Below are 134,620 nucleotides of genomic sequence, written 5' to 3' on the forward strand. Positions count from 1 at the left end.
ATCTATCCATCCCGATCGTAAACAATTTATTTTCTGGTGTTTGCATATTTTTACGTACTTGCGCAAGTTTGTCACATGTGTAATGATCTACTTAACTAAGTCTTTAGTCTGTCATATATTTAAAATTTGATCCTCAGATCAGATTTAATCGTTTATAACTTCTATATAGAAGCTTGAATCGACCCAATATTTTCTGAAAAATTAGTTCAGTATTAGGGGTATCTACCGTGTAAATTTTAGCGTTAAAGAAAAAAGTGAAATTTTTAGGTTTCGATCGAGTTTTAAGGATTTTTTACCACTGTGCTGCGCCTCTGGACTCTTAAGATTTCATTGCATTCGTAATAAAAAATAGTATGTATAATTCATGCGGTTGTCTAATAATGTCTATTGCCCAGTTGAGCTCAGCTCACGCAGGCCCGGTCTGGCTCATTCCGGGGCCGTCGGGAAATATCGAAATCGGGGCCTATTTGAATTTGTCTGTTATTAGGGTGCATATCAATTCTCTCAGGGAAAACTGTCGTATCTTAAATTTGGTTATACTGAGATAATTGCATTTGAATAGTTGAGAAAATTATAATGTTCGTTATTTTTTTATTACAAGAGCTAAATCGTTCTTCTTTAACAAAGTAATTATTGTTTAGGTCTTAATTAATTATTGATGGTCTAAATAAAATAGTTTAGGATAAGAAAAAAATGGATTTTGAATGAGTTACTACAGTTTTCGTGGACAAAATTTTTATTGAGATATAACTTGCTACACTAATAAGGTACCTACAGTAAAATTAAACATTTTCTATTTTTAGATAAAACAAAATTGTTAATAATCAATAATGACATAAAAGGAAAATTTATTACGATTCAGAGTCAGTCATCTTCTTGGTCAATATTACTTTCTTCCTGGTGGTCAGTCTTACTAGCAGGCCGAAGGGAGTTGTAAAATCCATGATACTTCGGTGGTATCAAATTAGCCTTACACAGACCCAAAAAACCGCTTAATTTTTTAACCATAAATTGGCAGCAAACCTTGATATAATCTTGGAAATTGATATTCTTCGCGTTTGCGTGTCTAGTTCTTTATGATTTTTTCCAAAATTATACACAAAAAATACTTTATTGGGAGACTGGATTGCAATGGATTTCTCTGATTTTGCTGATTTTTACAGACTCTCCAGTAATATCTTTTTTCCAGTTTTGTTTCTTTGCCATTGGTTTAAAAGTTACAAAATCTTCTTGATACATTTCTTTTACTTTGTACTGTGGGGCAGTAACTTTAGCCATTTTTATTAGACTAATCCATTGATCAGGACTATCAGGTGTGTATATAGCAGAGTGACGTTTTTTTGCAACTTCAATCACAGCATGCATGCTGTCATTTTATTCTACGTGTGACCAATTTCAAGAAGACGGTGTGTTATTTTCAAGTCTAAAGCCATTGATGCATAAGCAAACATCGCAAAAACAAAACGATTACGGTTTTGATCACCGCAATTGTCGGAATAAAAGAATAACCTTTCGTATGCCATTTTCTTTAACACCTTTTAAAAAGATCCATAAACAACTTTCAATTTCATCCGGTCCTCTCTTCGATATTTGCTCATGCCATACATAGCAATAGCCTTGATTGCTGCCCAAAATCATAAATTGTAAAGTTGTATGTTGCGATTTTACTTTTATAATAAAAATCGCTGACTTGGGCGTTACTAACCTCTTCTGCAAATCAAAGCATGCTGTTATTAGAAATTTATCATTTTTCGAAAATTCTTTATCAATGTCTTTCAGATTTCGAACCGCGATTTTGTTTAAATTATGATTATTACAATCATCTTCCATTTTTCTGTTCTCTTCTCGGGATCTGTATTCTTATAGGCACTACACACGGAACACTGATCTTTTTTTGGCTTAAAGAAAGCTATATTAAATTTCGAAGTAAGAGTATCTCTGTATTGTCTGAGTGTAGCTACTGCATCCCATTTTTGTTGTTTTGCATATTCTAAATACATTCTGTGCATTCGTGAAACTCGAACCTTCTTCCAAGTACATTCGTTTTGAGTTTTTTCTTGTATAATGAGAAGGCATTTGTGGAAAAAGTTTTATGTGTTCCATAATGTTTTTTATTACAGCAACCGGGTTCTTATGCGGTCTAGTGTTGTGTTTTCCTCTTCTGTCCCGTTCTACAGTACCACCTTCGCAAATTTTTTGCAAAGCGGTGCTTACAACTGTTTCAGAAATTGTAAGTGTATTTAAGAACATGGTTTTGCAAATTTGTTTCTCATTATTATTATTGTCAATGACAAACTTATAATTGCGAGAGAAATTCCTTCTGGATTATTTATTATGTACAGTAACTTGCTTTTTTTTCTCGTTGTGTCACGCACCTTACAAGAAAATCCCACTGCCGAGTATGATCTCCAAGGTTCCAAAATTCGTCAAAAATGACTTTTCTAGCTTCTTCATTTATTATTTTGTTGCATTTATACCTGCAAGTTTCTTTACAAGGTGATTTCATCATCTTTGCAAAAATAAGTTTGTCTACGATTTTTATGTAATAAAAATTTTATCAAATTTTAATTTATAAATTGATTCTGTCTCACTTACGCAGCGTGCAACGCGCAAACGCGGCAGGTATGACAGAAGCTATTTACATGTTGTCATCTGGATCGAACTTGCAAGACAAACTCTCCCATCTATTTGCAGCTCAAATTAAAGCTTATTAGTTATTTCAAGCACCATCTTTAAAATATTAAAAATATACTTTTAATATACTTACGCTTGCAGTACCTACTTATTCCGTTTTTAAATAATTTTTTTAACAGAAAAAAAACTCATTGGGATAGGCGACTCTGAATCGTCATTTCTCCGGCTCCAGTACAATCTACGAATATCTATTTGCAGTTCAAATTAAAGCTCATTTCAAGCGCTATGCCGCTATCTGTGGGAATATAGGTACTTACCACTGCAGTACTCATGCCGTTTTCACAGATTTTATTTACGCAAAAGCTCTATAGGCTACGTTCAAACTATTATTAGTTTTAAAATTATATAAAACTATATTAATATAGGTAATAAACTTAAACCTATCGTCCCAGAATACAGGATACAGGAAACCAATAATAGTTTGGACATAGTCCTTTTAAAGCTCTCGGTTATTATTTATATTCTCATTTTTTCTTTCGAGCACATAACTTATACGACTATAGGGTAAAGGGTTACTATAAGGTTAAAAGACTTACAGTTTGAAAAATATTAATTTCTCTCGTTTTCCTCCAAACTCACGACTTATAGATAAAGGAGTTAGTAGTTTAAAGGGCTTACGGTTTTGAATATATATTTATTTCTCCCTTTCTTTCCTGTAGGTACACTGTTTATAGGGGTATAGGGTAAAATAATAAAATTTGTGTTATTTTTTGACCTGGGAAAATCCCATTTCTATAAAAGATTAAATTTTCATTTTTACGTTCTTCTTTTTTCTTTTAATTTAGGGTGGCTATATCTCAATAATTTATAAAAAATTTTCTTATACTTTTGGCGCCTCGTTAGTCGTTTGGGGGCTTATCTCCCAAAATAAGTCGGGTTTTGCCGACTGCCCGACCTGGCCAGACCGGGCCTGAGCTTACGTGGTCAGTAGACAACTTTACCGCACTTATTACCCAAAAACTATTTTATTACTCATGCCGGATGAGTCCTATTTTTTCGCATGTTTTTTACGTCGATAACTAGCTGTTTGCCCACTGTTTTCATTTGCGTGCGGTAATCTTACTTGTCGCACGAAAATTGCCAATAAAACACGCAAAATTTAGATACCTACACACTCGAAAATATTATTTTTTAAAAATGACATTTAAATGACAGTTATTTTTGTCAACTTAAATTTAATAAAAATATGTGGACCCCACCGAGGCTTCGCCCCTGGACTCTAAGATTTCATTGCATTCGTATTAAAAATAGTATGTGCAATTCGTGCGGTTGTCTATTGCCCAATTGAGCGGATGAGCTCACGAACTTATCGCACTTAAAGCACAATATACCTACTAATTATTAAATATTAAAAATCTTTCATGTTATAGGTTGACTTACATTCTTTTCAACACTGTTTTACAGTGGCATTGCAAATAAGGTAAGCAATAGAAAAAATTTGATTAAAAGTAAAATAAAAAAATAATAGGTACATGTACTTACCCATTAGAAAATTATTGCAAGAATTTTTTAAATAACATTGACCAGTATGTTCCGTTGCAGTCACAGAATCTTGCGAAATATCAGTTTAATTTTTTTTTATAAATTATATCAATAACAAGCGTCTTTTTAAATATATTTATTAATAACATATACTGGCAGTGCACAATTCATATCTGAAATATTAAATGAATAAGACAGAATAAAATTAGTTTGAGCTTTGGATTACAGAGGGAAAAACATGCGCCTCTTTTATGCTACAATAATTTATTTGGTATTATTAAATAATATTTGTATAAAAAAATATTATAAAATTACTATAGGGTTTTCACAACTATTTACTGAATTTTTAACCATCTATCTATCGAATACTCCAGAGCTGCTAACCACCTGAAATTAATACAAATTTATTAATCGTAATCTTAACATTTTATAACTTTGTTGTTATTGAAGATATAAAATTGATTAAATTACTAAATACTTATTCTTTTTTTCAGATTCATACAAGATAAACGAAAAAGCTATTGAAAATCTTGGGATCTTTCTAATTGTTATGCTAAGATACAGAGAAGAACGGCATATTAAAGCATATTTTATAAAACCAATGACTACTATGACTATTTCTTATAGAAATATTATGTTTGAACTCATCATGCCTGGCAAGTAATTTTAGGAGGGGTCCGGATACTTTTAAAAATTTTTAAGGAGGTCCAGAAAAAAAATTAATATTTCTTACAAATTTTCATTTGGACTCAAATTTAATCTGCTTACTAACCAATAAGAACTCAAAACATTCACACAATTGTAAAATACTAGAAATAATAAGGTTGGCACTCAAACGTAAAAAAAACATTTTTTAAATAATTTATTTAAGTAATTTATGCTTTCAAAAATTTTTTGGCGGTCTAGTATTTTACCTTCCTGTATTTATTTATACAATGCTTATACGAATGTCACTGGTTTAAGAAATACAGGGTGTTCAAGGTTTAATTTTTTTCTGATATTTCTCAACAATTAAGAATGTGTTGATAGCATGACTGAAAATTTGTAGTGTTGTTTTTTTTTAGTGTGAGAATTACGAATTTTAAGTTTATTTTGACGTTGCTCCTAGAGGGCGCTAGTTTCACCATTTTATTTAGGTAAATATCAAAAAGTATTTTTTTATTTGTCGAGCTATGCTTAAACTAAAAGCTTGTTCAATTCTACATAAAAACTGTACTCTTGTTTAAGCCGCCTAACTTTATCGGTTTCCGAGTTATTTGCATTTAAAAGTTTCAATGTATTTTGTGGTGATTTTTTATTCTCAAAAGATGAAAATAAGAATAACAATTATTATTGATAATAGTAATAATAACAAACCTTAAATCAAATGCTGGAAGTGTCCACGACCTACCTCAATATATTTTACTATACACTCTCTGAGTAGTAAATAAAATGTCCCTTTTATTTTTAAATGCATTCGCGGCTACTTGTGTTTTCTGTCGCAATTCCTCAACAGAATTAATTTCTTCACGATACACCACATCCTTCAAGTTTGACCATACTGAGAAGTCCAGAGGGTTTAAGTCTGGACTTCTCGGTGACCAACTAAATTTATTCTCACGACCAATCCACCGATGAGGAAAATGTATATTTAAATACTGGCGTACAGGCAAGGCAAAATGTGGTGGCACACCGTCGTGCACAAACCACATACTCTCTCTTAAAGCTAGTGGTACATCATCTAGAAGCTCGTTTAAATTATGTTAAATAAAGTTTAAATAATGAGGTCCAATTAGATTAGGTGTTAATTCAAAAGGTCCAATGAAAAAAACAGAAATTAAACCACACCAAATATTCACCTTAAACTGAATGCTGAAAATTTCTTTTACAACATTCGAATTTTCGGAATCCCACAAATGATTGTTCTTCCAATTGAAAACTCCCCATCTAGTAAATCCTCATCGGTAAATAGAACCTTATGGAGGAAATCTGGGTTTTCCGTTTGCACATTTTGTATAAACTGCGCAAATTGTAGGCGAGCTGGTAAATCTTGAGGCAATAACTGTTGAACCGGAGTATAATAGTATGGATCGAGCATTTCTTTTTTCAAAATTCTACAAAAGGAGGATTGGCTTACTCCCGTTGCCGCACTTAACCGACGAGTAATCATACCGGAATTTTCCGAAACACGAATTGAAATTTCTTCTTCTTCTTAATCGACTGTGATATATTTTGGAGTACCATGGTTATACTATTTGGTCGAAAAGATCCAGATTCGCCTAAGCGGTTGTAAAGATTTCTGAATAGTTTATAATTAAGTTGCAATCTATTTGGGTACAATTGTAGCCGCATGTCTATTAAAATTAACTTGAGCAAAAACACAAATCATCTCTCATCTCACGACATTATTATGTCGTGGCTCGTGGCATTTTTTGATCACTAGTTAATAATTTTGCACGAATCACGAAAATCACACGCACGCAAAATACGCTAATATTTATTGATATGGAAATTTGACACAAGCCTACTTAGAAAACAAATAGCAATATCAACGCCTGAAAGAAAATCACCACAAAATACATTGAAACTTTTAAATGCAAATAACTCAGAAGCCGATAAAGTAAGGCGACCTAAACAAGAGTACATTTTTTATGTAGAATTTAACGTTCTTTTAGATTTTTAACTTTTTTAAGCATAGCTCAACAGATAAAAAATATGTTTTGATTTATCTAAAAAATAAACGCGAAACTAGGGTCCTCTAGGAGCAACGTCGAAATAAACTTCAAATTCGTAAATCTCACACTAAAAAACCCAACACTACCAATTTTCAGAGTCATGCTATCAATACTTTTTCAATTATAGAGAAATTCCAGAAAAATATTTAAACGTTGAACACTCAGTATTTTAAAAACCATCGACATTCGTATAAGGCATGATGAGCTCAAACATAATATTTTGGTGTCTAGTATCTCCAGCTTAGTGTTGACCCATTCTTTCTGACTCAACCTTGTATAAAGGTAATCAAATACAGGGTATCTCACGGTGACGGACCATTAGAATTATTTCAGACTACTTCGATTTGAATTTTGAAAATTTGGGATACCGGGTTTTCGGGCATGCCCTTCTCAACTAAAATAATGGCGTCCACGTACCACTTCCGGTTATACCGGAAGTCGCCATCAACTTGCTTATTTTAAATGGAACACCCTATATATTATTGCAATTTTGGATTCTACGTGTTATTTTAGGTGGACTTAGTTTCCCTATTCCTAAAATTCGAGATATTTAATTTATTTAAAAAAAATGGAGAGAAACAATGACTAGCTTCAAACCATATGTATTTTGTAGTAAGAAAGATAAAGAAACAATATTTATAGGGGGGATAGCTAGAGCCCTAAGCTTCCCATCCATACTATCAAAGTGGCTTAATTGCATACAGGGTGCTAGAAATTTAACATCGAGTTAGTTAACTTCAATCCTTCAGAAGTCGTTTTTTTTAAATAGAACACCCTGTATGTTTTTCTATATTCTGATACACAATTTTATTCCCTTTCGAACGGTATCAGGGTTCCCTATACCTATCTCTTCTAGTTTTTAAGTTATCTACTATTTTTTGTGTAATCACCTAAAATCATGTAATTTCTTGCGAGGATAGCTGTGGAATTTTTAGCAAAACCTCAAAACAAACAACTAAACTGTTACCAGTTATTTATTATTATTTATTCACAAACGTTGCAATGGGATTCTAAGCAGAACATTTCAGTTTTTAATGAGACATATTCCAATTGCTCAGTATTATACATGCTGGTAACTTCTATTGAAAATTACACTTTATTATGCATAATTTAATAATCATTAAATGTAATCGATTGACTAATTTGAATTAAATTCTATAACCGTAATAAGAAAGATGTCGATTATATCGAAAATATGTAGAAGCAACAAATGTGTATTTTTAACATCTTCAAATGTCGTTTGATAATTTTCTGCTATACCCCTTTATATTCATAAGAATTTATTTATATTTTTTTAAAATACAATTTCTCAGTTATCTCGAAACTAGTTAGTTCTATCGGAAGTGTATTGTTTTGTTTAGTTTAAAAAGTGATAGATGTTTTCCCTCTACCTATGCCCCTGTGGTAACAATTTTTTTCCGTTATCAGCTTGAAAATCTTACAATTTTATGAAAATTTGATGCTATCGGAAACAAAGGATTTTAGGAAATATGTTATGAACTTTTATTTTTACGACGTATATACCTCTACATAAATTAACCAGCTTATCTATAGCATACCCTGCATTGCATAGATAGATTTTTATAGATTAAATAGTTTTTGTTTAATATTGCATTTACTTATTTAAGCATTTGGGAACTTATATGATAATATTTTCCAATACTCAAAACCTTTAACCAACCTTTTTCTATCTGCTTCAGATTCGGTATGAAAGTAGTAATACTTTTTGTTGGGATCTGGTGGTATGACTTCAAAAGCATGCTTTTTACTTCCAGACACAGACTGTTGTACCCTATATCCATGCAGGCAAGCCACTCCTGAAATAAAAATTCAGTAATTATTATTTATTAAAAATAAGAGAAAAGAACAGCCATTTTTTTTCAGGTAATATTTAAATACTGGAATTAAATAATTAATTAAGAATAATCAAAACAAATACGAGAAAGAAAATGTTATCTATTTTGAGTATACTCCGTTTCCAATTTTGGTAACGGTTACATATTCCGTAACTACCGATTAATAACTAATTGCTGAAACCCTGGTTATTAACGGAACGTGGTTCCTGAAAATATCTGTCGCCGAAACAACCAACGATTACGACTCATTAAAAAAGGCAATTTTAAAGAAAACTAAAAACTAATTTTCATAAGTTTTCTACGATTCGGTCCAATCGGACCTATGTTCATATAATAAATTACAAATATCGAAGTGTCAATCTGAAATAAAAATTTAATTTTTGTTTTGTGACCATAATCGTGACCAGCCATATACAAGCTGTCTTACGGTGACGGCCCATTAGAATATTTCAGAGGCTACTTCGATTTGAATTTTGAAAATTTGGGCCTTGGGGTTTTCGGGGGTTATTCTCTTTAAACAAAATAATGCCATTGTAGTGGCTTTTCCAGGTTATACTACTTGCATATTTTAAATGGAACACCCTGTATATTTTTTCTTTTGTTAAATATTGCAATGTAGTTGGCAAGATAATGTATACATTTTAAAAATATTTTTTTGTACCCAAACCGCTCATTTATCAAAATTTTACAAATGTTATCACCTATCAAATAAAAAATAGCTGTCAGTATTGCCCGAAAGGGGAAAAGTTATTGACGGATATTAATCACCATACATCAATTTTGTAAGAGTTGTAAGTTTTAAAAACATTCTGTATAACACCAAAATTTGTAGATTGTAAGCAAAAGTCCACACTCCAAAAATAATCAAAATCGAATAATACGTATTCGAGTTACATATTAACAATATTCAAAAAATTTTCAGGAACTTTGAGGCCATCTAGCGGACAAACGAAGCGATTTTAGATATAGGTGAATAAGTCTCATTCTGCCTATTTTGAGTCCACGAATCTGTGGTCTTTCGTTGTACACATTATTCTGGGACACCCTGTATACAGGGTGGTCCGAATTTTATGCAGGAAACTTCAAGGACAGATAGATCTCTTTAAAATAATAGGAGTTTGCCTTATAAACATAGGTCTGGAACGGCCTCGTTTTAGAGATACAGGGTGTTGTGGTATTGAAGTTGTTAAAAATAATTGATTTTTTATTTGTATCTCCGGAATCTATCAACCGATCTCAATAAAATTTGGTACAGACAATGTATGATAGTAGGCCTTGCATTCCTTAAAATATGAGCTCTAAAGGTTCAACCAGTGGTGTACAACTGGACAGGGGTCACACCCTTTTTATAAAAAAAACCTACGCCTCTGTATTTTTTGCAAGATATTGTAACGGATTTATGTTCTAATGCACTAAAAAGATGACTTTAATTTTTTTCCTTAAGGTTCACCATATTCAAGTTATTCATACCAATACAATCTCCTTGTGGCAGACACTAAAGCATATTACAAAAATATTTATGCTTAAAAGTAAGTGCAATTTGTAAGCACTTCAACAAAATTATTTCCTCATCACCTGTGAGGTAGTGTTTCTGGTGTGTTTTAGTTTCCCTTGGAGGCCTTATCTTCATAAATAAGAACAATTTAAATAAAAATAATAATAAAAATACATTTACCAAGCAACAATAACTAAACAAGAAACAAAATTAACGTTACATATTTACAGCGATTGTTTAAAATGCGAACCATCCACATCGATGCATTTCTGACATCTGCTATTAATGGAACTAATTGAAGCTAATATCATGTGGTGTTTTTTTTTAATTCATTACACCCGTCTTCTATTCGCTGCAGTAGTTGTGGTCTAGTATATATTGGAGTAGAGTAAACTTTTCAGATAGGTCACCCCAAACATAGAAGTCCAGGGGGTTTAGATCTGGCGATCTGGCTGGCCAAGACACTGGACCTTCTGTACTATTATGGTTGACATTAGCATTTGGTCTTCTGTCAATCACCCCATATAATTTTCATTAAGCCAATCTTGTATTATTCCCCTAAAATGCGCAGGAGCACCATCCATTTGTATCCAGCTATTTTATCGTATATATAATGGAACATCTTCTAATAATTCAAATAGATGGTTTTCTAGAAAGTTTAGAAATGACTGGTAATTTAGATGGGGTGGCAAGAAGAAAGGTCCACAAACTTTATTGCGAATTATTCCGAGCCATACTTTCACAGAAAATTCGCGTTGAAAAGTTCTTGTTCGAATTTCATGAAGATTTTCTTGTGACCAAATACCCAGAGTGTGAAAATTCACTACCCCTCGCCTAGTGAACATCATCGGTCCAAAGAATTTCTAGTAAAGCTCTGCGTCGACTACAGCCGAAACGAATGGAATCGAGGCGCGTCGAATAGAGCAGCAATTTTTGAAAAGTGCGTTCATCGAGACGAATCGAGGAGAGTCGAATCGGTCAGTCAATAGTCGTATGGTTGGTCTAGGTCGTATGTCGTGATGGACAGCTCAGAGGAAGAAATGTTCTTATTTCAAATCCTATTTGATGAAGAGTATAGCAGAACAAAGTGACGAAGGGCAAAATACTGGATACACGATATAAACAAAAAAAGGAATATCTACGGCGAGTTTTACCATTTGTTTCCAGCTCAGGATATTTCTCTACCAGAGATATTATCAGTTTCTCATCATTTCGAAAAAAGTAAAGTAGAAAAAATCAAAGAATACGAAGAAATTATAAAACACGTGTCTATCGCGTAATTTCACGTCTATGCATCATCTCTTTTCTACGTCGACTGAGGTGCGCCGAATCGAGTCGAAACACGTGGCCGCAAAAATTTGCTCAACGAGCAATGCGCCCGGGAAAATCGGCTAGGTGCGTTGCGGCTCTTCAGTGGTCGACGCAGATTCATCTAATTATATGGGAGGCGAATTTTTGCGATTCGATTCGACTCGGCGAGTCTAGTCGACGCTAAGCTTAAGAATTCAGGCGTCTATCTGCATATCCCGGAAGTAAATTTTGCACAGGTTGTAAATGGTACGGATTCCTGCCATCCTTAGGCAGAACTTTTCAAATTTTCTATTTACTCACCCCAAGTTGCTGAGACGTTCTTCGTGTATTTAGCGGAGGATCGTCGTCAAATGCTTTTAAAATTTCATTTCTGTGTCTTTCATTGCTTCGTCGTGATATTGCAAATATTATTTTAATCCAAAAAGATTAAAACGATGAGTGTAAAGAATTTATTGATGTGCTTACAAATTGCACTTACTTTTAAGCATAAACATAAATATTGTTGTAATATTATGGTTAGAATTGTCTACCACAAGATTGTATTGGTATGAATAACTTGAGAACGGTGAAATGTAGGGAAAAAGTTCGAGTTACCTTTTTTATGTATTTTGTGCATTAGAATATAAATCCGTTGCAATAGCTTGTAAAAAATTCAGTGGCGTAGTTTTTTTTAATAAAAAAGGAGGTGACCCTGTTTAGTTGTACACCACTGGTTGAACCTTTAGAGCTCATATTTTAGGAAATACAAGGCCTACTATCATACATAATCTGTACTAAATTTTATTGAAATCGGTCAATGGATTCCAGAGATATAAACAAAAAATCAATTTTTTTTAACAACTTCAACACCCTGTATCTCTAAAATGAAGCCTTTCCATACCTATGTTTATAAGGCAAACCTACTATTTTAAAGAGATCTATCTGCCCTCGAAGTTTCCTGCATAAAATTCGGACCACCCTGCATATATGTATATGCCTACCTATACAGGGTGTTCCTAAATAAGTGTCGCAACGGAAAACTGTAAATTCCTCTTGAAAAAAGAAACAATAGGCTTTTTTTCGCGAGTGAAGTCGTATGTTGTAGTATGTGTAGTATGAGTGAATATTACGTTTTTGCGAGAATAGTCAGTCATTTAAACTACTATTTGACGTCACAAGTTTAGTTCAAATGACTGAACTCTTCACCCTTCAGCTGAATATTCTGTTGGTATATTCAACTAGTATTGTCAGCCGGTAACTTAACCTTTTTCTTTTTGACATTTTGTTTGAATGAGGATAAAAATCGTTCAGCAAAATGATGGATTCTGATACGGCTGTGGAAGTGGTCAGTTTAAATTTAAATTTTAGAGGCACAGATGTTTTAGTAAACGTAGACGTTGAAACAGCAAATATTTTACTTAATGGTAAGATTAATTTTTTATATGGGATATATTTGCGATCCACTTTGCTTCAGGATTATCCTCTTTTTTTTGTGACCTAGGCCAGAGATAATATTGGTGGAATCATTTGTAATTCAGGTCTTTTTCATATGAATTACAAAAAAAAAAACGACCTAACCTCTTTCTAGGTTAAATTTTTTTTATAAAAAATTTAACATACTTTTCACGCTTTTTAAATTTGCCACTTAAAAATATTCCAAAGAAAGCATTGATATATTCCTTCAGTTTTATTCGAAGCAAATACATTATTATTTAGTGAGATAACACCAATTCCCACAACACAAGCAATAAAGGATGACAAATTATGGTTACTGGTTAGAAGTTAGAACCCATATGTCAAAGACGTCAAAATACATATTACAATATGACAGGTTGCACCAGTTGCACCACTGAATAGTGAATATATACATTTTCGCGATCTGTTCAGGTTAGACAAGGTTAGAAAAAAGATGAAAAGAGATAGAAACAGTAACTACAAGTCAGACGTATTCACCAATATTCACTCGCGAAAAAAAGCCTATTTTTTTCCTCTTCCATTTTTCTCACCGGGCTTTCGTTTTCGAGATGCACGGTGTCAAAACTTTAATTTTTTTTTTAGTTTTTCGCCAATATCTTAGGAAACGTTTGAACTACAGGACTGAGCTTTTGTACACACATTACCACTATTAATAGCTACTTTTTCGCACCCTTCTCGAATTCATTTGACGTGCCAGTGGTGGAGATTTTAAGGTATCGTAAGGGTTTCCCCCCCCCCCCCTAAATTTTGATACATTCATCGGTTGTACCTGTTATTTGTACTTTTTTAGGCAATGGTGAAAAGTCTGCTTCGGAATCCATATATGAAAAAAAGGGAAAAATTAAATATAGGCAAATTGGAATAACAAGACTGATAATAGTATTGTACAAATTGATTATTGTATTATATTATTATTATATTATTATTTTATTATTATAATAAAATAATATTGTATTATTATAATTTTTGCCAATACACCTAAACGGAATTTGGCCAGCGACCATGTTTGTGACGTCATAACGTCACTAAGCTACTGAATTTTACAAAGTATCATCCCAAACATTGATCCTGGTTGGATTGACATTTGTATGATACTTTTATTCCTTACAAGTAAAACCTGGCCTCAGAATGGTATATCACTATTTTCGCCTGACGGCCATATTTGTGACGTCGTCACGTAACTATGCTACCGATTTTTACACAGTATCATCCCAAACATTAATCCAGGCTTTATGCTAAAGCTAAATCAAAATTTTTATGATACTTTTACTCCTTATTCCAATGAAACCAGACTTTAGAATGCTAAACTACGACTTTCGTCCGGCGGCCATCTTTGTGAGGTCGTAACTCCATTAAGCTACCGAATTTTACAAAGTATCATCACAAACATTCATGCTGCCTTCATGACGTATCTAAATTAGTAGGTTACATTTACTTCCCAGAAAGGAAACCAAACCGTCCATTTTTGACTACTTGGCTCAACGTCCTCAAAAAAGGCTGCAAAGAAACAAAAACGAATTCGAAAATTAATCATGTTAGCCTTGATTTTGTAGAGGCATAATGTTGGTCTGCTGATTACGCAACTTTGCCTCCATTTAAGCTACTTCGTACCTCTTACCGTTTCCGAGATCCCTGTAGTGAGAAGCGAATTTGTAACAGCCTGTATATCAATTATTGCAACCATTAAAGCTTAGATTACTGTAGTTATAAGGAAGTGTTATATGCTATTTAAAAATGTATTTTTATGACATTAATTTGTTTGATCTAATAGGAAGTGCTCTTTCGAAGATCTAATAAAAAAATGGTAGGAAATTTAGAACAAGCTGTACCTAATAATACGAGTATATACATACTTACCAAAAGCGCTTTTAGCATTGGCATCTTGATAAAAATAAATACAAGCATCTTTAAGAACGCAATATCTTCTATTCCAAGACTTCCATTGCGTTCCCAACTTAATTAAATATCCAAAACAATCAGGTTGACAAATAGCACTAGGCGGTATGGTTAAATTCTTTCTGGCTTCGTTCAAATAATCGTCTATTTTTTGGGAGTCGGCTATAGCCCTGCTTATTACTTCCATCCATCTCTCTTGAGCGGTACTGTTATCAGCAGCCAGGTGCAATGGCACGCCATCTGGTCGTTGAATTACAAAACGATTAGGTTTGGATCCAGCTTCATCTTCCAGTTTCTGTATTTGTTGGTCAAACAGCATAACAACCCCCACAGGCTGTTTGTCCTAAACAGAGAATTGCAAATGAAACAATTTCATGATTCGACTGTAAAATTATTATTATAAAATTTTAATAGAACTTCTTTACATCTTAGCATTTGGCATTTTTTTCAGTTCTTTATACTAAATCTATCTAATCTAAGATGTGAGGCATACGTCTTTTGTTTTCAAACGAGTGCAAGATTCTGGACGACCCTAGCAATTTTTTTGAAAATTGTCTAATCGATAATAAGAATAACTGAATTTAAGTTACAACAAGTCGTATAATTAATAATCCTTAAAAATCTTATTTTAATAGTGTCTGTGGAGTAATATTTACTTTTTCTGTTTATTTAGATATCTTCCTACTACTGCTGACAAATGAATTTAAAAAATAAACTAGAACTAAAATTATGCCATAAATAGATAACTTTGGAAAATAACTACCTACTTTTTGTTTAAGAACTTACGCTATCAGTCTTATAATAGTAAAGGCAATTATTTTGTTTTAAACTAAACCATCTCCTTATCCATTTATTAGTCGTTGTTCCACTCGCATATCCTCCCAGTTTCCATAGATATCCACTGTATAAAGCTCTTGATGTATTATAATTTTCTTTTTGAAGGTTTAAAGCATAACATGTTCTTGCAACCTAAAATAGGTAGGTAAATAATACGAATTGAGTATTTTTTTAAACAACGCGTATAATTTTTAATAATAAATGACTACAAATATTAGTTTCTGCTGTTGACAATAAAGAAACATACTGCAAGCAATTTGCTGGGAGAGTAGCGGAAGGTGCTTGCTTGGCGGGTAGCAAAAACCTGAATGTTTATTGCTGCTCACTAAGTAAGCACCTGACCGCTACTCTCTTTGCTAATCACTTGTATGAACGTAGCTTCAAGTTTCGGCCAGGCTGACATGAGGAAAATCATGGACACTATAGTAATAAAACAATACTTCAAACTTGTACTTTGCAATCTGTAGGTATTTCTCCCACCTTGTAAATGATTTCTGTTGGGTGGTTGTATCGAATTAAATATACATTAGTAAATAAATATACGGGTGTTTATTAAGTAGGTACTTGTACAAACTTTAAAGGGTGACAAAAAGTTCATATGAATATGGGTCCGCTACGGCTTGGTTTTTGAGATACAAGCATCCAAAAAAATTTTTGTTTAGTATTTTGATTATATTTTTGTTCAATAACATGGCAATTTGACGAAATTCGGGAAACTGGAAGTATTGATCATGAGAAACTCAAATATTTATTTAGTGTTTTGTTTAATGTTAGAGTGCGCCACGTACATGTTGTACCTAGATTTAAATAACCATAACTTTTTCGTGTCGCACTGTATGTCATTTTTGACTAAACATACCTATTCTCCTTTCAATTTTACGTACAAAAGTGCTCTTAGTATTTGTCGCTGAAAGCAGCCGTTTTGTAAGAAAACGGGTTTAAAGTTAAACCTGCCTGAAGTTGAATCATTAAGAGTTTTTGAAAAACAATTGAAAAAATCTGTCTTTTACCAATTGTATTGCGATGTCAGAAACTTAGAAAAGACTAAAACTAAATTACTTTCACAAATAAGTTGAATTTACATTTACAAGAATTGCTGAAACACATTTTTTTGGACGCTCTGTATCTCAAGAACCAAGCCGTTGCAGACCCATGTTCATATGAACTTTTTATCTTAAAATTAGTCCTTTAAAGTTTGTACAAGTACTTAATAAACATCCTGTATAAAAATATCAGCAACAAATTTCTTAGCAATGAAGCATGTCGTTCTGATTTCAATTTTTTTTATTTGAGTGATTCTTAACTCTTGATAAATCCATCGTAAGCATTCGAACATGTTAATAGAAAGCGATCAACTTACCCGCTAAGTGATTTGTTGCTAATGTTTCATTTCATTTGTCATTTTAATTTACTTTAAACTTTTAGAAATACTGTTTTGTCGTTATATTGTCTACGATATTTCAGCCGCAAATCTGATGGAAACCTTAGACGTAGAGGAATGGGGCAAAGTTACGTAGCTTAATGTAAATTCTCGGATTCTGGCTTTCTGTGTTTATTTTTAGAGCTACCTACTCAGCGGTTTTTGAGATAGCAGTGCTGTTATTTCCAATTTGAAACATTTTTTATGCTTTAAAAGAAATCCTAAAAAGCAAAAAGGAATCCTGCAGCTGCAACATTGTTATTGTTATGTTTAATGGAAATTCACGAATGGAAGGAATCTGAGTGAAGTGGAATTATTATTATTATTTAATTGAATTAAGTGTTATAGAAAATGATGAATGGAAATATATATTCTATTAAAAGTTTCTGCAAAGCATTATTTTGTTTTTATCTTTCCCATTCCAGTAAATGCAATAACTTCGGTTACTACATCAAAAAGTGACATCTATGCACAAGTACTAGCATACCAAACATCATTTAAATCGGATAAAGCGTTTTACAGTTATTTGGAATTAGATTTTTTGACAAATTTAATGCCATCAAGCAGCTAAACGATGCAACATGATATAGACGTTAGTTACGTTAAAGTATCATATTTTAAGATTCCCTATATGCACTTCTTTCAGTTCATTTACGAATTACCCTGTATATTAAAATTAAGTGTAAAATACTGAATGAGTTATTTTTTGTTTATCTTATTTATTTTTATATAATCAGTGACACTGCACTGTGCATCAGAATTACAATAATACCACGAGGGAGATTGTAATGGTGTTTGAGACTGTTGAGTAAAAAGTTGCATTTAGTTATTGTTTGGAAAAAGATAAAAGATCAACTCACCTCCAATTTTAAAGTATCACTACCTGCATGAGCGATCTTCACTACCTCAGAATGACTTTTGTCAAGTACGCTGACCCCATTTACTGACAAAACAATGTCACCCACTTCGAGACCAGACGTCTCAGCAGGTGTTCCAGGTTCAATGGCCGATACTACTACTGGCTTTGATCCATGAATCCGAAACCCAAATTCTCCCGATTCTCGATGAACTATAACAGTTTTGTCGCACTCTAAATAAAAAAAAATGTAGATAATACTAATCGACACATACAGAGGGTCAGGAAGATCCATTCTACAAATATTTGGATGGTGAATTCTATTTATATGAAAATGCAAGTACATGCACGCGACAAGTAGCTTATATAATTACTATAAAAAATAATTAAATTTGAGTGTGTATATTTTCGAAATTGATGGGTGCTAATGCCAAACTGAGTTTATGTCCGGCAGGTTCGAAAATATGGGACAGAGTTATGGAATCCAGTATCTGGACCATCTTCTCCCTCGAGGTTACATTCGTTAAGGTGGCCATATCCCTGGCCGAGAATTAGTCGAATTTTTGCCGTTTTTAGGTACTGAAATCTTGAAAAGTAAAACGTGTATAACAAAAGTAAGCACAAAAATAAAATCCTTGATGTTCTGTTTATTCATTGTTACTATTTTTTACTCGAATAAAATAATAACTAAAAACATGCGTTTGCTGTTATCCTAACCCCACATTTTAAGAATTATTTTCACGTACTTATAAATAAAAGTAAATTATTATTAAATTATTAATTTTATATTTAGGACTAAGCAAGTAAATGTTATAAGAATATTTACATGTGGAGTTATATATTTAAAAAAGTTAGTATTTTCGTAGATTTCAGTACCTAAAACCTTGATGGTTTGATCATTTTTTGCACCTGTTTATTCGTTTTATTGCGGCGTCTTTGAAAATATTCAGATGGCATGACATAATATTCGTATGATTTGATTATTCAGTTATTAAATGTTTGAAATTATTTGTTTTTGTGAAAAAACAATATTTAAAGAATATGGCGCCCTTAAGCACATTCGCAAATAACCCATTTTTTGAGAATTTGGGGGGACATTTTTTCAAAAATGGTGGGTGCAGGCGTCAAAAGGTGGCGGTACTCTACTTAAAAAGATTATTGAAAATATCGGTTGAAATTTTAACTTAAACTTCATTTTTTAATTATACATCCGTAATATATAATTTAACAACTTTATAATAATTTATTAACAAATATAATATAAAGTCAGTATTCATTTAGAGGATAAATAAGATTTTTGTGCCAGGACTTCACAGGTGTCGTGTCATTCATTCAAACTGCACTGACGAAAAGTAGAGCGGAATTTTTATATTGCAACATTTCTATAATACTATTCCGTGCTTTTACCGTACAACGCTACATAGGGAATTAGCTTCGTTCGAATTCGTAAGTTCGGAAGGGTGGGGAGCGCTGGGTGCTGCAACCTGACTGATGTGAGCATCGATCATAAGATCGATGGATGTGAGATATGATTCCGTACGCCACAGCGCCGCATGGCCTCGCACACAGAGATCGACATCCCCACCGCTGAAGCCGCACGAGTTTGACCGACGCACCTCCTATGTAGTGTTTTCCGTGAAAGCACGGTATATTGCTTTCAAACACAACTTTATTTAATCGATAACACCTATATTACCTAAAGTGTGATGAATATTAATTAAATACTTACCAGATTTAATAATTACTAGTGTATTTATTGAAGTCATTAATTACATGATTAAATTCTAAATATTTAGGACATTATCATTGAATTTGTTTAACCAACAGCAATTTTCTCCATCATATACAAATTATTTCTGAGCATATAACGCATAAACCATATTCTTTTTGAATACAGTGAAATTGAAACGAAGACAGAAAAGAACAATGTTCAGATTGAGAAGAAAAAAGAAAACGTAGAGGGAAAAGTTGGACGCTGTTTAATTTAGTGATTTGTCGTAACGATAAAAAAACTTAAAAACAAGTTGTGATGAGATACATGGTGAAGGGAAAAATGGTAAAATAATTGATTTCGGTGCCTTCCTTATAGAAGCAACGTAACTAGTCGGTTTTAAAATATGCCTCGTGACTGCAGAAAGTTGAAAAAACTAGGTTTTGTCTTCCAAAATTATTTAAAAATTATTTAATTTTCGTTAACGATACCAAGGACTTCATTAAATTTAATCCAACTGTAGAAATAATAAAGTACGTAAGATTATTTTCTAAATTAATACGATTTTATATACTACATAATTATGAAAATTCCAAGAAAATAATTGGCGCATTTATGTTCTGGGCCACTTGTTATCTCTTAATTAAAATGCAAAATTTCACGCCATTTTTTTTTTCGAACTTGTCATGATTAATTTGTGTTTAAAATAATATTCTAGCAAAAAAGTTATATCAACATTTTTGAGAAACGAGAAGTTCTAGGAATATTTTAAATTTTGTGGAGTATTTGGTAAGTGTGTAATGAAAATTAATTTCACCTCACTTTCCAATTTTTCCAATCAAAAGGGCAAAAATCAGCTAAATTCTTGAAAGCCACATAAAGATGCCTGAATTATGGGTTGCTCCTTGAAACCATCCAAATTTTGGAAATTCCAAAATTTGTACGAAAATTCCGAAATTCGGATTGGGAGTGACCAACATCCTGTACATAACTAATTGACTCATTTTAGAAAGAAAGGACCTTTTTGCGATATCGTCACCCAAGATCGTTCTTTTTGAGTACCACTATTTTTCCACGCATTTTACCGGAGACGACGAGAGCGCCCCGCCAAACCATGGCAGATTTGAAGCCATTTACATATGTGGGCGAACATCGACCAGGGGCTTCTGCAATACTTTAAGCAGGCACTTGCGTTAACCGTTGTGTTCAGCTGCAATAACTGGTAATCTTAAACCACCTGTTACATATAGGTTGTTTTCCTTGTATTTTCGGATATAATAAACTATTGAACAGCTTTCATGCTCCTAACCTCCTCAAGCTTCAGTCTAGGTGTAGCGATTCTACGGCTCCATAGCCCCTGAGGGTTTTCATTGGCTTAGTAGCCCCATATACTCGTTCCCAGAGATGCAGTACCCAAGTTAATAAGTCCAGTGTCCACTCAGGGGCCCCCATAATAAATCACAGACATGAAGTGCGTGGCAACCACTGAAACCATTCTAGTGCTTAGCAACCACTACGAATCCATTGAACTCACGAGTCCTCGTACTCCCAATGTGTCAGTTAAAAAAACCCTTCCAGAACATTTTGAACTTTAGGGTTAGTTGACACCCGAACGTTTGAACTTTTAAGAGCAGTGTATCGACGTCTTGGACCCTTATATTAGATCGTTTCCCAATCCTCTTTGGCATGACCTCGTTATCAAAAGATGGAGGGTGAATTCAGGTCTCAGAGCCAGCACCCGGGTCAGAAACTATACCCATAATCCATATTCATGCTCAAGGAGGATCCTGAGCAGTTGCCGTTGGTGCCCCAAAGTCTTACGAGACGAGGTGCGGCTCAACCTAAAGGCTCCTACACACGAGCGTTGTTTTACCGATCGGCTGCCGACCGTCAAACTTGCCGGCAACGATGTTATGTGTTAAGAGCCGTAATGCATTCCCGATAAACCCATACCGGCGACTAACCGGGTTAAGCGACATGGCGCCCAGCATGGGGCTCGAACTACTGAAGTGCAAACAGCCTCAGAAACCCCAAGAACTAGGATGCTATTGTCCCAATCGCAAACTGCAGCTCAGGAATAAGTTGGAATACGACATAAGTTGCTCACTTGGGGGTTAATAAGTTAACTTGGTTGAGGTAACAAAAATTTCTAGTAAAACTTTCTATTTACTGCAAGTGACCTCTTTTCAGAAAAGCACATTTCTTGTGGAATGAAAGCAACTCACTTGGCGCCTAATGCAGACATTTTGTTAAGGTTAATGAATTTTTACTAACCGTAGCAAAAAATTTCTCTCAGAGTTATATTTTTAAAATAAGTAGCAAATATGAACAAAGTAATGCAAAATTACTACAATGATATTAGTTACAAATTCAATTAAAATGTTAGGCAAAAATTGTTTCTTTTACTGCAAACAGGATAAAACTGTTATTAAAACATGTACTGACCAGTTTGTGACGTTGACACAAGATTTAAGGCTTTGTTCTCTTGGCACCAGATAACTAACATTAATTTTAAAATCTCTTCCAATTTATGACGAATGTCAACATAGTCGGTTAAGGCATCGCTGGATCTTCCATCTAATAAAATATGTAATAAGTATTAATCGTTATATATTATCTTATAATTATTTTATAAATGCAAAAGTTGTGTTCTAGGGTTTTGCTGATTAAAAATATGAAATTTCTGGGAAATACAGGATGTACATAACAGTGACGTTTCTTCTTGTAAACACTATACGATGCATCAGTTAAAAATTGCGAATATCCACTTGAATCAGACAACAGTTCGGTATTTTCTGAACAACTTATTTTTTATTCATGTAATTATTTCTATTATTAAGGGAAATAGATACCTATTACATCAAAACGCAGCAGCTTATTGTTGTAAATATTTAAAGTACTACGACGCGACGACACAATAGCAACAATAAAAAATCATTGACAACTTAGGAACTATCAATCTCTACCTGTGTTCTTTGAGGACACTGAAAACATGTTCAGATAAATATAGAATGGCATAAATGATTTACGTCTAATTGGGCATTATACTTTTGAAGCACTATCATAAAAGTAAATAATTTGAAAATCAAAAAAACCATGCCATACTGTACATACATATAGGTAACACATTGTAATAATACAAATGAGCTAAATTCAAAAATGCAAAAATCGAATGCCACTACTAATACAACTACATATTAGAATTTTCCACAAAAAAATTTTCGAGGTTAAGAAGTCTACTTTTTTCCGTTTTTGATCAACTAAATAAAACCGATCATTGAAATTTTCAGTTTTTGATCGATAATTTCATCAAGTTTTGCTCTAATGTGACCGACCATACAGGGTAAGTCGGAAGAATCGTACCAAACTCCAGAAATGGACTCTACACGTCAACGTAATAAGAAGAAACTAACAATAAGATGTTACGTGATTTGCATTTGTTTCCAAGCCATCACGTACATTTAAATCAAACATAATAATTTAGGTATATTCTATTAATCACAACGCTCTTTGATTAATTGTTCGAAAATACCACCATCGACCTCTAAACACTTTCTACTTCGTCTGCAAAGGGCGTTTGTAGTTCTCCTGATTGCTGCATGGTTTTCTTTAATAAATGTTGCAGTATTGATGATACGTGCCTCCCGAGTATTCACTCTAACTTTGTCCACTTCATTCTTGAACCAACTCTATAAACAGTAATCTAGTGGTGTGAAATCTGGAGATCTTGAAGGCCAGCTAATAGGACTACCGCGGTCGATTCACCGCCCTGGAAACCTATCTTTCAAATGTCAGGTCGTCAGACAAGCGTCTGGACGAGCGAAATGTGCAGAAGCTCCATCGTACTGATAGTACATTCACATTCTCATGTTTATAGGAACATTCTCTAGTAATACTTGTAATCCATTTTGTAAAAAAATTAAGTAGAGTCTCCTGTGAGTCGATTTTCCAAAATGAAAGGGCCAATTAACTATCCATCACACCACACCTTTACAGAAACCTGTACTGAAAATTACTTACGACTGTTGCGTGAGGATTTTAGCCTGACCATACATGAAAGTTCCGAATATTATTATAGTTATACCGTCACGGGTTAATGTTACTTTATCCATACAGGATGACGGAGGACATGAGGATGTATGAGGGATACAACAAGATGATTATTTATCATTATATTAGAATAATAGTTGTAGGTGTTTTCGCAACCTTCTTGTGGGTTTGATTAATTACATCATTGTGGAAAACATATTTTTATTTCTTGTTTATTTACATCTGTTTCTAAGAAACTTCCCAAAACTTGATTTCTAGATTATATTATATCAAAATCACAATCATAATAGTATTCATTATAATATCCTTAGATATCCTTCAACAATAACGGCGACATTGCCCGCAACAGGTGTTGTACTCTTTGTACATGGCACGAACATAAGCCTTGTTCGTGGAGAGTTTTTTACTTTTTTTTGTAAAATGCCCAAATGAGTAGTAATTTTTCATGAGCTAGTAGTTGCATAATCTTCTACTGGAGCCCAGAATATTTTCTACTTCTTCTAAACGGAGAATTCGGAATTTCGCACAGTTTGTTGAAAACTCTGATAAATACATTTTTATCAGGACATCTCTGGTGTCGAAACCGTTGACAATATTCTTCAACAGCAGCATTAGCATTCCCATTACAAAAACCATAAACAAACACCATATTGGCATCCTCTAAATTTGAATAAGTTCTTGGCATTTTGTAACACTTTGATCGTACAAACGTGTAGTCAAATGTTAAACTATTGACACAAACAAATATCCTATACTTTTGCACTTGGAACATGACTTAGGTAGGTACCATGATTTAATTTTTTAAATTTGTAATTACGCTATAACGTGAAAGAAAACAAATGAGAATCGGATAACAACTTTTGAGTTTTTTTTTTATTATTTTGACGTGTAGAAGCCATTCCTGGAGTCTCCCGACTCACCCTGTATAAATATTTAGAGATAACCCTATATATATTTTTTTATACATACATGATAGCGATAAAAAATATATATTATATTATGGAAAATATGAATTAACAATTACCTACAAAACGTATTAACGTTTAAAAAGTATTATTTGTAGGTATCCAAATGCTCAGTGAAAAGTAATTAAAAAATAACTATTAAAATTATTGTAAAAACCAAAAATAAAATATTTGTCAACGAAAGCATTAAATGTTCAAAAAAAGAATGCAACTTCCGCTTATTACAATTTAATTTTAGCTTCCACTTGTTCAGCAGTGTATTAAAAAAAGACACAAGTTAAATTCGATTTCAATACATAATACAAATAAATAAATGGAACATTACATTTTGATGACATAGGTATGTATTTCTGCGATGTATTATTAAAACAGTGATTCCACATATTTATTGTTTCGGTGTAAGTTGAACTTATAAAATACCGTTACAAAACAATAAATGCAGTTCTATCATTCATAAATGAATAATTTCTAAGAACCGGATAATTAAATAAGTTGTAGGTTTGCAAACAAACTTGTTCATTTTTAAATGAAGCCGGTGTTGACAGTAATTGGTACGTAATGTTAATAAAAAAATAAACAGAACACTATTAATCGATTAGATTAAACATACCCAAAGCCATGTTGCTTCATTTGAATTTCACTTATAACCTAACAATATCAATTTATTTTTTGTGAGAGGAATTCGAGAAAGTTATTTCAGCACCACGCGGAGTCTGAGAGCTTCGTCTAAAAATAGTTCATTAGTTCAGAAGTATTTTCATAATAATTCAATTACAAGGCGACAAGAAAATCATTTGAGGAATTTAAAAAACCTCTGATTTATAGGGAAACATATTATATATTATACAATTCCTAAAAAAATAAAAAGGGTCTTTGCTGTGATATTGTTTTTTAACATTTGTTCGACTAATTTAAACGCGAAACATTCTATAACATCAATTAAACTATGAATTATTATTGCCTATATCAAAAGCAAGAACTACCTACTTATAACAATTTTTTAAAGACAATGCAATGAAAAAAAATAGTTGAATTTCCTATTATAATATTGATTAAACGGATACTGATTAAACGGACTTACTACTAAATTCGTATTTTTTTACACTTTGTGGATTAAATAGTAGGATGTTGTTAGGATTAAAAGTGTTACTTTTGTGGAATTTTGTATTTGCAGGAAGAAGCATAGAGTAGCCGAGCGGATGCAAAATTGAGACAAAAAAGACACTTTTAATCCTAATAAAACATGCTATTTTTTCTCCAACAGAAATATTCAAACCAAATTTGGATAATAAAGCACAGTAAGTAAGTAGGATATATCGATGGAGTCATTGATACTTTGTCAAACATTAGTCACCATAATGCTAATCGAGTTCATTTGTGATTGTTTGTGGTTCCATTTGCTGAAAACTTTGTAAAAATCGAATCTAATGAAGATTTAGGTATACCTGAGGAGATATTGGAGTGTGCGAAAGAGGTTTCTTTGAATCTTCTCCCAAAGAAATCTCGAGAAATTTTTGAATGTGTCTACCAACGTTTTATGGATTGCTGCAAAGAAAAAATATTAAGCTGTATTCATAAGATGTATTAATGGTGTATTTCTCAAACTAAGCAAATAAAATGAATCCGTCAATGGTTTAGTCACAATATTCAATGTTGCGGTCAACGTTCGATATAAAGAAGGGAACTGATATAAGCAAATTTTCAAAGTTACGTGCTTTTCTCAAAAGACAAAGTGAAGGATATGTACCGAAAACTTAACGAGTATTTACAAAAGAGCAAGTTGATTGCTTTTTGATAGCGCACATGATAATTTATATTTATTTGATGATGAAAGTTTAAGGCTTTAAAAATAACAGAACAAAATTTTTAAAATAGTTTCTTTATAGGTCTTCCTAATATCGAGAGTTGCAGGCGCATGCCGTTCTGATGAATTCGTCAATTTAAAATTGATAATGTTGAAGATGTGAAATTCGCCTTAATTATAAAAATTCCTAATGCCAAAATCAAGAGACCACGTTCTTTTACTGTGATGGGAGATAATTATTTAAGTTTTTTTCGAACGTTTTGTTTTACGTCCACCCGCATTGTTAGAACGTCGATTATTTCTCAGTATTCATAAAATCAGTACCGTCCCGCAAGAAATGGCTTTTTCGATTTTCATTTCTCGATAATGTCTATTACAGGAATCGACTGCTGACATTTTTACGCGAATTTAAAAAAAAGAGAGAATTTTACACTAAAGGAAAATTACATTTTTGAAAGGTAATTATGCTTTTGAGGCCATCGTAAACGTCATAGTCATTTTGATTTATCTCGTCGAGTTACCCCAGATTAAGTACAAAAGGATTTTTGTACGTGGTCCTGAAGTCTAGATAATGAAGATTTTGAAAGTAAGAGTGCTTCTGAACGCGCGAATTCAGTTTTCGGAGCGGCCGAGTAGAGTTACCCCCACTCCGCCTCCCGTTACAGTTAGCTCGCGCCCCGCTCGAATGCTTCGGTTTGCCGCACAATTAAAAATGCAGAAGTGGTTAACATGAACCACAGTATTTTTTTACTGAAAATATAAGTCTTCAACTTCAATCTCTGTAAGAATGGAGGCTGTAGCACTTAAATAGCGGCCTGTGAATTTATTTGAAAAAAAATTATCTCGGCTCCAGAAGGTCGTAGAGCAACGTTTTTTTTTAAATTCGCGTAAAAATGCTAGCAATCGATTCCTGTAATAGACATTATCGAGAAATGAAAATCGAAAAAGATATTCAAGAAAAACGCGACCGAAAAATGTTTACTTTTTTCAAAGTAATTTTTGGACACTTGAAATGAATAAAATCGTTATCACCCTTGTTTACCATGAAACTATAACTTTTAAGGAAAAAAATGAGCCCTCATTCGTTTCTCTACGACTATTCTTCGAGCAAGAGGAGCCGATTTTCGAGATTACCTTTTTTTTCGAAAAATCGAGATAATTCGAAATATTTTTTTATTTTAAGTCATTTTTTTTTGCTTGCTGAGGGCTACATTTACAGCAAGTAACTAGTTTCAAAACATTAAATTTCAAGAGATACAGCAAAAACAGAAAAAGTCGATTTTTGACGGTTTTTTCGATATATCTCGAAAAGTAATATAGCAAATATATTAAAAAATACAAATAGATAGGTTTTTTTAATAGCTACAACTTTCTCATTTAACGCCTGAACCCTGTGTACATGATAGGGATGTAATAATTGTTCCCGTAGTACACGCCACACGGTACTGTTAGATACACCCATTTCTCGGCCAATGTCGTGAGTACTGCGCCTCGGATCTTCCTCAACGAAGTTTCTGATGTTTTCTTCGTCGTCGAAAACATGTTGCGGCCTATCCCATCCACGACCTTCATATGTTAGGTGGACATTCTATCCCGTAATCTTGTTCCACTGGTAGGTTGTCGTCTGTTACGGTAACGGACCGCATACAAACGACAAGTCTTCTCATTTAAATTGTACTGACATTCTCCGTACATTAAACACCATATCTGCTAGTTCTTGATCAGAAAATATGTTATACGCCGACTAATTAATACTGCAACACAAGACTTACTAACCTACCATCAGATTTGCTTTATTGTGGAAGTCACGCAGAACGTCAGCCAATTAGAGAAGCGCTTCACGCATGTAGCGAGTCCGAAACATTCTGGCCGTGCACGTGCACAAGATGCACAGGATCGGCTTACATTTATGATTAATTTTCTTAATTGATTTTCTCAAAAACAAAAGCATTTAGTGCATCATTTGCTTAATAAAAGTTACTCATTTTCGTGCCCTCTATCACCCTCTTCAAGGAACATACTTATTTCAGAAACACCCTGTATACTTAAAAAACATTTTTGATAAACTAGTACTACTTAGATAGTGGCCATGGTTGAAATGATCCTCATCGCACTTCGATCCACAAGTAATATGGTTGTCCTTATTTCACATCACATTTATTAAAAATCTTTGTCATCAATGAATCCTGAACACACTATCTCACTACACAAATACGATTTCCGTTGTTGCCTGTGACTTGGACAGTTAGGCCGGCCGTCCTTTGGATGCGTTTTCGTTTGAATTATTTTCGTCAGAAATCGCGACGAAGTTTCAACCACAATCATCAAATTTTGAATGCTTTTCCAGTTTTTACATCCGACGTATTTGATGTGCCATCTTTTATTCAGGAATTTTCGTATTCGGATGCAAATTCGTAATCAGTGACCCCAAAAATTCGCGGTAACAAATTTCAGGTAAAAATATTGAATAGCAAAATGTGTGACTTACAGGGGTAAGTGGGACCCTGGTCTGTAGCTGGTTTCCAACCCTTTGAGGGACAAGTTATATTGTATTATATTATTTATAAAATACAAGGCTATTGCTTTTAACATTGTTTTGCACTAACATGTGTTATTTCATCTTAAGCGTGGAATTAACCCCCTCGTAGGGGTGGGTGTGGATTTAATTTGTATATATTTCTTTCCAATACTCAAAATATTATTTTAAAATGTTTTCTCAAAGTACCTTATCCTCACTATTTCACCCTATTTTAGGGAATATTTTAGTGTTTTACTAAAAAATTACCTGGTTTTTGGGCTGAGAATTCAGATACAGCTTGAAAAAATACAAATAATCTATGTACTCATGTCTCTGGTACAGAAATGAAACTGAGCAGATTTATCTGACGTGTGGATGGGAAATTATTTGGTTTGCACATATATTAGTATCGTGAGGATGTAATAAATCATAACAATTTTTAACTGTGAAATCTTTGCGATTTATCGTTAAATATGTTATTTATTATACGTTAATCGTTAAAATAAAGACACCCGGTTCGTATGTACTCTTTACTGTAAGAACATCTAAACATTAATACTTTGTAACAGTAAAAAAAACAACTTGACAGTAGTTGTCAAAATTACTTCACTTTTTTTTATCTCAGGTCCAGCGATGACGAAGATTCACGTCCGTTCCAAAATCTACCATCGACCACCTGCACTGCCATCGCTTTTGCAGTATCTGTGCACGCTTTTTTCACATCCTCCCCGGCGGCAGTGACTTCTAAAGGATAAAGAAGTTGAATCGGTCTTCTTAGGAGCGTCCTATTTGGCAACATAACTTCGCATGCTCGTATTTTTCCATCTCTTCCAGGAAATACCTGGGTTATCCTAACCATCTTCCATACTAAACGAGGCATGTTTTGGTCATGCAAAAGAGCTATGTCACCGATTTTAAAAGATGTAGATTTCACGTTAAGATTGGTATGGGCAGATCTCAACTGCTGAAGATAATCGGTGGACCATCTATCCCAAAATTTTCTAACAAGCTTGTTTCGTAGCTTCCACTGTTTAAGGACATCATCTCGCTTTATATCAGGGTTATTAATGTCGATTGAAAACCCACAATTGCGGAAACCTAACAAAAAATGTGATGGAGTCAATATCATTAAATCACTAGGATCGTCATGAACATAAGTTAGAGGTCGTTGATTTATTGTAGCCTCTATTTCAGCTAGATTAGTTTGAAGTTCATCGTAGTTTACAGAGGTTTTACCCAGGGTCAATTTAAGGGCATCTTTTACACTTTTGACAAGTCTCTCCCAAAAACCACCCCACCATGCAGCACGTTCCACTATGAATCTCCATTCTATTCGTTTTCGAGCAGCCATCTGTTGCACTTCGTGCTCACACAAGATCTTTGAGAGTTCTTTGATTTCCATTGCAGTTCTCTTGAACGTCTTTGCATTGTCTGAATATATTATTTCAGGCACGCCTCTTCTAGATATAAATCGACGCAGCGCCCTAATGCAACTTTCCGTAGTTAAGTCAGGAACAAGTTCTAAATGTACAGCTCGCACCACTGCGCAAGTGAGTAGCATTATATAAACCTTAGTATTTCCAGTTTCTGACTTTACAAACAAAGGTCCGGCGAAATCTATGCCTATTACGTTAAATGGTGATACGGTGTTTAATCTACTTCTTGGGATTGGAGCAAAATGTTCATTTGCATGTTTACTTCTCAGTTTTCTGCACTTTAAGCATGAATACAGCACTGTCTTCACCCGCTGTCTAACCTGTATTATCCAATACTTTTCTCGCAAGTGCGTCAAGGTGGAATTAACTCCTCCATGCTTGGTTACTATATGGGAAGTCCAAATTAATCTATCAGTCACAATAGACACCTTCGGTAGGATAATGGGATGTTTAGTTTCGTAAGATAGTAGTGATTCTTGAAGACGTCCACCTAGACGTAAAATCCCACGCCCATCTAAGAATGGACTCAACGTTAAAATCTTAGAATGTGCGTTTACTTTCCCATCTACCTTTAGAGAAGTTAACTCTTCCTTAAATTTATGGTTTTGCGTAACTTTTATCCAATATTCTTCACTTTCTTGTAATTCTTTTGCTTTTACATCTTTATCAATGAATAATTCTTCAGATTTTCTTAAACGTTTTATAAATCTTAATACGTAAGAAGTTATTCTCAATATTTTCCCAAAATCACTGTAATGTTCTATTGGAAATATTGTTTCTTGATCCTCTTTAATATTTGTCTGCACTACAAAGACTGATACTTGCTCTGATGACACGTAACTATCGTTGAGGGGCCATTCGGTTCTATCTTTCACTAACCAGGTAGGTCCGTATTGCCAAAACTTTGATTCGGTAAGAACCCTTACTTTAAGTCCTCTTGTCAATAAGTCTGCTGGATTTTCGGACCCAGGGCAGTGTCTCCACTCGCCAACGGTCAAATTTTGAATTTCGGTTACACGATGGCAAACGTACGGTTTCCATTTGCTGGCTCTTCCATTTATCCAGTGCAACGTAATTTTGGAGTCTGTCCATAAAATACAAGATTTCACGTCAATATCCAAACTTTTTAAGATGAAGTTCTGCAATCTAACTGCACAAAGAGCTGCTGTCAACTCTAGTCTGGGCAGTGTTAATGTTTTATCACCCCTTTTATTTATCGGAGCCACTCTGCTTTTTGCTACTAAAATGTTGCACATTACTTCATTATTTTCAATAAGCGTTTTAAGATATGCAACTGCTCCATAAGCGAGAGGACTAGCATCGGAAAATACATGAAGTTCGGTGAAAGAGGTCGAAGCTTTCTGACCTACACATCTCGGTATTGTCAGATTCCATAGTTCCTGTATTTCATGAACCCATTCATTCCATTCACTAGCCAGATTTTCCGGTAGCACATCATCCCAGCCGTAGTTTAATTTCCAAACTTTCTGCAGTAGAATTTTTGCTCTTATGACATATGGTGATGCAAAACCCAGTGGGTCATATACCTTGGACACTATCTTCAGCATATTACGTTTCGATGCAGGTCCTTGTCCGCCATCTTGAATACATTTCAATATAGAAGATATATCTATTCCTATTTCATCCAGATCAACGTACCATAGGAGTCCAAGTACCTTTTGTGTCATCTTATTAGCCGTTAGTTCATCTTCAAATTTTTCTCTTAACTTAATATCGTTAGTTGACCATTTCCGTAGGTTCATATTAGCTTTAGACATAATTAGCTTTCCTTGCTCATAAATTTGACAAGCAGAATCTATATTGTCAGCTGCTACGACTAAATCATCGACGTAAAATGATTTCAAGAGAATATCACTCACTTGTTGGAATTCTACAGGTTGTGTCGTTAAATGCTTTCTCAAAGTTGCCGCTAGTAGGAAGGGACTGCATGTAACGCCAAACGTTACTCTCTTCATACGATACTCTGTCAGATTCGGTAATTTTGACGAGTCAGTCACGGGTTTATCATACCACAGTAATCTGTGATAATTGCGTTCGGATTCATTTAATTCAATTTGCAGGAAAGCCTTCTCTATATCAGCTGTAAGGCCTATTTTTCCAATTCTAAAATTGATTAAAATCGTTAGAAGCAATGGTACTAAATTTTCACCGGTGCACAACAAATTATTCAATGACGGAAAACCTGGCATATGTGCAGAGGCGTCATATACACAACGAATACGAGTTGTCTCCTTGTCATCTCTATAGACAGGTCTATGAGGCATATAGTAAGCTTCGCTTTCTTTAGTTAATAAGGGTGCTAGTTCTGAACAGTCATTTTTCAAATATTCTCCTATCACTCGGTCATATTCTAGCAATGTCTCATTTCGGATAAGCTTCTTTGTTAAGGATTTGACTCGGTTCAAAGCACCAATATAATTCGAATCAAGTTTCCTAACTTTTTCGATCCACGGTAAGTTTACTGTATAACGACTATTCTTGAATGTTATATTTTCATTTATAAATTTGTCTGTATTAAATTCTATTTGATCTGCAGGTTGCTTTATTCCGATAGTCTCCAATTCCCAGAATTTCCTTATGTCAAAGTCACTATTATCATATGAATCAACCTGTACATGAAGTATGTTGACCATATTTGCTGCAAATGTATACTCGTTACTACCACCATGAATACTCCAGCCAAATTTCGTATTAGTAGCCGTTAATGACGCTGAGAGCCTTTTCACTTCTCCAGTCACAATCTTCCAATACGCGTCAGCTCCTACTAATATGGATATGCCTGGTAAAACATCCGAATCACTTGAACACGCGTCTGCCAGCTGATGCTGTCTACTGAAATTTTGCAGAAGGGGATCCGACGTAGAAGGTGCTACCAGGGAGTCAAAACAAATTTCCGGTACCTCCACAGCGCTCATTTTGATGGGTTCACTATTGTCATAAAGCCCTTGCAACGTCAAGGCCACTCGTTTGCACAACCGCGCGGGTGCCATTTCATTTTTTCCGAATGTCATAATCGCGATTTTGTGAGTTCCTATCACCGGTAAGTTCAGTTCCCTCGACACGCACTCTTTTATAAAAGTCAGCTGACTGCCTCCGTCTAAGACTAACCGTACAGATACATCATCACCTTTATTCTCGCAGCTTCCCAACACGATACGTGCACAAGCAGTCTGAAGGTAAATATTGCTCACTTTTTCATTAGTAAACAAATTGGTAGACGTAGATGCTGTATATTCGTTAACGTTACTTGGTACATCGTTGGTGCTGCTCTTTGCTTTTATATAGTTCGGGTCACACATAGAAGTAGCATGTTTATTTTTACATCTTGAACATACTATCTTTGTTCGACAGACACGAGAATTATGGTTTGCTTTTGTGCACCTAAAACACCGATTATTCGCTTTTAAAATGTCCTTTTTTCGTTGTAAAGTCAAAGTTCCGTCACAGTTCACACTAGCATGTTCTTTAGATTTACAAAACAGACATTGTTCATTAATGGCTGTAAGTAACCCTGCCGCGGTAAACGAAGAGTCTTTATTACGGTAAAAGTTTGGTTTTTCGCGAGTCTTATTCACTTCCTGTTTCTCAATAGTCTTTTCTCCCGACGCAACACGTGCTCGTTCGACAGAGTCCACTTCTAGTTTTATAAACGATAAAAGTGTAGCAATTTCCCTTTCATATGACACTGTTGCTAATTTTCCGTGATAAATTCCTGACGCATCATAACCTGTTATTGATTGTGCGTCACTTTCATTTTCCTGTCCGTTATTTCTTTTGTTAAAACCATCAATGGCTTGCTGCTTGTTAACCTCAACTCTCATTGAAAATGGCAAAGTTTTCAAAACTATTGACTTAACCATCATTCCATAGTTATTAGCAGGAATTCCTAACGTTTGCAATGACATAATTATTTTTGAGGTGGTATTGTAAAGCTTCCTTAAAGACAAGATATCACATCTACTTTTTATCGGCGTTAACGATAAAAGTTGTTGAATATAAGTATCGACAATCTTGTCTATATTGCTATATTCTTCAATGAGCAGCTGAACGGCATCTTTATAGCTAGTTCTACCAGATGTGAGCCCTTGAATGGTTATCGCTGCATTACCAGATAGAACAGATTTTAAATATGCAAATTTATCAGTCTCACTTAGTGAATCGTTCGTGTGAATAGCTGAACTAAATTGCTCCCAAAATGCCGGCCATTGGTGATAATCACCACTGAATTTTATCAAATCTAATTTTGGTAATCTCACCGACATTTTATTTTGTGAAAATTCCCCGTTGTTAGCCGCTACTGATTGCTGACACCCTGCATTGTCAAGCGCCGTAAACCTCAACGCTGAAGCTCCTAGCTCCGGTTCGTCTTCTACGGCTGCTTGCACTCTCGTTTTGCATTCCGCGATTCGATGCTCCATTCTGGCTATTGCTGTCACTGCGTTATCTTCGTACTCCATTATTTTTTCACACTCGGCCTCGATTTGCTCGTTTTCAATAAATGCAGCCACTTTCTCGTTAGCGATATTCAAACTGTCTCGAGCCGATTTTATTCTAACAACAAGCACAGCAGCTTCTTTACAGTCAAACACTTCCAGTTTTACTAATTCGTTAGCCACATTAATTAGTCTCGTTAATCGTGTGCGACATGTCGTTCTCATAGCTTGTTCCATTTTGATTTTAGTCCGTTACGTTACGTTATTAGTTAAACACTTATTTTCCTTTTATTTAAAGTTCCACAGCTGGAGTCCCGGGTTTCGGCACCAAAATGTTATTTATTATACGTTAATCGTTAAAATAAAGACACCCGGTTCGTATGTACTCTTTACTGTAAGAACATCTAAACATTAATACTTTGTAACAGTAAAAAAAAACTTGACAGTAGTTGTCAAAATTACTTTACTTTTTTTTATCCCAGGTCCAGCGATGACGAAGATTCACGTCCGTTCCAAAATCTACCATCGACCACCTGCACTGCCATCGCTTTTGCAGTATCTGTGCACGCTTTTTTCACAAAATATGTACAGTGTGTTACACTTAAAGTCGGTACACTTCCGTATTTTGGTCGATTTCTAAAATTTTTTTTATATGGTAGTACTCAAAAATGCCTACTTTTTGACATGATGTAATGAACCGGTATTGATGTTAACTTTTGTGTAAGAGTTTCGCTATTTATTTATTTAATTAACTTAATTGGCGAGAGCAATTATTGTCCGCGAGTCGAGCTGAACCGTCCGTTCGCCCCACTCTGTCGAGGGCCGCGCGCATAATCCCACCACGACTCCTGCCTAGTCAAGGGGGGATTGAGACAATAAAACAACCGTGCCTGCACGAAAACAGGCAGTTCAGATCCTGAACTCGAAGAGCTCCAGCTCCAGCCCTGAGGACCACCCCGAGGACCTGACACCGACCCAGAGACCGCCATCCGAACCGAAGGAGTTAGCCACCAGGAGCAGCGACCCGGAATAAGTAAGCAAATTGTATTTCCCGATTTTTACTTGTCCTGTATTGGCATATGTCCTGCCGAGTTTTGAACTCTATTTGAACTAAGTGCTGAACGGTACGGCGGCGGCGTTATCAGGCGGAGGTTGATTGTGCATAACATCGCCTTCGTTTTGAGGAAAGTAGCTAGGGCACATTAACTGAAACCGCTGGTTGACTGTGCATAACATCGCCAGTGGAAGACGTTAGGTGCTGGCCAGACCGTGACAGATAGACCCAGGAAGTTGGCTGTGCATAACACCGCTTTCAGGAGACATCTCTCGTATACAGTACGTGGTGCGGCAACGGCGTTTTCTGGCGGCAGGTTGACTGTGCATAACAGCGCCCTCGTTGTGACGAACGTTGTTGGGTACCTTGACTGAAACTGCTGGTTGACTGTGCATAACATCGCCAGCGGAAGACGTTAAGTGCCAGCCGTACCGACGGATAGACCCAGGGAGTTGGCTGTGCATAACACCGCTTCCAGGAGAAATCTGTCACCGGCCGCGCGTCCGAACGTGCACTCGAATAGACTTTGCCTCCTGTCAACCAAACTATTCCTGTTCCTGATTACCGTTTGCTTATTTATGCTTCGCTTCTCCTTGGCTGGTCTCCGCATAATTTTCCGTTGCTTTGCTAAAAACCGCCGACGATATTTATTTGTAGCATTAGAGTAGCCCGTAATCTATTTTTCTTTGTTTCAGAGCCATTTGGAAGCGGCATATTTGTTGATTATTATTTACTACTCTGATTTACTAACTCTCTTTTCCTTTCTAGCACCGACCGCAACTAAAACCGATTATTTATTTATGGCATACCGTTTTCTTAAAGTATTAGATTGTTTATTGTAAAAATAAAATAACCGCCTAATACTGCATTTGCCTACCGTACCGATTTTTGTATCCTGACCACCGATATTTTACTATGTTCTAATTTGGTATTTATTTATAGCTCCGGAAAATCGAATAAGCATTTTTAATCCCGTGATAAATAATTGCTCTAACCAATTTTATTTTATTCACACCGTTTGTAAATTATTTTTTATATTTCTGATTTTAGTTGTTTATAAAAATTGTAATTAGCATCTGTTTTACTTTTGATTGTTTCAACTGCCTTGTTAATATAGAATAAATCTAGTACATATATTTCCAGTTGTCTTCATTCTTAACACCGATAAGATTGATAAATTCCGCTCAGTAAAAAGTCGCACTATCTTTTTGTGACCTACACTGATAAGTCCGTTTATTTTAAAAGGAAAATAACACTACACACAGAGAATTACGTTGATTAAAAGTAAGAGAAATATAACAGACCCCTGGAATTAAACTTTCTTCACTGCAGCTATCCCGAGTACTTACTCTAAACCGAGGGTAGGTTTCACGTGGAGTTTCCCCCACGTAAAAGATTGGGAAACTGGCGCCCGAGACAAAACCGAATAAAAAGATTGTAATCCGGAGTACGTTCCTGTGACGTCACTCATCACCGCCGGCTGCCAACCACCGCCGCCGAGAAACTAGTAGTCGAGGGTCGTCACACAATTAGGCGTCCAAACAGGGACGTCAATAAATTATAATTCGAAATTGCGAATTAAGATTCAGTTTAGAGTTGATAGTATACCGGGGGCGGCTACAAGTAACGTCTGAACCGAACCGTCACCACCGCAAAATCAAAAACAAGTAAATAAAAGGGTGTTACAAAAATTTGGCGACCGAGTAAAGTACGTTACAATTATATTTTTTGACATGTGATCTTTCTACGGCCCACTTTCATTAAGAAAAGACCCTCAAAAATTAAAAACATGTTTTTTTTAGAAATAAATGGATAGCATTTTCCATTTGATCACACCTCAAAACCTTAAATACAAAGTTTCATTATTATAGCTTTTACAGGGTGTTCACAAAATAGGTGCAAACTTCAAAAAATTTCATCAAAATATTTTCAAAGATTTTTTTTAAATTTTATTAACCGAAGGTACATCCATGCAGTTTCATTAATTCCACTCATATAGTGTGCTCACAATAAGGTATATTTTCTTATTATACTAGAAGTGAGTTTCACAACGAAATAAAATTTAAATATTACTGTTTTCTATTAGTCTACCAACATTTGGTATGCACTATTCAATTCGTCTCCTCTTATTTCTAATAACTCTCCTCAACTGATATGGTGTTATTTGTCAGCATGCTTGTCTAATTCTATTACATAAATTTTCTCTGTTATGGTTGTTTGATACAATTTATTTTTCACAGTTCCCCATAAAAAGAAATTAAAAGGCGTCAAGTCTGGAGCTCTTGACGGCCACTCAAATAACGGACTTTTGCGACCTATCCACTGTCTCGGGAAATTGTCGTTCAATGACTTACTATTATCGCATGATGAATACGTGCTCCATCTAGTTGAAGGTAGAGGTTCTGTCTTACATGAAAAGGAAGTGCATGTACTGAATCCTAGAAATCATTATTTAAAAAATTCAATAAATCTCTGAGTATAGATTAATGTTAACAAACAAGGGCCCGATTATTCGATAACATAAAATCCCACATTTTTTTTTAATTAAGATTTATGTAATAGAATTAGACAAGCATGTCGGCAAATAACACCACATTAGTTGTGGAGACTTATTAGAAATAAGAGGAGACGAATTAAACAGTGCAAACCAAATGATGATGAGCAAATAGTAATATTTAAATATTATTTCGTTGTGAAACTCATTTCTGGCATAATAAAAGAAATATATAACTTGGCTGTCTTATTGTGAGCATCCTGTATGAATAAAATCAATGAAACTGCATGGATATACCTTCGGTTAATAAAATTATTAAAAAATACCTTGAAAATATTTTCCACTGTTAATACAGGAAACTCTGCAATGAGGTGAAATTTGCACCTATTTTGTGAACACCCTGTAAAAGCTATAATAATAAAACTTTGTATTTAGAGATTTGAGGTGTGATCAAGTCGAAAATGCTATCCATTTCTTTCTTACAAAAATGCCTAATATGTTTTTTAATTTTTGAGGGTATTTTCTTACTAATAGTAGGCTGTAGAAAAGATCACACAAAAAATATAATAGCAAAGAGTAGGATTTTTTGAGTACTATCACATAAAAAAAAAAGAATTTTGGAAATCGACCAACGCCGTCCTAAATACGAAGGTGCTCCTTAAGTGAAACATACTGTATATAGAAGGCATAAGTGGTATTAATTCAGAGCGCCACAAAAGAGTATTTCCTACAAAGACAAAAGATTTTAAATCTTATAGGTAGTTGAACTATTTAAGTTTTACTGAATAACAATAAATCTTTTATGACACCTTGTTACTTTCAAGGGCAAAGGTCGAATGATGGACAAAAATCAACAAAAAAACAGACTGTCATTTTTAAATCTACTTTTTTCTCCCCAAAATAACTGACACTTTATTTGATTAAAATGAAATACACGTACCTAATGGTTGAAGTTAAATAAAGATTGTATAAGTTATTTTTAATTTTAATTTTAAATGTGAAATTAATGGCCGAGCTTATGTTGAAATTTCATGTCATACTAACCATCATTTTGAATAATCTTATTTTGTCACCTTTTGGCAATATAAATATTAGCAATACCTAAGTTGGCCGTTCTACTTTCCAATAATTTATATTATATTTGTTATTTCAAAGTCAAGAGAAGGGATAACGATATTGAGTTTTTTTTTTATTAAGCAACTAACATTGTCACTTACCGAAAGATTTGCTATTTTGTCTTTTGTACATCTCAAGACATGATTTTCGATGGACCATTCGATGTGTGATGGCTTGATATCTCTTCCGGAATTCTTGTTCAGACTCTGTACTCGAAATCGATCCTCTTCTTACCGTTTCTGTTTCTGAAATGAAACAAATCTAAGGGGAGATACAACTAAAACCAAGGTGTTACAAATAAAAATTGTAGTGCAGTAAACTATTTATGAAAATTTCTCAAACAAAATTTACTTAGATTCTAAAGGTTTTATATTAAATAAAAGGGAATATATACCAGTGAATACCATTACTTCTTCTTTTCGTTATGAAATGAATTTTCATATGATACATCTGTATTTTTGACTGTTTCAATTACGAAACTTTCATTGTATTTAAAAAAAAAGATTATAATATTGTAATGAATAAATCATACCTGTGCCCCAAAGTGATAAATTATAAAATATTTATATTTACAAGTTTTTTAATATTGGATTAAATTGATAAATATAAGTGCGAATTTTTGTAAATACAATTTTATTTACCCATAATTTTACAAAAGAAAATGTATCTTAATTTAATTTACAATACATTAAATTCCCTGACACAAATTTGTTGTTGTCATCAGTTCACTGATTTAAATTTGACTATATTTCTCTTTTTTTGAGGATAAATAATAAGTTTATCATAGTTTTTGGAAGTTTCTTTATATACCTTCTTTAATATAAACATGTTTTTGTGACTTGGCTATCCTTTATTATTCTATATATCCCTTTCTGTTTAAAATAAACTAGATACTTTCATGGTGCATTCATATCTTAAATAATTATATTTATGCAACTACGTTTAACTACTATATTTACGAGTAAGTTTTCCACATATGAAAAGGAAAATTACACACACAAATACAAATATACAACAATTACAATAGCAAACACAGTAGATATTATCAAATAATGGTACAAGAATATGGAAACAAAAAACTCAAATACTCGTACTTTAAAAAAACAAAACCTTTCTAGAATACTAAAAACATCGGTCTATTAACAGGGGTACAGGGAAGATATTTCATTGCAATAACGACTATTAACACCAAGCCATCCTTTTTTGGAATAATTTTGAAATACTCGTATCTCCGCGTTACTTCCTTTTGAGCTTCCCTGAAACAGAAGACACGGAAGTAATTTCTTTGCCTTAAAGTTTCCAAAAACGTAGTGTTGGAACAGTACTTTTTTGGAATAAATATTTAATAGCCTTCATGTGTTAGTTCTGAAATCCTAAATTTTACATTTTTTTATGAGATCAAGTCTTTAATATAGACGCTTTTAAATGGCATCAAGGAGAGAAATCAAATTTTATTTATCTTAAAGATTTTTTAATTATGTTTCCAATGGTGTTAAAAGTAAATACGATAAATCTGTAAAAAATATATGTGGTCTTTGTCCTCAACAACCAACATTAACCCGACTCAAATTACTGTAAAAAAAATACTATTTTTATAGTAATCCGAGATGAATCTTCTCAGTGGACCACCTGGTATATGCATAACATTTTAAAAGTGAATGGATTACAAGAAAAATATATAGACAAGTGTAACAAAAGCCGGGACGTGTAGTCATTTATTTATTAGTTCTGGGAAAGTAAGATATTTCAGTCGTCACAAACTATCGGGGGGTTAATGGGTTTCAAGGAGGTAACGTCGCCAAGACGGTCCTTCGGGGAAGGCCACCCGAAATTTAGCAATATTTTTAACAAGTTAGCTTAGAGTCAGGGCCATATGGTAGTCATCTGGTGCGTCCAGGAGACGCCAGCGTAAAAACCGATATTTTAATAACGCGCGAAACCGCGAAAAGAGCGTAGAGGTTCCAAAAAATAGAATTAGATTAAATTGTAAACTGATAATAATTGGAAAAGAAAGGATAGATCAGTCAGCTGGTTTTTCGGCGGATTTTCCAAGCTATTAGGAAGATATTAATAATTAATTAAATGAGATTGACTAATCCGCCCCGTATTTGCTACACGGAGTCTAAGGGAAGGCTAGGGTTAATTACTAGTAAGTCAGAATTCTTATAAAAATGTAAATTCAGTCAATTAAATAAGTATTAACCTAATATAGTTAGTTATACCAGCGTCCCGATATTCAGGTCCCCGTCAATAGGATAAGAACCGAAACTTCTGGACCCAGGAAATGGGCGTGTCAAAGCGAATTGTGGAATTTAGGAGAAAGATCTGCAAGAACGGCAGTTCTTCCTTAGACTTCACAATGAGCAGTCGACCTAGTTTTAACTTTACGAGTCTCGGGCTAATTAATTAAATTTAATAGTTTTTCCAAATTTTGTACGAAGCGCGCATTTCCTGAATCTCGGTACGCTGTGGCTTTGAATCAATTCATTAATAATGTTGCTAGAGCCGTTGTGTTTTCATTTTGTTTGTTTGTTTGTTTTGTTATTGTTAATAAAACCCTTCCTGGAAGTTGGGTGTTTCCTTTTGTTTCTCCAACCTCAGTGTCACCCTGTACAGCCAGCCAGGATTACAGTCTACGTAAGCAAAAAGGGTAAGTGCCTGGATTTTCATTTTCTGAACATACAACATTTCTAAGTTCCCACGTATGAATTAAAGTATAATGATATTAAACTCCCTTTCGAGAATAAAATAGTTAATTAATTAAAGGTAGATAATTAAAGAAATAACCCCTCAGGTTACAAATGGTGTCAGATCGCGGGATTTTCTTGAAATAAGGAAATAAGAAATGTTGTTGTGTCAGACTGGTTGATTTTGTATATTCACGGAAATTTTGGTGCGAAAATTTTCTTTCTGATAACTCACAGAAAGCGATAGTAAGCGTGCACTGTAGAGATAGGGAAATGCTTTTAAAAAATGTTAAAAATCGGGAAATATAAATAAAGTAACATTACGATGGGAATAGGAACGGGCTGTTCATGTGGAAATGCTGAAAAGGGAGAACTCCGACGAAAATCGTAAATAAGAGTTATTTTGGACATCGACGTGTCTTAGGTTTTGAAGTAAATATAGGGAAACATGTAACAGTAAATGTAATTAATAACGTAATGTTGATGAGTGTCGATGTCCAAGGTAATATAGAAGGATATTAGTTAGTGTAATTTGTGTAGTATATACAGTGTGTCATCTGATTGCTATATAAAATTAAGATAAATTTAAAGGATAGTTGATGGACGCGATGTAGGAATATTTATGGAAAGCGGGAAAATGCTACGTCAAAAGCGGTGGAATTGGTGTTAGAATAAAGAGGAAAATAAAAACTCGCGAGGAAATCAGTGCATACATTAGCGGTTCAAGTAGCGATCAACCGGAGTTGATTTTCGATCTAAATAGCGTACACCTGGTAGTATCGATTGTTTTCAACAAGGTACAGCGGATAGAGTCGCGATTAGTCAATTTAATAGCTGGAAAATTCATATGTAGAATTGTGGACCCGCGAAATAAAGCTAAGTGTCAAGCGGTTAAGATTCTGGGAAAAATCTTTAGGCCGGGCTATAAAATTTGTTATGGACAGGCGGTCAAACCTTCTGCCTGCAACGGGAACGAGCCTTTTGACTTGTCGGGTTGTTACCCTAGCAGCAGGGGGTAGCAATAAATTTGAACTATTGTATACACTAAATACGAAAAAACAACATTTTGAACCTTTTACGACTTTCTAAGCGAAACCGGCCGACAATGAAAAACGACGACCCTAATTAGATATGCAGTCAATAAACGTTACTGGATGTAATAATAATACGTATATAGGTCAATTCTCTGAGATTTATCGAGTAACAACAGGTTGCATTGTTTGATTGTAGGTATCAAATTCTGAGAGAAAAAACCAGCTTTGTTAGTTTATAGACCTCCAGTTATAATTGATAACAGCGTATAGGGCCGATTGCGATCGAAATTTTTATTGATAACGTTTTAGTCCAGCAACACGCGGTAAAGTAATTAGTTCATTGTAAACGACAGAAAAAACCTAGAATATTTCCGATATTTGGAGTGATACGGAGTCAGTCTTCTTAATAGGAAAAGGAGTAATTTAAGAAAAAATTATGTCGCTAATTGAGTCGAAGGAAAGCATAACTTTGAAAAAAAAAGAGATTTCTTGGATGGTGCGCAGGCCGAGGGCAAGAATAAGTCCATAGGTTAACATGTAAATATGCATTCGAGTCAGAAAATTGTTTAAGTAATGAAGTGTAAGAGAGAATGTTGTGCATAGTAGGATACCGGTATCAAATGAATGTGGGTGATAGAAATGGATGAAACGAATATGAGTAACTCGATGAAAGTAGTGTGGAGCTAACCCGAAGGAAATTGCTGGCCACAATTTCTGGAAAAATCGTACTAACAAATCCGGACTGACATTATCCAAGACAGAGAAACAAATAATTACAGCAAATGATCGGTGATATGTAGGTTAAAAAGCGGTTGAGGCAAAGAAATGTCAATCAGTGCACCGCGGCCGTATGGGTGGGGAAATCGTGTATGTTCATAGACGAAAATCGCACTTGCACGCGACATGTAGGTAACGATAAGGCGTAGAACTGTTACAAATTGAAACAATAGGCTGTATATCCCGTATTGCGTTCCATCAAGCTTTGTCAATGAGAGTACGAGCAAATCAGCTGTTCATACTGTGTATACAAGTCTATTGTAAACCATTGTTAATTTTTCTGCCGAATTGAAGTTTCAGGTAGCCCAGAGGGTACAGGCGCCCGTCCGAGATAGAACCATTTATATTTTGTTTCAGATCGATGTAAAGAATATGAAAAGTTAATATACAGGGTGAACGAATATAGGTGGGACTATTGTGGGATTTTTTTTTTGTTGACGGATAACCTGTACAGGCAACAAGTGTTCAGTGGCTAATATATTGTAAGTATAGTGTCGATGTCTACGAGGGTCATTTGTAAGTAACGAAAATTGAAAAATATTAAATGCGCAACATGGGAAGAAGCAAAGGGTTAAGGTACGCCGCCGCAGGGGTTCTTTCCACACTTCACGAGTCATGGTTATTTCGAGTTTATACAGTGGTTTTTTTTTATTGACACGAGCATTAGGAAAATTTTAATTAGTCACTTGGCAATAACTACATACTTGTCAACGGGGTATAACTTAGGGGGAATTCATGAATTCTAACGTAGAGGATTAATTATAAATGATAATTTCCGTCGTTTCCATTCTTGTTCACGGGACCAAAATATTTTTTAAATAGGACTTTTTTTTGTAACTTTTGACGACCGTTACCCTAGTTGTAGATCGTCGCGGAAATTCATCACTAGATCACTTTTATTACAATCAATCAATCAATCAATTTGAAGGTATTTTGCGCGAAAAGTAAATGTTTTTTTTGGGAAATTTGTTTTTTGAAATTCTTTTATAGAAAATTAGGGAGTAAATTGTAACTTTGGTTATAGTAAACAGCTGCGAGGATTTTTAGGAAGTGTTGTGCCTTGACAGTAGGGACCAACGATTAGAGATGTAGAGCTGTGAAGGGTGGAAGTAGAACTGCCTGGCTCGCGAAGGCGGACTCTGAAGATGAAGTATAAAAGAAAAAAAAAAGGGGGAAAGATCGACCCTGGACTTTGGGGAAACTGCAGTGGTTGCACGGGGTTGCCGACTCCCCGTGTTCGACCACCTTGTGCGGGCCACCGAGCTATGGACACAGATAGCTCAATAGTAGGGGAAAGGCCGAGTGGAGGCGGACGTCTCCAACTGCCGGGGTCAGCAAACTCAGATGCGTGGCATGGGTGCTTTGGAAATAGAGAGAATCGTGACATTAATTAAAAAGGGATGTGTGCGTCCCACAGAGGAGTTAGGAATCTGCCGCGCCAAGCATGCCTAGGGAAAATTTAAAAGAAAGTCGAAGTGTACTATGAGACTTGGCAAAAGCTGGACATAGAATCCAGGAACGTAGGTGGTAAAAGCGGGGATTCCCATCCATTGCTGCCGGTACCGGTCTGACGAACTGACGTCGGGATGAGCTTTTCGCCTGATCCGTTAATCTGCCAGAATGATAATGAACCATTCTTAATTTATACAATAGACCAAACGATCCGGGCGACCACTTCCAGAGACTACAGGAATTCCGCTCCCCACCAAATGCGGAAAGGAAGGCGTCGTCGGGATTTTGATTATCACTCCAATACCTCAAGCCATTATGGAACATAACCCATTTATTCAACTGACGGATGTGGTGCTGTACATGCGGTTCGAGAGAACCGGGCAAACAGAAAAGGAAGAGGAGCTGTCACGAGTAAATCTTCACCATCGCCAAAGGTACAAACATTCGCGAGATCGACGAGTCATCATGGTTCCAAGAGGTTGCCGACTCCTCTTGTTCGACGATCAAATCGTACCTGACCGCCGACATGAACTCAAGCAGTTCTAAAGTAGGGGGGAAGCCGATTGGGGATGAAAAATCCGCAGCTACCAGCATCAGTGGAAGCAAATACGTGGCAATGGATTCACGACGAAATAGTGGAATGGTTCACAGAAATACATAAGGAATCCGGCTGAGTCGAGCAAAGCAAAGAAAAAAGTCGAAGGGTTTCTAAGCCTCGTAATTCGGTGTGTAAAAAGGATAAGCAATGGTAAAAGTACACATATACCGCAGCAGGGATTCCGATCCAATGGCACTGGCGCCGGTTTGTAAAGGTGATGCTGGTAAGAGTTTGTCGCCTAGTTCGCTAACCTGTTTGGCGGATGTGGTCGAGGTACGTGCGATCCGAACGGAAACATGACGGTTGAAAAAGAGAAAAAAAAATGATAACTAAACACAAGAAAAAAGGGGGTAAATTGGCCACTGGAACACGCCCTGACAAGGAGCAGAGCAGGACTTGTAATTTTGTAAACTTGTAGATAGATAGTAAGTGTGTTACAGGTCCAGCGTCAAAGAAGGAAATCTAGCTCCAGAAGCAAGATCAGCGGAGCCGGCTGCAGAAAATTAATAATGATATTTTTGTTAATTAAACTTAGGAAATAAGTGTGTTTTAGACCCGAACCAGGGGTAGGAATGTTCCAGGTCCAGAAACCAGATGCTGCATCCTGTCCAGTTGGAGAGGCGATCCCGTGCCAAGTCACCCAGAACACCTAGAGGCCAAAGGGGAAGCTGGAGTTACACCGTACCAATGGGGAGGCCATACCACTGCTGAGATACGCCAGCCTACCAGAGCCAGACCACCCGGTAGCAGCCAGCACAACATTGGCGGATGGAGGACACTGGAGGTGGAGCGAGCAGCGGAGAGCAGGCGTCTTCATGGAGTTCCGGACGCCCTAGCGACCGAGGATTGCAACAGCTGGGAACCTGAAGGAAACAGCAAAAAGGGAAAGGCTAGTCACCGCCTTGCCAGTTCCAGACCCATCCCGTGCAAGTGGAAGTTGCACCTTGTAGATGAGTCACCAGCTACTCCATGGGACCTGCCAAGTCAACCGCAACGAATGTCGAAGGCTGCCCAAGTAACCATCAGAGGCAGGCCTAGGGGACGGTGTAGCAAGCCAGAGACGTACCCGGAGGATGACGTGGACCCAAAATGAGACATCCTGCTCGACATCATCCAGGTGGAGGAAGGACAGAATCGGCAGAGAATGCGTAGAACAGCAGTTCCCGGGTCACGGAAGAAGAAGGAAGAAAAGAAGAAGACGTCCCTAGCTTAGTATAGTTAATTGTAAGGAATTTCTACGTCTCAATTTATTTGTCAAAATTTTGGAAATTATTTGGAAAAAATTGATCCGTTCTTAGGGGGGGGCAATGTAACAAAAGCCGGGACGTGTAGTCATTTATTTATTAGTTCTGGGAAAGTAAGATATTTCAGTCGTCACAAACTATCGGGGGGTTAATGGGTTTCAAGTAGGTAACGTCGCCAAGACGGTCCTTCGGGGAAGGCCACCCGAAATTTAGCAATATTTTTAACAAGTTAGCTTAGAGTCAGGGCCATATGGTAGTCATCTGGTGCGTCCAGGAGACGCCAGCGTAAAAACCGATATTTTAATAACGCGCGAAACCGCGAAAAGAGCGTAGAGGTTCCAAAAAAAATAGAATTAGATTAAATTGTAAACTGATAATAATTGGAAAAGAAAGGATAGATCAGTCAGCTGGTTTTTCGGCGGATTTTCCAAGCTATTAGGAAGATATTAATAATTAATTAAATGAGATTGACTAATCCGCCCCGTATTTGCTACACGGAGTCTAAGGGAAGGCTAGGGTTAATTACTAGTAAGTCAGAATTCTTATAAAAATGTAAATTCAGTCAATTAAATAAGTATTAACCTAATATAGTTAGTTATACCAGCGTCCCGATATTCAGGTCCCCGTCAATAGGATAAGAACCAAAACTTCTGGACCCAAGAAATGGGCGTGTCAAAGCGAATTGTGGAATTTAGGAGAAAGATCTGCAAGAACGGAGTTCTTCCTTAGACTTCACAATGAGCAGTCAACCTAGTTTTAACTTTACGAGTCTCGGGCTAATTAATTAAATTTAATAGTTTTTCCAAATTTTGTACGAAGCGCGCATTTCCTGAATCTCGGTACGCTGTGGCTTTGAATCAATTCATTAATAATGTTGCTAGAGCCGTTGTGTTTTCATTTTGTTTGTTTGTTTGTTTTGTTATTGTTAATAAAACCCTTCCTGGAAGTTGGGTGTTTCCTTTTGTTTCTCCAACCTCAGTGTCACCCTGTACAGCCAGCCAGGATTACAGTCTACGTAAGCAAAAAGGGTAAGTGCCTGGATTTTCATTTTCTGGACATACAACATTTCTAAGTTCCCACGTATGAATTAAAGTATAATGATATTAAACTCCCTTTCGAGAATAAAATACTTAACTAATTAAAGGTAGATAATTAAAGAAATAACCCCTCAGGTTACACAAGGACTAGGAATTTGAAAATAAATTCTTGCATAATTACCTATAGATAATTTAAATGGGACAACTTCTTCCCTTTCATCAATATAGATCCAAAAACCATCGTTATAAGGAGCGTCATAAATTCCGTTATCATCATCTTCAGCCTCAGGAGCGCCAGGTAGAACGCTAGGACTGGAATCAGTAGCTTTTAATTGTTCTTGACTGCTATTCGTAGATTTTGCCATAGGTCTAAGTTTGTTTTTGTAAGTTTTTGCACCGCGTTCCTCCGACTGAAAAAACTTAGGAATGTATTTTCTAGTTAATTTCTTGTTTCATTTTTACATTAACTAGTTTTAACTTATGAATAGGGCTGTCAGAACTGAGCCGCGGGACATAGGCGTATGCATTATTTATCAAAACGCAACAAATTAAATTATCTACAATACACCACCATAAATACCAACGGATTGGAATTAACTATGCAACATCCGCACGATAACAAATACAACAGTACAGGGTCGGAAAGTGCCGATGGTCCATCTGCCGTTACGTGAGAGCGATAAAGTAAGTCATAGAAATCCGTGCGATAGAAAAAGATGGCTATAATGAAGGCGTCTAATAGTCACCGCCCATTTCGCCCTTCCACAAATAAGAAGTGGATCTTATTTGTGGATTTCTTTTACGATTTGCGAAATAATAAGTTCTGAAACTACCCATTTAAGCTGTCTCCTTTGTTTAAATGTCTGATTTTTATTTTTTTTATGAAATTAATAAAAAAGTAAGAAGTAATAAATTTTGTACTCACGCCAGCATCATAGCTTTATCAGTATTAAATTTGTCCAACAAAGCGGCACTCAACACTGTAATTTCAAGTGGATGTGGTCATAGGGAAAGGTAAATAACTACACTACTACTACTGCTAAAAAAATATAAACAATAATGTAATTTAGTACATACTCGTATAGTTATAAAAACGTTTAAAATAAATATTAATAAATATAAAGTAATAAATATTAAACAGTGCAAAGTTTCAGACTAACTTATAGCGATATGTCTCTCGAAACGTCAAGAGTTGTAAATCGACGACGTGGCAACCGGCCCGGAAATCATTCAACCAAACACACACGTATAAAAAAATGGCGAAAACCAAAAGACTTAATTTATGTTTGATTTAATTTTCATACTGATTGCATGTAACCTACCATTTGATATAGTAAATAATAAAACATTTCATATCTACTGGAATAAATACAACCCCGAGTGGAAATTACCATGTCGGACCAGTTTGGAAGTAGATTATTTAATTATGCAAATATTACATCAGTAGATGTCGAACGGGCGTTCTCTTCAGATTAAGATATTTTATCACCGCCGCAGATAAGTTGCTGAGACAAGGGTAGGAACATACCTGATGATGCGATCTATAACGGATCCCATCCAGATTGTGGAACCCATGGCAACGATACGTAAAACTATTTATTTACGTGTTTCACAATGATACAATTACATGAATCTTATAATCATTGTTCACTTTATTTTATGATGATGATCCGCACGCCTTTGGTACGCGGCCAATTATGACAGCTCTATTTATGAATCTGTTAGAACATGTTACTATCAATCTGTGAGTTAAATATATTCTACAGAGCCTTCATAAATGACTACAAGCCACGTGATCAGTAATTTTGTTTGGAACAGTAATTTTATTTCCTTCATGTTGGCAATTAAATTTCGGTAACATTGAAAATTATTAAAACAATAAGATCAAGATTACAAGGTGACGTCAAGATTTAGGGATTTTTCGTTACCAGTACCAGTCGTGCAAAGTTGGTTACCTACCTAACCTCGGTGGTCACCTGGCTTGTAAACATTTATGAAGGCTCTGTATATATTCTTTACATATTTTGTTATATGTTGCACGGGTTTTTAGAATTACAGAGATGTAGGTATAACTGAGTTTGTTGGATAGGCTAATCAAAAGAGCATTAAATCAGTGATTTTGTGACAAACATACTAGTAGCAAACGGACTGTGTCATCATATAAAAGACAATCTGCTTATACAGGGTGTCCCAGAATGACGTGTACAACAGAAGACCACATAATCATGGACTCAAAATAGGCAGATTTAAGCTAATTCACCTATATCCGAAATTGCTTCGTTTGCCCGCTAGATGGCCTCAAAGTTCGTAAAATTTTTTTGAATTTTGTAACTGACTCAAATACCTACGTATTATTCGATTTTGATTATTTTTGGGGTGTGAACTTTTGCTTTCAATCTACACATTTTGGTGTTTATACAAAATGGTTTTGTAAAATTTACAACTGTTACAAAATTGATGTACGGTGATTATATCAGTTCATAACTTTTTCCTCTTTCGAGCAATAATGACAACTAGCTTTTATTTGAAGGTGATACCTTTTGGAAGTTTTTGGGCCTTTTGTAGAATTTTGATTAAATGGGCGGTTGAAGTACAAAAAAATATGTTTTAAATGTATTCATTATCTTGCCACCCATGTTACAAAGTGCTAGTAGGCTCTGATTTTGTAGGTTGACTGTAATTTCAGTTTGATCTTGTTCGGGATAGCATTATTATTGACCCAATAGACTGAATGGGGAATTTTATATACAATTTTTACAAAACCCAACTTATTGGAAGATGTGCCGTTATTACTCAGAGCCAACATGTGGTTTATGCATGATGGCGCTCCACCCATTTCACTGTAAATGTCCGGCAGTATTTGAACCAAAGATTCCCTCGTTGTACTAAATTTAATAACTTTGTTACTTTTATCTTCAGCATTTTTTATTGTATTTGATTGTTTCCTTCTGGATCCTTATGTCATGCCGCGCCGCTTGATAGCGAAAATTATTTAAATTTTCTGACGAATACTTTTCCGGGTCTAATGGAAGATGTCCCTATCGATCTTCGTGCTCAGATGAATTTTATGCACGATGGTGCTCCTCCGCATTTTAGTGCATATGTAACTGCACATTTAAATAATACTTTTCCACACAAGTGGATCGGAAGAAGAGGGAGAGATGTTCCTGTCGAATGGCTCCCCAGGTCCCCCGACTTAACGCTGTTAGATTTTTTCTATGAGGAGACTTGAAGAATAAAGTTTATGCTACTCCTGTGGAATCCCAGGAAGATTTATTGCGTAGGATTCAAAACGAGGCGGACGTAAACGGAATGATCCAAAAATGTTGAGGAGGGCTCAATTCAATTTCAATCGAAGGACCCAGCAATGCAAATGGGGGGCATACCGAACATGTCTTGTAATTCCACCATCACCTATCGTATTTATGTAATTATCATCCAGTTTCAATAAAGAGAATTATGTCTTTCCTAAGTACGTCTTTACATTTTTTGAGTGTTAACAAAAAATAAATCTAATGAACTAAAATGATATTCAATCCGTCGCATTGCGATAAACTTTAAAATTGCGACCATTTTACTTTCAATATTGATATCCTAGGTAAAAGAATTGGCAATTATTATTAGAGAAAGCTGGTTCTTGTAAATGGGCAAATTTACTGCGATACGTTTAAAATTGTTAAATTGCAACGAAAAAGAAAACATATTTTTGCGTAAAAACTATGAATGTTACAAGATTTTAGCAAGATACTTCCTACGATGGTAGTGATTGTAGTGAGTATTTGTTGTACTTTAGTAGGCATAATGATTGTCTAAAATTGAAAACAATTTTTTGCGTAAAAACTAGTACAAGATTTTACCAAGTTCTGGTAATTCTTGTACCAAGACACTCAAGAATGTACCACTAGCCCAAGGCAGATGGACGCTTCATTAAAAGATGAGTGTTACTTAGAAACATGTCCAGAGCAAGTTTCATTAAAATCCATCGTAACATTCTCCAGATATTACAAAAAACATATTTTTTTCAAGAACTTTGACAATCAATAGCAGAGGAGCCAGACATTTTTTCTTAATGGAAGTTAGGTCAAGTCGTCTTCTTTTGAGCCAAATAATGTCGCAGCATCTTTTTGGTCATGTGCTTATGGGACACCCTGTATTTGGATTTATTAAAAATATTACAGACTTAGTTACCAACAACAAATATTTAAAACATTTAGTGATCTGTCATTTATTTTGTTAAATAAAGCCCTTTTCTTTTATTCATGATTTCGGAATCATAACGCGTTACGATCCGATGGAAACCAATCAGGTTGCTAGATTTCGGATCGTAACGCGTTATGATTCTGAAATCATGAATAAAAGAAAACAGCATTTTTTCACTATCGATGAAAAACAAGAAAACATTCGCATTACCACTTACCTTCGCCCTAATATCAGGTTTGTACCGATGCTTTCTTTGTTCCATTTGAGTGCGTTCTTCAGATCGTATCCTCCTATCAAGTTTCTTGTAAAGTCTTCCTCCTGACTTTGACCTTGGTGAGTCTTCGAATCCTGCCGGGGGCTGAACTATATCCTGATGATTTTCGTTGCTACTTATACTTTTATCGGGATCGTCAGTGGTAACAATATCGACTTCCTTACCACAATGGAGGCAATGAACTTGATGGTCTGCTGTGTGACTGCTGGGGTCGCTGTAGAAGACGCTATCACTGCCAGGGCTCACGGATCTTAGTGATTCGGCACTGAGTGCTTTCAGTTTGGTCGTGTCGGGACTTTTTTTCAAACTCTGCATTTTTGATTCTGGTGGTGACCCTATAGGACTGGAAACAAATAATATTTTTCATATGCTAGGCCCATTGAACTAAAATAGTGCAATCTAGCCAAATTTACTTTAGATCAGATCAGAAGTTGATATTAAGAGGTACAGCCATGATTTTCGTTTTGATTTTTTCGTAATTAATGCCGTTTTTAAGATACTAAGTTTAAAAGTTAACAGAGTTTTTTGGGCGATAAACAGTAGTATCTCCATTATTTGAAGTATTTAGCAATTTCAACTAATATTTTTTCATCATTTTCAAATAAAAAAGTTATTGATTAAATTTCATAGAATCATTAATTTTAATATAATGAACTTTTTCTACTAGTCTCAACGGTTAATTAGTACCTAAAAAATTAATTACATGTTATTAGAGGAATATTAAATAATACAAATAGATTTTACACTTTATATTTTTTCAATTTAAATTAAAGCAATATTAAAGTATTTATCGTTTTTTGATAGAAGAAAATTAAATAAAAGGTAGGCTTGTCTTTGTTGTCAATTATCAAAACCTATTCCTTGGTGTCACTAATTTTACATTAGTGATAATATTAGCACATGGATTATGTTCATCAGGTTTATTTTGTTTAGCAAATATTGCTTATGAATGTATTTTAAGTCGTAAATTATATTTAAATAAGGGTATGATGAATATTTTACCAAGTTTATCTTTATGGTGATTTTTAATTAGAGCTTCAAATATAGCTGCTCCACCCTCATTAAACTTATTAGAGATTATTTTGATTAATAGTTTAGTAGGATTTAGAAAATATTTAATATTTTTTTTTAGGTTTAATTTCATTTTTTAGAGCTGTTTATTCCTTATTTTTATATGCTTATTCTTAACATGGGAGTTATTATTCAGGGGGTTTTAGAATTTTTAGAATTATTTTTCGAGAATATTTATTATTATTTTTACATTACATTCCTCACTCGCAATTGTCTTGGCAAATTTGACAATATTGCTTTGACTTTGTGAAAAATGTGAGAACTTATTAACGTGGAAATATTTTTTACACGTTCGTATTGACATACTAAAAAAATATTGTTAATTCTTTCTAAAAAAGATCTTTTTAATGATTGAAAAATTTCCGGGATGGTTATCACGTCGATTTCTTAGCGTTTCGAAAGACATATCGCTCGCTTCTTCAGAAGGAACCCTGAAACTGAAAATTAAGTAATCTGGTTGGTATTTATATTTTCTGTGTACCATGGCGTTCCGGTAATTAATTTTTGTGATGGGTCGATTCCAAAATCTAAGTGATTCTAACCCTTCCTCTTCATTAATTTTAATTCTTCCGAACCCTTTGTCTTTCATCAGAATTCTGATATTAATTAGGTCTATCGCGTCTCCTGTATCTTTTTCAATGTATACTTTTCTGCATGTACCTACATGGGATGTAGTAGATCTACACCACATTTCCCTTGACTTGTTGTAGATGATATTAATATTTCGTTAAGGTACGGCTTATTCAGCTCTTGTACAATTTAATTTTTTCTTTAAGAGAAGAGATTTACTTTCTTATTTACTTACTTACAATCTTCAACACATTAAGGGTCTACTCCAAGACCAGATGTAAATAATATTAGTATCCGTTGTACATGGGGGAAAAGTATACATTGGACCGAGAGGACATGTCGGTACGAGGATAATGGAGCACAAGTGTCACTTAAAGAATAAAAACCTATAAAAATCCACAGCTGAGAAGCACAAAGCAGATCAGAATACGTGATAGATGTACCTTATACCATAAATTTTGTGACAGAAATTTCGGCCAAAATTCTACAGGGAGACAATATACATCTAGAAAAACCGCTATAATTCCCTGCAAATATCGAAGACTGGAACGACACTGGCCAAAGAAGTTTCTTCTTCAAAGCATCAAGAAGTGGTTTGATGTGGTAACCAGTCCTGACAAAATTTTCAACCTGCCTGCTAAAATATTTACTCTATCTGGGAGATTTATTTTAATATAACTAACCACTACCTAGTCCTCTTCATTAGATTTATGATAACCTGACACGAATATTATTTTGCCTATCGCTCTGCAGTTTCACCTAACTGATCGAGTTCTAAACAATTTTTGGTAAAGTTACTGACGAAAATTCACTATACTTTCCAATCGGGATTAAGAAGCCGGAAAAAAACCGACTATGACAAAGATTCGCGGCTAGCTGGACAATCAAATCTTTTAGTTCCACGATAGCCCAAACTATCTTGCTAATTGGGCAAGCCACTATCTTCTACTTGGATTCATTGATTACTAATTCAAATTTATTTGTGCATAAACAGACAAATTTTACGCATATTTCTGTAAAAAATATGTTATTACTTTTACTTAGTTTAAATATTTCAGTTTAGATAGCTTTTGAAAGTCAATACTTTGTTAGTGTAACCTCAATATTAAAATAAGTATCTCAAAATTGACATTAATATCATTAAAGTAAGCCTTGTTGTTTGAAAATGATAAAGGAAGTATAAAACGTCAGTTGAAATTGTTAAATATTTAAACCTAAAATAGTGAGAATTTGATTAAAATATTAGATGGAGCACACGTGGCACTCCCAGTAGCTACAATAAAATATTGTACATTGTTTATCATCTCAAAAAAATCTTTTGCCTGTCAACTTTTAGATTCGTCTGTTATTTCTTAGTTAGTAAAAAAAAATTAAATGAAAAAATTATAACTACAACACCATATCTCTATCGAGTTTTAGAATAACGTAATTTGGTTAAATTGTGATATCTTGATATCCCAAATTCACAGTTGTCCTATGTGCCATTCATTTTGGAATACCTTTGGAATAAGATGAGTAACTCTATAGATTACTTTTTAAAACATTTCAATGACATTTGATATGTGAAGATGACCATAGATTGCTTGCCTAAACCATAGAAGTGACTAATAACAACTATAATTGGATTTTGTTTTGCGCCAATATTTTTGTTTTCAGAGATTTTGTTTGGCGGAACCATATTCTAATGGTTGTATCTCCTTAGACGTTAGTATTTGGATAGTGATAAGTTAGTCTAAACCGAAAAAAATATTTAATAGCTACAAATTTAAACCAAAATTCCCCCAAAAACTTAGCCGAGAGTAAATTCTTAAAATATTCGTCATATCAAAAACATGTTTTAATAAAAGTGTTAGGGGAAATTATTTCCCGTTTGGTGATATCAAGCAATCTTTCTTATCACAAAAAATGTGGTTGGTAACCGACTTAATTTTTTTAAACGGCACCATATACTTTTTTTTGGTGAAAATTAATAGATTGGACCTTTCTAAATACGATCCAATACAATTTTAATGGGGTCACATAAGAAAAAAATATAAAAAATTTAAGTTTTCTACTATGCTTTTGACACTGTTTATCAAAATAATTATTAACATCAAGTTAGCCATGCAAATCAGAACAATGCGAAACTGTCACTAGATGTCAGTTACTCAATTTTCTGTGTACTTAAGTACTTAGTAAGTTATAATGGCGCTTGAATTAAATGAAACGGAAAGAATACAGGTTTTAATGGTGGTGGGATATGGTGACAGGTAAAGGACACAGCAGAAAGTATGCGAGTTGTTTAACGAACTTTTTCCAAACAGCTCCACAAGGAAAAGTTTCATCCATACAAGATGCAGCTCGTTCAAAAACTTGTGCAAAATGATTTTACAAAACGTGTTGAATTTTGTAACACTATGTTAGATAAATTTTACATGGATTTGGAATTTGGCAAAAAGATTGTGTTCACCGATGAAGCCACTTTTATGCTTCATGGATTTTATAATAAACAAAATTATCGATATTGGTGTCAAGAAAATCCGCACTGGAAACGAGAAACTCGAACCCAGCGACTAGAAAAAATTAATGTCTAGACAGGTATACTAGGAAATAATATTATTGGACCATTTTTTATTGTTGGGAACCTAACTGCCGACAAATATCTTAATTTATTAAGAGAACAAATTGTACCTGCTTTGGAGGCCCTAGGTCCAATTCATCAAATGTGGTTTCAGCAAGATGGAGCCCTCTCCACATTATGGAAGTGCCATAAGAGAATATCTAAATGAAATATTTCCTGCAAGGTGGATAGGTCGCGGAGGTGGATCTGGAAAATCTTAAAGCGAGGATCAGAATCGAGCTAATTCGACACCACACGTTGGCAAACTTGAGTGATTCGTTTTTAAAGAGACTAAGAATGTCCCTGAACAATAATGGCCGTCATTTGAATGAATTAGTTCACATCCGTTCCATTTTTTCATTTATCCTATAAAAATTAGCTTAAAACGTTGATCTTTTGATTTTTTGACTCCTTACTTTAGGACATAAAATAAAATTATAAAAATTGAATTTACTGTATTTTTTTCTTACGTGACCCCATTAAAATTGTTTGTATCGTATTTAGGAAGGTCCAATGTATTAATTTTCACCAAAAAAAGTATATGGTGCCGTTTATAGTTATTTTTGTATGTTTATAGTTATTTTTGGTGATCGAGAATTGAATTTTTTAACGAGGCGAAGCCGAGTTAAAAAATTATTCGAGACCACTAAAGTAGTTCGCGCACGAGATGCAAACAATATTTTTTCTACAAACGTCAGAATCTATCTCTTAAAAATATTATAAATAAGTAAAATGCCTAATTTATTATAGAAAATAGTGTTGAGCTGGCTTAAAATGTCTTTCCTAATCAAATTTTTACTGTTACTATGGAAACAAAGTGGCTGTTGTTGACAACAATAATAATTATTTTAAAGTGACGTTTGTGCTCGCGTCTTCAATTTTTAAGTGCCAGATATTATTTAAAATAATGGAAATTGCTAGTGACGATGAACTAAGTAGTACCCCACCTAATTTGGCAGATGCGGCCAATTTGGTAACTTTTACCGGAAAAATCGAAGCGCCAATATGAAAATGCATATCGGCAATTTAAGGAGTGGTGTGAAACAAATAAAGCAATTATCTGGTTTAGGAATAAATATTGGTTCGTGTACTGGTTGTACGATTAATGTTAATATTGTAAATAATAACTAAAGTTATTGTAAAATTCTATCATTTTGTGATACGAAAGATTGCTTGATATCACTAAACGGGAAATAAATTCTCCTAACACTTTTATTAAAACATGTTTTTGATATGACGAATATTTTAAGAAATATAAGCAATATTCCACAATTTGTATCCACACTGTATAAAAAACCAACTGTTGAAATCGTAAGATACATTAAAATTTAGAGAGGGTATTGTGAATCAAATCCTGTATCAGCAATCGTGAGGAATGTGTATCAAAAAGAATCACCTCTACCATTATAAAAACGAATCCATCAAACCTTGTATCACCTTAATCCAAAATGATATCTCTAAAATTCCGGTCCGATACGTTCAATAGTTAATTAACAATTAACATTATAAAAAAGGTTATCTTGGGAACAAAGAGGCACTTTGTTAGTTGTAAAGGGCAACTTAATTTCAAATTTTTTAAAATTTTTCTTTTTCAATATGTTTCTTTGAATCAATTAGAACCTATATGTACGATATTAACTTGTAAAATTAACGCTTAGTAATTAAACAATCAGTTGCAAGAAAGCAAACTATAATAATTTTTAATAATACTAATTTTTGTAATACTAATAATAATTTTTTCAAGTTTTCAGGTTTTATGATCTAATTCGTATGGAGTATTAGAAAATTATTTGATTAACATATTTACCTGTAATGTTGTTTATTCTCCGTATTCTCGAATAATGTGATTTTGTTACTTTGTTTCGAAGATTTTCTTCGAGATAAACTTCCCGGTAAACTAGAGGGTTTTTCTTCTGACTCATTTCTTTTGGTCGGTCTTTGATTAACAGGTGATCTGGGTAAGGATTTTCTTCGTATGTTTTCTTTGTTTTTCTTTGCTTTCCTAGGAGAGGTTTGATTATTAATCTGTTTTATGGCCATATCACAACTGGATTCATCGGAAGTACCCTTATTTTCCCTTTCTTCCTGAAACGGTGATCCTTCTCTGTATAGTAATTTTTTGGTTTGAATAATTTTTTTCTGAATTTGCATGGGACTTCTCATACGCATTTTAGATCTTTTGGGTTTTTCTACTAATAATTTGTTCATTTCGCCTTGAGGTGACACTTTTGATTCTCTCTTAAATGATTTGTACTTGCCGTTACTCGAAACAGAATAATTTTCAAAGTGCACTGGTTGATTCGTTGATAAGTCTAATGAAAATTCTTTACGTCTCTTTTGGAGCTTGGTTTCATGTTTGGAGGATTTCCAAGTTATGCTATAAAATATAATATTGCTTTAATATTAAGTTGAAATCTCTCAAAACTATTTAATAATGGATTAAAATGATCTACAGGGTATGCTACTTAAAATTTCACTTGGAGTTTCCTTAGAAACTAAATCGCATATTTTAATGGAGTACTAGTTGGAGTATTTTTTAAGTTTTGACTTTACGCAAGTAAGTTACTATAAAATCTCTTTGAAGGCCCTACAGTCTCCTATTTAGAAAAAAAATATATGCAATATTGCTTATGTTGTATAAAAGTATACTTTGTATGATTTTTAAGAAGAAGCAGAGTAGGTACTCTATGAAGTAAACATTGACGTGATAGTGAAAAAAACTGGGGTCATTTCTGGATTCAGATGTCAAAAGTTAGCCAAAAATACGTGTTAGATCTAAGTCAACAAAAAGTGTGTTCCCCAGTGTTATAGTTCCTAACAAAAAATACTAACTTCTCTTCCATTGTCGACTCGTAGTACGCCGATGCTGAATAATAAATGTTTCGGTCCTCTTCCGTTGCAGAGCTACGTTTCTCGGAACATTCTAAAGGCACTGTTGACCTTTCTAGGAGGTCAGGGGTGGATCCCACGCTGTAACTTCCACACGAGGAGCTGGTGTCATCGGACGGAGTCGATCGGCCGGTGCGAATAAGAGGCACTGGGGTGTTGCACAGGCTGCGGGAAGTGGGAGAAGGTCGAATTTCATCCGAGACGGAGGCTGGTGGAGAAAAGGTCGGCACTACCATGTCGTCACCAAGTTGATCAACACCTTTGGTACTCTCAAAACTTGAACCCTCATTAATATGAGTTTGTAGCTTTGTGTAGATTTCCATGCCCTGAAACGAATACTTACAATGAAATGAAGAATAATTTCTATCATATGATCATATAATTCCGTAGATACGCACTCTGAGGAAACGAGGTCAGGAAGGAGGAATTTTTGAAATCATTTCTATAATTTTTCTTTTAAAAGTAAATTACATAAACATTAATTTATTGTTTAAGTTATTCCATTAAAGATGCCTATACCAATACATTGATTAATTTGTTGATATATTGTAAAATGGTAAATAAATAGGTACCTAGATCACAAGTGAAAGCTGGATCAGTCACTCACCCATTCGTCCGGTACATGTCACATTAAATTAGAAATCTAGTGGGAAAGACGGAACCTCAAGCCAAAAACGTTGAAGAATTTATTGACATAACAAGGGAACACAACTAGATCCATATGATATCCTAGTGGGTTATGATGTGACGTGGTTTATTAGAGAAGCTTCGGAAGGTCTTCATTGAAGTGTCATCACAAATGATACCCAAGGATGAGAATTGAATACACACAAATAATTAAGATTGGGTAGACAGATAGACTTACCTTAACTGAACCACTCTTTCTTGAACTGTCTGTTCCCGAATTGGCAGTAATGTAATCATCAGTTGTAGTACTTTCAGAAACATCGGTATTTGTTTTACAAGAATCTGTTCTTGCCAATAACAGATCCGGAACGACAGCAGGTAGAGGAGATTCTATAGGAGACTCTTGCATTGTTTTCCTCCACATAGGCGGTATTGCATTTTGTGTAGATAGATATTGCCTCGCGGATGGAAGAGGAGGTTCCAATTGTTTCTTTATAGGTTTTTCCACAATTATTTTAGGATAAGTGTCGCTTTCATCTACGATTTCTTCGTCTAAAGCTTCAGTATCCATAGAAGATCTCTGTTGGTGTTGCAACATTAGGAGATGTTTTCGGCGAGATGAAGGAGTCAGAAGATTAGCAGATCCGGGTGATGTTACCGAAGTCATTTCTGAGCTACTCAAGGCAGTACCGTTATCTGTTCCAGAGTCCACTTGCAGCACAGTCACTTGAGATTCATTCCAAATTCCATCTGACTGATCCCTAAAATTGTAGTTATAAAAATTGAAGTTATTATTACAAATGTTTATCCCTTTAATTTATACAGAGCTGCAGACACCTTTCAAAACTATTTAATCGGAAATATCCGATAAGTTAAACTAAATAATATAATTTAGTTATAATAATAAAGATTAGTTAACCCAAACACTCAGCAGTCCGCAAGCGCTTAATACTAATATTTTTTTCTTTTTTTACAATAAATAAATTGGTATTTTAAAAACCCGTCTGTTTTATTAAAATTTCTATAAACAAAAAAATCCACTCTTAAGGTATTTTAAACGATCCTTAGTAAAAAATAAACTTTTATTCATATTCGGTCTCTCCTAAAACAGGAAGAAAAGTTATACCTACTAAAATTGTAAGTATAGGTAAATACCAGTTTTTTAATCGTTAGCTAATAAACTCGAAATTATTTTCCAGAGGAATTTTGGTTAAAGAAGCAAAATTTTTTTCTTAAATTGAAGGTTGTCTAAATCATTATCATATATTGAAAGTAGAACAAAAACATATCTAAATTCTTTAATTAAATTAGGAAGAAACAAAAAAATTAACATACTAACATTAATCGAATAATAGTTTCCCAAATCTGTACTGACATCCATTATCATTATTGAACAAGTGAAGGCTTTATTATTTATTTATGTTTCAACCCTTATAAAAACCACTCCTTGCAAAAAAAAAATCGAACAATTACAGTTAAAAAAATTTTTTTAGTTCAAAATATACGTGTGAATAGATGTAAATACGTCTGTGCCTAAAATATAGCTATAATGTGTATTCATCAATGCTTCAATATACGTGTTCTGATATCTGCAAAAATACGTGATTGGTTTTTTACCCATAACTCGCTTAGTTTTTATGCTATCAAGCACTTCAAAAACCATTTTGTAGGTTTTTTCAAATGCTATAAGATCAAAGAAGTTAAATTCTATTTCAGCCCTTATTTTTGTAAGGGTTTGAGCTGAAAGGGCTTGAACAAGTTGCTATTTACGAACATATGCAAACTTTAAACGGCCATATCTTACTTATCTTTATCCTACAAAAAAAAAATAATCAAAATTTTCAAAAAAGCAAAACCTACAATTTTGTACTCTACAAAATTTTGCGTATCATTAATAGATAGTTTTTGAGTTATTTTGAAGAAAAGACAATTTTTTCCAATAATACAAAAATGCTCTTTTCACTTCAAGCTCAACTTTTTTGAAAACTAAGCACTTTAAACCTGTCAAACTTCTAGAGCATATTACAAGTACATAAATAAAATAAATTGTAAAGTGGTAACGATTATTTTCAATTGGGGTGGTAATTAGGGGGTGATTTTCACGTTTTTTGTAGCCGCAAAAAATACGGACCAACTTTATTTTCGTCGTAACTCGCTTAGGTTTGATGCTAGGGACTTTTATAAAATAAAAATAAAGGTTTTTTCAAGCACATTAAAAAAGGTTGTATGAGTTCCCTGAAAAAATACATTAGTTTTAGGCTATCAATACACCATTCTTTTTGTTTCCTTATAAGCTACATTTTTTTATGAGTGATTTTCTTAATAAAATACTTACTTTTTGAGTTATTCGCGAAAAACCGCCAGAAAAAGTGTTTTTATTGGTTAAAAAATTTACACTTTCACTAGCGAATAAGTCGAAAAGTATTGACTTTCAGAAAAAATTTTATAGGACAAAAGTTGCTTAGTCAATATATTCATTCATTCCCGGAGTTATTTTCAATGACACCCCGAGAATGGGGCTTTTACCTTGGGGTACCCCCAAGGTAAAAGCAACCCCCGGTGCAAGGTCATATTTGAAGTAGAGGGTAAGTAGAACCTAAATCTACATTTTTATGAAAATCGGTGCTGTTTGGCAAAATTATATGGAAAAATGGTCATTGACTGAACTATAAGGGATACTTTTTGACACGAAATGTAACCCTTCGCCCTCTGAAATTACGACCCTGATTAATGAGAAAATGGAATAAATGTTAGTAATAAATATACTTTTTAAATTTCCTATTCTTGCATGACTTGCAAGTTAAATTTTATTCTGTTCCCTAAAAAGTTCATAAGTTTACCTATAAAACTATAACACTATTTGATTTAGAAAATTAATGTTTAAATCCTGCAATAAATATTTTCTTCTAGAATTTACTGCTTCTTAATTAGCAAAAATATGTGTAATAACATACCTAGTGTCAGTAGTTAAGGAATCATTTGAGGCAAATGGAGACAATCTCTCATCAGACTGTAAACATACAGAAGGTACAACAGGCATTTCATGTGGTGAAAAACTTTCTAAACCAAGAGGTCCGTTTTCTTGAGAATCAGTCCTATTTAAATAGATTCTATTGTAAATTATATTTTCATGGAATTCTTCATCAACAGAATCTTGTCCATATGGACCACCATCGAATGATGAATATACATTTTCTTCTAGAGGTTTAAATATACCTTCGTTTCGAATGGGTAACTTTTGAAAATATGGGGTAAAACTTCTTTGATCCTCTTCTGAAGCAATATTCTCGTGGCTCATTGATACTATTGCTTTTTCTGGTACGACACTATCGTCAATTTTCTGTGTTTTTCTTTGTTCCATCAAAATTTCACCGTCTGACATCGTTTTGGTCAGACATCTCTTGCTCACCTTTCGTGACGTTTGTGGTACTTGAGGTTTAAAGTCTATGAAAATTTCCTTTTTTGATTCTGCCGAATCCGACTCGTGGTCGGATTTTGATAATGAAGAAGTATCGCTCTGAGGTAGTTGTTGATGGGGAAGTTCAGGAAGCGCAAATTCAGCAGGAGTACTTAATATAAAGGGGGATCTTGGTGGTTCGTCTGATTGAGTTCTTTGTAGCGGTTCATGGTCTAAAATTGTTTCAAACTGGTGGAAATCTCCATTTCTAGTTGGTAGTCCAAATTTATTTCCTGCCTCAGAAAAGGATTTCACTAATTTTCTGCCATTTAAAATAAAGCCATTTGTTTGTGCCCCTTGAGACACCATTTTTACCTATAAAATATAAAAGAACTTACCAACAGTTTAGTCGACAAACCTGAATATTAAAAAAAAAACTGTAAAATCTGTTTGCTTCTGAAAAGGGGCGTTAAGATTTCGATACACAGAGCGCAGTCAGCTACGGTGAGCAGCGAATTTTTCTATTTTAGTTTATTATCTCCTATCCAAGAGCTATATAATTGATTTGAGGGTTCATTTGTTGAAGCATTTGAAAAGTCGCTACGACCTACGTGGCGTCATTCACCGGCACCGGCGTTTAAAATTTTTCGAGGACTCTTGCCACTTACAATGCCAGACAAGTTCGTGTATAAACTGCAGATATGGCAACAGCTATCAATACTTTTTCGTCGCAGGACATTTTAGCTATTACTCATCAGTAGCTTATGTGAAAAAATCCCAAACGCTGGTAATCACCGTCCGTCTGAAACAGGACTAGTTGGAATAAGTAATTTCCTTTACATATATCGAATTTATTACAAAGTAGTATTAAATAACAATTTAGTAAATATTTTACCATAGAGAAAAGTGGTCTCTCTCGAATCAAGTGATGTAAGATTTTCATAAGAGCGATGTGTGTTAGAGATACTGTTATTATTTCAGTTCACACAAAGCTTTAAAGTCTGTTCTGTCACTTTCAGAACCACACTTCGTGGTTGAAAGGCAAGGACCTCATAGGGTTGAAACAAAAGATATGATTATAAGCAGACTTATAATCTCAAACAACTAGTAGGCAATGATACGTTTCAGGACTGTTAGTGAAAAAATATTCCCCGCCTACTATTTTTCAAAGGAATTCCAGGTATTCAAAGGACTCGCCTGGCTTACGAATTCAAGATGGACTAGGACCCAAGGAAAATATCTGTGGTGTGTAACCAGAAATGAATTTATTTTATCCTTTGGGGGAGTACACCACAGCATTTCAGACTGAGGTATCTACTTGTGGGCAAGAAAATTTCAGAGATATACAGGGTGTTAATTAAATATGTCGGCAAGCTTTTGATTTTTCGAATGATTTTAGTCCAAAAATAGTATATAATATAGGTACGCAAACAGATAGTTTTCGAGATATTTGAAAAAGAAATTCACCTTCTCTAAAATATCTATGAAGACGTTTAATGTAGAATGATAAAACTATTTGTAACTCCTAGTGATGTTTCCAAGAGAAAAGATGAGTATTCGTTTTTCGAATAAAATTTTCAAAATATTCAGAACTTCTGGGGTTTTCAATGAGAGCGACTTCAGGTATCTCCGCCACTGGTATTTATACCCGATTTCAGTGGAGAGGAGCTCCAATTTCCGCGATCTGTGTGCATTGGGCTTTGATAACGGTCCTGCCGTTATTTAGTAATAATTAATTAGTTTGATATTATGTTTAACCGGATAAATGCCGAGTTGAACAAAATATAGCTAGTTTTACATATTTGTAATCCATTGAACCTGGACTACTCTACCGAGCAACCCGGACAGGACAGACCCCTTTCTCCTCAAAGGCGTAGTCCCCACAATTATTTATCATATAACGTTCTTAATCTGTTAAATTTGATCGTTTACAAATAGCCTGATTATTAACAAATTACAGCACTGGTCATCTCTCTTTTTGTATACGATAAGTAAATATAGGAATGGGTGCTTGTAACAAGAGTACATTTCAAGTGCGCGCGCGTAGGCTAAACCTATTACAATTTCCATGCAGATAATACATAAAATTACTATACCAGATTAAGAACATGTGAAAATTGTGGTTTAGTTTGTTTATGAGGCTTACTGCCTAATATTTTGAAACTCGAATATCGCATTGCATATGCAAAATGTAACGAATGTATTAATGTCGACATATATTTTATTCTGCTTTATAAAATCTACTTTGCTTACCCTATGTATAGTTCTTGGACTTAAATTGATATGACTTGGTGGAAGAGGTTTTCGTCCTAGACCTATTTCAGTTTGTGTCGCTTGTGTCTTCATTGGAGCTCTTTTGATTTTATCTAAAATAATAAAATAATAAAATAACATCCATCAGTTCCCTATTCGAGAAATGAAATATTTTTACTGAAATAGAAGTACAAACAATAGAGAAAATATGCTTAAGAGGTTAAGTATTTTAGTATCTATAGATTATTTAAAATGAACGAAGTAAGCAATTGTGCGTAAGATAATGCATTTAAGAAAAAAAATAAAAAAAATTACCCATAATCACAATGTTTTCTGATTCAGGTTGTTTTGTAATAGGTTGGAGTTCAGTCTTTCTTACGTCTAGAAGACGTTCTTGACTTCTTGTAACTCTATTAAGCTGGCTTGTTGAGGAACTTAATGATGATATAGCATCGTCGAAACTAGCAAGTGTATGAGACCTGGCGAAACTTACATGTTTTTTGCTAGAAAACAAAATAAATACACGTACAATTAGATTTTACGCAGAAAAGTAATATACAGGGTGTCCGCAAATTTCACCGAAAATAAATAAATACGATCTACGAAAAAAAAGTTAAATAAAAACTTTTTGTTGCCAAAAGTTTTAAGTCAAAAATAAATCTAATTTAATTAATAACTTCATAACCTTTTTACCGATCGCGTTAAAATTTGGGACATTTATTTGAACTACTATGGCGTATTATTTCTTAAAGCTTTAGTCAAATCGATATACTGGGTGATAGTTTTCTCCGGTTGCCTCTCCTTTTTAGCGGTCAAAACTTTTACAATGGTCGTATTTTTTTTAAATGGGCAGCAACGTTGAAAAGGCCGTTTCATTTACAATAAAATTGTCTCTTGAGAAAATCTCCTACAGAAAGCCATTCTTGAGAAAAATGTCATTATTGGCAGGTCTGTACGTTTCGGTTTGCGTAGCAGTGTCACGGATTTAAAACTTTGAGTTCAGTAGCCGATGAAAACAAGATGTTGATTGCTGTGGCTATCAAGTAATGTCATTATTGTCGTGTTGCTTTAGCATTCTCATCACTCCACACATGCAAATTATGAAGTGTCCGCAGTGTATCAAGACAATGTGTCTAAAACTAATGTTCACAAAATTATAAAAAAGCAACTTCTTCGACCATTTCATTTAACTCCTGCTCAAAAACTTTAGATCCCAACGCACATTTACAATTTTGCCCTTGGTTGGTAAATGGCTTCACAGAAGATAATATTTTGCTTCAAAAATTGTTTTGTACCGATGAATCTTGTTTTACAACGAACGGATTTGTAAATTTTCATAATTTTCATGTGTAGAGCGATGAGAACCCTAAAGAGACGACAATAATGACATTACCCGATAGCCACAGCAATCAACATCTTGTTTTCATCGCCTACTGGACTCAAAGTTTTAAATCCGTGACCTGCTACGCAAACTGAAACATACACACTTGCAAATAACGCCATTTTTCTTAATTTCTGTAGGCGATTTTCTCAAGAGACAATAAATAAAAATTGAAATAAAACGACCTTTCCAATGTTGCTGCCCGTTTTAAAAAAATACGACTACTACTGTAAAAGTTTTGACCGCTAAAAGGAAGAGGTAACCGGAGAAAACTATCACCCAGTATATCGATTTGACTAATTTTTTTAAGAAATAATACGCCATAATAGTCCAAATAAATGTGCCAAATTTTAACGCGATCGGTAAAAGGATTATGAAGTTATTAATTAAATTAGTTTCATTTTTGACAACTTTGAATGCTTGGAACGAGAAAACCAAAAATTTTTTATTCAACTTTTTTTCGTAGATCGTATTTATTTATCGTTGTGAATATGCAGTCAAACATTGTCGGTGAAATTTGCGGACACCCTGTATTTAAACTAATAAATTTACTTAAAATAAATAGAACACATTTCTCATTGAGGCGAAATTTTGTTAAAACCCAGGGTATTCTTAATTTTTTTTTATCGTGACAGGGATTTAAATTTTTTTATATTTAATTTGAAGTGTGGAAAAATACCTAAATAAGAGAGACTACCTACTTAAGAAACGTAACAAAAAATACAATTTTGAATGAAGTCAGTCAGGTTCATGCAGATGAGACTCGACAGGAAATTTGTAGAATAAAGAAGGTGAAACCAACAAAACCCAATATCTCAAGAGAAGAACGTAGGGCTCTCTGGAAATAAAATGCGACTTTTGTTCTGAACACCAAAGACTATAGAGAGAAATTCAACTTCTTGACTCCAGATGTCTATAAGTTTGTTAGCGCGAAATCAAACATCAAGAGTTGACAAACATTTATTAGGTTATTGAAGAAAAGTTCCTGGGACTAGCAGGTTACTAAGAGCCTGCAACCTTCCGATAGCCGCTCCCACGTCTATATGAGCTGCCTAGGATCCTTAAATCGAATGCCCCCATCGTCCGATAGTTAGCGAAAGCACTTTCGTGATATTCTATAGACTCTCACTATAAGTGACTCAGACATCTTGGTTAGTTTTGATATGGAGTTGTTCACCAAGGCACCAATTAAAGACACATTGGAACTATTAAAACCTTTGTACTCACCGAAGGAGTTCCTTATTTGAGCTTTGTGTAGCTTCTTGTTACTTTTTATGGAAATGACATATCGATGGTGTTGTCATGGAAACTCCCCTGGGTTTGGTTATGACAAATTCTTTCATAGAACACTTTGAAACATTGGAAACAACTGAACTCGAACACCACATTGGTGCTGGTATGTAGAAGATACATTATTTGACCGCATGGTAAGGACAGCCTTCACGGTTTCCTAAACGACTTGAATGACCATCATTCAAACTTTCGGTTCATTATGGGGAAGGAAAAGGGGGGACAATTGACATAGCGTTTATAGTGAATGCACCCACTGAACGATACCTACACCAAGGAATGTAGGAAGGCTTATATGTATAGGCATGACAAAGAGATCGGTTATAACAAGAAGAAAGGACCATGAGACTGAATCAGCCATCGCCCAACATGCGTTAGACAATAGCGTTAGATAATACAAAAAATATACAGGATGAACTTTTTTAAGTGACTATAAATGAACTAAATTTTTTTCAATATTCTCAATAGTACCTATTGTAATTTTGATTTCAAAAGTCTGTAAACTTTCAGTATTATGTGTTGTATATCCAAAATAAATTGATTCCTACAAATGGTTTCAAATCCGAAATTTTTAACTGAGTATTCCGTACTCGCTTAGGTTAGTTATCCCATTCTGTCACTATAGCATGTACAGTTCATCATGAAAGACTCTACTTAGATAAATATACGGGGAGACCCGTAATAGATGTTGCAAAACATATTGCGATAAATAGAAATGGGAAATTATGAAAAAATTCTCAATAAACTTTTTGGTTATTAGAACCTGTTTACGGCTGTATGGCCCTGCAGAGTTCTGAAATTCTTTGCAATTCCGAAACGATCTTATATTAAACCTTAAAATTTGCAGGTATAGTGCAACCATAAACATTTGCAACCGGCTATATTATTCGACAAGACTTGTCTATGTATTAAAAAAATGATTTATAATTTATTTACAAAAATAATGTTGCTACCCCATTTCTACGCCATTGATCATTTTATTTTATGACAATACTCGTATATTATTTGCCGAAACGTTTGAGAAGCACTAATAATTTTAAATTTCGTATTGAACATGTATGCCGTCTGTATCTACTTGTTAATATTTACATTTTTAAATATTTTAGGGGACCCAAACCATAGGATCACCTCTGTAACAGAATACAATAGGCACCGGATGGTTTATTTTGCTATCAAATCATTTACGATACGACTTACAGATACGACTCTAGGATTTGAACCGTCTGTACTAAATGAATTAAAGTGTTTGTTTTCATATTAACTGAGTTATTGATTCTCACCATGTTCAACTTACCCTGGTATTATCGATGAAGGTGGTGTTATTTGTTGAGGATGGAAACTATGTTCCATTATTGATCTCGGCTTTTCTAATCCAATTGATTCGTCGTCAGAAGGCATCCACGTGTATCTGCTGGGATCAATGGTTACTTTCCGACGAAAATAAGAACTTTTCAAGTCTTCGTCATAGAAATACATCTCCGGCATTATAGGACCCCATGGATTCCTAAAAATTAAACAGGAATATTTATATAAAATTATGTTCCTCTTCTAACTTATAAAAAACAAGAAAAACGATTAAATGTCGAATTTCAAATACAAACCAAAGCTGTTTTTTTCAGCGCCCTCTCCGTTGAATCCACGTATCGTATAATTTCATATCAGTGAATAGGTACGAGAAAACGTTGAATATTGTAATATTAAAAAAATGATATAACACGTAGTGAATCACATTTGCACCTTTATTCCTGTTCAGAAGGCCGATCTTATTGGTATTTACCAATGGCGTGTTGTGGCAGTTTTAAAATGAAATAATTTGTGTATAATTATAGAGTGGCGTAAAGACGACATGATGAATTCCATAAAAACCTATAGGAAATATAAAACTCATTTGGGATGCGAAAAATCAGATTATTTCAAATAGATTGCAAGACCAAGATGCTTAGGAGGAAATTGTTAAGCAAATTGGTCGGTCGATTGATGTCGGTTGATGAGTGCAAAAAGAAAATGGAATCTTTTGGCAGCCCATAAGAGGAACTAGAAAAGCTAGGTACCGTCAAAATACATTATATTATACTTCTTTGAAAACACCTTATTTTCATCTGTATTAATAATAATGTAAAATGGGTTTTTTCGGGCTGACGCACGGAAACGGCGCACGGAAAAGTTCCCGATTTCCGATCCTTTCCGTGCGCTGAATAAAAATACTAAATATACAGGGTGTCCCAATGTCAAATTTACCAGGGGGTAGACCAGACCAAAATAAGATTAAAATTCTTATAAAATATTTTTCTACGATGCACTCTGAGTACCTGTCATTATAAAAAACAAAGTTGTTTACAAGCATGTCAAAATTAATTACAGTGCTCGAAGTCACAAGAAACTAAATTTACAAAACATCAAGATATTAAATATTATGAAATTTTGCCACAACGAATATACCGATATAATATTTGTCTATGGTTTCTATGATGGAAATTCATTTGTGGCCTCACGAAAGCATCTACGCAGGTTCCCAACCAGAAGGCAATCTTCACACCACGTATTCCAACGAGTTTTCCAAGGAGTCTGTGAGACTGGGAGTGTTAAAATTGGAAACACCAGAATAAGAGGTTATTTGGAGGATGCAAACATTTTAGAAGAAAATGTAATAGCTGCTGTCGTTGATGATCTCTCCACCAGTCTCCGAAGAATATCAACGAAAGTAGGTATTCCACGAAGCAGCGTCTGAAGAATTTTAAACCGAGAAGAACTGCATCCATACCACCTACTTAAAGTACAAACTTTGCAATGACGAAAATTTCCATCAAAAGATATTGTGGAGTAATGATACTATCTTTACGAGAAATGATATAAATAATTTAAAAAATTTTGATGTCTGATCCATTGAAAACCTCCGCGTTTCTTAGAAAATTCTCCATAAACGTCTGGGGAGGAATCTTCAACGGAGTCATTCTGCATCCTCAAATTATTGTAGACCGTTTGAATTCAGATACACGGATTTTTTATAAAATATTGTTGATGGCGTAGTAGATGACATTCCATTAACTTTGCGAAATCAAATATACTAACAAGATGGAGAACTTTTCATTTACATTTAAGTTCATTTTTGTTCATAAAGTATATCATAAAGTTTTTGCGGGCTACCACATTCCTTTGTCACAGCTTAATACATTTGTTATCTTCTATTTCATTTATACCGGGTGGCTGGTGTACAATTTATATTACAATTTAAACTCGTTCCAACTGAAATTGTATTCAATTCATTTATAATTATTAAATTTTTTCCATTTATAATAAATTAGTTACATTTGTACTTTACATTTAATATGTCTAATAAAATCAAACAAACGCGTGCTATACGTGAACTCTCTATAGATCAGTTGACTGAATTATACGATTTAGCACAGACAGCTATCGATGACAGTAATTCACTTCCTTCATTTAAAATTCAATATAATGATATAGAAAAGGTCTATGAAGAGTTTGAACGCCATCACGCATCTATAATTACTGCTCTGTCCGTTACTGAAAATGCTGATTTGGCTCCAGATAAAGAAGTTAGAAAAACTTTTATGAAAATGTACTATTCAATTAAGACAACATTTCATGATTTATTTGAAAATACTCAATCAAATGCAGCATATTTGAATAATCGTTCTTTTTCAAATATTCAATTGCCAAAAATTACGTTTCCAGCATTCGACGGGAGTTACAAAGATTGGCCGAATTTCATTGATTTGTATTCTTCTCTCATTCATAATAATAAGTCTCTTTCTAATATAGAAAAGTTTCATTATCTACTTTCGGCTCTAAAACGGTTCTCAACGAGAACCTCTAGGTCTGGTAAAATCCATACAGTTATCTAATGATAATTATATAATTGCATATAATATGTTAACAGATCGTTACCAGAATAAAAGAATTCTTGCGAATGCATGTTGGCAAGAAATATTAAATGCACCTAAATTAAACTTTGAATCTCCTCAAGCTCTTAGAAAATTATTAGACACTTTTCAAGAAAACTTAGCATCACTTAAAAATTTAAATTTGCCTGTAGATAGTTGGGACTTTATATTATTTCAGTTATTAATACAAAAATTAGATGCTGCTTCAGTTAAACATTTTAAATTACAAGAAAATTGTAATAATATTCCATCTTACAGAATTTTATATGACTTTTTATTCAAACAGTGTACAGCTCTTGAATCAGTGGCTTTGTCTTCTCAAAAATGTATTTCTAATTCTAATACGCACTCTTCAGAAAAATCATGACCTCTCGTAATAAACCTAGCTCTTCGTTTTTGATTACAAATAAAGATGCTAATTCTTCCAATGTTATTTGCACCTTTTGTGGCTCTACCCATTCTCTCCTAAAATGTCCCTCATTTATTTCGAAATCTCCACAAGAGAGATTTCAAGTCGCAAAAGAAAAAAATTGGTGCAGAAATTGCCTTCATTCAACGCACAGTGCAAATAACTGCCGTTCACAATTTTCCTGTCGTGTTTGTAAATCTCGACATCATACTTTACTACATTTTCCACGTGAACGATCTTCGTCCCTACAGCCTCAAGTGATTACTTCTAATACACTTGATGTGGATTCAGCAAATCATATTTCTGTTAGTAGTCCTTCTCATTCAGAGCAAGTTAATTCGCTTACTAGTCTTGTCGGTTCCAATAATACTACTAATCTACTTCCAACAGCTATTGTTGAAATATTAGATTCTCGAGGATTTTATCAAAAGGTTCGCGTTCTGCTTGATGGAGGAAGTCAACCAAACTTTATTACACAAACTTGTGCCAATCGTCTTGGGTTGAATACAAAAACAATATCTCACGCTATTTTCGGTCTAGGACAAATGTCTTCATCAGCGTCTAAGTCAGTTGAATGTTAAATTCGACCTCGTGGTCAAGTTTCTCCAGTATTTAACGCTGATGCTTTAGTAATATCAAAAATTTGTTTCGACATGCCAAACGTCCCTATTGCTGTGGAAACACCTTCATAACATAGATCTAGCAGATCCGAGTTTCAATATCCCCGGTAATATCGATATGCTCTTGGGCGTTGACATATTTTCCCAAATATTAGAAGATGGTCGCATCAATGGTAATCATGACAAACCTTTCGCCTTTAAGACTACATTTGGTTGGATTATTATGGGCAAGGTAAAATGTTCTACTGTGAATTCAGTGTGGTCGTTTTTTGCATCTACTGATTTTTCATTGGACACCATTCTTAAAAAATTTTGGGAACTTGATGAAATACCTTAAATGGTCAAGGCATCTCCTGAAGATTTATTATATGAACAGAATTTCAGCTCAAATTATGCTCATGATATATCTGGTAGATATACAGTGGCTTTACCATTATTTGGATAGCAACCATATGGAAAAGGTATTTAATCTCCCGGAAAATCCCTATAAATTATATTACATTCCTCATCACTGCGTTTTTCGGATAGTACTACAACTAAATTAAGAGTAGTATTCGATGCATCTTGTAGAACTTCAGATAATATCTCTTTGAATGATTGTTTACTAATTGGTCCAAAGTTACAAAAAGATATCGTTTCTATTCTTCCAAATTTCAGATTACATAAGATTGTATTTACGGCCGATATAAAACAAATGTATCGACAAATTTGGATACGACCAGATCATAGGGGCTATCTGGAGATTTTCTCCTTCTGAACCTTTACAGCAATTTCGTTTGAAAACTGTTACTTAGGGTGTATCGTCTTCTCCCTATTTAGCACTACGCACTTTGATTCAACTTGGTAATGATGAAATTCAACACATTCCCCTCGCTGCTAAGGTACTTTCTTCTGATATTTACATGGATGATATCGTCACTGATTGTGACACAATAGAAAACGCTAAACTTCTTCAACAAGACCTTATCAAGCTACTCGAACGAGGTCAATTCCAATTAAGAAAATGGAGTAGTAATCACCCCAGCCTTCTATCTGACATTCCCATTTCCTAACATGCTCAACAATCCTTATCTTTTGATGATGAAAATTCTGTAGTGAAAATTTTGGGTCTAAAATGGTTTCCCTCACATGATTATTTCTCTTATTCTGTTTCTCAAATCGATAGGGCCTGTACTAAAAGATTCATACTTTCTGATCTGGCAAAAGGTTTTGATCCTCTTTGATCCTCCCCTAACAATCTTTGCAAAACGTCTGATGCAACACCTTTGCAGTTTAGGTTTACGTTGGGATGAGACCTTTTCAAACGATGTTGTCAATAGTTGGCAAAAATATCAAGCTCAATTAGCTTCTTTATCAACTCTCAAAATTCCTAGATGCATAGTTCCAACACATTTAAAAAAATGCGAATTACATGGATTCGCTGATAATTCGGAAAAGGGCTATGCAGCTGTCATATACTTCTTATTTTCTAGCCCTTATGAAATTCCTCACGTTTCCTTTGTTTATGCCAAGTCCAAAGTAGGTCCTTTGAAAAAATTTTCAATTCCACGCTTAGAGCTTTGCGCAGCAATGTTGCTCGCTGATATGATTTCATTTATTCTTAATATTTATTCAGAAAAATTATATTTTCAAAATGCTTATGCCTGGTCTGATTCTACTACTGTGTTATCCTGGATAAAGTCTTGAAGCTGATATCGCTTCACCAGGACTTTTTCCAAGAGAATTTATTAACAATGTTCAACGGTGGGCAGGGCCTTCATGGCTAAAGTCACCAAAAAACAGTTGGCCAATTTCATCTTATGAAAATAATCCAGCTTCCTTGGAAGAAGAAAAAAGGGTCGTTCTTTCTTCTTTCGTGTCTCTTGATGCCTTGAACTTACTTCTAAAAAAATATTCTTCTCTCGCAATAATTAAACGCATCATTGCCTATTGCCTTCGTTTTATAAATAATGTTCGATTTTGTGATTCCAAATTATTTGGTCCTCTAACTATACATGAGATACATAATGCATTTATTCTTTTGATAAAGCGTGTTCAACATGTATCGTTTTCCGACGATATTGCCAAACTTGAAAAGGGACACCTTGTCAGTAAACCACTTCGAAAACTTAATGTGTTTATTGACAAAAATGGTATTATCAGAGTAGGTGGTCGACTTGCTCATTCTTCATTGTCTTATGATCAAAAGCACTTCTCCCTCGAGTTCATCGTTTATCAGAACTTTTAATCGAAGAAGTACATAAAATTCATCTTCATCCTGATCCGCAGACACTACAGTTTCTTCTTTCCCAGCAAGTCTGGATTTAGTCTGCCAGACGTGCCATTCGTTATTGCCTTTCCAAATGTGTGCGGTGTTTTCGAACAAATCCACGTTCTGTTCAACTCATTATGGGTGACCTACCCACATACCTAAAGAAATATACTGCTTTTCGAAGACTGCGCAGCTACACGGACCATTCAATAAAAGGGGATAGAAAAGACGGCCATTTTTATCTACTCACTTCATCTTCTTCTAAATTTAAAGTGAAGTGAAGTTGTTTTGTGTAATATATTCTATTGTTTATTGAATTACTTTTGAGGTTATTATTTTCGCGATTTTCCTATTTAAACAAGATATAATAGTGTTGTTTTTATGTTAATTTAGTGTTATTGACTTTTAAGAATTATATTTTCTGAATTAAAAAAAATGTCGTGTTTTGTTAGAAGCTGCAAAAATAATAAACGATTTTTACCCGCAAATTCAGATGTTACTTTTCACCGGTATGTTTCACATTCTTATATTTTTTGTTTGCTTTTTATACTGAAGTTGTGTTTTTTTCTATAGATTTACTATTCTCTTTACTATTTTTTGTTTGCTTTTTATACTGAAGTTGTGTTTTTTTCTATAGATTTCTTAAAAATGATGAAAGATTTCGTCAACATCTTGGAATGGGATGAAATGGAATGGTCAAAAACTATGTTTATTTGTTGAGATCATTTTGACAAAGATAACATGAAAACTGGTACGCGGACACTCCTAAAAGAAGAGGCCATTCCTTGTATTAAAGAGAGTAGCGACGAAATTAAATCTTTACCGTCAACTTCAAAAAGTACTGGACCTCTGCCGTCAGCCTCAAGTCTCTGAAATTTCACCACCAATTTTAAAAGTGTCCCAATCTTTGCAAGCAATATTACTACCTATTATTAATAATAATAGATTTTACTCTTTCCTTTTATTTTATTTTATTCAAACTCCAAACTTACCTATTCATTAAAATAAAGAAAATATTTAATAGTCTTAATGTTTAGTCTTCCTTAGCAGGACCTCACTTGTATTTATTTACCGATGAGCAATTGAACTTCGTCTTTTGGGTACACCAGATTTTTTTTCTATATATTTTGTACTACTAGTTTTGTAATTTAATCTCAGGTTATAGCTAATAAAGTCAATTATTATTTTTATTAAATCTTACACAACGATTATTGACAAGTTTACAACAAAGTTGCTAAATTAATGTTTCCTCGCGCAAAGTTATGTGACCATTACAGCTTTCCTGCAAACCGACTGTAAAAACTTTTATAATTTTACGGTTTCATTTGTAAGCAATTTTATTTTGCTTAGTTGACACATATTTAAACTCTGATTTCAGTTCTTAAATAGTTTTAAACTAAAATTCCAAGTTTGATAAATGCATATCTTACATTTGTATTTGCTGCCCACAAAATTTTCGGGTAGTTTAGTGTTTCCACACTAAATAAATTTGTTGGCAATGAGTAGATAAAAATGGCAGCCTCCTATGTTGCACTTGTCAGATGTCTCTCTTGCGTAGTATATTTCTTTAGGTATGTAGACCCATCGCCAACACGTGTAAACCAAATTAAACCTTTTCAGCGTGTGGGAGTTGATTATGCCGCTCCATTTTTCATTACAATAGGCAAGTCGGAGTAAAATCGCAAAAGGCGTACTTGTGCTTGTTTGTTGTGCTTTGCAACCAAGGCAGTTCATCTAGAGCTTGCTTCAGACTTATCTACAGAATGTTTTCTTGCTGCTTTACGACGATTCATTGCCCGTCGAGGTCGTTGCACACAAATATACTCGGATTGCGGTAGTAATTTCGTTGGTTCTCAAAAAGAACTCTCAAAATACATGCAATGTGCCGCAGAACAAGAACAAATTCAATGGTCTTTTAATCCACCCTCTGCGCCTCACTTTGGAGGTATTTGGGAAGCAAACATTAAAAGTGTAAAGTCTCATTTAATTAGAGTCGTAGGAGAACAAATATTAACATACGAAGAGTTTTACACTGTTCTAACTCAAATAGAAGCTATTTTAAACTCTAGGCCTTTGTGCCCTTTAAGTTCAAATCCGAATGAACTTTCTGTCCTAACACCGGGCCATTTTTTAACACTAGAGCCTTTAACTGCTTTACCAGATCCAGATCTGATACATTTATCTCTTAACCGTCTTAGTCGTTGGCAACTATTGCAACGTATGTATTTCGATTTTTGGCGGCGTTGGCACTCCGAATACCTACATACGTTGCAACAGCGTAATAAGTGGAACAAATCGGCAGTTAAAATTGAACCGGGTACAGTAGTTCTTATAAAAATTGAAAATTCACCTCCCTTACAACGGACGTTGGGACGAATAGAGAAACTCCATCCTGGTTCTGATGGAATAGCTCTAGTAGCTACCGTTAGAACAAAACGAGGTTTAATGCAAAGACCATTAGTAAAACTTTGTCCTCTTCCTCAACATAAATTATTATTTCTTGCTACATATGTATACACTTATTTTTTTTATATACGATTTTTTCTTCTTTGATATTTATAATTATACATTTTTTATATATTTTGGTGGGCGATTATGTTGCGACTTCACAGAAAAAATTATTATAAATACAGTTCATATACATATATAAAATAAATTCTCTTTTCTCTTCATTTGTTGCAACCACATGATCGTTTCTATTTTATTCAATTAAATACGAAAATCTTTTTTTTTACGTACTGTTTTTTGTTGGAGATGGCTGGAGTTTATTCGAAAGACTCGACCTAGAAACAAGTGCGTGTTTTGATTCCTACTCTCCAACTCCATAATAAATAGACAGCGGCTTCAAATTCAGGACATCAGAAAGGCCCTTCAAGAACCTAATGAATTTCAACAGTGGTAAGCCATTCCAACCCTTTTATTTGCTTATTTAACCGTTCATACAGTCCACCACTTTTAATAACCGTGGCGTTATAACACCTACCCCTAACGGAAGACAGGTATCTGCGTGGCTCGATTTACATTTTCTAAAACGCTGGATTGGGTTCCCTGACCTCAACCCTCTTAATTTTTTTTACTGGGATCATATAAAGCAACTGGTGTATGTCAAACCCAGTAACACGAGAAACGATTTACTTTAAAAAATTAATGCAGTCGCCGAGCCAATTCAAACAATCGTTGATTTGCAAAGGGTTTACAATTCCCAAACGATGTCAAGCATGCATAATTGAAGTAAAAATTTTATAATGACAGATACCTACTAGATAACAAGAAATAAAATCTTTACATGTATTTTTCTACGAACTAATGCAGTCGATACTTTAGACCCAATTTGTTCGAAAACGGTTCATTTTTGAGCTATGAAATAAGAGCATATTTTTTGTTCAGAATCGATTGCAGATTCAGGAAAACGTAATGAAATTACATTACATAAAATTAGAATATGCTAAAGTTATGAAGACATAACCTTGAGGACAAGTTGGCCTAGGCCGCCCCTGGCGTCAGATCGAAATAAGCACCATGTAGTTTAAATGACCTTTAATAGATGTATACTTCACCCAAAATTACTTAAATCCCGGAAAATTGTTATTATTTTTTTCTAAATAACATCCTGTTACACAGTGAGAGTTCAGTAAAATATTTTATAAGAATTTTAATCTTATTTTGTATGGTCTACCCCCTGGTAAATTTTTGTACGCTGACTCTGGGACACCCTGTATGGCTTTAAAGTAGAAATATACAGCAAAGTAAATTAAATTTAAGAAAGTCTATATGCTATCTGATATTTAACATATACCTATTTTGTATTTTAATCTGTAAATGTTTGAATAAGGACATTTGTAATATTTTTTGACGTTTTGTCCAACCTTATCTGACATAAACAAAATAAATTGAAATAATTTGAAAGTAACCATGGAAACGCACCATACATGCCAAACACTGTATTGTCCACAGATCAAGAAAAGACATAGATACATAATTTATACCTATGTGGCTTGAAGCCAAAATAGTTCATGGGAGGGGTGAGGAAGTTGTGTTTACATTCCCTCATGGGCAGTGGCGTATCATTTTATAGGGGCTGATTGCAACTAAAATAACGAGTTTAATAATTATAATTGTAAATTTTTTTTTCGGCAGATAAAGCCTGTTTTATTTATTAAGGTATCTATGAGATTATTTAACTTTTCTTCAACCTATTTTATTACTTATGAACTTCACAGTCCCCTACATTTACTTCTTCCTGGAATACGGAGATGATCTGACACAATTTTACTCTCATTTATATACAAAAGGAATGATACATAATGAAACAAAGTAATTAAAATTAAATTCTATTTACCCTAGTTTTAATTTTAATAGCTGTATGACACGGTGTAAAATTTGGTATCAACTCTTACATAGAATTTATAAAATTTGTATATAGGAATCTAAAAGATTGACCATATTTTAAAATTATAATTCATTTTATAGAGTCGGTCCATTAACCCTTCCTATCACAAACACATATGTGTGAATTTATATAGAAAACCAAAAATTAGAACAGGTTTAAATATATATTTTATATAGAATTACATGTAAATTTTTACATTGCGTGTTACGGCTATATTACTGGAGTTAAAGTTTGTCCCTAATAAAGCTGTTAATTGGTTTATTTTTTAGGTTGTCCCTATCGAATGAATGTTATGAATGAAAAAAGACAACCAAATTACTCAAATAGAAATTTATTGATTATGAAATAAAATATTTTTTGTTAACTTATGACTTATCCTAAGAATATTATCCTGCATTTTATTACAAAAGTGGTCAGAGTATACATAGGTATATATAGATATTGTTTCTGTATATGGAATTCCTAAGCTTCTAAACCACTGTCTTCTAATTCTAGATGATTTTTTCGGAAATCTGTAACATATAAAAAAATCGATTAAATTTTTTACGCCTTTGTTTATCTGATTTACTAATGCTTTTTGGCACTCAAATTTTGTCAAAGCGAAATATTTAAATTTAACCCCAACAGCTTGTTTTATTGCTACGTCTATGATTATTGTTACTTACTTAAGGAGCGATCGTTGATTTTCTTTCATTTGGTGCATATTGCAAATATAGCACTTCTTCGGCATTGTTCAACACTTTTTTTTCACTGGAAAAAATCTTATTAACAAGCACGAAATCATTAAAAACGCAAAAACATTAGATTACACTACGAAACACAACAATGGCGAACTCAAGTTTTCTGGCAAATGTCAAAATGTGAGCATTGTGAGCGTAAAAGTGGCGCGAAACTTAAATGAACCAATCACAACACGGGGAGTAGTAAATATAAACATGAATCATTTGAGATTCAAACAAATACCCTGAATTATTTATCTATGTATTTTCTTGATCTGTGGTATTGTCAGCGTTGTTTATTTTCTGTCAATTAAATCTATGCCGATAAAATAGTTTACTAGGTCAATGGATAAAATGTATTCAGAAGAAAATCCTGAAATTCCCGATAACATCCTAGTGCAAGCGGCACAAGCAAACGCGAATCTATTACCAGTAAAATCCAAGTCAAGATATGATATGAACACGAATATCAACTTTTTACAGTAAGGCGAAAACTGAACAAAATGAAAAATGTAGGTGACGATATTCTTCTAGTCTACTTTGTCGAAAAAGCTAAGTTAATGAAATTTTCCACGTTATGGAGTCGATTCTCAATGCTAAAGAGTTGTTTGGTCATAAAAGAAAATGCTAACATCAATAAATATCCAAAAACCATTGCTTTCTTGAAGCGTCAAGGATATATACCGAAAAAGTCCAAAGTTTTAACAACAAGACCAAATTTTTATGTGAAGCTCCAGATGAACAATATTTACTACCAAAAGTAATTTTAGTGTTCAGGATCTTTGGTGCGTGTCGAAGAGATGATTTAATACGTTTAAATTTAGACGATGTGGTAGATAATGAGCACTTTCTTGTCGTGTTTTTACGAAATGAAAAAAATTAAGAAATTTCAACAGTACCAATGAAGGATGTACTTTTAAGCCGTACACGCTTTATCAGTTCTACGACCTAAAAATATGAACTAGCAAAATACAACAACTGTATCATTCGTTCGAGAAAATCAAAACGTTTGCGAAAAGTCTGCTTCAATAACTGCAGTTTCACAAAATGAAACTCCAAAAGGACTAAATCTGTGCAATATACAATTGTACAAGAATCATAACAATTCAAACTAAAAACATTATTAGCTGGAGCTGTTATTATTAATAGTTAGTTAATTAGTTAATTTTCAATATTCTTGCCCTACATGTTTTTCTTTATTCCTATAACTGTTATGAAAATAAAAATGTTTCAAGTTTATTTCGTATGTCTTTTTTATGTTATATTTTGTTTTTGTTTACGTTTTCAAAGTATAATAAAAAAATATCGTTCATTGCACATCCCGAAATAAATTTTCCCGTGCTTTCATGACTAATAGCTGTTTTACATTGACAATTTATTGATCAATTAATTGATGAAGTTCTTCATGAATTAATTCACGAAAATACTGTTTTACATTGACAATTTATTGATCAATTAATTGATGAAGTCGCTTCATCGAGAAATTGAACAAGTGTAATGCACCAAATTTGCTGTCAAATAACTTCATGAATTTATTCATCAAGTTCTTGACGAATTAGAGCATGTTCTAATTTTCGTCAATTTCTTCGTGAAGTTCGGAAATACCAACCCAACAGATTTTCAGCCTCAGATCAGTAATGAGGTTATGTTATTGGAATAAGTAAATAATTGTGTGGCATCGTACTAGTTTTGCATTGTTTTTACTGATTTGTTACTTACAAACACTAATATTTATATAATATGTGTCAAACCGGTTCCGCTGTTGTATCACTACACTTATAAGTGGAAAGGTGACATTTTTGAAATTTATTTGCTTTGATTCGTTGGTAGAACTGATTCATGCGCCAAAAAACTTGACAAAGTCTGTAGCAGTGTAAAACCACACTGTTTACCAATAAATTCATGAATTAATTCATGAAGAGCTTCGTCAATTTATTGATGAATAAATTGTCAATGTAACAGCTTTTAATGAATTTGTTACACGCGCACAGAAAAATCTTTATTTCCAAACTCCTAATGAAATATACTATTTTCATTTAATATTAATATTCATAGTTGAGGAGGTCAGTTCTAGAAAGTATCCGTAAAATTAATTTTTAAATGCAAATGAAGTCTACAAAAACTCAGTTTGAAATTTGTATGGGATATGAACAAGCCGAGATCCACATTGAATTCACTTTTATTGACTGAAAGTTTAGAAAGTGGTCAGCTAATTATTCTCTTTACCAGTGTAGACATTGATCTACGCGCAAATTTTCTCAAGGAAAGGAGTGAACTCATATTATCAACACCTCCTTTCAAGTTACCGTCAAATATTCTCTGTGGAGTGTAAAGTTCAGTTGACTGAGGTCTTCTCCACAAAAATTATGCAGCAGAACATTGTCAAAAATCCAATTAAAGCCTTTTCTGGTTATAACAGCAAAGGTTTCCTTCATATCCGAAAAACAGATGAGATACTTCTGAACAAATTTTCAACACCTCTGCGGGCTCTACAAAGTCGGTAGGTATTATTTGTTTCATTTCACTATTCTTTTTTCCAGTTTAAGGAAATGGGTTTTGTGAAATTCAATCACTTTTGTTTCATTAACTTATACAACTCTGAACTAGAGATCAGGCCACCGTCGTATATCCTCTCTTGGCAACCCACATCCATAAACATAAAATTATAGTTAGTATCAAAGCAAATAGGATGATGCTACAAAATCCTTTGAAATTGGAGTATTTGCAGCTTCTTTTTAAGGGACATACATGGTAATGTGACACTACTTCCATCCTGATACCTGATATATTAAAATTATAAATAATATAACCATGCAAATAAGATATTCTTACTGTTTGTCATCACCCTTGACCACTAGTTCTTCCTAAAGGAAGAAACGGCAGACACCTTCAAATCAAACAAGCCATTAGACGATAGTTGCTTTAAAATTTCGTGCTTATGTTCACGATAATGTTCAATGTGTTATTCAAAGTGGCATTTTAAATATTTTCATTCGAGCTGATGGAGAATTTTACAAACACAGTAATCATTTTGCCGCGCCGTGTTGTATTTGGCAGTCCACATACTTTCTCGTCTCACTGTCCTTTGTCCAGTTCCTCCCATTCTCAGTCTCAACACCAATGAGAATCAATCCAAACTCCAATCTTATTCTCAATACTCAAATCATTCCGAATACTCACCTCAATCCCAATACAAAGACCAACATCAATACCCAAATGGTTATGATGAATAATTTTGTGGAATATAAAATCAAACCAAGCACTTGTTCATTCATAAACACATTACCTCCCGTCCATTCCATGAGGACTTAACGAAGTTTGTACAGAAATAAGACCTCAGTGCTTCTACAATAGCACCACACACATCTGGAAAAATTCTGCTGATTGTTTGTTTAGACCAGCTTTTCTTGAACAGTAACTGCTTTTCGAAGTGCAGTACCATTTCGCAATGGATGAAGACAAAAACTGAAAATAGTTGAATGCATCCTACTGAAATTCTTATACAATCCTCTGACATGGAAATCCAAAACAGACAGCATGGACCCCGCAAAAAATCAATGGATGAAGACATTTCGTCAAATTGTTTGAAACTGTAGGATCAAGTAGGTGTGATATGATGTAGATCAAAAGTCCCCATGGGCCCGACCACCGCCTATGCACGGTTTCGGAGATACGTGAGCTGAGTCACTCAATATAAACCAAAGCGTTATCCAGAGTTAACGGCGTGGACGTGGCAGATGCTTGACCCCATGTGTGTGTGTTCAGTATAATGTTTCAATATCCAAGTAGACAATACTTGATGTGATTCGCCCCCGAGAACATTGGATTTGAGTCTATTGCCCGGGAAGATTATATAGAAAGACTTGTGACTCCATTTGCGAATCGTTTGTACAATCCTACACCACAGGAACTAAAAGCAGTCACCTATATTGACTACACTTACATAGATTTTGAGAAGAGCTCTGGTTTAAAACAGTAAGACAATCACACTGTGTCCACAAAGGTAAACATTTGGTAAAACCTTCAATGAGTTGCTCCTGGTGACTATAGGTATATTAGACATTCAAGGTCTTTATTTTTCAAACGCAGCTAACAACGATGCCAAAATTCCCCTGAATGAGTATAATAGAGATGTTAATGGAATGCAAGACTGGTTTCGACAACAAGATATACAGGGATGGCCAGAAGTACGGAATAAAATTAATATCTTTTGAATGAGTTAATTTTTTTCTAAAACGCCGAAACACGTTAACTGATTTTGATTTTTTCCCATCTTTCGGTTATATAATAATTAATTTTTCTTCGACCCCCTAACCCCCAGCTACCCCTACTTTTTTTTTCAAATGGAAACATAAGGCATGAGGGGGCTCGTTGAAAAAGCTTATAGAAAACTGAATCCAGCCATACCAAATAAACAAGTTTTATTTTTTCAATAGCAAGTCTTTTTTTGATTTAGAAATTGAAACAACTAGATAATTTGCAAAAATAAACTCAATGTCGCAAATGCTGAAAATGTCCTCCATTCACTATTTGGCATTCTCCAAGACCATAATAAAAGTTGTCCACAGCATTCTGAATGACTTCAGCTGGTAAATTATGCATCTCCACCCTAATCTTGTTCTTTAAATTCTCAATATTATCCGGTCTGTCCTGATAGACTCTTTCTTTCAAATATCCCCAAAGAAAATAATCCAGGGGTGTTAAGTCGGGGGATCTTGGCGGCCATTCAACTGTACCCCGTCTACCAATCCAGCGATTTGGAAACATTTCATCTAAGTATCTTCGAACATCAATACCAAAATGTGGGGGAGCGTCATCTTGTTGGAACCAAATTCTTTCATTCAGTATATCTGGATCAATTTCATGAGGGAAAATCACAGCTAGGTATCAGGTCAAATGTTAGCAGGTATCAGGTAGCGTGCGGCAGTAAGATTTTCTTCAAAAAATAATGGGCCCAAGATTTTGTTTTTGATGATACTGCGTATGCGATTCGCATGTCCAGTGTGGATTTTCCTGGGACCAAAAGCGATAGTTGTGCCTGTTAACCACTCCATTTAAATAAAACGTAGCTTCATCCGAAAAAAGTACGTCTCGTTGAACACCATTATTGTCGTCACACCGTCTCATCATTTCTTCACAAAATTGTAATCGCCTATCATAATCATCTTCCAAAAGCTCTTGGACAAGACATACCTTATAGGGGTGGTATTTCTCTTGTTTCAGAAACATTCGAATTGCAGTTCGAGAAGCATCGTGATTGCGGGCCAGTGAAACAGTTGAAAAATGAAGATTTTCAACAAGTTCTAATGTAATGTCTAATTTCTTTTCTTCATTCAAAGCATGTGCCCGTCCAGTTTTGGGAAAAATCTGTACTGTACCGTGTTCCTCAAATTTGTGAAATATTTTACTAACTGTCCCTTGCGAGATTTGGTTTTCGGGGTACTTCAGCCTGACTTCTTATTTTGTCTCCACATCCAAGCAATATAAGATTTCGATGCGTTGCCTTTCCGACAATACCATTGCAATTCAGTAAATAACTTGATTTTGACACAATAGTAACATTTCAAACTCCAATTTACAACTAAAGCGAAAAATTAACCAGAAAGCCTGGCAAGTAAGTGGTACCAAAAAAAACGCAACATAAAAAATATCTTTTTTTGCGCAGTGATATATACAGTTTCAAAATCTTTATTTTATTCTGTGCAAATTCATGGAGGATAACACTGAAGATAATTAAATTTTATTTCACTTGTTAAGTAGGTGTTTTATACAACCGTAAAAACCTTGCTATTGAAAAAATAAAACTTCTTTATTTGGTATGGCTGGATTCAGTTTTCTATAAGCTTTTCAACGAGTCCCCTCATGCCTTATGTTTCCATTTGAAAAAAAAGTAGGGGTAGCTGGGGGTTAGGGGGTTGAAGAAAAATTAATTATTATATAACCGAAAGATGGGAAAAAATCAAAATCAGTTAACGTGTTTCGGCGTTTTAAAAAAAATTAACTAATTCAAAAGATATAAATTTTATTCCGTACTTCTGGCCATCCCTGTATGTATTGTAGATCGTGGAAATCAAAATGCTATTCTCATCTTACAGAGAATTGGTTTGAATACGAAAATACTTCTACTACTACAGCCAAATCAGACTCAATTCTCAACTGAAGAGGCAAATGAGTCAAGACTAATAAACCAAAACAAGACGGATAGTGGAGGTTCGAAACGAACATCTTCAAAGAATATTCAAGTTTTTTTCTTACACAGTATCAACATCACATATCCCGAATTCGAGTGATTTTCTTCGAATTGCTGGAGCTATAATAAATAAATATCTCGGAATCATAACGATGGCAAAGACAGATGCAAATCTAACTGATAGAATGCTGATTCGAGCGCAAGAAGTTAACGTAGTTCAGGTAAGAGTAGAAATAGAGAATATGGAGCACCGAAGAGTGCAATAGGTTGAATTAACAGCCGGCCATGTTCTAATATTCCCAGTACTTACAGAAGATTATTTACGGAATCTAACATTTGGAACTTAGAAGATGAAGAACGCACTTTTTATTTGGATCAAAATACAAATAAACCAGGTTTCATGAGGATTAGGCCGTTTTTTCGATTCAGATGTACCATGGTTCATCAATTGTGGACCTCATTTAATGAAGAGTACGTAAATCATTCTGAAGCTGAGAATGAAGATGAATCCATTCTTGGTTACTTCTATATCTGTAAACAAGGAGCAAGAACTACTATATGGTACTTTCACCACAATCAGTTACAGGTCAATAACCCGTTAGAGACGATCAGCATTTCGAGATGGGCAGATTTCAAGGAGGAAACATTTTCAAAGTTAAAGCGGGGACTATTAGGACCTCTGTGAACCCATCATGAGAAATATTCGAACGTCAACCTAGGTGCCTTACATCTTAAGGTTCTTTATACACGGTGTTTCAATTAAAACTTCCCACCTGGAAAATATCGGAATTATAAAGAAACAAAAAACTGAAATACGTCGATTTTCTTTTCAAGGGGGACACATGATGGAGTAAGTTTTGGTGTCTTGGAAGCTACCCCTTAGGCAGTGGCGTAAAATACCCTTAAACTTAAACTTTAAATGGTACCCTATATTGAGTGACACCTAATTTTAAAGCTTCTTCAATTCAGCTCACGCCGACATACGACTTATTAAATTTTGGTTTGGATATGACAATAAAAACATCACTTAAATAATATTCAAATTGGTTTTCCTCTGCTTCCATACAATAATAAAATCTTTGCTCCACTTCCGAACGAACATTTCGAAGCATTTCGGGCGATATCTGATGACATTCTTCTACAATTGGTCGACGAAACTTCTCAAGTGAGTTCAGTCGTGTTGCATTTTTCGACTTTAAGTGTCCCTATAGAAAAAAGTTTAAGGGCGTTAGATCTGGCCATCTGGGAGACAACTCAATTGAACCTCTGCGTCCTATCCAATGATTTGAAAAGTTCTGATTAAGAAAATCATGCACAGCTACGGCGTAATGTGATGGAGCACCATCCTGCTGAAACTACACATCCTATTTTAGCAAAGCATTGTTATTTTCCAATACGTCTACATTTCAATCATCGGGTAGATATTCGTTTCCAGTAGATTCCATCCAGATTTCCTGGTAGGAAGCAAGGCCCTATAGGTCTCCTAGTATGTCCGCCTAAACATTGAATTTCCTCGAATACTGCGTTTATCTAGAAATTGTTGAAGAACGGCATTACTGTATAATTTTCCCAAACAGTACCGATTTGCACCAAAATTTGGATTTAGGTTCTACTTACCCTCTACTTCAAAGTTGACCCTGTGCCGGGAGTTGCTTTTTATTTTTTAGGGGTGAAAACTATCCCTATTCGAAAATAATTATAGAATTGTAGATTCGAGCGTGTAATAGGTTGAAATCATCTTTAAATAAGTAATTATGATGAATTGAAAATTGTCAATGCCTAAAAACCACCCCTATGACAGTAATCATTAAAAAATAATGTTGAAAAATATTATTCAGCAACTTGGAATAATTTAATCATATAGTGATATTAAATTAAGATTTCTTTACTGTTTCAATTTTCTATTATTTATTTATAAGTTTAAACTCTTATAAAAACCATCCCTTGCAAAAAAAATCGAATAATTATAGTTAATTTTTTTTTAGTTCATAATGTAATACAATCTTTTTATTATTTAAAATTTATTTATATTATCAAACCTTAAAAAAACCCTACTGATTAAAATTTGTAGGATTTTAATTTTTTTATTTTTATAACAATTTTTTTTTATTGCAAATAACATATAGATAATCAAAAATCCTCTTCATTCTCCTCTTCCTTTTCTGCTCTATTCCTAAAATTCCTATTTCTATTCCTAAAATATAGCTGTATATTGTGTGTGTATTCAGCAATGCTTCAATATACGTGTTCCGATATCTGCAAAAATATGTGACTGGTTTTTTACCTAAAACTCGCTTAGTTTTTATGCTATCAAGCCCTTCAAAAAACCATTTTGTAGGTTTTTTCAAGGGCTATAAGATCAAACAAGTAATTTCCTTTCAATCCTTATTTTTGTAAGGGTTTAAACGGCCATATCTTACTTATCTTTATCCTACAAAAAAAAAAAAATAAACAAAATTTTGAAAAAAGCAAAACCTACAATTTTGTACTCTACAAAATTTTGCGTATCATAGTTTGAGTTATTCTGAAGAAAAGACAATTTTTTACAAAAATATAAAAATTCTCTTTTCACTTCAAGCTCAACTTTTTTCAAAACTAAGCACTTTAAACCGGTCTAACTTCTAGAGCATGTTACAAGTACATAAATAAAGTAAATTGTAAAGTAGTAACGATTATTTTCAATTGGGGTGGTAATTAGGGGGTAATTTTCACGTGTTTTGACGCCGAAAAAAAATACGGACCAATTTTATTTGCATCATAACTCGCTTAAGTTTGATGCTAGAGACTTTTATGAAAAATTAATATAAAGGTTTTTTCAAGCACTTTAAAAAATGTTGTATGAGTATTTCCTGAAAAATGCATTAGTTTTTGGTTATTTCACGTTCAAACTTTCAATTTTGGCGTTTGACGATTAAGAACCAACCATCAACAAGCTACTACCCCGCTTGTATTGGGTCTACAAACACCATAAACGTACCATTCTTTTGTTTTTTTTATAAGCTACATTTTTATAAGAATGATTTTTTGACAAAAAGTGTTTTTTTGGTTAAAAAATTTACACTTTCACGCGAGTGGAAAAGTATTGACTTTCAGAAAAAACTTTATAGAACAAAAGTTGCTTAGAATTAGTAAATATATCCATTCCCGGAGTTAATTCCAATTAAACATTTTTCACCCCCGAGAAGGGGTGGCATCCACCCCCAGGGTAAAAGCAACCCCCGGTACAAGGTCAACTTTGAAGTTGAGGGTAAGTAGAACCTAAATCCAAATTTTTATGAAAATCGGTGCTCTTTGGAATTTTACGGGAAAATGGTCATTGACTGGACTATTTGAAATGTTCGTTCGAAAGTGGAGCAAAGATTTTATTATTGTATGGAAAACTAATTTGAATATTTAATAAAATAACATTCTTTCATTCGTTGATATTTTGTCTTATTCTTTGTGATGATTTTATTGTCATATCCAAACCAAAATTTAAAAAGTCGTTTATCGTCGTGAGCAGAATTGAAAAAGCTTTAAAATGAGGTTTCACTCAACATACTCATTTAACTTACGCCATCATGTGTTCCCTTTGAAAAGAAAATCGATGTGTTCCAGGTTTTATATTGTTTTTTTTTTAATTTAGATTTTTTCGAGGTGGGAAGTTTTAATTGAAACACAGTGTATATCATTTTAGAATTCATTGTTTGCGATGGAGATTACAATTTTTATGAAATTAAAACCCAAATTTAATGCACTTCTGCAAGATAAATTAACGTCCTAGATGTAATCCGTCCTAAAATCAATACTAGTAGCGCATAACTTTAGTAGCCCTTACAGTCGACATAGATGTTTAAATCTTTTATAAATATTTAAATCTAACACTCTCTTATTTATTTCAGTAATAAATTAATATACAGTATCTTATTTACTTTCTTTTTATGTAGTTTAAAAAATATATTTTATAACTGTTTATGACAAAAATGAAACAACTGCTACAGTCATTTTACAATAGGCCAGTAAAGTGCTTACTTACAAGTCAAATCAGATGAAAGTATGAAGTTAGTGATAGAGCCAGAGGTAAATATTTCTATTTCGAGGAAAATTATTCCCCAAGAGGTTTACTTTATATGTAATTGGTAAGGAATAATATTCAAGTAAGGTAAGAGAAGTTTTTCCCCATGTGCTGCGAGGTCTCGGTGTATACTGCTTTCCATGTACAAACATGCAGGAAAGTACACAAGGTAATTTCCAAAAGTAATGTGACCAATTTTTCTTGACGCGACGATACACTCCAGCGCGTTCTAACCTAACCTACTGGACTAATTATTGAAGGGGAGTATTAGCTTCAAAGCGAGCTCGGTCTCAGTTGCCTAGTTACGTAACACGACGGGATGGATTATTATTTGGGACAACGTTACTCTATCAAATTTTGCGTTAATCTTGGAAAGTCCGCCACCGAAACGTTTCCATTAATTCAATGGGTCATTGGGAGTGATTGTTTGTCCAAGTTCTTTGATGGCACAAGTTGTTCAAGGAAGGCCGAGAGGTGGTCGCCGATGAACTCCGCAGTGGACGTCCAACAACCTCGAATTGATGAAAATGTGACGCGTGTGCATGATTGTTTGAATTATGACCGACGGTTGAGCCTTCAGTTGATAGCAGAAATTCTTAACATAACGAAATCAACCGTATATCGCATTGTAACCGAATATTTGAAGATGAAAAAGGTATCCGTCAAACTGGTCCCAAATGTGTTGATCGACGAACAAAAGGATATGCGGGTGCTCGGATACAAAGAACTCTTGGAAATGTGAAAATGATCCAAATTTTTTTAAACTCAGTTATACCTGGATTTTTGAGTACGTCCCGGAGACAAAAAGGCAGAGTTCAGAGTGGCACAGCCCAGCGTCGCCCCGCCCCAAAAAAGGACGCAGGTTACTCATGCGTCCAGGATCAAAACCATGCTCATTGTCTTCTTTGATTTCAGAGGCATTATCCATCACGAATTCGTACCTACCGGGGGACCACTGTCAACACAGCTTTCTACTTGCAAGTACTCAAAAGACTCAAAAGACGGTCATGCGCTGCCGAAGCGACATCAAGAACGCATGGAAACTGCATCATGACAACGCGCCAAGCCACAGCGCCTTCATTGTCAACGCTTTCCTGGCCAGGACCCACTCCCTTCAGTCCTGACCTGACTCCTGTAGACTTTTTTTATTTCCTTGCGTCGAAAGGAGGCATGATAGGGAAACATTGGGATACGATTGAAAATATCAAGGCTCTAAAGGACATCCTGGAGGAGGTCTTCCAGGATGCCTTCCAGGCCTGCAAACACCGTCTCCAGAAGTATATAGACGCAAGAGGGTGCTATTTCGAAAATTTTTTACTAATTGTACAAATATGTTCAATAAAAGATTTTTTTATGAATTTGGTTCACTTATGGAATTTATCTTGTACATTGAATAAAAAACTCCTTGTAAAAATAAAGAAGTCTAGTAGTAGAATAAACAAACAATAACTTTAAAGGCGTTCAAAACGTACTCTTCTTGCTTCTCCCTTTAACTATTCACCTCATGAACTACGTAACTGATTAGAAGATTCCTGAATCGTGACGTATCCTTCATGAAATTTATTTCGTTGATAGAAGTGGAGTATACAAACACTGTAGTTCTCTTCAAACGCAACAATAAAAAAATCCAGTGGATTCAGGTCTGGTGATCGAATCACTTTTTTAACAAAATTTAAAACCGTCAGTTTTTGAGAATGAATAAAAAGGTCTCCACCCATATATTTCAAGAAAATTGTTGTAGGTGGATGTGACAATTATGATAATTATATAATCTGTCTCAATTAATCACTGACCTTGTATCTACTATTGCTACAGTATCCATATTTTCATGACTTTAATTTCTATATCTCTTTATGACTTATCTTCAAAGTGTTAATTGATGAATCATTAATAAGTTTTGTTATTAGGTTACTCGATGTTTTGCTGATATCACATGTGAGTAGAAACCATAACAGTAGCGTATATCAGTCATTTCTTCTATTGGCACTTGTTTCATTCCATCATAAATCACTTGATTAATTTCAATATGTTCTGTAGGAGGATATTTTAAACAGTTATTGTTTGTTAATTTTTCTATTACCCTTTTTTATCCCTACAATTAGTTGCATTAAATTTAAATACATTTTGTAGATTTTTTTTAAATAAAATTATTTCCAAAAAGGTTAGTGCTATCGAAATCAGACAGTAGTAACTTTTTCTTTTAGAAAATATGTAGTATCGCTGTTGTTAAAGTGACACATATTCTCTTATAAGAAATAGAATACAGCTTTCCAAAGTTATAGAGAAAGGTATTTAGGTGTATATTTGACACAAGGGAGTTAATAGATATGTTTTATAAATTTTTACGGGATCCCCCCCACAGATATTTCTCAATCTCATCTATTACATCTTGTATAATTAATATATACAGATATTTATAAAACAAAAGCCTTCAAATTACTTACTGTATGCTAAGCAAATTTCGTATTATTTTTATGTCAAACGTAAAAATAAAAAAATCTTTATTATTCATATTAAAAGAGATGTTCTGTATTTATTTAACTTCGTGTAGTAGACGACGTATCTAAGAATGGTGATATTAAATCATACATTTAATTTATTATTTTTCTAATATTTAAAGGAAAACTGATAAAAATATTTAATAAAACTGGAGAAGGCAGACAACGTATCCAATAATTTGAATCTACATAGAAGGGAAATATATTTACATATTATTAAAAACTCCCTTGTTGGATATTTTCATTATAAAGTAGTAGATTTTTTTTTTAAACCAGAAAGAACATCTCTCCCTTACCGTTTTGCGATACAAGATTTGTAATTAGAAATATGATCAAAGACTGAAATAATTTAAATTTCTATAAAAATTAGTAAAAATTATATATACGACATATACATATGTATGTACGAGGTTTGATAAAATAGTAACAAGAATTTTCAAATTGCGCGTGTTGTATCGAGTCGATTCTTTTTTTGTATATTGGTAGTACTGTCAATGAGGGACCTGTCAATTTTTAGGCAGCTGCCACGTTTAGTTTGTGTTTAATGAGCAAATGAGTAAGACTTACCTCAGTGTGTTTGGCGATTTTTTGGGTGGCGAAATGGCGGATCAGAGAGTTTGTTTGATATTTTGTGTTAAAAACAGAAGTGCAGCAAGGTGTTCAAAATGTTAAAGAAGGCCTTTAGTCCCAATACTATGTCACAGTCACGGTTTAACAATGGTACAAATGTTTTCAGGAAGGCCAAAAAGACATCGAAGATAAGGCGAGATCTAGTCAAATGTGAAGATCCTTCTAACCGTTTTCTTCGCCCATAATGTGATAGTTCATCACGAATTTTTACCACCCGGTAGCACAGTTAACAAGGAGTACTGCCTTGCAAGTTTTTTGCATTTTGCTTGAGGCAATCAAGAGAAAACGACAAGTACACGAGAGACTCGTGGATTTTGCACGACGACAACGCACTGGCATATAAGCATATAAGCTTTGCTTATCCAACAGTTCTTGTCGAAACACAAACCGCTGTAATGGCGCAAACACACTATTCTCCGGACATGACTCTTGTGACTTTTTCTTATTTCTCAAACTCAAAGGACACAATTTTTCAATAGATGAAATAAATAAAAAATCATAAACTCTGCGACGATACCTAAAGAGACGTCCCGCCAGTGTTTCTCAAACTCGAAACTATGTTGGCATAAGTGTATATTATCACTGGGGGATGACGACTTTAAAGGGGATGAGATAAAAGCAGAAGATTAAATAAATACTTTCAGAGAAAACTAACAATTCCCATTACTTTTTGATCAAACTTCGTATAACTTTAAACTTACGGCAAACATTCTGGCTATTGATATTTTGAATATGCAAATAGCCATATCTACTATGAAAATAACAGATTTACCTTAAAACCAGTTCAGCAAAAATTTCTTCTTCCTCAACAAATTAAAAAAATATTGATCAAATTAATCTGCTAAAGAAAAGGCCGTTTATATATTTTTCTTGCACTAACAAAATCGTTCACATTAAATAATGAGAACATTAACTTTTTCTTTTTAATATAAATATTGAATCAAATAAAGAAATAATATTTCACTAAACTTATTTTACTTTTGTTCTCATAACACTTTTCATTTGTTCGCCTCGTTGACTCATTAATAATTTGATATTGTTAGTCAACAAGAAACTTTCTTTGTTGTTTGCTCACAGCTCTCAAAGAAATGTGTTTGTTGAAAACTTCTGCTACAAAACTTTACTGTCGACAGAATTAAGATAAAATAACTCAGCGGCTTTAAAATCTCGAAAGGAGTATTTAAATGTTGGTTTGTCAATACTAATTTTAAGGAAATATTAATGTTAAAACCACCAACTTTAGTGACTTTAATGGACTACAGTAGTCCGACTACTCATAATTATATCCGATTTATGTCGAAACTGTATCAGTGATGACTATCAAAATAATTAATTACGCAAAAACCTTTAGAAATACGAAAAATTAGCAAATGAGGAAAAAAATATAAAAGACAGAAAGAAATATGAAATGAAGTTTTAAAATCACATGTAAAATAAAAACTGAAGCATATTTGTTTAAGAGTATTGATGGCTATCGAGATGGCTATAATTTCCATTTTCGTAAATGCAATTATTTCGATTTCTATGTCTAAAAGTGACAGCTACACACATGTACTAGGACACCAGATTTAAATAGGACAAATTGTTTAAAAGTAATTTAAAAAAGACTAAGATTATTTGCCAACAACTCGTAATCTTATTTAGACCCCAATAATCCCTGATAGTTCCATGTACACTACCTTACTATATACAGGGTGTTCCACCTAAGAGAGATTCTTCTGTAACCCCGTAACTGTAAAATTGATAAAAAAATGGTTTTATTAAAAGTTGCCTGGAATGATGTGAGCCATGTAAAGAAAATATTTTTAGCTTTACAGGATATTCCATTTCGAGTGGGCGCTACATAACTTTGTTATTTTAAATAACACCGTGTATATTATTACATTTTTGAATTCATTGGTTAATATCGGGTAGAGTTTATTAAAGGTACATGGTGTTTAAAACTTACAGTTTTTGAGATATTCAGTTGTTTTTGAAAAAAAAAAAAAAATTACGATTTCAACTCTCTAAATGAGGCTATATAGCATCTAAAGCGCAAGAGTTAGAAACCTGAACGGTTTATAATTCGTTTTGGCATAAACTACTCTATCTTGTCATACCTACATTTAATAGTCTTATGAGTTGAAGAACTTATTTTTCCAAATGGAATGACCCATGTTAATTGTGTGCAAAACCGTACTTATTTTATCAACTTCCACGTCACCTGTTACATGAGTGTTGTATAATAATGAATAAGTAATATTAACGGTCGGTAGAAGGAGGCGCAAAAAAGGAAACGCCTAGTTGGGGCAATTCTGTAAGGAAGCCTAGTTAGTTGAAGATAGGCGGTTGAAGTGATAGCAATGTGCAGATAGGTAATAAGACGATCGGCGGGTAGTGTGACAAAGTAGTGGAAAATTAAGTGTTTAATGTGTTTAATTAGTTAGCAGGTAATTATTCTTTAAGTACTTTGTTGTTAATTGTTCTATGTAATCTTATGATTGTGATGATTATAGATGTTTCATGATAAAAATTCTGTGTACGTTTAGCCTTCATTGTCTTACGCTCAGGGGCGTATATTTTTCAAAGATAAAATTGTTACAATTATTATTAACGATTGCTCATTATTTATTACATGTTAGAATATGTATACAGGGTGGTGCAACCAAGATGGGGTGGAAGATTACGCCTGAACGACGAGGAATTATGAAATAATTTTTTGTCACGAGGTACATAGTTAAGAGATCTATATTCCAAAAATATTTTCATTATACAGGGTGCACACAAAAGTCCGTGGCAAACCAAACATATGTTTTTTTAAATGGAACACCCTGTATTTGAATCCTAAAATGAATTTTACCCATTACTACGATGTTTTTGATATAATGGTTGATGAGTCTAAAGTTTAGTTTTAGAGAAAATGGCGCTTAAACTTGAAAAACAACCCCCAAATCAATCAAATTCCTCCCCCATCTAAAAAGGTTGTCAAAAAACAAAACCTAGAACAAAATGTACCATATCCTTGGGTATAATAATGAATCTTGACTGGTTCAAAAATCACTGACTAGTATACAGGGTGATGGAGCTTGACTATTTCACTCGAAAGTCAATTTTTTTAAATGGAACACCCTAAATTTTATTTGCCCATGTTAAAGGCAATAAAACCAGCTTTCAAAAAATATGGCACATGATACCCTTCAATAAAATACTTCCTAAGGAAATCATTGGAAAACTTTAATTTTTCAAAGAACGACTGAAACAAACTGTGAAATAACGACTAAAACTTCAAAAATGATCAATATGATATCAGTTCTATACGAATGTCAAAGAAATCCATTATTAGCTAGTAGAGTGTATGCGGCACGATATCCGGAAAACGAGAAAAAACCAAGGCCTGAAGCTTTTCGCTCATTATTGAACCGATTTGAAGAGACAGGAAGTGTTGTATTCAAAAAACGTGCAATAGTTAACAAACCAGTAACAAATGAAGAAAATCAACTAGCAGTATTACTAACTGTACAAGAAAATCCACAAACAAGTACTAGATAAATTGAGAGAAGCCTAGGTATAGACCGCACTAGCGTCAAGAGAATTTTGAAGCAGCATAAATATCACGCCTATCACATGGAATTACATCAGCAACTTTATGATCGGAATTTTAACAGCAAGGAAAACTTTTCTATTTTGATGTTAAACAGGGTTAGAGATGATCCCAATTTTATAGATAAAATGCTGTTTTCCGACGAAGCAACTTTTAAAAGTAACGGTCTGATTAATCGCCATAATATGCACTTTTATTCAGTAGAAAACCCTCACTGGGTTCGCCAAATTGATCACCAAAATAAGTGGTCTATAAATGTTTGGGGTGGAATAATTAGTACTCACGTGATAGGCCCCAATTTTTTCGAGGATCATCTTACTGGTGAAATCTTTAAATTTTTTAGAAAATGAATTGCCGCTGCTTTCAGAAAATTTAAATTTAGCACTAAGAAATTCTTTCTGGTTTCAACATGACGGAGCCTCGCCACATATTCATATAAATGTACAAAATTACTTAAACAAGTGGAAGAGAAATCAGTGGATTGGCCGTGGTGGTCCGATTGTGTGGCCGGATTTTGCGGCCAGATCTCCTGTACTGACGCTTCGCGCCGATGGACTACTTTTTGTATGGGATACGTCTCAGAACAAGTATATAAAATGCCTCCAACAACGGCAGATGATACGAAAATACGGATTCAATAATGTTTCCATCAAATTACCTTACCTTACCTTACAGACCTTACAAAATGTTGAACCTTCCTTCATACCTCGGCTTGAAATATGTCTTCAACAAAATGGCGGCCTGATTGAACAACTCTTATAAAGCATTTACATCTTTCTGTAACGTTAGTAATAATGGTATTGAATTTCTTTATTTGTTATTGATTTATTAACTACTGTATATTTTGTGAATGTAACCCTTCCTTTCTCTTAAAACAGTTCAATAAAGAATGAGAAGCTACAGTTTACTGACATCATAGCCCTCTTACTAAATGTTGAAGTTTCGGTCGTTATTTCATAGTTTGTTTCAGTCGTTCTTTGAAAAATCAAAGTTTTCCGATGATTTCCTAATAAAGTATTTTATTAAAGGGTATCATGTGCCATATTTTTTGAAAGCTGGTTTTATTGCCTTTAACATGGGCAAATAAAATTTAGGGCGTTCCATTTAAAAAAATTGACTTTCGAGTGAAATAGTCAAGCTCCATCACCCTGTATACTAGTCAGTGATTTTTTAATCAGTGAAGATTCATTATTATACCCAAGGATATGGTACATTTTGTACTAGGTTTTGTTTTTTGACAACCTTTATAGATGGGGGAGGAATTTGATTGATTTGGGGGTAGTTTTTCAAGTTTAAGCGCCATTTTCTCTAAAACTATAAGCTTTATACTCATCAACCATTATATCAAAAGCATCGTAGTTATGGGTAGAATTCAATTTTAGTATTCAAATACAGGGTGTTCCATTAAAAAAACATATGTTTGGTTTGCCACGGACTTTTGTGTGCATCCTATATAATGAAAATATTTTTAGAATATAGATCTCTTAACTATGTACCTCGCGACAAGAAATTATTTCATAATTCCTCGTCGTTCAGGAGTAATCTTCCACCCCATCTTGGTTGCACCACCCTGTATATTGTCGAGACTGCCCAGACATTACAATAATGACTCCTTTGTTTCACATCTAACTTGTTTTTGTCATGATTACGTTGTTCGAAAAACATAGATGTTTCATAATAATTCTGTGTATGTTTAGCCTTCATTGTCTTACGCTCAGGGGCGTATATTTTTCTAATATAAAATTGTTACAATTATTATTGAAGATTGCTCATTATTTATTACATGTTAAAATATGTATATATTGTCGTGACTGCCCAGATATTACAACAGCAACCCCTTTGTTTCACATTTGACTTGTTTTATCATGATTATGTTGTTCTTTGATTTCTTGTGCTCACTTTATGTCATACGTCTATACGAGCCTTGTTGAAGTTACTAACATTTTCGCCCGTGCGGAACGAATCTGGATTAAGCTGGATTGCCTCCCGTATGGGACTCCGGTGTTGAGAAGGATCTTCCGAAATATCAACTTTAGCTGGACTGCCTCTCGTATTATGGGACTCCAGTACCTTCCGGCCCTGCCGGCTAACTAACACCAAACCTCATCAGTTTTACTTGGAAGTGTGTATGACTAATATGGGGTAACAGATGACATTTAGTGACACATTAAATGAGACAGCTCTTATTTATCATTAGCAAAGGATCTTAATCTATCCCTTTGGTTAGCGGTTGTTTTGTATTTATATTTGGGTGGTAAGAGCAACGATTGTGGGTTTCTCTGCCATACTCTTTCCCCACAGGAGCTCTAGGTGAGCCTGACACACTCATTCTATGTTAAATGGTTGTTAATGTTTTTGTTGTTCTTTCTATTTGTCACATGTTTAATTTGAAGACTGTTGTACGTAAACAATAAAGTTAGGTGTATTTACTCTGCTTTTGTTTTATAAAATTAAACCATACATCCCCTCAAAAAAAGTTAGTAGCCAGCGCCTTCCGGTCAATTAAAAAAATAGATACATACAACGTAGGTATTCCTTATGACGATCACATATTTTTGGCCACAACTTTGTATGATTTTTTTTTATCGAACCTGGGGTTGTTATACTACAATTGTCATGGGTGAATGCAAATTGAATGCCCTTTCGACTAATATAAGGTTGTCCATACTTGTCTCTAACAGTTTTCCAGAAAAATCAGGTTCTTTTCTAAAGTCCTAACCTAAAAAGTAACTATGTAACAGCGTCAAGAAGGCCTTGCAAACAATGTTTATTGCACTGTTTGAAATACAAAGCAAATTTAATGTCACTCTTTTTTATTAACGTTGACGTTGTAGTTAAATAACTACAACTGCTAAGTAGAGAGTAAAAGTTATTATAATATTTTCAAAATGTCGCTGACGGAGCAAGAAATGATTGATATGGTTTTTGTCCTCGATGAGTGCGACAGAAATCAGTTATTGGCATCAGGAATTTATGCACCGCGCTATCCACACAGAACACATCCACTTCGTAAAGCTTTTCAACTAGTGCTTGATAGATTTTTAAATACCTACTGGTAATATTCGACATACAAAACGAAATCGCCGTAAAGCTGTAGTTACTGAGGAAAATGAATATTTTGTGCTGGAGTGTATTCAGGAAAACCCACAAATAAGTGTGCAACAAATTAGTCACACAACGGGTATTAGTACAACGTCGATACATATGAATTTACAAAATCACAGTTGTCATCCTTATCGCATCCAATTACACCAAGAGTAAAGAGTAGAGAAACATTGGCACCGTCAGTCCCAAGCCTGATAAAATGTGAGGGAAAGTGGTTTTGCAAAGCCTTCTTGATGCTGTTGCATAGCTACTTTTTCGGACTTTAGAAAAGAACTTGATTTTACTGGAAAACTATTAGAGATAAGTATGGACAACCTCATATCAGTCGAAAAGGCATTCAATTTTGCATTCACCCATGACAATTAACATTGGTCATTCCATTTGAATGAAAAAAAGTTTTTCAATTCAGATTATTTATTTATTTATTTATTTATCATTAAATGTAGGTTTCAGTGTTTCCGTGTACGTACACGCTTTGCACACAGATGACAAGATAGAGTAATTTATGCCAAAGCAAACTGTGAAAACTGCAGGTTTCTAATCCTTACGGTTTAGGTGCTATCTAGTTTCATTTAGAAAGCTGAAATCGTGATTTTTTTTTAAATAACTGAATATCTTGAAAACGGTAAGTTTTAAACACCATGTCCATTTAATAAACTCTACCTAATATTAACCAACGAATTAAAAAATGCAATAATATACAGGATACTCTATTTAAAATAACAAAGTTATGTAGCGCCCACCCGAAATGGAATACCCTGTAAAGCTAAAAATATTTTCTTTACATGGCCCACATGATTCCAGACAACTTTTATTAAAACTATTTTTTATAAATTTTACAGTTACAGAAGAATCCCTCTTAGGTGGAACATCATGTATATGCCATTTTCCATACATACCTATTTCTTCGCGGATATGGTGCATATTCAGATGGATGCCTCTTGTAAAGATCACACAGGTTTTCATCAGATGGCACTTTCTGTCGAACACAGGCGGTAAGAAACGATGGACGATTTGAGCATGGTGAACTGTGATGTGAAGATAGACAACCAAAAAGACTTTGCTTGTCGTTTTCCAGTGCTCCCAGTCCTCTGTTAGATATACAATATTGTTCCCTTATATCCTGTTTACTGTAATGTGCCGTTCCCCGCCTGTCCTTATGTAATCGTCCCATTATTTCATCTTCCGATTCGTAACTTAAAGCCACGTGTTGAATATCCGCCTAAAAAGAAAACTATTTATTATAGCTGTTTTACGAAGTTCTTAATGAATTAATTCACGAATTTATTGGTAAACAGTGTGGTTTTACACTGCTACAGACTTTGTCAAGTTTTTTGACGTGTGAATCAGTTCTACCAATGAATCAAAGAAGCAAATAAATTTCAAAAATGTCACCTTTCCACTCATAATTGTAGTGATACAACAGCGGTACCGTTCTGACACATATTATATAAATATTAGTTTTTGTAAATAACAAATCAGTAAAAAAATGCAAAACTAGCACGTCGCCACACAATTATTTACACTTGTCCAATTTCTTGATGAAGCGACTTCATCAATTAATTGATCAATAAATTGTCAATGTAAAACAGCTTTTAGAAACGGTTTTATAATTATTTGGTATAATTTATTAATATTAATGTTTAAAATACCCAATGTTATCTTCTGTCAAAAGAAATAGTACAGTAATCTCGGAGAACACTCAGAGAGTCAGATGTAAAATGTAGAGAACTAAATAGTAATTTAGTTAGTTGACAGAGAGAATAATGTGCTTTTGAATAAGGAACTAGTATCTACTATCCTTCCTCAAAGATATAATAAATCATCTAGTGAATAATTGACACAGGACACAATAATGACCTCAGTGACGGTATGATGAAAACTATCACTATTTTCAAATTAATAATATTTATAAGTTGTAAGATTAAACCGCGTCTGAGGCAACTCGAGACTTTTTACTTCAGATGCCGTTCAACCCGAGAAGACCAGTATTTCTTACACAAATAATCACGGATATATCTCTGATATCTATCTACCTATTGTATATACAATATAATGTAATTATGTGAAAAATCGTGACCACGTCAGCAAACTTGCCTACCATTCTAGTACTTATACAGGGTGTCTCACTTAATTTTCCTACCCCACTTATCTCGGTTAGTTTTACAGATATAAAAGTTTGTTGAAATAAAAGTTGTAGTGCTGTTTATGTTAAGTTTATGCTTGTAGCAAGAAAAAAAAACAATTCAACTTTAAATGTCGATGTGACAGATAAAACTTATTAATTTTTTTAATGGAACGCTCTGTAAATTATTACATTTTTAGATGTAAAATTGTATTCTGAACAAAAGTACTTAACATACGTGGCACTTATTTTGGACAGTTTTATTCTAAAATATCGGGAAACGAAAACAGAAGAACATAAACAATAGTTCAAATAAATAAGTGTAATGAATATTAACAGAACAAGAAAAATATAAATTATTTTCCTCTGGATGCATAAATCATAACTTTTACTTATTGATGCGATCACATTTTCTAATACGTCGGGATTATTATTGATATTCGCAATTTCGGTCGTTATTCTTTCAACTAATTGATTTACATTTTCTACTCTATTAGTATATATTTTATTTTTTAAATAACCCCACAAGAGAAATCCAGTGGACTAAGATCTGAACTACAAGAAGGCCACAATGTGGTGCCTCGCCTATACCAATCCACTCCGTGAAATTGTTATTTAAACGTTGGTAACTTCTCCAGTATTACGACATGGAGCTCCGTCTTTTATAAGATTATTACCCTCTGCTGGTTTAATGGAATTTCTGACAGAAAGTTGTCTATTTCGTTTTGTAGAAACTCCAAGTATCTACCTGTTAGACTTCCATGGAAAATAATAAAAAATATCCGCGTATTGAGAATCCCACATTAGACATTTACCGTTCTTCTTCCCTGAAATTGAATTTCGTTCACAAAATGGGGGTTTCCATGAGACCATATGTTTTTTCTATTAAATATGCTGGCTGTTGCCTCATCCGTTCAAAAAATATTTTTGAAAATACGTGGGTCATTGTCATTATTTATCCATCATTTCCTTGCAAAATGTTACCCATTATCATTTAATGTGAATTTTTGGACGGGCATTACTTTAAAAGGTTTTAAATTATCCTTTTTAAGAACTCTTTGTATCAATGATTTAGAAATAGGTACCAAAATCACTAGCGGCGTTCCTTATGGAGAACCTAGGATTTTTTTGGAAATATAAAAGAATATTTAACTCCATTTCTTGATTATTTTATTATTTCTAGTTCGCTTTTGTCTTCCAATGTATGAAAATGTCTGAACTTACGTGCCATATTCAAGAAAGTTTTTCTATCAGGATACTTGTTTCGGTAATCTCTGACAGCGTCGCTAGCATTATTGTTGTTATTTCAATATACTTACTACGTTTTTCTTTGGGATAATGCATATTTCCCATTTAAATTTACCGAAAATTAATTCACACCTATTGTTTAGTGTTATTTTAATTGCCATAAACATCGAAATAATTGTTGGAAAAAAATATCAATAAAATCATGGCAATCTTGAATATACAATATGCTATTAAATGCAAATATGTTATATACGAGTACTTTTGTTCAGAATAAAATTTTACATATAAAATTGTAATCATTTACAAGATGTTCCATTAAAAAAATAATAAGTTGCAGCTGTCACATCGATATTTAAATTTGAATTATTTTTTTGTTGCTACAGAAACTTCATAAAAAACACTAAAACTTTTATTTCAACAAAATTTATCTGACCAGAGAATTGTTCTGCATATAAAAGGATATTCCCTCTTTCTTTTTGTAACCATTTACAGAATCTTAATTTCCTCGATTTATCTCCCTCCCTATAGCGATGCACTTTTTTCACCTTATAACATTTGAAACAATTTTTTCGTAATATCCTTCTTGCACTATTCTTCTTCACACTGCAATTTATTTCAATCTCTCTCAAACATGTATCACTGTTTTGCTCATTTTTTCTTTACAATTTAAAATTCCATGAACATTACCTATGTTATTATTAACAATAAATGATTTTATTGCTCTATCATAATTTTAAATATTATTTAAAAAATTTTTAAATATTATTTAAAGATTGTTTATGCAAGGTTCAACCGTCAATACTGAAAAATTTGAATGAAGGTTATAGGAAAATTGTTCTTCAAATTGATCTTTAATCCTGAATCCTTTGTAAGAGTCCGTTATGGTGCTTGATTAAAATATTAATAAAAAATGAGATAGGAGAAGTACGGAAATAAATTGGAACGAAAGGGCGCTGAAAAGTATAAAAAAATTATCAGAGATGATTTGAAATTGATAGTTAACCAAATACTAAAAAGCAAAGATGACACTAATCGAATATGAATGAATTAGCAGTTTGACATAAAAACCTCGATTAGGTCATCAATTTTTACTTAGAATTACTTTGCAATTACTAATTGCAAAAGATTCAGAAGTCTGTCTGATTTTTTTTTTTGATCTTATATTAATTTCTTTTATTCTTTAAAGGGAGCACCCTATTATAGTTTTACATATTATATGGGAACGTTTACTATGATTTATATCCACCTCTGATTGTAAGAATGCACTATAAGTAAAGCGTTAGAAGGGGTTTATTAGTAAATAGCAAAAATTTACGGAGAAGGGCTAGGAAAAATTGAAAAAAAAAATTTTTTTCTATATTCAAATAATCATTTATATGGCCCCGCCGAACTTGAATCCGCGGTCAGAATTGATGTTTTTTTTCTAACCTAAAAAAACGAGTCAATTAAGGTCAAATATCACGAATTTTGAAAAAATAACAAATTCGCGCCAAATTTGGTATACCTACGAGGGTTTTCGGGGTCGCTGATCACGGATCCGAGGTCAATTTTGCAAAATCCAAGATGGTGGATCCAAGATGGCAAACCAAATTTTCAAAAAATAACACATTCGCGCCAAATTTGAAATACGGGGGTTTTCGGGGTCACTGATTACGAATCCGAGATCAGATTTACAGAATTCGTTGTTAAAAATTTAACCAATTATCTACTTTAAGAAGGTTAAAACATGGTTGGGTACTCAGGTTATAACGTAAACAAAAATATTGCAAAATGAATATTATTTTTTGAAAATTTAGTCGACCATCTTGAATCCGCCATCTTGAATTTTGCAAAATTGACCCCGGATTCGTGATCAGCGATCCCGAAAACCCCTGTATACAAAATTTGGCGCGATTGTTATTTTTTGAAAATTTGTTCCCCCATTTTGGATCCGTCATCTAAAATTTTACAAAATTCACCTCGGATTCGTGATCAGAAACCCCGAAAACCCCCTATTCCTCCCCAAATTTAAGGAGAATGGGTTATTTTTTGAAAATTTGTTCGGCCATCTTGGATCTGCCATCTTGAATTTTGTAAAATTGACCTCGGATCCGTTATCAGCGACCCTAAAACCTCTGTGTATCAAATTTAGCGCGAATCTGTTATTTTTTGAAAATTCGTGATATCTGATATTAATTGTCCCGTTTTTTTTTTTTTGAGGTTAAAAAAAGAACCATCAATTCTGACCGCGAATTCACGTTCGGAGGGATCTTATAAATGAACATTTGAATATAGAAAAAAAAATAAATTGTATTTTTCCTAGAACTTTTTCGTGAATTTTTGCTATTTTTGACCTGTTTCTTTTGAGGTTAGGAAATTCCTGTGATGTGATAGCTCAATTCTGACACCAGATTCGTGATCAGGAGACAAAAATACTACGGATAACATATGTCGCATGAAAAGTACAGACAACTCTTTTTTGTCTGTGGCTGTGTAATCAATACCATTCAAAAATTAATGCTTTTAATATAAAGGATTAATCTTTTTCTTGCAGGAAAATTATTATTTAATAATATGAATATTGGAAAGAACACTTTTTACATTGTCTGCAGACAATTTTACTGCCAGTATTGAAAGCAGCTAAAATATACAACGAATAGTAATAATTACTGGAATTAAATTATTAGTATGCTTTAACCCAGTATTGAACTGGTACTATTTTATGAGTTCTAGAGTCCTATTAAATTTTCCACATAAATAGTAAGTCTTTTCAACATACTTCTTAAAGAAAACTATACCTACTTCAAACTTTATAATGACACAAATGAAATTATTCGTCGAGGAATCGAACTCTTAAAAGTTCTGCTTGTATTGATAAATTAAATGTCTTTAGACTTTATTTCAACTTCTATTACATAGTCCTACTCTGCATTTAGTACTGCATAGAAATGTTACAGCAGAGATTTTGATCATTTACTATGCATATACAGGGTGTTCCAATTAAAACTTCTCCCTGGAAAATGTCGGAATTAAAAAAACAAAAAACCTGAGACACCTCGATTTATTTTTTTTTTTTTCAAGGGGGACACGTGATGGCGTAAGTTTTGGTGTCTTGGAACCCCTTAAGCAGGGAGTAAAATACCCATAAACTTTAAATGGCACCCTATGTTGAGTGACACCTCACTTTAATGATTTTTCAATTCTGTTCAAGACTACAACTTTTTAAATTTTGATTCATATATGACAATAAAATCAACACTTAAATTTTATTAAATGTTCGAATTTCCCTCCGCTTCCATACAATAATAAAATCTTTGCTCCACTTTCAAACATATTTCGAAACATTTCAGGCGTTATCTGACGACATTCTTCAACAATTCACCGATGAAGCTCCTCAAGTGAATTTGGTCGTGTTGAATAAATTTTTAACTTTAAGTGTCCCCATAGAAAAAAGTCTAAGGGCGTTAGATTTGGCGATCTGGGAGGTCACTCAATTGATTAAGAAAATCACGGACAGCTACGCCATAATGTGGTGTAGCACCATCCTGCTGTCACCACACATCCTCTTCTGGCGAAACGTTGTCACTTTACAGTAGATTCAGATACATGTTTCCATCCAGATTTCCGGTAGGAAGAAAGGCACTATGAAGTCTACCAGTATACGCGACCAAACATTCAAGTTTCCTTGGATGCTGCGTATGAGTTTCATGAAAAATACGTGGATTTTCATTACTCCAGTAGCGGCAATTATGGCGGTTGACTCGACCATCCAGTGGGAACGTACATTCATCAGAAAAACAGATTGAGTACCTACAACAAATTTGGATTCCTTCGAGCACGATCACTCATTTCTTCACAGAACTGCAAGCGGCGATAAGGATTATATTGAAGAATAACGCCCGAAATGCTTAGAAATGTTCGTTTGAAAGTGGAGCAAAGATTTTATTATTATATGGAAGCGGAGGGAAACCAATTTTAACATTTAATAAAATAACCTTCTTCCATTCATTGATATTTTATCTTATTCTTTAAGTGATGATTTTATTGTCATATCCAAACCAAAATTTAAAATGTTATATGTCGTCGTGAGCAGAATTGAAAATGCTCACATTAAAATGAGGTGTCACTCAACACAGGGTGCCATTTAAAGTTTAAGGGTATTTTCCGCCCCAGCCAAGTCACCAAAACTTACGCCATCTTTTATCTTCCTTGAAAAGAAAATCGACTGTTGTTTTTTTCTTAATTCCGATATTTTCCAGGTGAGAAGTTTTAATTGGAACACCCTGTATAATAATTTTGTGTAAAATATTATTATTAATTAAAAGGATCAATATTTACCTGAGTCGATACATCAAAATGATTAAGAACAACCCTTGATGTTCCCAGATAACCTGCAACAAAAAAAAGTTACCAGTTGGTTGTATTCTTAATTTCTCTGCTACTTATTAATATTCTAATGATAATGATATATTTTAAAAATATTTGCGAATATAGGAGACAAGATTTTTTCTTATTTTCATTGAATGCTAAAGCAAATTTCTTAGAGCTTTATTGCCTAACTTGTCTACTGTGAGTGATTTATAATACTGATTAATTTTACATGAGTAATTTGAATAAGTATTTAATTAAGTTTAATTAGATTAGAACAGATTCCTCAGGAATTATTTATTTTAGCAATACCTACTGCAAGTATACCTTTTTATAGTACTTACTTCAATAAGAGAGCGTTTCAAAAAACACCTGCATTTTCTCAAAATATTTACCAATAAAAGAAATTTATCAAAAAAATAGAAGGCTGTTTCACATGTTCTTAGCGATTTCTGTTTTAGACAAAACAATAATCTTAAATCACATTTAGTCTGAAAATTCTCCTAATCCAAGTTTCATTGAAATTTCTTCAAAAATCAAGGAGCTATCATAAATAAATTACACAAAAAAATATTTCGAGAAATGGGAAAATTTGAACAAAAAATATACAGGGTGTTTCTTTCTACAAGATCTCAAAGTTGAGCAAAATACTAAATTTGATAGATACTGCACAAGTCAGATGTGCCATGGAATTATGTCAAAACAGTTAAATGTTAATCAGGGTCCCTTAAAATCTCGTATGCTAGATTTGAACAAAAGATATACAAACTGTTTCTCGAAGTGTTTCTTACTACGTTAGACCACATGATCTCAAATTTGAGCAACTGAATTTTAAGGCCACTAGACGAGTCGAGTGTGATCTCGAATTGTGTTAAAACAGTTATATCGAATCACTTAAATTTTATTTTCGCCTCAATATTTTTCTTGTGTCCACGAATATATTCTAATATTTTCTAATATCAACCCCTGTTTTAATGTACATATAAATTTTGCTTTAATTTTTTTTTGTATTTTCAAATACCCTTTTTTGTGAAAATTCCCAAATTAGTTAGGGTCTGCGATCTGACTGTTTTGAATCCCCATTAATTCTTTGCCATTCGATTTTTAAACAACATACGTAATAGTTCTGCTATTAGTAATTATTGTCTGCTTTTGAAAAAATTAAATAGTAGGTAATGAATCATCTACTACAAAGGGAAAAATTTGAATTTATTTGTTTAACAAATGAACATATGTGTCGGTAGAAAAGTTATTAGGAACATCACATATGGGTATTAATGTATTATTTGATATTTTATGGAAAAAATGTAAATATCAATTTTAACAGTCAACTTTCTAAGTTTTCATCATATGAGATTATTAAAAATTTTAGATAGGGTGTTTTGACAAGAAGTAGCACAAATGGTACCGATAAATCTACATCTTAAAAGACACGTTTTGCACAAAAATGTCCTTAGTAAAATGTTCACCCCTTAGGAGATACATCCCCTCAATGTTTCCAAAAATATACGGAATAGCGGATGCGATTTGTAAACCAAAAAAGGTATATTACTCATATTTTACACAAATTATCTACCAATGCATATGCAACATCTCAACAATTTTTTGAAAATTTCTGCCCCTTGGAGGGGGTTGAAATAAGTATCCTCCAAGTTATTTTTTTTGCTACAGTTTTTTGTTTGACAAAATTTGAATATTCAAAAATACGTATCAGATAGCCTGGTATAACTAATTCATATTGAGAACAACTGCGAAATAACATATTTCTATATTTCCCCTACATTTTAAGCAAGTCAAGTACTGAACATTTGCAAGTAATTTCAGCTTGAATAGATTTAATTTTTGTATTAAATATTCAAAAATACGTCTCAGATAGCCTGGTTTATTTCAAGACTAACTCTCTTTAACAGGCGTATTATACTGTATTAAGAACAAAATGGAAATTATTTTGAAAATATTGTTTAACAAGTATTCTCTTTGCTTTTTCATATTTTCAATAATAAGTAGATAATAAATAGTAAATTTCGTGATTCACACTTGTTTCAGTTATTTTTTTAAATAAAGATATTCGTCCATTTCCTTCGCGATGAAGGTGTATTCACGCAATTTCTCGAACTCTTCTCTCTACTGCTGACAAAGTATGTCTGTGGAGAACGGGGCGATTTGCATGCCTCTGGTGGTATATTCTTCTTCTTGCGCCATAGTTTTTCTAACATTCAAAAAATACTTGGATGTCAACATATCTATTCATCATTAGTAAAATTATTTGCTTATTATTCTTCCTAAGCTATCGTAAAAAAATAATATAATGGATACATTTTTTATTATTTGGTATGACGTTTATTTTTTAATTATGTCTATTACTTTATGTCCCCGTACAGACGTATCTAACAAAAATGACAAAACTGAGTTAAGTACGCCTTTACGTGTTCTCACATACGGTTGTATCTAGCAAAAAATGGTAACATTGAATTACGTCAATACGTGCGAAAAGGGACGATATAGTGTATGCGAGACTCAGCCAAGTATGTGACGTCACAATATGACCCATGCGTTTTTCCGCTCTGCGTTTTCATGAGTATGGGAGAGAATGAGGGAGAAATAGTTGAACAGAAAATTCAGATTTTTTGCACATCGACCATTTACAATGTGTAGTTTCTGTATATAAATTTAAAAAAATATATGTTAAATGAGCCCTTTCATTTAATACAAGACGTTTTGGATTTCTTCAGAACATGAGGAAATTTTTTGCCTACATTGACGCTGTTTAGTGGCTAAAATAGAGAGAAAAAGAGATGTAAGTTTAGTTAAATCGTGTTCGTTCGACTTCAAGAATCTGTGATGAGTCCATGAATACGGATTATTGGTATAACTTTTATCTGTTTCTAAAACAAATTCAATGCTAAATGAATAGAACCTAAATTGTATGTAATATTTTATCAATTATTTTGTTTGACAACTAAGTTTTTTGTTTTTTTTTGTTACAATAAATTTTTCCCTTTTCTATAAAAAATACTCAAAAATAAATACCTTTTTATTTTGGTATGTAATAAAAATAGATTTGTTGAAAATTGGGCGTTAAAATGATGGACACAATTTTAAAATAACTTGACATTTAAATATGACGAGACAAAGGAAATATCAAAGAGTATCGATTAGAATTAGGCACATGCCTACACACTTTGCATAGGTATTATTAAGTATACATATATAGGATGGACCACCATAAGTGTCATCCCCTATTTTCTTATTTAATTTTCGACCTAAGAAGAGGCTCTAACAGAAGCTGCCGGAAACTTTAAAAATTTTCAAATATTTAAATAGCGAATATAACTACAAGGAGTGGCCTGTATATTTTTTGTACAATTGGTTAAAACGTTATCTTACTATTACAACGATATAAGAGTTGATGGGTTTATTTGATACCATGAATACTACAAAAACTCAAACCTCATGCTCCTTTCTTCGATGATGTCAGTATCGTGGTATTAATCCACGCTAACTAGACTTTTTAGAAGAAATAATTCATATACAAATAATGTTTTGCCCATGTTTATAGGAGTAGAAGTAAGGATCCGAAAAGTTACCATCGTAACGGTGGGTGTAACCATCCTTTTTTTACGAAAAACCGCCCCCGGGCGGAACCTAACTATGGTTTTTCGCGTTTTTCCTCGAAACCATCACTCTGAAGGGAAGAAGATATAGAAACAGAAATGTTCTCTATTAAATTCTACACAAAAAATGTCGTATAGATTATTAACCTATCCCTCACTGATTTCCTTCTATCGGTGTTCAAAGTGGGGATGAAAAATGTGAAAAAATGCATAAAAATATATCGAAACAACAATTCCGCTCTACAACTGATTCTAATCACTTTCTACGTCAAAGAAGCAAAAATAACGTATGACTGATTTTTCGCCGAGCGCTCCATACTATCCCCCACAATTGAATACAATTAAAAGTATAAAAACGTTAAAATAGAAAAGATGTTTCTGAGAAAAGAAATATCAAAACGTCATTGCGGTGTGAATACATCAATAATATTTTTTTATCTACATATGAGTTACTATCACTAAAAAGATAGCATCATTTTCATTTAATTTCCAGCAATATTTTCCAAGAAAAACTTATTTTGTGCTTATTATTTCTAATAGAATTTTTAGTATGTAAATACGTTTTATTTCCGAGTGATGTATTTGTCTCTTTAGAAGTGACCCAAGCACTAATCATGTAAGCTTTGATAATCTATGTGAAGGAAAAAGATTATTATAAATAAATATAAATAAATAAATATTTTATTTAGCAAGTGCTATTCCTTACAATTTACACACAAAAAGTAACAAAAAGAAAAATTTTACAAATAAGCAAAATATTTAGTGCAAATTCCATTAAATTTTTTATAAACATATTTATATTTACAGAATTCTTAATGCCCTCCGGTAGCGAATTGAAAAGTCTAATGCCATCTCCAAACATCTGTTTTTGCAAATAAGTTGTTTTTGAAAATGTTATATTATAATTTTGTCCAGAACGTATATTATATGAATGCAGTTCAGCACGCGTGACTAGATACGATACTAGATACTTTGGTAATATATTTTTACGCATTTTGTATATTAATACCAAATTAGCCTTTTCAATTTGCTTCCAAATAGGAATCCACTGTAAAGTTTTCAACATTAAATCAATTGAGGTATATCGACTGCAACTCAATATAATTCTCATACATTTATTTTGCAACCTTTGAAGCCTATCCATATCTGTCCTTTTACATGATATCAATAGTGATGCACAATAGCTAAAGTGGGGGTTAATTAGTGTATTATAAATTAAGTGTTTACTCTCCGCAGTTAATGTGTCGGAAATTCTGTTGAAAAAAACAATTTTTTTACCTATTTTTTTTACATAGATAATCAACATGACATCCAAATGACAACTGAGGATCTAGAATCACCCCCAAATACTTAAATTGTGTAACTTTTTCAACTTTAGTGTCATTAATGTAAATATCTAAGTTATTATCTAAATAATGTTTACAATTTTGTTTTGTACCAAGTACCATATATTTAGACTTATTAGAATTTAATTTTAATTTGTTAATGCATAACCAATTGTACAAAATTTTCAATTCGTTATTCAACCGGTAAGTAATATCCTTATAATCTCTACCCGATATCGCTATTAGCGTATCATCTGCAAACAGACTCACAAAAGATTCATTTAGTACCTTATACAAATCGTTTATATAAATAACAAATAACAAAGGGCCTAAAACACTACCTTGTGGAACACCTATTTTGCTAACAATTGTTTTTGAAAAATTGTTATTAATCTTAGTTTTTTGAAACCTATTACTTAAGTAATTACTTAACCACTGCAACGCACTGTGTTTTATACCATATAGCTGTAATTTTTGCAACAACCTTGACCTATCAATGGTTTCAAATGCACGTTGAAGGCCAATAAAAACACTTAATACAACCTTACCGTCACCAATTGCTTCTTTCCATTTGGCACACACAAAATTTAGTGCTGTTTCACACGAATGCTTTTAACGAAAAGCTGACTGTCCTTCATAAATAAGATCGTTATATTCAAAATATGTCCTTAGCTGTTCACAAACTAATATCTCTATAATCTTGTCAACAATCGGTAACAAATTAATTGGTCTATAATCGCTCGGTTGTACAGGTGAACAAACTTTTGCTACTGGCACTACAGTACTCGTCTTCAGATTCACTGGTATAGACGCTGTAGATAGTGACGTATTTATTAAGTACAGTAATGGATATCCAACCACCACAAAAATATCCTTCAGAAGTTTTACAGAAAGGTCATTATCAGATGATGCTTTATTTTTTAAGTTCATGACAGTCTTATATAATTTATTAAAGGAAATTGTACTAAATCGGTCTAATTCTTGTTTATTACATTCTATTGCATTTTGAAAATTATCTTTAACATTCGGTATACTTTCGGCTATTGCTGTAACACTTGTAGCGTAGAAGTTATTGAACTTGTCTTGGTGATTACCTAACTCACTTTCAAACTTTATTTTCCCTATGTTGTTTGCACCTTCCCTTTTTCCGCCGATTAATTCCTTTAATGTTTTCTTATAATATTGGGACTTCTCATATCTTATGATATTAACAACTTGGTTTCTTTTTTGTTTATAATTAATCCAGTCTTGATTTAATCTTGTCATCTTAAACCTTTTATAGGCAAAATCTCTTTCTTTTTGAGCATTTATGATGTAACTATTTACCCAAGGTGTACTATTACATTTTACTCTTTTAACGGGAGCTATTTTGTCGAGCGACTCTGTAATATTACAAAGAAATATTCCATATATTAGATCCACATCTGTTAATGTATATTCCCATGACTTTTCATATAAATCTAAGATTATTCTATTAATATTTTCATTGCTAAGATTTCTAGATAGTCTAAACTGATCCTCCTTTTTCTTATTTAGACACTCTAAATAGTACCCAATAATTGTGTGGTCAGTGATTTGCGGATATATTCTCGATATTTCCTGTAAATTATAATCATTTGTAACTATAAGGTCAATTAGTGAACTTGTTCCCCCCACTATTCTTGTACATTCAGTAACTATTTGTTTGAAACCAGCTTCATTTACTATGTTAGTAAGCTTCTTATTGTATACATTTTCGGTCTCCATATGTACATTAAAGTCACCTGCAAATATTGCTTTATGTTTACATATTAAGTCATCATTAAATACCTCTTCGAGAAAATTAAAGAAAATCTGACAGTTCCCACTTGGAGATCTATATATTGATCCAATTACTACCTCATTTTTTGTTAATTTTACTTTAACTATTAGAGCCTAATAATATGGTACCGAGTATTAATAACAGTAACGTCAATATGACTTCTTACGTAAATACTTGTCCCACCGGTATGTCGGCTATGTGAATAACAAATAAAGTTATTATATTCTGGTATGGCTATTTCATAATCTGCAATATTTTCTGTGACATGTGTTTCATTCATACAGACAATTAAGGGATTTTCCTTATATAAAAGCTACTTAATCTCTAGGAGGTTATTGATCAAACCTTGAACATTTAACACTAAACACTCCATTTTGTATATCATAATTGATATCATTTAATTGCTATATATATTGAATCTTGGCTTTATATTTTTCAATTTCTCTCTTATATACTAAACACTCTTTATCAAAGACCGAGTGATCATATGTAATATTGGGTATTTTCAAAACCTGACAAGCATGTTTGCAATTTATACAAATTGCATCTTCACTGACACAATCTTCTAGTCGGTGCTGTCCACCACATCTTGAACATACATCATTTTCCTGCTTACAAACATTCGTCACATGACCATATCTCCAACATTTGAAACATCTTGTGACACTTACAAATTCATAAATGCGGTAACTTTCCCACCCTAGAAAAACTCTTTTCTCTTTCAGAAAATAATTAAATGCATTTGGTGATAATTCAATAAGTACATTATGTAACTTCTTATTTTTAGGAATATACTTCTTTATAAATTTTACAACAAAATTATCTACACCCAGAACATTTCCCCTTATGCAAGAGATCAAATCATCGCAATTGTTTAAATGCTTGTCATGTACTCCATGCATAACCATTTTAGGTTTTCTTAGCTTGGGAACTTGCACCTCATAATCCTCCGAAAGAGTAGAAGCAGCAACATCTTTCAATTTATTTAAAGAATCCTCATCTTTACATTCAATAAGAATGCTGCCTTGGCCGCCCGTCTTAACATTCTTTATAGAGATAGCACTATCAGAAGGATTAATTTTTTCTGTGACAACACTTTTTGTGGTTGTACTATTCTGGTAATTTTTTTTCGGTTTAATTACTAAAGGAGGATTATGTACTTTAACAATATCACTCCACTTCCTATTTAAACTATATTTTTCTGTGACTCCTACTCCAGCTTCCATAATATTTAAACATTTTGAAGTTTTTACAAATATTTCTTCTGCTTTTTTCTCAATTTCTTCTACTTTTGATAAGACATTTAAATTATTTTACACCACCTGTATGCAGTCTTTGCAGTACCACATCAAATTTTCACAATCACTGATAGCTTTCCTAACATTTTCTCTTACTTGTACGCACACAATATGAAACTTGCACTGAATTTGCTTATTATTAACAATAAAATTATCAGAGCAGCTCGCACACACTTGTACGCCTGCCATCATAAAGAAGAATTTAGTAGGGCTGTGTTATTTTATTTATCATTTCGATGGGTTCTGTAGAACCAATCAGATTAAAATTTTTTAAAAAGACCAATTCATGAAATCCATCGCATTAAATTGATAAATAAAAGAACATAGTTGCTTGGCAAACATGTTTTACTCTGTATCATACTGTTTTAACACCATACTCCATTATTGTTAGAGACACACTTATCAAATTTTATAATACACTAATGCAAAAAAATAAAGGGTCCAATGAATTTCCGAAATTTTTCTGTGATTTTTGACAGATTGTATTTAGGGGAAAAATGGTCGTATCGGGAATTAAAAAAAAGCATTTTGAGGCTCTAAAATTCTAGTTTTTAGATCTTTCTGTAGAAATTTTTTTAGGAACTACGATTATCATGCAATTCTAAGAAATAGCGTGACAAAAAAAATTTGCAAATTTTCTTTTTCCATGGACTTGGAAAAATTTTTTTCAGCTAAACCATTGCATGGAGCAGATAGGTTGTTTATTCAGCTTCAAAAACCTTTTTTTAAAATTTCGATACGACCATTTTAAAAACAGTTTTTTCAAAACTACCCTTTTTCTTCTTTTCAATTTTCAATTTCAAAATGCTTTTTTTTAATTCCCGATATCATTTTTCACCTAAATACAGCCTGTCAAAAATCACGGAAAAATTTCGGAAATTCTTTTGACCCTTTAATTTTTTGCATTAGTTTATTATGCACGAAAAAAGCGCCCGGAATATACTCGTATAAAATTTAATTTCCTTAAAATATACTTGTTAGAGTTATACTACATCTACGAATAAATCAAGACACACCACCATGAACCTTATTTTTTTTAATCCAAGAAATAGACGCGTTATAATTAGTTTTTTAAACTGCATTTTAATTATGTACGCCGCTACTGGGTGGCGTAAACCGGAATTTGCGTATTAGTCACCATCAGCGTTGCCGGTTGGTTTTAAATCATCCTACATTATGAGATTTTACAATGAAAAATAGTTTAATAAAACAAATTACTTTTGTATAACTTAGCGACGTGTTACTTTAGTCACCATATTTTATTAGTGTAACTGCAGTAGAATCGCCAAACGATAAAAAAACATTCTATCGTTTCTAAAATAAAATTTGATTAAATATACTAACTGATATTGGTATAGTCTTTCCGATATCAATTAAAGAACCATGAAATTGACAGCATGTACCAGGTTCGGCCGCTGACGCAGCAACTTGGCATTGAAATATTTGAAAAACTTGTTCCCATATTTATTTAGTCATACCCATATACAGGTCTGGTCGAACTAAACGTGGAGGTGGTAGAAATGTATACGTCCAGTTGAAGAATGTGAACGCGGGCAAACGAAATACAAACACAGCTGCATTGGGCCACTAGGCAATAAATCTCAGCTGTTGACAAGTTGTTGACAAATTGCCCAGTAGTGCAGTGCAGGTAATTTTAATTTAAGGGACGCTTATGAAAGTCATTAAATTTTATTGCCAGGTGTGTTTTTACATGTTCAACTAACTTCGGAAAGACTATACTAGATATGTTATATTTTTTTAAAATCAACTCTTTTTTTAATCAACAACTGTTAGATTGCGAAACTAATCTGAAAGCAATCTGAAAACAGATTGCTTTCAAACAACGACGTGTTATTTTAAAGTCATCATATATTTTTTATATCAATCCGAAGAAAGTGCCAAACATAAATAAATGTTTTTAAAAAAGTAAAAGAAAATTCACATGAGTTTAATATTAACCAATATTGATATGTAGATATACAGGGTGTCCCGTTCATGTTTCAAAAAAACTTGTGTGCAAGTTCCTCATGGGAAAATAATAGAGGTAGTTCATGTAAAGTTTTTTTTTCTTAGACGCCCTGTTTTCGAGATACAGTGTGTGTTTCCAGATGATTTTCCTTAATTATCTTTATATCGGCTAAAGATAAAAATGTCAAAATTTGTACACGTGTAAACATCAACTGTGCATTAAGAATAATGTGCTAACGGCTTCTTTCTGAAAATCAGTGTCGCCGATACAGGTAATTGAAGGGGTACAATCGAAGAAAAAATATGTTAAAAGTCAAAAGTTGCATTTTTTTGCTCACATAAAGCGGCATAACAAAATATTAAATTGAAAGAGGACCTTACCATTGAATGAGCTGAAGATTTTGAGCTACCAACAGTATATGCATTTAAGACTAAAATTTTAATTTGTTACCATAAAACAGTTAAATAGTAAATCATTTTATTAACTAAAAAAATAATAATTTATTGTAAGTTTCAGTTTGTTGTAAACTAACATTTAAAAAAGTAAATCAAAATAAACAGATTATGGTAATTAATAATAATCTATTATTAACTAATTTTAAATTTTGTAAACTACTACACTACCATTACTAAAATAAACAATTGTTGAATGGACTGAATTGTTGATGGACATGAATGTTTAAAAAAAGTGATAAAAACAGAAAAATATTAGGAAACAGACTCGGAGACATACAGAACAAATCAGCTACACAATTAAATAAATGTGCAAACTCGAAATACTACAGTAGATACTGAAATTGTCCCCCATTTCCTTCGATACAACTTCATTTTTCTCGAAAATGATACATGCCAAAAAATTTCGACAAGTTTACCTTTTTTGTAGTATGCTTTAGAATTTACTGAACCGTTTAGAAATGTAATAAATTTTGACTTTTAAGATATTTTTTTTCTATTGTACTCCTCCAATTGCCTGTATCGGCGACACTGCTTTTCAGAAAGAAACCGTTTGCACATTATTCTTAACGCACAGTTGATGTTTACTCGTGTACAAATTTTGAAATTTTTATATTCAGCCGATTTAAAGATAATTAAGGAAAACCATTTGGAAAGTAACAACTTCAACACACTGTATCTCGAAAACAGGGCGTCTAAGAAAAAAACTTTATATGAACTACCCCTATTATTTTTCCTTGCACACAAGTTTTTTTGAACATGAACGAGACACCCAGTATAACTAATTATAAATAAAACTAATAAAAATACTAATCTGATTGATATGAAATATTTTTTAATATCGTTTCAAGTTTTTACACAGTTATAATTAAAAAAGGTATGTACAGAAATGCGGGGTCTCCACTCTTTTTTCTTAATCCAAAATGAATAAAATAGAAATGAAAATTAAACAGCGAACAGTTTAAATTTAAGCAGAATTCCATCATGTTCCGAACGCTTCCGAGGCGCATTGGAGGTTAGCCACCGCTGTTCCTGTTGCAATGCCGCGTTTGAAACTGGCTACTGCCGAATCACTTCACACCTGGTATGCAAGAATAACCGAATATGTCATCACTGTATCATTAGGTTACATTTTTATTATAATTTTCTACGGTTTACGAGAGGATGTTCGTAAAGTGCCTTTATGTGGTATAATTGGTGTAAGTGTATAACCTTATAGTTATTTATTTTAGTGTTTAATGTATTTTGTGTTTTAATTTTCAAGTTTTTGTATGACATGAAAAAGCATGCTTACGAATCAAGAATGCTGATAAGGTAGAACGTAGGCTCTAAAAACTGGGTTTTGTCAAGAGTAAAAAAGACGATATCAGATTATCCCGACTTCGATTAAGAAAATGTTTGTAGTCCAACATTTAAGGGATTTGAACGCCAATACGTAAGTAATGTTGGACGGAAGCAAATTCAGAAAATGAGAAATTTGAACCAGAAATTTTAAATGCCGTGGAAGACTAGTACTCGAAGATTAGCCACAAAATTTCAAATATGCCACACTGAAAATTAAATGAGTAAACAGATTATTTACTTTGTGTATTTCATTTATCATTATTAATTACTGCATAAGTTTTCTGTTAGATTACTGGTTAAGTATTGTTTTCATATCCACGACAAAACTCTCAACTATGCTTGCATTAAAATATTGTTCACACATATTTGTCAAGTACCTATGCAATTATATTTTGTTGGTACTCATTTTATATAGATGTAAACAGTATGTTTGTAACCGTTTAAATATTTTTCACCTACAGCAAATATACTTTCATGTTTCATCTACTTTTAAATTAGGAATACCAATGGATTTGCTTTTAATTTATCTGCGAAAGTTGCTGTTGTTATTTTAATATTATTCCTTCTTATTTCACTATCAAAATTTAGCAGCTGAAAAAAATAACAAAACAAGACGAAATTGTATTAGATCGTAACTTGAAAAATACCACATATAAGTAACCTACAGAATCACATGGCATCTGAATAAAGTAGTGCCTAATCTACAGACTGAAGCATAATAAACGCAAGTAAAAATCTGATTTAGTCATTATTATAAAACAGATCCCATGCACTTAAATCCTGATTTTCACGTTTTAGTTCTAACCTTTTAGGTATTTTGCTACATCACACATCAAGATTATATATATATCAAATTATTTTAGTAATCAATTTACCTTAGAAAGATCATGGTTTGTTTCATATTTACAGTCATTTTCATGGAATGTCAGCTACAATACAGTTTTAATCCATCATAAGTACTTATAAAATCTAGTTTAAAAATAAAAACTATTAAAATTCACTACATTTAATTACAGAAAATATTTGGTTTACCTGTGTGAGGTTCCATGGAGTTCTCCCTGCGATTCATTTCCACAAAATATTTAACCTGAAACCAATTAGAATTTGTTTGCAAAATTTTCTGTATTAAACACATAAATAAAATAATGCCAATTTCATTAAACAAATTTATTTGAATAATTTTTAATATAGATAATTAATTTTTTTACAATTTTTGGGATGACGTCGGCAAGGATATGGATTTTCTAATTTATTGTTAGCACTTAATTTAATTCCCAAATCTTGGATTCTTTCTTTTTTTATTTCCCCATTTAATTGTGTGTATTTTTAAAAAATCATATTTCATTATATTAACTCTTGTATTCTATATTATATTTTAAGGGTATTAAAATAATTCAAACTAATTCAATTTTATTGAATCTAATCAAATGAAGTCGGTGTTCTTCAATACCAGAAATCCATGTAGGTATGTAAAAAATATCTATCTCCTCATTGCGGAAGCTGTGGAAACAACTAGAATAGAATAGAATTAACTTTATTGACATTTATGTACATTAAATGGTACATTTATAGTCACAACATAGGCTGAGTAGTTATAAATGTTAAAAATTCATCGACAGTATAAAAACAATGGCTCAAAAGGAAAGATTTCGTAAACCTGTGAAAGGTTTTTTGAGACATGTTTTTTATACGTTTTCGTCTACAAAAATTATCAAACTTGTTGAACAAACTGATAGCAAGTTTGTTACGTTGAGTTACATTAATACGCGAATAAGATTCAACCAAATTTCCAGCCTGGTGTTGTATTGATGTATATCAGCATGAGATTGCAAATTACACAAATTAGAATGAACAAGTTGAAGCGAATCAAGTAGATAAAGGCAGGTCAGTGGTAGAATCTTATACCTGACAAATATCTCCCTGCTGGGAGCTAACCTAGGGACACCAGCAAGCAGACGAACAGCTGCTTTTTGCAATACAAAAACTCTATATGAACCACTAGAGTTGCCCCACAATGGCACACCATAGGTTAAATTACTCTGTATTAATGAGAAGTAAACCATTTTCATTACATTATTAGTGACAAATGATCTTATTTGTCTCATAAAGAATATCTGCGTAGCTAGTTTTGAACATAGTTTATTGATATGAGGTGTCCAAGTTAAACCGGGGTCAAGGGTAATACCAAGCAAATTAACTGGTTCAGACTTCTCTGAATTTTTACTAGTTGTAAAAGTTATGAAGTTTGTTTTACTGATATTTAATTTTAGATTATTTGCCGAAAACCAGGTATTAGCGAGGTTTAGACTGTCTCTGCTGTTCTTATCACGGGTTAACAAAGTTGTATCATCTGCAAAGAGTGTACAAGAAGCATTACGAATGTTAACAGGTAAGTCATTGATATAGATAAGGAATAGTATGGGCCCTAAAACCGAACCTTGAGGTACACCAGCCTTAACCTGTATTAAAGCAGATTCACAGTCATTGAGACACACATATTGCCGTCTGTCAGTCAAGTATGATTGGAACAATTGCAATGCTTTGCCACGAATTCCATAATATTCCAATTTTAGAAGCATTATTTCTAAATTTACGCAGTCAAAAGCCTTAGACAAATCACACATTATTGCATGTGTGGGATTACCTTGATCAAATCCCTCAACTATTTGATCTAATATAGCTAATAAGGCTTTGATAGTAGAATGATTTTTCCTAAATCCAAATTGAGAAGGTGTCAATATGGATTTAGTTTCAAGATATGAGATCAATTTTTCTTTAATTAAAATTTCAAATATTTTAGAAATAACAGGAACAATGGATATTGGTCTATAGTTGTCAAGTTTATCAATGTCCCCTTTTTTATGAATAGGAAGTACTTTATGGGCTGCATGTAAGTAAACAGCCAGTAACAAATAATTATCCAAAAATTAAGTTTTTATATACAAGGTGACAGGAAGAAAATTGCCCATATTTCAAGTGTAACGACCTTGGGTGAATATAAACTGATTTAGATAAATTTTTCTGGTATCGATGAACATTGTTTAACTTCATTCTTTAAGATTAAAAAATTTGTTTGAATTAGTTTAATGCCTTTAAATTTGATTAACAAATAATTTAATAATATGTGTCAGTAAGAATATTCTGCAGATATACTTTTAATAAGAATAACACTAAGAAATTGTATCACAAAACATTAAATGAAATAATACCCAACTTTTAAATTACAAAAATTATTATAGGAATATTTTTATTAACATAACCTGGAACATAATTTGGATCACACATGAATATGAAACAAAATAAAAACATTTAACTTTTAAACTATCTACTTTATAGGCACATAGGGGTTCCGTACATTTTTTAACCCGACTATCTTTTTTTGAACCCCATATCTGTAAAGCTTGCCATGCGCTATTAGCATCAGTACCCTGTCGCTAACCGCGTCGAGACCAGATTCATGTTTGAGGTGAGCATTTGCTCTTTCAATTTTAGAATTTTTTATAACTTACCAGCAAATAATATAAAGGTATACAATAATTGATAGCTTTATTAAAAACAAGAACTAATACCAGTGTGATAAATGACGAAGAAGTAACTTAAAGAATTCATTTGTTACCGAAGGAATCTCAAATTTCAAAGTTATAATGATTTATTATAACGCCCGGTACTTTGAGTCCTGCTTAAAATTGGGCATTAGTTAATGCCGATTAAATATCTATTTCTGTAATTTGAGCTACTTATTAGAACATTCAAGTTTAAGTCAATAAACCGAACTAGAAACATTTGCGAAGAGAAAACTTTAACAGAGAGAGGATCACATTTGTTTACCTATGTAATAAAATAAGATAAAACCAAGAAATAAAAGTTTAATATTTTCTCGTGTGGTTATACTCATATACAAGGTGTAACTGAAATAAGTATTCAAAATTTCTGAGCTTGTAAAACAAGTCGAAAAATGACGAAAACTTTAGTACAATTTTTGTCAGTGGCGGCTCCTAAGGGAGCTACGCTCTCCTAAAGGGGTAACCTCGGAAACAGTTTTTAATGCGTAACATCCAAACGGCTCGACATTAAGTCACGAAATTTTGGTGAGATATTAACCTTGACGTGCTTAATAAGTCTCATAAAATACATTTCAAAATTTGCTACAGGGGCGTGAGAAAATGCAGGACCCAGGGACAAATTTAATCATATCTTTTTTGTAGTCAATTTTTTCTAGTTCCTGACTCGAAAATATTGAAATTTGAAGTATTTAACATAAAAAAGGTCCTCTTGTTAAATTTCACTAGGATGTGCCGTTTTCCAGTAAAATCGATTTCAATCATTCCCAACGTGCTCCAAATTCAACTTTCATTACATAGCAAAATAAATTAATTGCAGTGTGCCATGGGGAAAACAACTAGTCTGACAGTTAACAGAAATGTCAAGTATTTTTAGTTTCAAATTTGTGTCATTTGAGTATTCGCAGTGCCGTTTTATAGTAAATAAAAATATCAAATAATTTAAAAATGCAACAGTATACATTTTCTGAGTATGTAGATATGCTTTTGACGTTAGGTGAATGTCATGGAAGCGCAAGAGCAGCCGCACAACGATACGGTGAAAAGTTCCCCAACAGAAATGTGCCCAATTACAAAACATTTCTTTGCACAGAAAGGCGTTTGCGAGAACGGGGTACGTTAAAAAGGAACAATTTTGAGAGAGGCAGGCGTAGAATAATTAGAAATGTCCTGAATGAGGAAAATATTTTAAATTTAGTTGAAGCTAACGCCACACTTAGTACAAGACGACTATCAGTTCAAAATAACATGTCTCATATGACAGTATGGAGGATAATGAGAGAACAACAATTGTATCCCTATCATTATAGACAGGCCCAAGACATTTTACCACAGGACAGGCCCATGCGCAGACAGTTTTGTCAGTTGGTTTTAGACAGGCAAGCCGAAGATCCGATGTTTCTATCGAATATTATTTTTACCGATGAAGCTACCTTTACCAGAAGCGGTGTTTTTAATATGCGCAATGAACATATGTGGGCCGAAGAAAATCCTAATGCTCGGAAGGTAACCCATTATCAGCATTCATTTAAAATAAATGTTTGGGCTGCCACATTAGGAAATAATCTATTTGGATATCACATCATGCCTGGAAATTTAACCGGAGCAATGTACCATCAATTTTTGTCTACTAGATTGTATGAATTTTTAGAGGATATTCCTTTGGTAAGACGAGGTTCCTTATGGTACATGCATGACGGCGCCCCTCCTCACTTCAACCGTCAATGTCGACAGTGGTTAAACGAGCACTTCCCAAATCGCTGGATTGGCCGAGGAAATGATGCTGCCATAAATTGGCCTCCACGGTCACCAGACCTCAACCCAATGGATTTTAACGTGTGGGGTCAAATGAAACAAAAAGTGTATTTCCAAGCTGTTGACAATGAGGAACAGTTGCGTCAGCGTATAGAAAATGCATTTAATGAACTCAATGTGGAGCACAAACTATACCGGAACCTATTTTCTTTGGAAAACAGGTTACGTGCGTGCATTAGGGCAAACGGCGGACATTTTGAAAGTTGAATCTAGTCTGTCTTCTTGACTAGGGCACATTTTCTGCTAAAGAAATTAAGATATTTGGTTAATTTGTTAAACTAAACTAAATGGTTTAAATCTGTTAAAATGTTACGTAAAAGTTTCAGCCGCTTACAATAGTTTAATAAATAATCTCATATGTATCTATTTTTTAGCTTTTATTTATATCACCATATTTTTATTTGTTACTATTAAGAGTGTTAAAAATATTTGACATTTCTGTTAACTGTCAGACTAGTTGTTTTCCCCATGGCACACTGCAATTAATTTATTTTGCTATGTAATGAAAGTTGAATTTGGAGCACGTTGGGAATGATTGAAATCGATTTTACTGGAAAACGGCACATCCTAGTGAAATTTAACAAGAGGACCTTTTTTATGTTAAATACTTCAAATTTCAATATTTTCGAGTCAGGAACTAGAAAAAATTGACTACAAAAAAGATATGATTAAATTTGTCCCTGGGTCCTGCATTTTCTCACGCCCCTGTAGCAAATTTTGAAATGTATTTTATGAGACTTATTAAGCACGTCAAGGTTAATATCTCACCAAAATTTCGTGACTTAATGTCGAGCCGTTTGGATGTTACGCATTAAAAACTGTTTCCGAGGTTACCCCTTTAGGAGAGCGTAGCTCCCTTAGGAGCCGCCACTGACAAAAATTGTACTAAAGTTTTCGTCATTTTTCGACTTGTTTTACAAGCTCAGAAATTTTGAATACTTATTTCAGTTACACCTTGTATATACCTTCTACGAGCGAATTCCAAGGATTCATTAAGTTCAATAATCCAGGCAGCAACGTCCCCAGTTCCCAGTTGATTGCTCAGGATCATAACAGACCACGTCCGAGGCGAATCCGACGTTATGTACCTTCCGACGTGTCCGTCTACACACCCCCGAAGTCCAGGTAGTTACGTCCCCAGTTGACTGTCCATGGTCATACCAGGCCACGTCAGGGGCAAATCCGACGTTATGTACCTCCTGACGTGTCCGTCTGCCCATCCCCGAAGCGAGGCGAGAACTCACAATTTTGTCCACTTTCGAGGACATCCAACCATTCCACCACGGTCCAGAATAGACCTTTTTAGTAGTGACGTCACATATGCCAGATAATAGGCAACCCCATAGTAACTACACATTGTCACGAAGAATTTCTCAGTATTTTTACTAGATCGATTTGCGACTTATATACTTTGGACATAAGCGCCAAAAAAATGTCTTCTTTGTCATGACCTTAAATATTGCGATATTCTGACATTAGAAATATTTAAGAAGTTCCAAACCCCAAGTGACAAACTAAAAGAATTATAGAATTTATATATTATTTAAATTTATACAACAATATTGATTTATATGGTAATTAATAAATTAAAATTATATTAATGTTACTCGTATTAAAGATAATTTCATGTAAGCGAAGTAGCCTCGCAAGAGGAGTTTGGTTCTGGTTAAGAGTACCTAGGTCTATAATAAAGAAAAAACACTCGATAAACACACAGCACCAAGAAAAACAATAAAAAAATACTTGGTAGAAACAAAAGAAAAGAAAATACGCTAATAATGACAGCGATGGTATTAACAAGATCTCACCTGCGTATGAGGGTATTCTTCGCGAGAATTCGCATTAGAAATAACACGGCTACTAATATTAAATTTTTACTTTATTTAAATTTAGGAATATTCTTTTATAATTTTTAAGCATATTAGTGTATCTATTTTTCGAAACACCTGTTGGTTATTATTAAATACTTCTAAATCCTTGTAAAAATAAATTAATTTGAAGTTGTTCATTTTTATAGCATCATACTATTACTAGAAATAGTATCATGTGTAAATAGTACACTAGGATCAGATTCGGCCTGCACAATTTCAACTATGACAATTTATTGTCTAAATATGTCACACTAAAAGAGTCTATTCAGCTACAGTGGCTATATGCAAGACAGTGGCGACAATAGCGACTAAACCCCGCCCATCCGCCATGGTATCCAATGTCAAATTGAAAGTAACTTTTATAAAAAATAAATTATGTACAAAAGTATTTTTCTTTTAAATTTTACGCACAGTTTTAGGCAAATAACTGCCTTGGAAAGTGATTTTAAATAATGAATGAATATAGAATCTACTTGCGCAACAGGGAAGGATAAATATATAATAATAACAACTATTGGTTTATATTTTCTAGGCAAGTAAATTTAAGCATACACATTACACAATGAAATTTATTGGGTTTACATTAGAAAAACGAATACTTAATACTAGTGATAGTATTTGTTACAATAAATGTCCAGCAACACTTTTACTTGCAAGCTTTTTGCATGCTTTTTGACATTTTTGGAAGCTATTTTTAATCGGAACATAATAAATCTTTTAACAATTTTATTTTTGATCTGATGACAATTTGGTAGATCTACACCAGATATTTCTTTTAAGAAAAACTCTTTTAAATTTATGTTTTGTCAAGATTCAATCGCAAAAAATGTTGTAAAAGTACTTTCCATCTGCAAGAAGAAACAAAATACCGCTTCATTGCAAAAAAGACTGAATGTTCTCTAAATCTCTTAAGTACGCTAAATTTTGAACATGTTTTATAGATCGGCGTTTTAGAACCAACAGCATGCAGACAGTTTGTACAAGTTTTTGACGTTTTAACGATACTTTGGGCAATATATCCGCACACATTATAAAGATAATTTAATTCACTAAAACTAAGATTAAATTTTAGTTCTTCTATGTTAGCAGGAACCTTAACTTCCTTATAAGTAGGTCTTATATTTTTTGTTATGGTGTCCAAAAAGCCTGAAAGAAATTCACGGTCATCGTCCTCATGAAGCTTCTGCAGACATTATAACTATCCCTTAGCACAGAATACCCAATAGTTTCACTAGTAATCACCAAAATTAAAATAAAACAATACAAATATTGAATAACACCATAAGAACGCTTCTGACACCATGACATTTCACAGATGAATTTGACACTGGATTCAACATGGCAGCTAAAATCACGTGGACCAATTAAAAATGATACACTCCATTGTCGTCACTGTCTTGTATAGAGTCACTGTATATTCAGCCATCTTAGCTTCAGATGGCTTGCCATTCCACCACAGTCCGGAAATCTGCCTCTGCAGCTGCGGGCGGTCTACCATTCCACCATGGTTCAAATTCCGTTATCGAGCCCGATGCCGTCTGAATCATCCAACCACGACTCTCCACCACGATGCGCCGTCTAACATGAAGCCCATTGGTCCAGGGATTAACTCCACGAAATCGCACAACCGATTTCACCGATGTTTGTGTCTGCCAACGACGCACTATGTCCACTGCAGTGAAAACCGCAAGCCGAGGACGAACCCCCGGCATGCTCCAGGACGATATTGGGAAATGTCACCGATTTCGCCAAGCGAACCGCTCTTGCGATTCCGCTCAAAATAAAATGCAGCATCCTACGCCTTCCTGTGAAGGTTCCATCCAAAGATGACACGAATATTTAGTTACGCCGTTATACGCTAGAACCTTCCAACCACGGTTCAGCACTATTATTGTGAATATCACATCCAAACTTGAGACGAATCGTGTGGCTATCAGCGATGTGAAACGAGAAATAAGAATTTTACGTTATCCATAATTTCTTCTAATTAGTCCGCACGATTTCTCTCGAACCTTCTAACCATGGTTTTACCCCCTGCCGGGCGTACGACCACCAAAGATGGAAGGCATCCGTCTACTTATATGCATGCTGAACGACGCAGAACGGAGAAGGAAAAATTTCAACTATATTTCCAATTTTTCTATCTTTGCCATCAAAAATCCGCTCCGCGAGGGTCCCACCCAACGAATTGTAACCACTAGAAGGAGCTTTGGATGTATTTGTTTGCGAATGTACATAAAAAATCAAATCTTCAGGAGACACAAATTTCTATTGGTCGAATTAATAGTCCCGCCTACGTCCGCATTTCGATGATTGTCGATGACATCTGTCAAAGGAAAAGTGTGTAGCCGCTATTAACGTATTTGAGTTTATTTGTGTTTAGTGTGGCATTTTCCTCTTATTGTTGTGTAGTTTTTATGTATGGACATTTATTTAGTGCTAAGACATGGTTAGAAAGTGTGTTATTTGTAAAGTTTTATTTAAAAAAGGCGGACAGCGGTCTTTTGACAGGTAAGTAAACAAGCAACATGGGCGGCGTTTGAGGAATTACATAAGGGTGTTTTACATTTAGTACTTAATTAGCAGTGATAAAATACTGACTAAATCATTATCTAAATTATTAAAAAGATATATTTTTTAATTGTTCAACTTATTTTTTCCTGTTTCAGTAATATTATAAGTATATTATGAGTAATACCTGTATTTTTTAGATATCCTAAGAATCTGAAACTTGTGGAAGCTCTCCCTAGGTGATGTCAATATTACCGACAACATTTTTGTTTGTTCTGATCATTTTGCGATTAATGATTTTCTGACAAAGCCATCAGGTATAAAGTACTTGTGAGAGATAGCTATTCCAATAATAGCTTCTACTTATAGCAGGTAAAATAACTTTTATATTGATTAAAATATACAAGTAAAAAGCCTTTACAGTTACCTAGTACCTCTTTACCTTTTTATTTAATTTTTATAGATCAGACAGTTCTAATAAGGAAAATATTTCTCTAAATGATGTTCTTACACAGTCATTGCACTTGCCGCAACAAAAACCAGAAAATATATCTACATGTTCATCGTCATCGACACTGAGTGCTCAATCAGGCTTGTTATCTACTACAAATAAGGCTACAGATCTTTCTGAAATATATTTGAAATTTGGTGACACATCACCAAAACATTGATCAACTTTAACTGCATCAGAAATAGGAATGGATTCACCCAATCGTAATAAAATTATAAACGTGAAGTAAGTTATAAAAATATAATTAACAAATTATATATCCTTTGTATAGTATCTACAACTAATACCCTATAATTTTGCTATCTGCTTACCTATCTAACATTTTTTTTATTCAGTACATTTTAAAAAATACCAAGAAAATTCTACCTGTTACCTATTTATATATTACCATTTTATTTTATATAAACACTACCGTAAGTGTTTATATAAAATACATCTGGAATAGATAATTCATCATTTTTAGGAAAAGGCCTTATCCACGATATTTTGGAGAATGCCATACTTCTGACATGGATAGTCCAAAAAGAGCAAGAAAAAATTGGAGTATTTGTAAGAAAAAAATTAAAATGCAAACAAAATCCGAAGTCTGCAGCAGGCAAAGAGTCGTCTAAAAGCCAGAATTTGTAGCCTTAATTCTCTTCTGAAATTTTTGAAAAAGAAATATGACTTAACAGAAACTGCTCAATGTATCATTCATGTAAGTTGAAAAATACTTATTCTTTCTGTGTCTGTAAACAATATGTAATTTTAGGAATATGGAATATTAGGTGAAATCTGTCAAAGATCAAGAAAATGACAATCTCGTAAAACGTGTTCATCTGAGCTTAGGTCGTTTGCCTTAACGTTAAGCTTTTATTCAACAGATGCTTATAATTATGCAAGAAGAAGTTTTAACATGGCTTTGTCACATACAAAAACAATTTCTAAGTGGTACAGATCAACGAATTCTTTTTTTTCTTTTCTTAGGCAACAAATATATGTTTTATTATTAATTAAGAATATATTGTTAGGTTAAGATAAAGATTTTAAATACTGCTTTGTAGTGGTTGACAATGTTATACAATACCACTTGTTTTCCTAGTGATAAATGTTTTTTAATACTGCTTTATCACAATGTGTTTGTAGCTCACTTTAGGTATTTAGGTGTGTGTAATGTACTTTTATTGTAACCTGTAATTGGGCCTTGTACATGTTAGTTGGGTGCAGTTGGGTGAATAAATAAATTAATAAATAATTTTTTATCCGTGTCAAAATATATCCCCTACGCCACTGCCGTTGTGTCTCTTTGGGTATACGTAAATATACTCTGTCTCTATCCAATTAGTAGTTCTTTATCTAGATGCTGGCTACGACTGAATGTAAGGTATTATTATCACAAAGCTCCTTCTAGGGGTTAGAATTCGTTGGGCCCACCTCTCCACTGCTGCAATTCCCGTCTCGGACAGTCCAAATACACATTCTACTCCAAAATTGGCCCAATTTCGGAAAAGCCAAGATTTTCCCAATACGATGACAATTGGACCTAAGGATAAGGACCTGATGCCAATTCCAAAAACCACTGGCAAAGGATTCCCAGAAAATCCGGAGAGGTCGTGGAGGGAAGGCGTCCCAGAGCGGCGGTCTTTTTCAGCATGCAATTTTGCCGGAGACGACGAGAGCGCTTCGCCAAACCCATGGAGAATAGCGGATTTGACCTACAGCGGCTGAACGTCTACCCAAGACGTTTGCAGTATATTAACCGAGCACATAGTCTCGGCCAGCGTGAGCACGCGTCTATTATTTTTCTAAGCTCATGCGACCTACCATTCATAAGTATTCACATACTGTAGCATATTGTTAAATAAAGCCCTTTTGAAGCATTTTTCTTACTTTTTACTGAGAGAAGCCCATCTCGTACAAAAATTAAATTTATATTTCAGAGCACAACGCTCAGTTTCGCCTCACGAGAGACTGTCGAGGCCGTCCACTTCCGACGAAGACCGTTATCTGAGGTACTATAGACTCCGTTGAGCTCTATCCGTCGAGGCAACCTTCCTCGGCCAGGCTTCCATCGAGGTAACTCATCGAGGCAGCTCTCCCTCGAATCATCATACCCTCTGAGGTAGCATACGGATACTCCATCGAGTACCGTAGTACATTTTGCAAGCTCTTAAGCTTTCCGGCTCCCTTGCGGAGTCCTGTATTACATTTTACAAGTTCTTAAACTTTCCGGCTCCCTTGTGGAGACCTGTATAAATTCATCGTCGAGGCAGCACTCGCCCGATACCTCCATTGAGGTCCAAGACGCTCAAGGCAAATCTACGCGTAGTACTTGAGTACCGTAGCCCAAATTCAAAGCTTTCACGCTTTCAGGCTCCCTTGTGGGACCTCCTCTATTAGAGTCAGTGCTAACAAAAGACAGTGATCGAACACTAGAGCATAGTTTCGACCCTAGATCCTATGAACTACATCCGAATCTCAGCCGGGTCAGATGAAACCCGCTGACGATCGGACCAGTGCTGCATGCGACTTCGATTCCAACAAATTAGCTTAATCAAACGTGGTTATCAATGGACGGAGAGTGAAGCCCGCAAAGTCGACCTGCCACGATTACTCCTAGTAGGGTTGTGAAGATGGAAGCTATTGAACTCCCTAACCACCTTCTCTCCAGCGTGCAGGCATGTACGTGCCCGACACCCTCGGTGAAGGTCAGACCGCTCAAGAGCGTATTTCCATGGTCTGAGGAGAACCCGAAAGGCCGACGCCAGTACCTCACCGGATCACGCGGCAAGGCGCGGCAACAACGCCCTATGCGCCTCAGCCCAAAGATCCGGGGGTAACTCAATTCGAGTCGGCGGCCTACCCGGATACGTGCTCCGGAGACGAGACGACCCATCACCACCATCCGATGGGTCAAGACGACCCGCGACATGATGCCCAACGTGGGGCTCGAACTCCAACCCCCCACGTTCCGGTGCCATAGAGCGGGGAACAAATCCCGATAAAACAGTGTGTTTACAATATGATGACGGAGTTCTAACGAGATATTTATAATCTCTCTTCAATATGCGTTGCGATGTTTTAACATTTTGACTTTGTTTTGAACATAATTTCTTATCTACTAATCAAACAAATATTGAATTTTTTATAAAATACTATAGTCACCTTCCTTACTCCAAATCTACTAAAAAAAAATCCTGATCCATTATATTTAAATTATCTTGTCGAACTACAAACACGCGCTGATCAGTAATAAATTGAAATAATTCTTCGTTGTCAACTTCAAAAATATTCTCAAAATAACACAAAATTTCGTAGAATTATGTGTTTATAAAGCATGCCATTCGGTCGAATTCAGCGTTAGCAGTGAGTTGGTAGTCTGTTAATTTAATATCGAGTTCGGCCACAGGTATTTACCCAGACGCTAGTTGTTAACCAAGAAAAAGTACATTAATAATAATAATAATAATAATAATAATAATAATAATAATAATAATAATA

The 134,620-nt window shown here is 33.8% G+C and overlaps 3 protein-coding genes across 3 annotated transcripts; all 3 read right to left on the reverse strand.

The window, feature by feature from the left end:
• Positions 1-4,310: 4,310 nt before the first annotated feature.
• On the reverse strand, positions 4,311-25,437 carry LOC108913583. Its single transcript, XM_018719149.1, has 7 exons — positions 25,353-25,437; positions 22,173-22,304; positions 18,021-18,250; positions 15,690-15,872; positions 14,865-15,246; positions 8,572-8,707; positions 4,311-4,563 (listed from the first exon to the last, which is right to left on the reverse strand). Exons 1-7 carry the CDS (start codon positions 25,360-25,362, stop codon positions 4,512-4,514), a joined length of 1,125 nt encoding a protein of 374 aa, XP_018574665.1. The 5' UTR covers positions 25,363-25,437; the 3' UTR covers positions 4,311-4,511.
• A 4,243-nt stretch (positions 25,438-29,680) lies between these two features.
• LOC111692163 lies at positions 29,681-35,191 on the reverse strand. Its single transcript, XM_023455958.1, has one exon. The coding sequence runs from the start codon at positions 35,189-35,191 to the stop codon at positions 29,681-29,683; it is 5,511 nt and encodes a 1,836-aa protein (XP_023311726.1).
• A 13,387-nt stretch (positions 35,192-48,578) lies between these two features.
• On the reverse strand, positions 48,579-117,035 carry LOC108913581. The gene is made up of 11 exons (XM_018719147.1): positions 116,703-117,035; positions 102,249-102,571; positions 70,293-70,502; positions 66,643-66,830; positions 66,328-66,440; positions 63,632-64,449; positions 60,916-61,438; positions 59,994-60,376; positions 58,969-59,538; positions 52,865-53,264; positions 48,579-48,857 (listed from the first exon to the last, which is right to left on the reverse strand). The coding sequence occupies exons 1-11, from the start codon at positions 117,033-117,035 to the stop codon at positions 48,579-48,581; spliced, it is 4,140 nt and encodes a 1,379-aa protein (XP_018574663.1).
• Between the last annotated feature and the right edge of the window lie 17,585 nt (positions 117,036-134,620).

Source organism: Anoplophora glabripennis, unplaced genomic scaffold (assembly GCF_000390285.2).
Source record: "Anoplophora glabripennis isolate ALB-LARVAE unplaced genomic scaffold, Agla_2.0 scaffold748, whole genome shotgun sequence".
NCBI classification, from domain to species: Eukaryota; Metazoa; Arthropoda; class Insecta; order Coleoptera; family Cerambycidae; genus Anoplophora; species Anoplophora glabripennis.

Coding starts and splice junctions, on each gene's coding strand:
- LOC108913583 (XM_018719149.1), bottom strand. Junction 15,873..18,020: donor GTGATACTTTAAAATTGGAG/GTGAGTTGATCT, acceptor TACCTATTTTAG/GTTGCAAGAACATGTTATGC. Junction 4,564..8,571: donor TCTGAAGCAGATAGAAAAAG/GTTGGTTAAAGG, acceptor TATTAATTTCAG/GTGGTTAGCAGCTCTGGAGT.
- LOC111692163 (XM_023455958.1), bottom strand. CDS start 35,191: ATGGAACAAGCTATGAGAACGACATGTCGCACACGATTAACGAGACTA.
- LOC108913581 (XM_018719147.1), bottom strand. CDS start 117,035: ATGGAAGCTGGAGTAGGAGTCACAGAAAAATATAGTTTAAATAGGAAG. Junction 70,503..102,248: donor CCATATCCGCGAAGAAATAG/GTATGTATGGAA, acceptor TTTAATTTTTAG/GAATCCATGGGGTCCTATAA. Junction 64,450..66,327: donor GTCCAAGAACTATACATAGG/GTAAGCAAAGTA, acceptor TATATTTTATAG/GTAAAAATGGTGTCTCAAGG.